General features: G+C 27.5%; 3 protein-coding genes and 1 long non-coding RNA gene across 5 annotated transcripts in view; 2 read left to right on the forward strand and 2 right to left on the reverse strand.

The window, feature by feature from the left end:
• The window catches only part of LOC135924706 (uncharacterized), a 13,128-nt gene extending 8,279 nt beyond the window's left edge, over positions 1-4,849 (reverse strand). The window contains exons 1-4 of the mRNA XM_065459812.1: positions 4,752-4,849; positions 3,732-3,910; positions 3,208-3,616; positions 863-1,268 (exon numbers count right to left, since the gene is read on the reverse strand). Coding sequence (XP_065315884.1) covers positions 863-1,268; positions 3,208-3,616; positions 3,732-3,910; positions 4,752-4,808 — 1,051 coding nt within the window. The 5' untranslated portion in view covers positions 4,809-4,849. The remainder of the gene's footprint in view (positions 1-862; positions 1,269-3,207; positions 3,617-3,731; positions 3,911-4,751) is intronic.
• A 20,891-nt stretch (positions 4,850-25,740) lies between these two features.
• On the forward strand, positions 25,741-118,244 carry LOC135922890 (basement membrane-specific heparan sulfate proteoglycan core protein-like). Of its 2 annotated transcripts, none has more exons than XM_065457400.1 (53): positions 25,741-25,922; positions 26,165-26,297; positions 42,986-43,154; positions 43,674-43,846; positions 68,999-69,130; positions 70,174-70,416; positions 70,528-70,635; positions 72,391-72,594; positions 73,142-73,435; positions 73,528-73,622; positions 76,536-76,791; positions 76,995-77,149; positions 79,381-79,663; positions 80,559-80,804; positions 81,472-81,501; positions 84,607-84,726; positions 85,038-85,529; positions 85,958-86,079; positions 86,352-86,473; positions 86,596-86,761; positions 86,904-86,987; positions 87,096-87,226; positions 87,842-87,953; positions 90,600-90,716; positions 91,518-91,645; positions 91,940-92,091; positions 92,379-92,479; positions 92,669-92,809; positions 93,037-93,270; positions 93,705-93,791; positions 96,733-96,819; positions 96,877-96,995; positions 97,211-97,325; positions 97,446-97,559; positions 97,715-97,818; positions 97,981-98,070; positions 99,028-99,104; positions 99,396-99,514; positions 99,746-99,935; positions 100,181-100,338; positions 100,788-100,917; positions 101,193-101,563; positions 101,723-101,840; positions 102,058-102,218; positions 102,972-103,089; positions 103,205-103,537; positions 103,971-104,078; positions 104,303-104,491; positions 104,801-104,949; positions 105,266-105,464; positions 111,065-111,257; positions 111,811-111,944; positions 117,126-118,244. In XM_065457400.1, exons 1-53 carry the CDS (start codon positions 25,881-25,883, stop codon positions 117,473-117,475), a joined length of 8,598 nt encoding a protein of 2,865 aa, XP_065313472.1. In that variant the 5' UTR covers positions 25,741-25,880; the 3' UTR covers positions 117,476-118,244. The 2 variants fall into 2 exon arrangements, with proteins under 2 accessions (XP_065313472.1, XP_065313471.1); XM_065457399.1 differs by having other exon boundaries at positions 25,743-25,922; positions 111,811-111,956; positions 117,126-118,243.
• LOC135922891 (uncharacterized) lies at positions 114,010-115,128 on the reverse strand. The gene is made up of 3 exons (XR_010571066.1): positions 114,833-115,128; positions 114,431-114,784; positions 114,010-114,387 (listed from the first exon to the last, which is right to left on the reverse strand). It is a non-coding gene; the product is annotated as an uncharacterized LOC135922891 (long non-coding RNA).
• Positions 118,245-134,706: 16,462 nt separating the features above from the next.
• LOC135924715 (uncharacterized) lies at positions 134,707-135,222 on the forward strand. Its single transcript, XM_065459824.1, has one exon. It carries the CDS (start codon positions 134,707-134,709, stop codon positions 135,220-135,222), a length of 516 nt encoding a protein of 171 aa, XP_065315896.1.
• The last annotated feature ends 8,957 nt before the right edge of the window (positions 135,223-144,179 follow it).

The raw sequence follows: 144,179 nt of genomic DNA on the forward strand, positions 1-144,179 counted from the left end.
AAACTTTATGAATGATCATAAAAAATTAATAAAACATAATAAAATGAAAGATTGGCAACCTAATTCAACTGATCAAGAATCTAGAAACTTTGATAGAATATTGAAAAATAAATATAAAATATCTGAAACTGGATCTTATCCACTAGAAACAACCAAGCAATTAAAGGTAAAAAATGTTTTAACTCTGATGGCACAAAACTCAGGTGGTCCACTTGATTATTTGAATGATTTGCTAATGAAAAGTTATCAATATATTAGTAACATGTATAGAAATGATCTTAATTCATATGAAAATTCTAAGGATATTTCACCTAAGCGCATACGAATATTAACACGAAGTCACACTTATATAAGAGGATATTGTGATGGATATTTGGAAGCATTTGATAAGCATTGGAATATTGTATTATGTGATGTTGATGAGTTTTATATACTACCAATCAAAAATATAAGAAAAAACACACAATTAAATAGCCATAAATTAAATTCACAAGATATAAAATATGTTCAAAAATTATCTCATTGCAATTTTAACTCAAATATGACCAACATGATTAGTGCATTAAATATATCATCACCAAAAAATAAAATATATCAAGGTGGATGTAATACAAATATATTACATAGGAGACGACATCTATCTAAATTATTTCTTAGAGGTGATAATATAGTATTAATTTGTAAATCACCATATTATTAAATTTTTATTAATTTTTAATGATTTTAAATTAATAATATATGATCATGTTTTATATAATAAGGTTAACTACATATTTGTGACATATTTAATAATATAACAAATTATAATATATAGTTCAAAACAAATAAATTAACAAGAAATAAAAAAAAAATTATTGCTAACCACTCAAAATTAAATGTCTAAATGTTTTAGGTTCATTAACTCTATTTAATTTATTTTCTTCATTTGCTTTGCCTATCAAATCTTTTTCATCACTTTGGTGGGTAGTACCTAATTCAATGTTGAAACCAACCTTGTCCAATTTTTGTTTATTATCCTTACTAATTGGCTTCACATGAATATTGTTTACCGATTCCATTGTTGGCTCTGAAATCATATAAGCATCTATATGGCCTTTATATTGTGGAAATTTTCTCCTGAATCTCTCTCTTTTGCCAATGGAGGGTTGTGTACTACCTTTTTTAAGTCTGTGGCCATGGTGATGCCAGGATCCATGTCGTAACCATGGACCTATAGTTGATTTGGTCATACTATTGTAGTCTGTTCTATATTCATGATGCTTTTGTCCCTGTTTTATACATTACATATTTTTAAACTATGTGTCCATTGACATTTTTTATATTAAAAAAAATAAAATAATTTTTTCAATCCTTAATAAAAAAGTTGAATCAGGGACAGAAATGTTCAAAAGTCACAAAAAACACTTGACAAGAATAACCACACAAAAAGACAAAAATACCCCAATTTTTCAAAAAAAAAAATTAAACACCAAAAAAGGGAAAATTTTAAAAATTACTCTTTAAGCATTTAAATATATCTCTACTTGGATATTTCTGTTCCGTGCTTTTTTGTACAGGATCTTTTTGGTTCGTGATTCAATAAAAATATTTTGTGATTAAGAAAATAATGATATGCCTGAAATGCATATAATTTTTTTTTGGAATGGTTAAAATTTCGTTATTCCAAATAATTTTTAAAGGGTTGAAATAGGAGATTGATATGAAAAGCAAAATTTTAAATTTTTCATCATTTGACTACAATTTTGGATATAAATTAAATTGATTCTAACAAATTAGTCATACCTAGACCTGTGCGCTATTCGCCACGCCAAAAACTCCCATTTGAGTTGAGCCACATACAGGTTTGTCACCTATTTTTAATTCAGCGATTTTGCATTGTGGAAAATGTTTAAAATGCTATTTAATTATATTTTTAAAATTAAATATGAATATCGAAAAGTATTTGTTTTGGTTCAAAATTCGTATCTAATACAAATAATAATTTAAATTTTCGTATTTTTTGTAAATTTTAGTAAAATTTGAATCAGTTTCCTGCTCGATTTGAGATTTTTAAAAAGACTAACTCAATAGTTTAGCTAGAAAAATATTGTCTAAGCCTCAAGATTTTGCTAATAAATGTCATAACCTTTGTGCCATTTTAGAGTAAAATCTTCAGGCTGAGTAATATTTTTCTGGATAAAATATTGAGCTAGTAATTTTAAAAATAGACTCAAATTGAGCCATTTAAACACTGCACGCAAATCAAATATTTTAAAGAAAAAACAATTAAGAAAACCTTATGCCTTTATAAAAATAAATATATTTTGAATTCCGTTATTTTTATTATGATTTTATTTTATGTACTACTATGAATTTTTCAATAAATGTAATAAGAATTTGAAGTGGTAATCTCAGAATTATCCTGGTCCCGACAAAAATATCATAGATAAAATAAATAGCAAACAAAAAAACACTTGGAAAATAAAATCTTCCCCGACATGTGATTAAAAATTATTTTCACGATATTAAATTCGCATAAATATTGTCAATATTTTTATAATCGATAAAATTCAGATTATTTTATTATTTGGAATTTATATTTAGTCATAGTAATTCTTATAAAAATATTTAGTACTAAAAATATAGGAAATTTTAAAGTTATTTTTGTGGTGTTAAAATTCATTTAAATTTCTTTACATTTATTGTTTAAATTTCAAACTCAAGGTAGTTTAAAATTATTTGATAAAAAATACTTGTCTCGGGATAACACTATCCTTGGTCTCCCCTACATTTAGCGAAATATTCTCTCTTATTTCGGAGAATTAGAGAAAATTATATATTTATATAGGGAAGGGCATGGAAAATATTTAAGAGCTCTAATAAAAATAATGGAACTGTGCCTAAATAAATTGTATCATTTATCAAAATTATAAAGTCCTCCGCCGTTCCGCCAATTTATTAGGCCACGGTGTATTCAGCGCGCTGGCAACTGCCAATGCAAAATAACCCCCCACCCCGTCTATTTGTATCTGAGCGCACAGGTCTAGTTATACCATTTCTTTTTTATATGCACCTGCAGGTCTCTGGTGTGGTATATATTGGAAATAAAATGGTAAACGGTAAAAATTAAATTTTAATAGCTTGCTTATTAAAAATTCGATCCAAGAGTTTCTTTAACAAAAATCATATACTTCTATTATTAAACACATACAGTTATCGTTTATTTACCGATATAAATCCACTGCGATAATCGGGAGTATAGTCATCACCGCGAAATCTGTCACCTCTATAGCTATCACGATGTCTGTGACGCCGATCATGCAAAAACAAATCTGGCAAGAAATGAATCATTTTGATCCAAGCCAACTTGATACTTTTTTTCCCAGCGACTGTAGTTAATGTTAAAGGAGTGGTTGACCACCAGTCATAGGTGGGTTTCTTGTAACGCTGGCTTTTACCTAATTTAGGACCCGGGATAGGCCTGGGATGGCTGTCCTTTTTTCCTCCCAGGAGATGAGGCTTGTGTCGATGAAACGGGATTGTGGGATAAGGTTTGCCTCTTAGCGATAATTTAGGGTTTTTGGTTCTTGTCTCAGGATGAAGGCAGTTATAATGACCCCAGTAATTCCAAGCGCAACTGGAAGAGTTTAAAAATAGATAGAAGGATTTATAATTCAAAAGTCCTTAAAATCCAAAATAATATTTTCTCGGAATGATTTATTTCTTATGTGACAATAAAAGATTTTTTTTACCCAGGAATAATGTAATTGGGTTGATTTATTTTAGGCAACAAATTATTTGGAATCAATTCACTGAATAGATTTCTTGCCTTCGGATCAAATCTATCGCTATTGATATGTCCCACCATGCCTATACTTTTGCCAATAATTGTATTAGACAACTGGGGTTGTAAATTGTAACCTGTTACAAACTAATAAAGTAATAAAAAGTAATCGTAGAATGTTATAATTGTCAATAGCAAACCAAGAGGGGGGGAGTTTCCCTCATAAAAATTTACCTACCCCCTTCACAAAAAATGAGTACAATTTTATAAAAAATGATATGGTAAAAAAAAACCAAACATAAGTTCATCTTCACCTTACAAAAATTTTAGATATGATTATGCTATAAATATATACTTTAAATATTAAATTGCGATCGATTAAAATATTAAGATTTAAGTATGCATAAATCCGCCCGGCATCCAAATTTGAACCCGGTAAGACCCGGTTTAAATTTTTTACTTAAGTTGCCCAGTCCGGTTTTTTAAACAAATATATATTTATGGAAAATTGGTCAATAATGATGAGGATTTCGGTTTCATGATTTTCATATTTTAAAGCAATAAACACTAAATGTAGAAAAATCGTATTTATTAATGATAAATCATAAGCAATAAATAAAATTTTAAGCAAAATAAAAGATATTATTCAAACAAAATTAGTCTTTTGATTAATTTTTTTCTTCTCAATTAGGCCCGCCGAGCATCTCAATTTTTTGCCCGCACGGCCCCTTAAAATTTTTGCCGGGCTGGGGAGCAGGGTATTCTAGATATCTATATACGGTATATGCTAAAAGTTATGTCTGCAGTTTTGGTTAATAAAATCATAACAATTCAATTAAAGTTTTGATATTTTTTTAAAGGATTTGTTTGGGTTCAAAATGAGATAATGCTGAAAAATTATTGAATTGATTAATTAAATTTATCTTAGATCTGTTATGAAAAATAAGTAAAATCTATTATGTAATAATGTAATTTTTTTTACCCATACTTTTTTGATATAAATTGTAAATATTATTTGAGGGATGAGAGTCCTATATTTAAACATTGTTTAAAAAAATCGTATTTAAATCAAAGAATAAAATTTTGTATGAAAATTAAAAAAAAATAATATTTATCAGATCGACTAATTCCCATTTCATAAAAAAAATTGTTTATAAAAAATAATCAATGAACTAATTGAACAAGTTAATGTAAATATAAAACAAAAGAAAAATTTAACATAGCACCACCGTCATTAAGGCGATAGCATTGTGTTGTATATTTTAATGAAGCTAATAAAACAACATTAAACTTAATTTTCGTTCAATTCTTGACTTACATTTGTGTAGGTGATACGATATTAGCTATATAATGTCATATAAATTTGAAAAAAAATATGTTTTAATATAAACTAAAACTTTTAATAAATTTATTCCTATGCTTTCCGATATTCCTTATTCACTTCGAAAACTCGACTTAAAAGTCAAGGAGATTTACAAACATTCACTATTTTAAAAACTCCTTAATGGAAGTTTGCGATAATTGATGGTAATTATTTTTGTTTTGAAGTTAATGGAATCTACATTTCATAAGAAAAATTAAATTTTAATTAGGATAATTTTTAAAAAAATTATTTTTTATAATCAATTATGGTGGAGGTTGTTTTTTTTAAAGAAAAAACTTGCCAATGATTTTATACCAAATCCATTATGATTTTTAATGCATATTTACATATCGGTTAATTCAAAATTATGTAAATATGGAAAGGTGGTACGTTGAGGACTATGGCACATGATAGAATGAATCGAAAAATAGAGGATCAACATAAGACAAGTTTTTCTTATGATTCGATTACAACAAAGAGAATAAACTGATATATAGTTTTCAATATACTTAAGAAAAAGGCGCTTTAAAACACTTTATTTGAGGCATAGAAATATTAGACCTAGTTTTCACGCCTAAAATCCTTATAGTGCTCGGGGAAAAACTTGAAAAAACTAGTGGAACAAGAGAGCAGGTAAAAAGATCATTTAGTTTTATTAACTGATTCACTTTCGTGGGAAGAATTAGGTAAAAAATTGTAATTTTTTTATATTAATAGTCTAAATATGACAAGAGATAAGAATTTTATTTGGCGAAGCCCAATACCCGAATTTTTAGTTCACAATCATTTCGATTTTCGTAAATTATTTATTTATCCGTTCTGGAGTTTTATTTGTTTATTAAGAACTCAATATAATTAAAATACCTAACTTGCAAATTACCACGAAACAAAATCTAACACTTTAATATGTAGCGCAGCTATTCTATCTATTTTTAGTATAACTTGAGTAAATTAATATATTTTTTATTCAATAGAGTGATGTGCATAGGGTTGCGAAATCTGGGTAAATAATTTTGGAAACATAATGTTAAGAGTAAAAATTTGATTTCAAGTTAATAATTTTTAAAAAAATTCGTTACTTCTTATTTGTCATTTATGATTCACGATTGATTACTAATATAATTTGAGTAACAATATTTCTTTAAATGACTTAGTTTGAGCACGTAAAATATAATTTATCAAGCAAAATTCTATAAATAATAGTGGGTTCGACCTCCGTATCAATGACCTAAAAATTTTCAACGGGTTTAATTTAGGAAAGAAATTCAGACTCAACTTAATAAATTGATATAGCTAAACCAGGAATCCCTTTAAAGCTGCAAATTGCCTACCTCAAATATTTTATTTTCAATCACAATAGATCCTGAGCTAAAAAATAGTTCCTAATGAGATCGGGCGTGCATTTTCCCCAATTTATGAAAAATATGGCGAACATATTAAGGGAAGTTAAAATCAATACCACTTTTGCCTAGCATAAATGAAGATAAAAGTATAAGAACGAGCCTTGGAAAACTTAAAACATAAATCAACCTAATCAATGTATCTCCCACCTTCATCTAACCATACATAGGGGAGACTGGGATTAGGTAAAACCCGGAGCTTGGCAAACCACTTAATCTCATTTTAAAATAAATTACACCAAAAGGTTAAAATTATATGCTAATATATTTTTATTAGTTTACATCTATAGACAAAAAATCTTTTGAAATATTTAATTATTAAAAATTTATTTAAAAAATAAAATTTTCAAAAGATTTTTACATGACTGAATTTTAATTTTTACTAAAATATATAATAATTTATATGTAAATTAAATTTTATAGCAAAGTTTAAACACTCTTCTATAATTTGGGAAGTTTTATGCGTATTTATTATATCTAGATATTATTTCAATCATAATTTGTCAATTTAGAGCTAGCGGGCTAACATACACGTCAATTATGGCAGTTAATAATGAAAAAAATTTCAAAATCTTGAAAAGGCAATTTCATGGCTGTTTTATAAGTGGTATTTAGGATTTATGCTAAGAAATCATAATCTCACCTTAATATCCTTATTTTTTTATGTCCAAGATCTTTATTAAATTAACCAAAATAGTTTCACTTTTTAAATATAATTAGCATCAATTCATAAGTATTATATTTTGAACAATAAAACAATAAAATTATTCTACGTATCGTTATTGGTAAATAAAAATGCATTTCAATTTATTATGGCCTAAAAAAACCAAAGGTTTAGGAAACCCCTTGAAATGGTTTGCCACACCCCGCTATTGGGGCTTGTTGGACAAAATTTCCACTTTTACAAAAAATAAAATTAAAAAATATGATTATATTCTTAAAATTTCTTATAAGGCACTTTTATAGAGTATAGTTTTAGGTATCTAATCATATATTATTTTTTATATTAAAAATTGGTTCAACTAACCCCAGTCTCCCCTACCACCCAATTCTAAAATCCAATATTGAATACCTAATGAGTGTACCTAAAGACCAAGATCTATGCCATTGACTTCGTTTATAACAAAAAATACAAAAGCACACTATCATGAACACATTTTTCAAAAAATAAACCAACTGAGAGCAAAGGAAACAACATATCGGAATCCCCTTTCTATTTCACCTGTGTTGTAGAGGTTATTACTTTCTGATATCAGCTGGCCAATCAGGATACATGAAAATGATAATGGCTTATTTTTCAAAACATATTTCAAACATAAAAATTATGACATCAGGAGATGGAATAACTCTTCGATTGGACACTAGATAGATATAGGTTTTTTATTCATTGAGAGGTCTTTAATCGAAGTTTTTGTTTAGTTGGCTTAACCAACTAAAGATTAAGTCATTTAAATAATGCGAATTATATACTGCTAATGCTATATGAAACAGGGTGCTAATCTTCCTTATTTTTTTATATTTAAAACATTTTCCAAATTCTTGGGATATCACTATAAAAAATGGAATTAGGAGATTTTTCACTCGACAAATTATAAAAAAATAATTTAAAGTTTTAAACATTCCTTAGAGAGAGAATAGAGGGGGGGGGGTAAATTAACGTAGGCCGATATTTAGTAAAACAGACAAATTTCCGAAGTGAAAACAAGAAAATTTGTGGGAGATTCTTTTTTAACAAGTTTTTAGATTTCCTATAAAAAACCCTTTCACGAATAATGCTAGATTCTTATATTTATTGTATTAATTCATATTGAATTTTTATCACCAGGAATCAGATGATTCAGCATTGGTTCACATCATAGGGGCAGCGGGGTTCTCTCCCGCATTGACAAATTTGTATAGGGGCGGTGTACCCGAGGAATTATTATATCTCATACAAAAATGAAACAAAGAGAAAAAAAACACTAATTATTATATTATTTCTATAAAAAATACTTAAATTCTTATATCTTATCTAAAAATAAAATAAATAAAAAAACAGTGATTATTTTATTTCTATATTGCTATGCTCTTTCGTTTCCTCTTCTGGGAGCCCCAAAAAATAGACAAATTATTATATCTTGCCGTTATGTAGTAGAGGATTTAAATAATGAAATACTTTTAGGATTTTATGAAGCATCGGAAACAAATTCTTAACATTTATTTAACATACTCAAAGATATATTATTCTTTCGACATCAAAAAATGCAGCTAAGCTACTGCAAAAATTCGAGATTTTATAGTATTAATGATAGATTTATATCTTTTTGTTCGATATTCTCCTAAACGCCATAAAATGATAGTACAACTTTTTAAAGTCCATTATGCCCTACACACTGGCGTATAGAAATAATATCAATAAAATACTTATCAAAACTCTTGTAGTATTGCCTAGAATTTTATCAGGATTTCTATTTTATACTTATCATTTTGAAAATATAATGAAGAACTTTGGATTTCGGCTTTTAAAATTTCTACCACAAATTTTGTTCTCATTCTAAGGAATAAAAAATTTTCAAAAAGTTTTATTTGGTAAAATAAATATTTTGCTCTTGTAGCAACCACACTATGAATTGCATTTATAATTTCTAATAAAAATTTATTGTTCTTAGGGAAGGTCTCAATTTAAATGCATAGGAATTAAATTTAGAGGACATTTAAAACGATAGGAAAAAAACGCCCTGATTTGTAGAAGGCTCGAATACCATTATTTCGGTCAGTTAATGAATATGATAGACAAATTTATTATAAAATTTTAGATTATACAAATGCATGTATAAAATTTTAGATTATACAATTGCACGTATAAAATATAGTTTCAACAAACCAGTAATGGATCATTTAATATGGATTGCGATTCAAAAATTTTTGGAAATCATGTTTCAATATTATATGGATATGATTTTGAAATGGAGCGTCTGATTCTTCAGAGAAATGTTTCAGGACTACTCATAGTTGAAAATTATACACATATCTTTAGAGGGCGTCATAGCTATACTAAATGAACGAAAGTAAGAAAGAAATTATTTCGTTTTTCTCAGAGTGTGCAAAATTTTAATAAAATGCTATTAACTATCTCTCTGAGTACTTGTTCTGCATAACGACCATTGTCAGGACTAACACGTTTTAAATCCTATTTAGGTTCTATGATGCAACACTTTACTAAATGATATTACAATTTTAGATGTTAATGAAGACAAAGCAAAAGAACTAGATTTTACTGAGATAATATAGATTTTTATAAATAAAAATGAAATAAGAAGAAACACATTTTAAAAATATATTAAATACTATTTAGTCATTTATTGTATAAAAAACTTTAAAGGAAATAAAAAATTAGATTTTTTGGTCTCACTGAAACTCGGGGAAATTTTTAATATTAATATGCGATCGACTAGATAATGGTGGAAATTTTTTGATGTAATAATAATTGAAAGTTTCATTACTCAAAAGTTTTAAGAATTGCATACTTTTTTTCGTTCAATTGGCGTAATTTTAATAAATATACGATCATGTGGATATTGGTGGAAATTTATTTTTGTAAAAATTTTCACAGAAGTTTCGGCTTTGATATTTACCCCTTCCATTTGTCCCTTATTATATCGAATCAGTATGGTTGAGCGTTTATGGAGGGATCTTAAGGAGAGCATCCCCAGAACTGGAAGAAAACTTCCTCATTTATATATATGTAAATATTCTTATTTTCATAATATTTAAAACATGTCAAATTTAAGTAAATTAATTAAATTTTTAAATGATATTAACTTATATAGAACTATTTATGCTTTTCCTTAAAATTATATATATATCTATATTCAGTGGCCCCTACACTTTCTGAGCGAATGAAGCAGAGTACCTTCCTGAAAAGTAACCCCCCCCCCCCCCCCCCTTGAAAAAATGATAATTATTTTATGATCCATAAATTTATAAAATAATTTTTATTGCATCAATTTTTAATATATAAAAATGCAAAAAATATATTCTTTATAAATTTTATTTTAATTAATAATTATGACAAGAAATCTCGGTTAACAACCTAATTTACTAAACATCGACCAAAATTTCCGTCAATATATATTAAATTAAATATTAAGTTAAGGAGGGGGGGGGGTCTTATTATTACTTATAAACCAGAAATCTTTTGATCATGATGGATGTAACAAAACAGTAAAAGAATTAAATAATAAAGAAAATTTTTAAAAAAAATTAAAAAAAAAAAGAAATACCCCCCCCCCCGCCCCCACTCAAATTTACTGAAGCAGTTGCTTCCGACCCCCTCCCCCCCCCCCGTTGTAGGGGCCACTGTCTACATTATCAGTTTATATATTATGTTTATTTAAATAAATTGCTATCTAGTATTTGATTTAATAGTCCTATAACTGTTATGTATATCGTTTTTTATGTAAAGTGTAGAGTCATTTTTATGATAAATTGCAAAGTCATTTTTTGCTTGTGAAGAATATTTTTTTGATTATTATTATTAAAAATAAAAAGGATTTATATAAAAATTGCTATTTTTAGAATAATTATATTATTCAATATATATATATGGTGAATTTTATATCAAATCAACAAAAAAAAGTCGATTTTCAACCCGAACCCCTTCAATTTTTCTTAAATTTTTTATACTGGTAGTATATACTATAACTAAGAAAAAAAATGAAATTTTACCTTCCAACACTGTTTATACGCGATATGGCCGTTTAAAGCGCGGAAAAATGGTACATTTTTATCAAAATGCACCTCATTTATTTTCAAATATCTCGAGAAATAATTATGTTAGAATAGTAATTTAAATTTTATTTTGTAGCTTAATAAAAGTTCTTTAAAATGACATAAAAATAAATATGATGGACATTTTATTAATATCGATAACCGGATGTGTAAAACCGAAAATGGCCATAGAAAAATAAACGTATTTTTTAAAAAATTTTTTTTTTTGTAGATAGATATCACACTGCTTTATATTTGTACAAAATCCTAGACTGGGATGAACATGGGTTTAGGAGTTATCACTCTTTATATGGCTAAAATTGAACAAATTTAACATTAATATCATCATATTTTAATTTAATGAATAGTTATGAAATAATGTTAATTTAAAAATTATGTCTAAATGCTAGGCCCTTACTTTTTTTTATCTTTATAAAAAAAATTTGAGAGGTGGCTGGGATAATGAGCTGTTTAAAACTTTAGTTAAATTTTATCTCGAAATTAAGATTACTTGACAAAATAATTTTAAATATTTTATTTAGCATAAAATAATCTACCAAAATAAAAATTCAACAATAAATTTTCCCCAATATATTCAAAATTAAAAGAAAGGCTTAATATATTATTTGACGAGAATTCTATAGATTATAAAACATTCAAACAATGGATAGCAATTGATCGAACTACCCTCGAAACACTGACAAAATCCGCTTACAAATTTGTAGATTATTTAATTGAATAATTAAACAATATAATTCCTCATTTGATTATAGCTTCACGATAATCATGAATTCGAAACTTTTTAAAATTCAATTTAAATGTTGGTGAATTCTTAGTTATTGCAGACTTTTCAGAAAACTATGCATTTGTTGTGCAGGACCATGCACAAGGATTTAATCAAACCAATAATCAAGCCACTATCAACTTTTTTATAATTTATTATCGTGAAAACAACATAATAAAACATGTCAATTTAGTGATTATATCAGATTATTTAAAGCAAAACGCATGTGCATTTTATCTATTTTAAAAATTGATCGTATTCTTGAAGGAAAGATTTAATAGAGTGGCTAAAATTTATTATTTTTCTGATGAAGCAGTAGCCAATATAAAAATAAAAGATTTCATTAATCTCTACAATCATGAAAATGATTTTGGGATAAAGGCTGAGTGACATTTTTTGAAACCGCACAAGGTAAGAGTCCATGCGACATTTTGGGGGCCGTTACTAAATGGTTAGCAGCTCGAGCAAGCTTGCAACGTCCATATGAACATCACATATTGACAAATCCCGGAAAAAAAATTCTGGAAAATAAACTCCCTGGAAAATAAACCCCCGGAAAATAAACCCCCAGGAAAAAAATTCCCCAAGAATTTTTTTTCATTTATATAGAATTTAGTTAAGACTTAATAATATAGGTATATTTTTATTTGGCCTACTCTCCATAAAAAATGCTTAAATAAGAAAAACTGATGTTTAAATTGGTACTGGGAAAAAATGCCTCAGTAAAATAACTATGTATTGTAAAAAAATTTTTGCTATAGTAAAAATACAATACCATCTTTAAATATGATATTAAATAGACTAAATATGACAAAACTTGGAAATAAGAAATGTTTATTTTATTGGTAAATCATGATTATGTATAAACAAATCTTATAATAATAATTATATGGGTTGACATCGAATATTGAAGGAAATCGCTCTTATAAAATCTGGAAGGCTTCGCACCCCATCACGGTATTCTTCGCAAAGTTTCTTTAGCCGAATCTGGTTGTTAGAACTCTGCAATTATGTTTTCGATGTCCAACTACCTACGCGCCATCTTTCAAGTTTGGTTTCATCGGCAGCCACCTCGCATTTCATTTTTTTAATGAGTACCCAGATTGATGGGTGTTTATTCCCAACCAGATTAGAAAAACGATGATTCCAACGCATTGCTTATTTGTTCGTTCTTCATCTGAGAGAGTGCTCTGATTCACGTTCCAGTTTCTGGAGGAAATCGAGGCTCAATTCGACGTGTTTGGGATTGAGAATTGCTTCTCATGACCTCCCTTGATACTCCATTGACATATTTTTATCGAAATAATCAAGAATATCCTTACCAATGCTCGGAGTAACTGATCTCAGGAATGTCATTGCATTGCCCATATCACCGGAACGAATGCTAAGCCGTCCATCATGCCACAAAAAAAACTTATAGTTTCATCGGTCCTGTATTCGCTTTCCAGACCCAGCTTCTGAATTTTTCTATGTGTACTTTGACACAAATGGTAAAAACATCCTCTAATTACGATGTGATCCCCTAATTGAAAAAATAAATATAAATTATTAAACATATTAAAAAAATTGTTTATTGCCACTCTAATCACATATAATTGTAGAAAATTTTTTGGGGACATGGCAAAATTGCCATCCATATACCACTCTGTCCTATTAGATATTAGATTCAAGGAATCATCTGTTGCGAACATTATTATGCGTTCTTCAGCTTGTGGGCCATTATCAAATAATAAAAATCGTTTTGAGACCTTCAATAACTAGGTCTTCCAAATTCTCAAGATTTGAAGGGTGTTGCATTGCTTTGTAATTCCTTAGAGTTCTTTTTATAGAATCTTCCGATAACGTATGCGACTGAACTCTTTGGTCTAATTTTACAATTTTCTCTGCATAAATTTGAAGAGGTTTTGCCAAAGAGTCTGCACATCGCTTCTTCATGTTAGCAATGGATTTCATTGCTACTAGTCCATCAATATTTGATGGATGATTATGAGCTGTATCAAGAACCGGGTCTTGATTATCGAGTGTTGAAAAAAGTATTGTTCGGCATTTAAAAGAAGAATACTTTGAGCAGCGCCATCTAATCTTGTTTGAGCATTTTTTATGTATGGTATAAGAATAACCTTCAAATATGAGCTTTCCAGGATGAGTAAGATCCATTAAATTTTTTTTATAAAATATAAATTTTATAAATAAAATATTTTTGTAAATTTAATTTTTTTTTTTGTCTTTATATACGGCATAAAGATCCAAATTATTATTGTTTAATTTTATAAATAAATACCAATTATAGCGTTTTTAATTGATAAACAATTTTTATTCTTTTGATTAAAAATACATTTTAAAACATAATGATCATAATACATTTTAATATCTGTTCATTTAACTAGTTGCTGAACAATAATATTTTTAGCAAATTATTAACTTGCAATTGTCTAAATATCAATTATAGCGTTCAATTTTTATTCTTTTGATTAAAAATACATTTTAAAACATAATGATCATAAAACATTTTAATATCTGTTCATTTAACTAGTTGCTGAACAATAATATTTTTAACAAATTATTAACTTGCAATTGTCTAAATACCAATTATAGCGTTTTTAATTTATTAACAATTTTTATTCTTTTGATTAAAAATACATTTTAAAACTTAATGATCATAATACATTTTAATATCTGTTCATTTAACTAGTTGCTGAACAATAATATTTTTAACAAATTATGAATTTGCAATTGTCTAAATACCAATTCAATATAAATTATTGCTAGATTATACTTAAATATGAGAGTGTAAAAATAATCCCAAGGGTTTTTTTTCCTGGGGGTTTTATTTCCTGGGGTTTTTTTCCGGGGGTTTTATTTCCTGGGGTTTTTTTTCCCGGGGGTTTTATTTCCTGGGGGTTTTTTTCCGGGGTTTTTTTTCCTGGGGGTTTATTTTCCGGGGGTTTTTTTCTAGGGGTTTTTTTTCCTATTACCATTGACAACAATAGATTTATTTAACTATGCAAGAAATAATATCTATGGGGATATTTGTGAGCAATAATGAATATATGAACATAGAAAGTCATCTTGAAAGCAGATTTTTGAGAGCAAATAGAATTTCTGGAACACAAAGTTCCAAGCTTTTATTCCCCTAGACGAAAACAAAAGTCATAATTTATTAAAATTCCTTGGATGATTATAATATGTGGTATATTTTAATTATAAATTTTTGATTGTATTATATGTAATGCAAGAGGCAAATAAAGTTATAAATATGTTTAGAATTATTTTGTCAAGTAACTTCGGGACAAAATTTAACTAAAGTGTTAAACAAAGCTCATTATTCCAGCCACTTCTTAAAAATTTTGATATCAATTTTAGCCATATAAAGAGTGATAACTCCTAAACCCATGTTGATCCCAGTCTAGGATTTTGTACATATATAAAACAGTGTGATATCTATCTACAGAAAAAAAATTTGAAAAAAATACCTTTTTTTTCTATGGCCATTTCCGGTTTTACACAACCGGTTATCGATATTACAGTAATAAAATGATTTGTTGTAACACATTTTCATAATAAGAAAAAACATTCTTATATAGTTAAATAACTTTCCATAATTATTGTAAAAAACGTTTTGATATAAATTAAATTTTTTTTAAAATTTTTAAAAATTTTTAAACTTTAAGGAAGACTAACATCAAAGTTATGAATAAAATAGTTTTTTTTTGAACACAAGTTTAAGTGGAAAAATGAGAATTCAAAAAAATTTTTTTAATCATAAAGTTCACTTTAATGAAGACTAACGTCAAAGTTATGAATCGAATATAGTTTTTTTATGTTTTGGACATAAGTTTAAGTGGAAAAATAAGAATTTTAAAAGATATTATTTAATAAAAATTTTCTAAGATTTTTACAATACCTTTTTTAAATTTAAAGAATTATTCCAATATTTTAATTTTACTTTTAGTTATCCAAAGAATGGAAATCAGGATAAGAAATTTGAATAATTTCTTAAATAAACATGAGTGAAAACTCGAATTTAGGGTTTTCAGATAATTCTTATTTGTTTAGAATTTTTTATGATCAATTCAAAACACCAAAATAAAAAAAACCATTTATTATTTATTTATTCTTTGTAAATAAAATATTGCACAATATAAATCAATTACAAATTCAATCATTTAAAGGAATGCATCGAATTCCCTCTTCAATAAACTTTATGGTGTGAGAATAAAAATTTGAAAAATTATATGTAAAATAATTGCCTAAAATACTCGTAACAATTGAAATAACTTCATTTGGATTATTGGGTTTAGGAGAATTTGAATTTTTAATTACTCGAAAAAATTTTCTATCGGATTTAATTACGGCGAATAGGGTGGCAAAAATATGATATTTGGATAATTCTCCCTATAAGTAATGAATTTGATGGTAAAAGTGCGAATAATTCATCCAGGTATGCCTATTTTATGGCAGTAAAAGCCCCATCTATTATTGTGAATTTTTCCAATCCACTTATTCCTATTATGCATAGGTTACCGGAAGTTTTTAAAAATATAAAGTTTTTCTTAAAATTTTCCTTCAAGTTTTTAAAAGTTTTTTTAAAAAAGGATGTATTTTTCTCAACAAGATTTTACAATAATTACGAAAAGTTAAATTGAAGTGTCGGGGCTTCAGTTATGGGTAGAATTGTAGGTGGCACATCTCGATGATTTTTGGTATGCGTCATTTTAGGTTAATAAAAGCAACTACAACAATTAAATTTTAAATTTTATTTAATTTTAAAATCAAAAAAAAATATAAAAAAATAAGAATTATCTGAAAACCCTAAATTCGAATTTTCTTTCACTTATGTTTATTAAAAGATTATTAAATATCTTATCCTGATTTCTATTCTTTAGACAACTAAAATAACATTAATATATTGTAATAATACTTTAAATTTAAAAAAATTTACAATGCATTTTAAAAAAAAATTATTCTAAAAATCTTAGAAAATTTTTATTCTCATTTTCCCACTTAAACTTGGGTCCAAAACATAAAAAAATTATTCGATTCATAACTTTGACGTTAATCTTCATTAAAGTTTAAAAACTCTTATTATTAAAAAAATTAAAAAAAAATTATATCAAAAATTTTTTAAAATTTTATCAAAATGTTTATACAATAATTATGGAAAGTTATTTAACTATATAAGAATGTTTTTTCACATTATGTAACTGTAATCAAATGTCTATCATATTTGTTTTTATGTCATTTTAAAGAATTTTATTAAGCTACAAAATAAAATTTAAATTATTTTTCTAACTTAATTATTTCTCGAGATATTTGAAAATATTCTGCGCTTTAAACGGCCATATCTTAGCGGGTAAACAGTGTTGGAAGGTAAAATTTCATTTTTTTCTTAGTTATAGTATATACTACCAGTATAGAAAATTTAAGAAAAATCGAAGGGGTCGGGTTGAAACCTTGGTTGATTTGATATGGAATTCACCATAATATAGATAAAAAACTAAATAAAGGACAGTTGTCATTTTTCCAGATTTTATTCATCATTTGATTATTGTTGTCTATTTTTTTAGAAATTTATTTTTTTGGTTTCGTTCAAAAGAGAAAAAAATTATATTTTGTTCAAAAGAAAAGAAGAAAGAAAAAATTATTACAAGTAAGAAAAAAATTATATATTTAATTTGAAAAATAAGAAAGTATTGTAAAAGGCGTTAAGCTTAAAAGTGCAGTAAGAGAAAAAGGAAAAAAAAGAATAGATTATAAGTTAGAAACTAACTTAATAGCATCCAATATAGCACATGCCTTTTTAAAATTTTTAAATAATATACTCTATTTATAATGTAAAATTAAAGAATTGTGAAAATTTTCAAAAAAAAAATTATAGTCGTAACTTAATGGCATTTAATATAGCACACATCTTTTCCAGTTTTAATGTAACAAGGAAAAAATATAAAATTCTTAAAACTTTTGAGTAATATGAAACTTTGAATTATCACATCAAAAAATTTCCACCCATTATCCATCATATTTATTATTTTTAAATAAAAAAAATGTTTAAAAATAAATAAATAAAAAATTAAAAAAAAAAGAATATTAAAAATTTCCCCGTGTTTCAGTGAGTTACCGATTTTTTATATAAAATTAAAATTACAAGCTATTATTTTTTACAATTAATTAAAACCTGATTCTTTTTTTTTGAGTTTTGAAGATATCTTTAAAAAAATTTCAGCTTCCATGGACATTTTTATAAGTCGCCGCCGCCTCTATGATTGAGTAATTTAAATGATCAAAATATATTATTTAATATTTTAATTTTTTTGCTCAATTCAATTTTACAACGCATAGGAATTTCTTCATTAAAATTTGAATATTTCCATTTATTTTATCGGCCTTTGACCAGAGTTTTTCTTCAACTATGAAATATCAGAACCTATTTTAAAATTATTATTATATGGAATAACATGGATTCATTCTCGATAACTTGTCTTCCGAGTTACATGGAAACTGCTAGCTAATTTATTTTATACATTGACTATGTTGATGTACTTGTATTACTGAATAATTTAAGAAGTATTTTATATTATTTTTATTATTGTGATGTTAATTTTAAAGTGAGCTCAGGAACTTATTATTTGAGGATTTTTATATTAGATAAGAATTAGAGATCTGCAAATGCCAGGGTCTCCTTAAAAAAAATAAATTCGGGCCGGTGTAGGATTGTGAAATCAATACCCATTGTAGCTTCAATACCGTATTGATATTATCATTGTTGATTCAATATCGTAGTGATATTTGGTATTATTGAATAAATACCGTATTGATTTTTAAGTGATGTTTTAATCACTTCAAATACGGCCATTAAAATTGTAAAATATTTATTATTATATATTTTTTCATCGCTTCAAAAATATTGGCGGCCATTTTCGATTTGTAAAAATATTTAAAATAGTTAAATATATTTAAATGATTATAAAAATGTTTTTATATTCTTTTATATAATTTTTTCAGGGAATTATTTATTTTACAATTCTTGATATCCTATAATTTTTATTTGTTTACTCATCTATATGTGTTGATTCAAAGTTTTATAATTGATATTATAAATTTAAACAAATTAAATGTACCTTATTGATTGAATGAGAATATATAGATGTGCTAATCTATAATTGTCTATTCATCTATAAATGTCGATTCAAGAATCTGTAAATTATATTTCAGATTATTCGTAAAAGTTGACGTTAGATCATAAATTATCAATACGGTATTGATTTTACAATGCAGATCACTAATTAGAATATCATTCAAAACTTATTGTTAATTGCATAATAAGTTTTTGAAAAAAATATTAAGTTTTTAGAGAGATAACACGTTTGTTTTATCGTTTTATTATTAAAAAAAACAAATAACCCGAAAGATACCAATTCTAAATTTATCATTGAAAATGTTGGCTCAAAAATTTTCCCCACTCTGTTGATCTAGTCAAAGGTTATAAAAAAAATATTAAAATTTTCTATATTAATAAATTCGAGCTGAGCCGGGCGGACAAATAGTTTAATTTTGAATCGAGATTTTCGGGACAAACAAAACAAAAAATTTTGTTCGGTATCGGACCGGACTAATTTTTTAAAAAATTTTTGGACCGGTGTAGTATTGTAAAAACAATACCATCTAAATTCAATACGGTATTGATTCTATAATATTATAAAATCAATACCGTATTGATAATTTATGACCGAACCTCAACTTTAAGAATAAAACCTAAAATTTATGAATGAAATCGGTACATTTAAATTTATAATTATATTTATATCAAGCAATAACAATTAAATATCAAAATAGGAGAATATAAGTAACAGAAAAATATCATTTGCTGCTAATACTTAGTGACAGAAAATATCCTTTCTTTACTGCTTTAAAATACCACAAATTTTTTAATGATGGTACACTTAAATTTATAATTATAATTTTTTATCAAGCAAGTACAGATAAATGTCAAAAATATTCTTTATTGCTAATACTTATAACAGGAAAATATTCTTCTTTATTGCTAAAATATCACAAAATTTTTAATGAATCAAATTGGTACATTTATATTTATAATTATATCAATTGCTGCCAATACTTGCTTTAAAATATCACCTAATTTTTAATGAATCAAATTGGTACATTTAATTTATAATTATATTTATATCAAGCAATAACAATTAAATATCAAACAATAAGAGAATATAAGTAACAGAAAAATATCATTTGCTGCTAATACTTAGTGACAGAAAATATCCTTCCTTTACTGCTTTAAAATATCACAATTTTTTAATGATCAAATTGGTACATTTAAATTTATAATTATAATTTTATATCAAGCAGGAACAGATAAATATCAAAAATATCCTTTATTGCTAAAACTTATAACAGGAAAATATTCTACTGCTCACAAAATTTTTAATGAATCAAATTGGTACATTTAGATTTATATTTATAAATTTTATCAAGCAATAGTAGATAAATTTCAAACAATAATAGAATATCTAGTAACAGGAAAATATCCTTTACTCCTTAAAAATGATCCAGGTAAAAAAAGTAATTTTAGATGTACGGAAAACAATTTTATTGTTAAAGAAGATATTTATAGAAAAATAAAGAATAAAGAAGGTAAATGTGATCACAAAATAATAATTTCTATTTATTTATTAGCTTTAGTAATAATGGATGAAGCAGAGAAACAAAGGGTAATATCTATTATTCACCAAGGATCAGATATATCCCTAGAATCTAAAGCTATTGGTGCCCATCTAGGCATTAATAAAACTCAACTTAAACTCTCTGAAAGGTATTTATTATGGTGTTAATTTGTTTATTTTGTGTTTATAGATATTGGTGGACAAAATTATTTCAAGACACTATTGATTTTATAAAATCATGTGATAGATGTCAGAAGGCCAATACAAGATTTTCTAAAATTTCTTCTACTTTGAATCCAATAGATGTACCACCTCTTCCATGGGCTCAAATAGGAATTGATCTTTGCAGCCTGCCCACTTCAGAAGAAGGCTACACATGTATTGCAGTTGCTTCTGATTATTTCACAAAATGGGTTGAGGCAGAACCTATGAGATCAAAGACAGCTGAAGAGACTTGTAAATTTATTTATGGTCGGATTTGCCGCCATGGCAGCGCAACTGTAAATCAAATTATATAAATATATATCGGTTAAAAAATGTGCATTTATGATAATTTATAAACTTTTGATTTTATAAAATATAGATACAAATCAATGATCAAGAGAGTTTGTGAATGAAATAGCCACGAGATTACATAAAATGACAGGAACGGAGCAACGCATTTGCAGTGCATATCATCCTCAAGCTAATGGGTTGACAGAAAGGAATAATCGTACTATTCAAAACTTAAGGTTTTGAGTGATGATCAAACACTATGGCCTAGGGTTCTTCCGGGGGTATTATTTGAAATGCAAACCAGTGTCCACAAATCTACAGGATTCACCCCATTTTATATGATGTATGGTCGGAACGCAAAGCTGCCATCAGAAATTCGAAAATTGAGCCAGATATTGTTAAGGAAATCAATAATAATATTGAGAATGACTTTGAAGAGAGTGAATTATTAGAAAGAATAATGCGCCTATCAGTCGTATGGAAAAGGGCAAAAGAAAATATACTTGTTGCCCAAGATAGACAAAAAAGGGATTATCAAAAAAGGCAAAAGGATATAATCCCTTATGAGTCGGGCAACAGGTCCTGATCTGGAACTCACGACGTGCGGATAGAAAGGGTGGAAAAATGTCCGAATCGCTGCTTGAGCAAAGAGATCACAGGCAGCGAGGATCACCATGCAATTATAAGGGGATCTATAATCTCTTATATGATGCTGTTGGAATAATGATTTTACTGATTTTATGGAAAAGGATTTAATAAAACATTTGGTTGATACAAAAAAACATCAACTTGGAACGTGGGCGTATGAATTAGATATCGTAGCATCTGCTACGTTTTTCCAGAAGCCAATTATTATTTATTGTAAAAATGGAAATGAAATATATTACATATTCTGCATTATCAAAAATGGACTGTATAAAAATTTTTAATTTAAATATATATTTGATAAATGCATCTTCAGATCATTTTAATCGTATTATAGTGTAATATACACTCAATTTTTTGTGATAATTATGTTTCCTATTTTGGGATATATTTTCTTTTTATAATATTTTTCTTGTTTTTTAGAAATAAAATTATGTATATCCTTTTTATTTAAATAATATTAAGAAATCAGCCAGTTTTAATATTATTGCAATAAAATATATATATATATACAAACAAAAATAGTTGTTTCAGTTTAAAAGAATAATTTAAACATTAAGATTTGATTTTAAACTTAATTTTACATCTGTATAAAAAATTTTGTATTCCATAAATATAAGTGTTAAATTTTAATCAGCTAAAAATATAATTATATATACATCTAATAAATAAAATGACGATTTTAAGAGGCCAAGAGGACATGATTAATCAGAGTGATAGATAGTGATTGAGATGCTTATAATAGAAAACCTTATTTGTTTGTGATTTGCTTACTTTTGTCTATTAAAATTTTAAGGCTTGAGATTCCAATAATACGATGTATGAAAAAATTTGTATGCATTTTATTTATTTAAAATTTTCTGCAATAATTATATATACATCTAATAAATAAAATGACGATTTTAAGAAGCCAAGAGGAAATGATTAATCAGAGTGAGTGATTGAGATCCTTTGACGTAATAGAAACCCATATTTGTTTGTGATTAGCTTACTTTTGTCTATTAAAATTTTAAGGCTTGAGATTAATATGATGTATGAAGAAAACTTGTATATATTAAACAAATAAAATTTATATAGGTAATTAAGAATTGTAAAATAAATAAACTCCCTTAAAAAATTATATAAAAGAATAGAAAATCATTTATATAATCATTTAAATCTATTTTAAATAAATTTTTACAAATCGAAAATGACCGCCAATATTTTTGAAGCGATGAAAAATATATATAGTAAAAAATATATTATCATTTTAATGGCCGCCATTATATTTGAAGCGATGAAGAATATATATAATAAAAAATATTTTATAATTTTAATGGCCGCCAATATATTTGAAGCGATGAATAAACATATAATAATAAATATTTTAAAATTTTAATGGCCCCCAATATATTTGAAACGATGAAAAATATATAATGAATAGATATTTTACAATTTTAATGGCCGCCGATATATTTGAAGCGATGAAAACATCTCTTAAAAATCAATACGGTATTGATTCTACAATTCTAAAATATCACTACGGTATTGAATCTACAATGATAATATCAATACGGTATTGAAACTACAATGGGTATTGATTTCACAATCCTACACCGGCCCGAATTTTTATTTAAATATAAAAATTAATTTTTTTTAAAAAAAATTATATTAACTCAAAATAAAAGATATATGTTAGTTTCTATAAATAAAATAAAATATTTTTATTTTACATAAATAATTCAACATAAAATTGATAAATTTTGATATATTTAAAAAAAATTCCAAGACCCGACCCAATCCATTTTTTTAAAAAATATTAGGCCCGCCCCAGCCCGAACCCAATTTTTTTTAAAAAATAGGTCCTGCCCGGAGCCCCTTTGGGTTGGGTATAGGCCGGGTCTACTTTTGCAGATCTCTAATTTAGATATTAATAAGTGTCATAGTCATTACTTTAATATATTTGTGAAATGATGTTCAATAATAACTTCAAGATGCATTTTAGAATTTTTTTATAAAAATTCTCTCCCTTCCCCTCCAACTTCCCCAAAGCAAATTCCTGTCTACTCGCCTGATAAATTTAAGGTTCAAAAGCCTAGCGTAAGGATTGGAAATCAGAATTCCTATTTTTTCAGAATCTTTTAAAAATCTCGAATTTAAAATTATTATAAATGTGGCGTTTTAGACAGCTTAAGTACCCATGATTAAATGAAATTGATAAAACTATATATATATAAAGCCCGACCTTAATAGGCCAGGCTGGCCCGCAGCACAGGCCCTAATATCATATTCTTAACGGGCATGGGTTTTTGAATTTTATATTAATGGGCTTGGCCTAAAAAATTTTAATTTAACTTATTTAAAACAGTTGCTAACTTAAAGAAATATTGCGATTTTTCCCTCTAATAATAATAAATTTTCATATTCTAAACAAAATGATTGCCTAAACCCTTAACTAAACCCTTAAATATTGTTTATTATAAAATACAATAAATAAAATTTTTGGATATGGACTTGGGCCGAGCCTGGGATATTTTTTTGATACTTAATGTGGGCGTGGGAATTTTTTTATATATTAGATATGGGCCGGATCTATGATATTTTTTACTGCAAGCCTGGGTCGGACTTGAACAAAAAAGAAGGCTCCTGAAGATCTCTGATACAACCTACCCTCCTCTATTTTTTAAAAAATTACCCATTTGCTTATTTTTGAAAGCGGAATTATGCATTGTAGCCATTTTTCGCGTTTTGACATAACACCAAATCAACAGATTTACTACGTTAAATATTTACACCCCGATTGATCAAAGCAGTACAGTCCAACTTTAACCCCTCAATTACAGTTAGCGCAAATTCGAGGCGGAGAATACAAAATTATATCGTATTTTGTAATTTTTATCTCACCCAAATATTGCTGAGCCGAATAGGCAGGCTCGAATCATCATTGGTATGATGAAATGACCACTCCCAATTAACATGGGATGAAATGATTTATAATCAAACTATCATACTTAATGAATATATTCAGTAATAATAGTACACCGGGTTTAAAAAATAAATCCTGTTAGGTTCAAGTTTGTAAAATTTTCTAAACAGTTTATTTTCCAAAAACTCAAGTTAGTTCCTTGTGGTTCAGGTTTGGTTCACAGCTCTGTTTTTAAATTAAAAAATGAGGTTATTTATGTGTCAAAAAGTTACCTAAACTTAGATTTTATTTAATTTATTTTAAAATCAAATTATGCTAGTAAGTATTTATAACAGTATACTAAACTATTTTTAATTTGACCAGATTTTATCTTACACATAAATGATTTATGATTATATTTAAGGAATAAAATTAAGTGATTTTTTTGGTATTTAGAAAACAGACGATCATGGAGATTTAAATAAATTTTAGATCCAATCGAATTTTTTTAAAAAAGAAATAATTATGAAGGATGAGGGTTGGGTCTTGTGTGGTGATATTGTTAAATAATTTTAACATGGTTAAAAAACAGGTTATTTCACATTCGTTCTCTTAAATATTTTCTTGATTTATAAAAACAAAAAATTTAAAAAAAATTAAATATTTATGTATCTGATTAAGATACTGTATTTAATTCATGAATAATTGAATTTTGACGACTTTTAACCATATGCATGGTCCCTAATATGGAATGGATTTTATCATATAAGATTATTCATAATTTTTTTTAAAATAAATATAAATATAATAAATAATAATTAAATAATATAATCAAAACAATGCTTTTTTTTACAATGCTATTCTATAATATAAATTGTATTTTTTTAACTTTTGTTTTAGAAATAATTTAATCAGATTTTTATTTCAGAACTACTATTGATTCCTATTAACTCTTAAGCTACTTGATATATTATATATTTATAAAAAATCGAATATAATTTAATACAACATAATTTTTTCGTAATTTTGTAAATATCATTTACCTATAATTTTTTTTAGATAATTAAAATATAAAAATCATTTTGTAAAATAATGTTATAATTTTAAAAATTCGAATTGTCGATGATTCCAATATTATACATTTCTATTCTTATATTCCAGTGGGTAAGTTACCAATAAATAAATTCGGTTTTTTTTAAACTGCAGATTAAAGGTCTGCACAACCGAGCCTAAACTGGCCGTAAAGATTAAGATTTCCCAACCCATTTAAAATGATAAAATTTCATTATTCGAGGTTTAAAATAATAGTACAAGTTTTCCGGCTATTATTTTTTAGCTCGTCAGCTCTCGGGCTTCAGACCTATCAGCTATCAAAATTTATTCCTTAAAATTTATACTAATAATAGCAAACTCTGGTCAATTCTGCTCAATATAGGCCACCATCTAAACGTACCTTTCTAAATAAAATTCTAGACGATGAAGATATTGTTGGATCGGGGGAAGAAGGAAGCGGACACTTGTTATCTGAAAATGAATTCAGTAAATTTATAATAAAATTTTATATAACATCTATACCTTATATAAATTTTTTTTTTATGTAATACTTATTATAATAAAATCAAATACTTTTCCTAGAAATTGATTTAACGATGATTTTTTTATTTTTATATTTATTATTCTATTCTTCGTCGAGACGAGACATCTTACACTTGCTATTATTATCTATCTTCTAAACAAATTTTATTCCCAATCCCCCTTCCCTTTAAAAAAAGAAGCAGACGGTATTAAAATCATCTGCCTTTTGTACAATTTTTTTTATATAAAAAGAAAATATTAAATACTGATTTTATAGGGAGAAAGAAAAATTTAGGACGAGATTGTCATAGTTTTAATTAAAAATAAAAATAAAAACACTAATTAATTTCAATTAAATCATAAATTTTCCCCTTTAAAATTTGAAATAATTTTTTTGAACTTTTCCTCATTAAAATTTATCATGTTAATTTTATTAAATTATAGTAAAAAATTGTAACATTATTTTCTCTTACTCAACTTATTGTTTTGTCAAATTAATTCCTCTTTTTTTGAAACTTTATAATAACAATAATGAGATTGTAGGAATATTAAGCTTTCTTAACAAGTTATTATAAGCTATCTAAAATTTCATGCCAGGAATTCTTATAATATTTTTATATGCATTATATTTTTAGATTAATAATAAAATTATATTATATAATACAGTATTAACCTAATCAAAAAAAAGTTTAAACAGTTTACTGCCGCAAATAAGAGAAATAGTTGGTTAAAAAATTTTTTTTAAATTTGTTTGATTTATGAACTAATTTTCAAAGAAAAACATTTTTGTTTATTTAATAAATTTCTTGTAATAAGAAGTTAAGATTTGTAAAAAGAAAAAATATTTTACGGTTCGTTAAAAAAATTCGTACAAGTTATTCAGCCCGTAAAATATTTTTGTGAGAAAAAAATCATAAATTTGCATAATTCAGTTTAAAAAAATTATAAAAAAAAATATTTCCGGCCCAGTTCGATTATTTTTAGCTCGTCTGATGTAGCATTACGAGTGAATGCTTGTGTAAATAATCCCTCAATATATGTTTTTTCATTCGCGCATTTATTAATTTTTTAATGATAATCAATGGCGATTAGAGGTGCAAGCCAGGCCCGGTTGTCCGGAAAATTTATTTGAATTTGTCCGGACAAAAAAATAAACGGGTTGTGTCGGGAAAAAATTATTAGGCAGGATTATTTATGAATTGTTATTTTATAAGTGATAATTCATAAAGTGTAGTGTTTTTAATTTAACTACTCCACAATATTATAAATAGTTGTTTATTTTGGTGTTCAAGTTATATTTTGGGTTAGGCCATATATTTAAAAAAACCAGGGCTAGGCCGAGCCTTAGTAAAAAATTGGAATCTGGCCGGGTACAAATTTGGCTATGATTTTGTATATTTATAAAGATACATTTGAGATCGTGAAACAAAAATTATATTTGGAACGACAATTTAATAAATTATAAATGGCTGTGATAGTATATTGAATTCATATGATTTTTGCCAATGATTTATTTAAATCATAAAAATTATCCGTTTATTAATTGGAAATCTGAATATTTATTTTAGACTACTCATTATGGGTATTTTGCATATTAATAAAAATGGCCACCAATATTTCTAGGTGATAAAAATATTGTAATTGACATGCAAGTCAAAAAAAGATAGCCGCCATATATTTAAATTAATATAATGATTTTTGATTGATTTTGTTATGAAAAGTTTATATATTTATAAACCTGGCCCATAATATGTTTGAAGTGACATAAGAGCTATTCATTAGTTTATTATTTAAAGGTTCATACATTTAAAATTTTAAAATAGGCAATATCTTTATATCATCTCCGTTTTGGTTGAATTGGAAGCACTTTCTAACATCTATACCAATATTTCGTGCTTTATTAGTGTTATAACTAATATAGTAGAGAGTAGAAAGGAAAATATTATATTTGTAAGAAAATTTTGGCGAGTCGTAAGATCAGAAACCGACTGAAAACATTTATTTAGAAAATTTTATAAATTTTTAGTGCTTAATTCTATATTATTTTAATAGTAGTAGACATGGACACTGACAGTATTAAAAAATTATTAAAAAAATTGAGATCATGCTAGAATAGAAAATATAGAAGATTGAAATATCTGATTTTTACTAATATTAATTGACTGACTAGTACTTATTAATACCTCATCAATTTTGTAAACCGCAACCGAGTTATAAACAAAATGAAAGCTATGACGTCAACGTTATAAGCGTAAGCTTTTGGACACAAATTTTAAAACTTATTCCGAGCATTTAAGTAGGGGTTAATTAGTATATTTTAATACTTTAATCTGTTTATAAATTAATTAGAGAGGGAACCAAATTATTCATAAAATCACTTAAAAAATACATCTTAACAAAACTTAGGATAGATGTTATAAATATCTTGTTTGTATTAATAATTAGGACCTTATTTATTAATTATAATCCTTTAATCAATTTTGCAACCACAAAAAAGTAACCGAATTATTAGTCAAATAATAACTATGATATCACATCTTAAGCATAAAGTCATACTTCTGGGAGCGTTAACTCTGAAATTTATATCTAGTTAATATGAATACATTTTAATGCTTCACCCCGTCATGTAGATATTATAAAGAAAAATGAATTATTGTTACAAAAAAAATGCCAAGATTACCATGATGCTAGAAAGAAAAATTATGAAGCACTGAATTCCTAGGCGAACTAATATGTAATGCCCGAAGTTTTTCCAGTCAATAAACATAAACCATCATAAACGAAATAAAAATAATAGCACGCCTTAGGTTGAGTATTAAATATAGGATTTCCTTCAATTCAAAAATAAATACATCTTGATACATTAAGGCTTCTTTCCCCCTGTTCAAAATAATTTTGAATCTTAAATTCAATGATCTTTATAGATATTATTTGATCCTTTCGATTTATTTGACAGTTATAAAAGTAAAATAGTTTAAATCTCATATTTTGACTCGAGTTACATTTTCAAAAATTTGATATGAATCTGAATCTTTATTAATCTCGTCACGGTTCACCCGAACTTTGCAGATCCATAGTTTGTGCTTTACGTATTATAGGATCATTTTACATATTGTAGTATCATAATCAACTTATAGACTATAGAAGATTTATAAAATTAAATTTTTTTATTTAATTAAATTTAATAAAGCTGTAGTTATATTTATAAATACGATAAGGTAAATGTAATGAGCAGACCCATAGTTTAGTTGTATTAACATCCATTTACTTTAATATATAATAACCATATAATTAAATTTAATTTTAAAAAATTCTTACAAATAGTCTTTATGCCAATAATATTAATGTAATTTATAAAAAAAGCTAATAGCTCTTTATAACATTACATATATTATATAAGGAACTTTAATCATAAATTACGCATAGTGTAGGATTAATTACATTAACGCATAAAACAGTATTATATTTTTTTTAAAAAAAGAAAAATACAGGAAATCGAAAAAATAAATAAATATTGGGATAGATGTAAATGAACTTCGATTTTCTTTAAATTTGACTTCGAGTATTGCTAATAAAAAAATTTAAATTTATTCCATTCTATCGAAGGGAGATAATGATTTTAAAATTAGTTATAGGACTGAGTGGTTAGGCGAAAGAGATAATCGTTTATAATTGCATAAGTTGATTTGTTATTTTAGACTCTAATTACTGAAGGAATTCAATGTTCCCCGAGAAAAAAAGATTATATCGGTTCTGACCTAACTAATTCAAAAAGAGTTTAGGCTGTGTCCTAGTTCAACCTATTCCCAAACAGCCCGCTGTTTAGTCAGCTATGTAACTTCAACTACATAGCCTAAAATAAGAGAATAAATGCCACCAAACACTTAAAACAAAGCAAAATAAGGTGCCCTAGTTCAAAAGCGGTTTAGTATCAAATATAATTTGAACCAAGACATCACCATACCCTGCTATCATAGTTAGCACGAATTCGCGAAGAATTACGCAAAATACTCCACATTTTTATGTTCTCCGCCACAAATGTCTATTTTTATATACTTTACCGCGAATTCGCGCGAACTGTATGCAGGGTTAGTCCTGAGAAATGGTAAATGCATGGAATAGCCTTATTAGTCACAGAGACCTACAAAACCGAACTTTTTCGACTCGATTCGCCTTGTGGCTCGATAGAAAAAATATTTTTTGCACGGCCCGTTTTGGCTCGAATATCTCTATTATGGAATTGAATTTTAGTATTATGGAATTGAATTTTAGTATTATGGAATTGAATTTTAATATTCAGCAATAAAATAGCTAATTTAAATGATTCATTATGAAAAATGAATAGTAAAATAATTGTCACCTCCTGATCTTTGTTTTAAAACTTTTTCTATTTTTTTAAATTCTAAAAGCAAGAAATATTGTTGATGTTTCCAAGCTCGGCTCTATTTTAAGTTACAGTGTCCCTTTTCAGAGACAAGTACTAACTTTAAACTTATTTTGGTATGTATACTATAATTAGTATACTAATTAGAGGGAGATTACAAGTCACTATGCCTCAGAAAAAAGACAGTATGTGACAAAAAATAGCTATATATTAAAAAGATATTATTTGTATAAAATAAAGCGCTCTTCCTAAAGTATTCAAAATCCACATATGTTGATTCTTATTATAAATAAGAAAATATATATTTATATATTTCGAGAAATGATCTTTACTTTACCTCCCCCTCTCCCTCTTGTTTTTTAGCTCTATTTTTTTGAATAATCTGTTATATATTAAAGAGATGAGCATTGTATAATATAATAATAGGAAAAATATAATTTAATTTCCTTTTTTTATACAATTTATTATATAACATAGTGCAAACAGATCTATCCTATACTCAAACCATTTCTTTATATGCTCTTCCTCATTAAAGTTTAGATTTTTTTGAATATACTTTACATTTTTTGGATTGTTGTTAATTATAATTTAATAATGGTAAAAAAAATAATATTTTTTGATATTCTATCCTATTCTTTCAATTTAGTTTTTAGACCACAACCTAACACCAATATTTTGTTATTAGATCCTCATTAAAGTTTAGTTTTTTTTTGATATACTTTACATTTTTGGAGGTTGTTAATTATAATTTAATAATGGTAAAAAATAATATTTTTTTAAGATCCATATATCCTATCTTAAATTTCGTTTTTAGACCACAACGTAACACTAATATTTTGATTGGATTTATAAAATAGTAGCACTACGAATGTACGAATTGAATAAATGAATTGTTGGTATATTCGAAACGAGTAAAAGTTTCATATACTAATTAGAAAAGCATTATTAGATTAATATCCTATTCTTTTTTTTTGACATAAATCCTGATGTTGAAATAAAGTTATAAAATAAAAAGGTTCAACCCAGGAAGAAATTGAATATGCTTACGAATAATTTCAAATAATTTTGAACAAAAAAATAATTTCGAATAATTCCCCCGAGTAATGAAGAATATCTTTATTGATCGACGAATAATTTTCCATCATTACTCGAATTTCTGAACCAATAATTGTATTGTTCGCATTCATTTAGAAACTACTTTAAATTTTCTTTACTAAATAAATATAGGACCTAAAAATAAAGATAAATGGGTGTAGGCCAAATTCTTTTTTGCTTACTTGTAAAATTTGAATATTAAATTTTATTATAAGTTTTTGAGCAAAATTACTAGTATGTGAAATAAAGGTGCCTTAGCTCATATCTCGTTTTGGAAAAAATGAAATCAAGCAATTTAATGTTTAAATTAGATTTTATGTGAAAGCAAATATTTCTTAATCAAAATTCCGTGCCCCCCTTCCCCCGAGATGTATATTGACTGGAGTTCTGCAATGGGCGAATTTTTAACCCGCTCGGCTGCCCGTCTATGGTTTTCATTTAAAATTCACCTGCCAATATAAAAAAAATTGTTTATCCCGCTCGCTCAACATTTAAAAATTATTTTATTAATTGGTTTAACTCTTAATTTAATGGTTTTTTAAAAATAAAATCTGTATATTATGAAATGGGAAATTTTTTTAAAAATAAAATCTGTATATTATGAAATGGGAAATTTTTTTAAAATAAATATAAGTCCCATCTACTTATTTTCAATTCACCCCCCCCCCCCCTTCCCCCCCCCTCCCATAATATTTTTAACCTACCCTCTAATGTTTAATATGGCCTAAAAAATTATCTTGAATAAGAATGTAATGATGGCGTTGTTGAAATGAGAATCAATTAATAAGGGCCTCAATTATAATATGTCAAATTTAAATTTAAAGTCTATTAAAGTTAAAATATTTTATATCCCTTTTAAAAAGGGAAAGAATTGAGCATTAAACGAATTAATTGAAATTTCCTATTATATTTGAATCTGTTCTTGTTCGCTTATATTTTTATTTTATATTTTTAAAAAGAAATATTAATTTAATCACGAAAGTCTAAAATATTTTTTGATCAACTTGCTTGATAAATTTAATAAATCATCAAAAGGAAAAAATGGGTTTAAAGGTTTTTTAACTATTAGCGCTTTAACTATAAAAAAATTTTCCAAATTTGTTAAAATAAAAAATAATTCATGATACGATATATCTTAAAATTAAATTTAGGCCTTTCGTCATAATACGAATTAACTCATTTGTAATTTTTGATAGAAATATAAGTATAAACATAATATATTCACAGGCCTATGCGTAGCCTAGCTATAGGAAATATGAGTGACCTTTTCCCAATAATTATTGTTGATGGTACAAGTAATAATGAAACACTTGAATACATATGATCATATCATAGAAAAGCAACTGATTTATATAAAAAATTACCTGATAGAAATGTTGTATTCCATATCAAATCAACTGAAGATTCAACCCGACCCCCTTCGGTTTTTTTAAAAATTTGCATGTTGGTACTATATTCACTAACTTATAAAAATGTAAAATTTTACTTTTAAAATCCTCTTACTTCATGATATATGGCCATCTTTAGAAAGGCGGAAATTCCAAAATACACCTTATTTAATTTTAAATATCTCAAAAAGTAATTTAGCTAAATACCTGATTTTAATTTTATTAAATAGCTCTTTAATATGACATAAAATTTATTTTACTGGAAAAAAGTCTATTACCAAAAACCGGAAATGGCTATAAAATAAAAATTGCTCTTTTTTATACTTCTTAATATTTGTACAAAATCCTAGATTGGGACGAGTACTGGGCCAAAAGTTATTACACTTTAAATATAAGTAGTATGGCTTAAATCCTATTATACCAAATATAGAGTAATTATTTTTTTAAAAAAGTGGGCAATATATGTGAATAATAGCATTAAAACTAAAATCCTAAAAAATCTGATTATTTTGCATTTATTAAATGTTAAAAAACTCAAAACAACATTTACCAAATTGTATTGTATTATTTTAAATATAACGCATAAAACCAAGTAGAATAATTCCGAATGACGTTGCAAATAAAGTAATAGAATTTTATAATTCTGGTGAAAACAGCAGACTTATGCCAGGTATGAATAATTTTATATCAATGAAAGCTAATGAAAAAAAAAACCAAGTGCAAAAGAGATTAGTTTTATGTAATATAAAAGAATTATTTACCAATTTTAAAGAAATAAACAGTAATATAAAGATAGGTTTTAGCAAGTTTGCTATCATGAGACCAAAAAACTGTATTTTAGCAGGCGGGTCTGGAACGCATACAATGTGCATCTGCACATTTCATCAAAATTTTAAGTTAATTATAATTGGTGGTAAATTAGATAAGTTAACTGCAAACCAGCATAACTTTCCATTTCCTCCCTTAAAGATTATAAACACTACATTGCACAAAGTCTATGCAATCCAGCCCAGCCTTGCTGTTACTTAAGGAAATGCCAAATGTGTCCCGGCACTTTGGAACTTAAAGAAAGGCTACACTTATTGTTTGATAATGCCATAGATTATATAACATTTAAACAATGGTTGGCAGCTGACCGTAGTACACTCGAAACTTTTACAAAGTCCGCCAAGGAATTTGTGGAGTATTTGATTTAGGAATTAAATATTTCAATTCCTCATTGCTATATTTATTCGAAACAATCTTCATTTTTTAAGTCATTAAAATCGAATTTGAAGGATGGGGAATATCTTATAATATCCGATTTTGCAGAGAACTACGCTTTTGTAGTTCAAGATCACGCTCAAGGTTTCCATTGGACTAATAATCAAGCAGCACTTCATCCATTTATGATTTATTACCGCGAAGGCGATATCATCAAACATTTAAGTTACGTGATTATATCAGATTGTCTCAAACACAATACTCGTTCCTTTCATTTATTTCAAATAAAATTAATTCTATTCTTGAAAGAAAGATTTGATAAGATTTCAATAATATTTTATTTTTCTGATGGAGCTGTTTCAGTATAAAAACAAAAATAAACTTTGTAAACCTCTACAACCATTATAATGATTTTGGGATCAAGGCAGAATGGCATTTTTTTGCAACTGCACATGGCAAAACTCCTTGCTTGCGATAGTTTAGGGGGAATTACTAGGTTGGCGGCTAGAGCAAGCCTGCAAGTCCTCATGAAAATCATATAATAACTCCTATTGACTTATATAATTATGCGAGAATCAATATCCCGGGAATTAATTATATATTTGTGAGCAACGTAGAATATTTAAGAATGGAAATCAATCTTGAAAATAGATTTTTAATGGCCAAATGAATTCCCGGAACACAAAAATATCATTCATTTATTCCAATGGAAGGAAAAATGAAAGTCAAATTTTATTCTAATTCATTAGATTACTTAATGTATGATATTATTTAATTAATATGTTTATTAGAATATTAATTTCCCATTAGCTAAATAAAGTTATAAAATTTTTACAATTATTTTCCTCAAAAATAAAATAGCTAAACTTATGTGCTAAAAATGACACAATGTCTACTAGTGATCTGCATAGGATCTAATTTTTCTAACACGGCCATAAAGATTTATAAAAAAATATATCCGGCCCGATCCCAAACGAATTTTCTTTTTATTTATTTTGTAAATTACTATACATTTGTAATATAGGATTTAAGCCATACTACTTATATTTAAAGTAATAACTTTTGCCGTCCCAACTTTTTGCCCAGTACTCGTCCCAATCTAGGATTTTGTACAAATATTAAGAAGTATAATGTCTATCTGTAAAAAAAACATAAAAGAAAAAAACGAGCAATTTTTATTTTATAGCCATTTCCGGTTTTCTATATCCGGTTTTTGGTAATAGACTTTTTTTCAATAAAATAAATTTTATGTCATATTCTAAAGCTATTTAATAAAATTAAATATAGTGTATTTTGGAATTTCCGCCTTTCTAAAGATGGCCATATTTCATGAAGTAAGGCGATTTGAAAAGTAAAATTTTACATTTTTATTAGTTAGTGTATATACTACCAACATAAATTTTTAAAAAAATCGAAGGGGGTCGGGTTGAGAATCGACTTTTTTTGGTTGATTTAATATAGAATACAACAAATACATAATTGTTATTAAAATATACAGAAGTTAAAATAGATTAATTCGAGCATTTCCTTTACATTTATAATAAATTACCTCCAAACTATTTGAAGTACGGAATGAATGATGTGATATTTAATTTATTAAATTTTTAACTTTGTTAAATGGCTCTATTTTAAAAACGGCTAATCCAATATTTTAGCCAAAAAATATTAGGCAAGCTGGTGATTTCACTTATAGATGGCAGAAAATTTTAGACATTTAAATCTCGAGGCTTGTCAGTGAGTATAATGACAAGGTGAAAGCAATATAATATTTTTAATATTATTATTATTATAACAGTATTTCTCTAAGCAGTTGTGTCTAAATTTTTTTAGAAGTAATTTTGGTTTTACACTTTTTGTGAATGAATTTCAATTATAGCCATTATTTTTAAAAATATTTAACTTGTAGTTCTCACAAATTGAGCGTTTGTGTTTTGCCGTATCTTTTCAAAAAACGTAACATACCCCTTTTCTAAATTGAGATTGCCTTTTTGTTAGTAATCGTCGATTCAAAATTCTAACTAAGTTATTAAAAACAGAATAATTTTTTTTAAATATTCTAGTATGTCTTTTTATCTCACCAATTTCTAAATATCCCATTTTAAAGGATAACTCAGTTATTTTACATTTTATATAATATTTCAAAAATGAATAAATAAAAAAGTATTAAAGAAGTGGCATTTTTTAAATAATGCTAACGGATTCGACCAAATTGCACGATAACATTCTAAATGCATTATTTGCGTTTACAGCGCAGCTTAGCGAATCGCCAATCTAGGACTGGAATACATTTTCAGTATAGTTGGATATGTAAATTCAACTCAAACTACAAGTGGGTGCTGAAGAAAATCCGATAGGAATTTAGAATTAAAGGCTAAAATTATAGTTGTTTGCGAGAACTAAGGTTTATCCGTTTTTTTCGCAGGCTGACACGGATAAAAATATAGTGATTACTCAACTATAATTTTTTAACAATTAAGCTGATTTTTCAAATTTTAAAAATGCGTCCAATCAATAAATTCTTCAAAGTTTAAAAAATAACATTGCCGGAAAAAACACATTTAAACGGCTCGATTTCGCCTTTTAAATTAAGATTTTAGCCAAAATAATATTTCGCCAGAAAACTCGAGTAGATGCCCACACCTCTCTGTCAACTATGAGCAAAATCCCCAGGCTTGCATAATATTTTTTGGATAAATATTCGGGTAGCCATTTTTAAAAATCGAGTCGTTTAGCAATACTAAACACATTCACTCTAACAGATAAAATATCAGAACAGGTGGACCCAAACTTTCATTTCATCATAATAATTATTAATATTTAGCATAACTATTTAATTAAATATAAGTTACATTTTATTTTTATTTTACTTTTCTATAATATATAAGTATGTATATAATTACAATTAGTAGATAACTTTGGATGGCAGGCTGGCTTGCTGGATAATAATCTGGGTTGGGCAATGGACTTTATGTGTCGGCATTTTTATCTTTGCATTTAAATCAATTTTAAATATTCTTATTATTGTATAGTTATTTATTATTATTACACCAAAACCATATAAATTATGGGAAATAAGAAGGCAAGGCAACACAAATTTCGCCTTTTCACATTATTAATCGATAAAAGCAAAGCATTTAAAGTGATATTTTTAAATATGACACATCACGTTTCTCTATCCAATAATTGAATAAAAAAAATGATTTTCAAAAAAAACATCATGAAACTATTATAATTTATAAATAATATTTTATTTATTTTTGCATAATTGTTATGGCGAATAAAAATAAAGTATGAATTAAAATATATTCTGCACATAGGCGTAGCCAAGGAGGGGGCTTCAGGATGTATATCTCCTTACTCTCTTCGGAAATATTTGCTCGTTTTTGTAAATATGACTTTTTGCTAATAAAATATTTTCCTCATACACTTTGGTCGAAGTTCATTTTTTTAAAAATAAATTGTATAGAACGAATTATAATTTATTTTCAAAATTTATAGATGAGGTGGGGATGCAGAAATTTATTTGGAAGGGGACGTGCTGAATTTCTCATCGCAGTCACAGGCATGTGTTCCAGAGTGTACCGCGAATATTTGTAAGAATCTTGTACTACATTGAAATCTTTTTGACATTTTTAAGAAGATAACTTATATCTGTATGAAGATACTTTATTTTCAAAAGAGTCTGATTTAATTTTCATATCCGTGATAAAAGAAACAGATACAAATACTTTTTTTTTGATATATTTGCTAAAAAATTTAATATTCACTTTAAAAAAATTATTTTTTTTTCCGTTTATTCTTCCATTATTTTTATTTCTCCCCAATTTATATATTTTAAAATGAATATTCATTACTCTTATATTTTGATACACCATGTATGCAAATTAGATATCAATTTAATTTCTAATGATCATATTATTTATAGGGTGGAATACAAGATATTTATATTGCATTCTACCATTTTGGATTGCATTTTCTGGGTTTTAAAAAAGTAATTTTTGAGGGGATTTCGATCTGTTGATCGTATTTTTATAAAAAATTCTTTAATAAAATCTATTTTGGTTTTTAATTATGTTTATATAAATGACCTATCGTTTTAATATTTTAGTATGAGCCTCAAAATATCATGTGCTTATTAGTATTTCTCTATGTATTCCTGTTAGTTGATTTATAAGCTCTCCATTCCCAGTCTAATTGTTGGTTCACTTATAATTCCTTTGTTGTAGTTATGTGGGAAAGCATCATATTAATTTTCTATGAACCACGGGTTAAAAAGTTTATCATTGACTTTATAGTTTATTGTGTGGAAGAAATAGATAAATTTTTTCTTAAAAAAATATCTTGCATCTAATGTATATTCTTTTTGATAAAATGTTTTCGATATTTTTAATAACTTGAGTCTGTATTTATGTTATTTTTATAAAAAAAAATTTCTAATCCTTTTTTTTAAATAGCAGTTCAACTTTGTTATTTTAGCAATTTTTGCATATTAAATTATTTTATTTGCAAATAAATTGAATAATAATATGGAAAATTTCTAACAAACCCCCACAACACTGCAGTATAAACTCTAAATATTTGTTTTAAGATCCGAATGATGTTTGGCATTAAGCATTTCAAAAATTTATTATAATTAGGGTATTTTTGTTCAACCCAACTATCACACATTGCAAACCCATTTTTCCCCGAACTTATTTATAAAGTCGAAAAAAAGTTATAAATGCCTTGATCTCTCTAAAAAATGAAACTAGATAAATAAAATAATATATATAGTGCATTAATTAGTTATATAATAGTAAACACAATTATGAGTATTCAGACTCTATAAATTTAAATTATTATCTTTTTTTGGTAAATGTTCTCTTAGAATAAATTCGTTATCTCCTGTAAATAAATTTTATTATAAATTACAATTGAGTTTTTAAGATATGATATGATCTGGCCTCGGTTTAATTACATGAAATGGCATGCGCAATGGTATATTTCAACTATCCTTGGACTTAACAAAGTAGTGAGTAAAATCTGCCACCTCACCAAGTCATCTTGAGCTAGAGATTATCAAATCTAAAATTTAAAAAAAAATTTGATAGAACAAAAAGATCTGTTTTTTAAAAAAAAATTTTGTTGTTTAGAAAAATGATTGTATTATATTGTTTGTGAATTTAAGGATACTTGGGAATAGTAATGATTGTTCATTCATTCTGTGAGTGTGAGGTCTTTTTCTTTTCTAATAAGGAGTAGATAATAAGGATATTTATTTACAAAGGAAAGTTGCATTATAAATAAATATATTGACCCGTGTTACTTAGTAAACGTAAAAAGTAAAAAAAATATAATCAGATTTGGACTTTAGTTTTACTTGAGTTTATATTATTTCTTTTTTATTATATACTGGGAAAAATTTTGACTCTTAAATATTCTTGAATCGTTTAGTTTTTCCCTGATATTTTATTTTGAAATATATTTTATTTTGAAATATATTTTATTTTGAAATATATTTTATTTTGAAACATATTTTATTTTGAAATATATTTTATTTTGAAATATATTTTATTTCAATTTTTTGAAGTTTATACTTAAATAACTAATACACATTCCATATGTTATAATGGCAGTGGCAAGCAAGCACACACATGTATAAAAAAAATTATTTAAAAAAAATAGTAAAAGTATTAGTTTTATATTAGGTTTTATCATTATTATGTTTTAAATTATTATGCATTTGAAATATTTTTTAAGGTTGTATCCAGGATTATTTTTTTAAATGCAATAAAATCCATTTAAAAAAATATATATTATGTGATTGAATCACCCGGTTGCCTCCGATCTACTATAAATCAGCCCCTCCCCCACCAGGACGGAACCACGAATTTGGATTCAGAAAAAAAACATGGTCCTTGCTGAATTCGAACCCATAACTATCGGATTGGCGATCCACGCACCAATCGATTATGCCACAGAAGCTTTCCCGATCCGAACAAAAAATAAATAAAACACCGATTAGTTCAACACTGCCTTTGGTAGTAACTAACAATAACCGATTTTGGTAAGGGGAAAGAGGTTATGGGCCTTTTCTTTTTTTACCATAAATTTTACATAATATTTTTAGTTACTTCCTCGAACTTTGGCCTATTATATTTTTAAGGTTTGCAAATGGTAAAATTTTTCGGTCTGGCCCAGTTAAAATTTTGTTTTGCCCGACTCTGTCTGATTCCAATTTTTATTATGGCTACTCGGCCCAGTCCGGGTTTTTAAAATCCAGGAATATATCTTATGGGGAAAACCCAATAATGGTGAGAGTGTCGGTTTTATGAATTTTTTATTAAAGCAATAAAACATAAAAAGTCATGGTAATTTAATCAATAAAATATATTTTAACAAAATTATTAAGCTTTAAAATAATTTTATTTTTATTCTTTTTAAACACGCCAGGCATATCTACTTTTTGCCTGTCCTTTAATTTTTTGCCCGGCTTAAGTAAAAAAATTCAGACTTTACCCGGTCCATGGATCGGGCTGGGCATCGCAGATCTCTAATTTTTAATTACTATTTAAAAAATTATTAATTTGTTGGGGAGACCAGAGATTGTTGGGACACCTTTCTTTCAAACTAAATAAATTCAATATAAAATATCTTCTGAATCCTAAAAATATAGGTTATCTGAAATAGTTAATATATATTTTTTATAAAAATTATATATTTTGAGAAAATTGTCTGAAAGAAATTTTTTGGCAAAAAGATGATAAATTATAAAAACAATATTAAAAATTGCCCAAAACACATCGCCTCAAATTTGGCGGAAATGGTTATCTCAATAAATTATTGTAAATGCCCATTTTTTCATAACGCCGATTAGACAAAGGTGTAGTAGATTGCAAAAATTTGAGTTTAACTATTCGGTATATTTTTTTTGGTGGAAAGATTCAAGAGAATTTAATAGAAATGATAGATTAAGAAAGTACTTATGCGGAACTCCAAGTTAAATTTTAAATTTAAAAATAATTCATATAATATTAATAAGCCAGACCTATGATGATGCAAATGTCATGTTTGTTTGAAATGGAGAAGTTACATATCTTGATCAAAAAAAATTAGTAAAAAGGTACCCCATATACATTGCTTCAAACAAAAGTAGCATTTTGTTAATAATTGTCATATAAAGATTATTATAATTTTCAATTTTTTCAATTTACTAAACGCATAGTCAATTTGTTTTAGGCGTTTTAATTGCCCTGTAAATATAGGTCATACCAGCGTCTACATGAATGGGGGGGGGAGGGTAGGAACAGGGAGGTAGGCTAGGGGTAGGATAAATTTATTGCAGGGTTATATATTAAATTTTATTGCTGTAAAAATTAATACTCTTATTATAGACCTTATAATACCATGATATTGCTAAACATCGACCAAATCTATATTTTGCATACAATCATAGACATTATTTTCCAAATTTGATAATTTTCTGCTATCCTTTAAATGTAATTTAAAAGGGTTAGACATCCTATCAGTAAACTCATATTCATGCCAATCAATATATTATAATAATGCATTCATTGAAAATGAGGGGGTTTTTAATTGAATTTATGTTCTAAAAATTAACTCTTTTAGATTCACAATATTTTACTAGTTGGTAGTAGGGCATTAATAATTTGAGTTATTCTTTTTAAAATTTATGAAAGGAGTACCATTATAATTATAAAGGTGTAATTAATAATGTGAAAATATCGCTGCCGAAGATGCCTAAAAAATTTTAGGTGGGTAGGTATAGATTTTTGAGGAGGGTTGCATTCACTGAATACCATTAGATGCTGAGCCATACACTTAAGAGACTTTTATACAAGAGATGGACTGGTCATTTGGAAATATTATAAGTCATTGATGTTTGAGAATATTAATGTAATATTTTCACTAAGGATTAAGTTCGGCCATTGGTCATTTGTGTCAATTAACAATATCTTCAATCTAAATACCAATTTAGTGGATGCTAAAAATTTCTCTAAATATACATTTAATATATTAAAAAATTGTGAAAACGTTAAGGATTAATTATTAAAATATAATCCTTTTTTATGATCTTATGTGTGGTGCTACGTATTATTTTTTTTTGCTTGAAAAATCGACATCATTTTTTTTTAAATAATCATATATATTTTTTTGACATCTAAAGTTTTGATTACTCTGTTAACTTTTGAGAGATTAGTCAATATTTTTCAGATTCACAAACTTTATTGGGTTTTTTTCAAAATCCGGCTAGGGGTGAGGATTTAAGTATAAAGCCTATGATGTTAATTTAATTGAATAAAAGAAGTTATCAACTTCTTTTATTTATCCCCCCTCTTTGGAGTTAGAATACCCATTGTTAAATAATTATGAATACATCTTCACTTATCGTTTTCATAAAATTTACCTTCCAATTAAAATATCCTATATAACTATATAGACTAACCAATTCAAGTTATAGGATTACGTCGTAGGTCATGCTTTTTGATACATCTTTTTGGGACTAATAAACGGGTGAAAATAATACTATCTCATTTATATGAATATTTTATTTCTTTTTCTATTTTTGTTTTAAAAAATAGTAATATACAGGTGCCGTATAAAATTGATCGATGTCACATACGATAGAAGTTATTCGGACAGGGAGAACACGAATTTCAAAGAACTTTCCAAAGGTTTAACCCAACAATTCCTCAAACTGTTCCCTAGCGATTGGCAAAATGAGCTGAAAATATCAGTAGTTCAGATAAGGTTTCTTTTTTCCATTCATTATAAATAAATATCAGAGACCTGCAGGGCTGTATTTTAATTTTTTTAAATATACCCGGGCCCAAGTCTAAAATTCTTATTTTTAACTGAATATTTTAAATCGCAATTATTAGCTATAAAAATTAGAAATAAATGTAATATATTTATATATTTTAAAAAAATTCGGGCTAGACCGGGGCCTCCGGGGCATGCAAACTCAGAGCTTGGAACTAGAACTCTCGGAACCGGGACAAATCTAAAAAGTTAAACCAGAACCCAACATGAGTCTTAAAATTTTAGAAACCGGAACAAGAATCCATTATGATTTTATGTTAAATGTTTTTTAAAACATAAACCAGAAATGATAAATAAATTTAGTAAACCATTATCATATTCGGTGGTAATAAGATGCTCATAAATATCTCAGTATTTTATAAATCAAGATTCGCGAATGTATCTAATCAATTTTTTTTTTAAATACCTTTTAATCCTCATTATTTAATTTTTTTTTTAAAAAAAAAGGCCTAGCTCTGACATTAACGCGATAGCATCATTAGACATATCTGCATCTGAATTAGTTAGCAACAAAGAATTGACAAATATAATATGGGACGCTGTTAAAAGTAGTTACATAGGAACTTACAGGGTATCTCCCGAAGAGTTTAGTTTTACGGCACTATCCGCCATCAAAGATGGTTTATATTTTTTTAACTTTTTTTTCTGGAAAATAGAATTTTGTCAAATAATTATTCCATAACGTTTCCATTCCACCTTTAGCAACGTTTTCTAGAAAATTCTTGAATGTCAGATATTATAAAACCAACAATTTTATTTGTTAATTTATAGATTATAATTGGGATAGGTCATGCTTAAAAGATCAATTTTTTGTCTAAAGATGCTATTAGATCCTAAAATAATGATCCTATCAGTGTCTAATATACCTAGAACAATATTTAATAGAAGTATATTTTTTAACCTACAAATCCCGATCCCGTAATATGTCGGATGACTTTTGGAACTGGTCGAGTCAATTGGTTTAGGCCTCATATAAGATTAATTTATTTTCTGGTTTGCTAGGGTTAGCAAAATATTTATTTTTAAATAAAAATTAAAAAATCGATTTATTTGATTAAATCATGAAATAATGATTTTTTGAATTTCATCTAATTTAACTAAACATAAAAATTTTGCTATGGAGAAAATTAAGCTAGAGAAAAGTTATTAATAGAATTATTATATACATTTATTTTATCATATTAACATCTATTTTTCAATTAAATTTATGAATTGTTTATGAGAAATTAAAACTTAATGAAAACTTACTTTTGTTTGAAAAATTTCAAAAATTTAACATAGAAAATCCGGGAATAAATGTTTTGAACATGTTTTTGTCTTAATAGAAAAAAATAAGTAATTTAATCAGTGTTGTTAAAAGCTACTTTTGATAGTAGCGCGCTGCTGATAACGCTATTTGGCAAAAAAAGGTACTAAAATGTAAAATGTATGCATTATTTATTTTATTGCATATTAATAATAAAATCATTGCGCAAATCTAGAGTGGGGAACAGAAAGTATAAGTTTTTGTCCTACTAAATAATTGTTGTAGTACTTGAGGGTAATGTGATATTTAATTTTCTAAACTTTTTATATAAGAAAAACTAACAAAAATGTTCATTTGAGTATTCTAGATTTAAATTCTTCGATGATTTATTAGGTAGTGTATCTTCTTTGGGTATTAAATTAATCAACGTTACCAATAGCTTATTTGGCTGCTCCTTTCTATTAAGTTAATAAAAAATCAAATTATAAATGCTTTATTTCACCTTCTTGTCCCAATAATCTATAGATGCGTAGATGTAAGGCTAAGAAGCGGCTGATAAATCTAATTTTAAAGACTTTCAATTTTGAAGCTATTCTAAATGTCCTTCACTATTTTATGCATAGGGAAAGGTAATTCCATAATGTCATTTTTTATGAAAATTTGTGGTTATCATCTGTCTCAAAATTATCATTGGCGGCATATTGTATTTTAAATAACTTGATAAACTAGATTTGTAAAGCATTTTTTGAAATATAAATTTCAATTAAATTATTAATAATTTTTTTTTAAAATAATATATATATATATTTATTATATAAATTTTAAACTACTCTAAAAGAGCACGCTACCGATCGCTATTTTTTTTAAAAAGTGCGCGCTACTTTAACGACTCTTATTTGTTTTCATAAAAGTTTTTAAAATTTGTCATTTTTTTTCAAAAAACACTTTATTATCCTCACTTTACCATATTTTGCATAAAAGTTTTAATTACTTTATTTAATTATTAAAAATGATTTTATATATACTATGAATTCTGAAATTATTTATTTGGTATTATAATAAATTCTTCTTATAAATTTTTAAATTCGAGAGATACTCTTTATAATTATTTCCATCTGGCTTTATTATTGGCATTCAATATTTTGATACTAAGAATATTTGCATTTAGTACAAAAATATTAATCCCTATTCTAGTTTAGGCTACGCTCAAAACTTGGAAAAAATCCCAAATCAAAAACTTTTATGAAAATAAATAAATGAAGTTATTAATAGCGCGCTACTTTTTTAGTAGCCTAACTAATAGCGCACTATTTAAAAAAATAAATTTAACCACATCATCTTAGGCCTTTCTCCAGGTTCTTATCTTGGGTAATTCCATGACAAATCGACCAACGATTCGGCCGACCATCTCAAAAATGATATTAGTTATTTATGTTGTAAATGTTAATAAAATCAAATTTTAGAGTGCTAGCTCAACCAGATCCAAAGATATACGCCTTCAAAGTCGAAAATCGCGAAGTGCGTAATTTCATTAAATCTTGTTATTTTAAAAAATACTTAAGATAGAGTTACAAATTATATATCATTTTATAGCCCTTAAAATTTTACGTTGGAAAATATTTGTAAAAATAAAAAATTAACATTGTTAGGAAGGGATTTTTTTGGATGTTAATATTCACTAAAAATGTTATTACCTTTATATTAAGCGATTTAATAAAAAATCTCGATAGCCATTTTTGTTTTTTTAATTTTATTTGAATTTTTATTATTTTTATAAATAAAAAATGTAATATAGATGGCGTTATATTATTTTTTTTAATATATAATTTTTAATAAAAAATATGAATAGTATTGTGATTAAATTAAAAAATCAATTGAGTATAACCAAGAATGATGTCCTGGGGCGATATGTAGGCAGGCAGATATATAGATATGATTTTATTAGGACGCTATATTGTAAAATAAACATATTTTAAAATTTTATACACAAACAATAAAAAAAGAATACCTCTTGTTTTAATATTATCCCATTTTATGCTAATAAATAGATATTTTTGTGACGATAATTTGTAGGTACGTCCTGTTACTGCAATAGGATCTACTACTGTTATTATTTGATTAATGGGTAACCATATCTTTTCCTCAATTGTGGGGTAAAAGAAGGATGGTGAGGGTCCATGGGGATGTAAAAAGGAAATATATATCTCCTCAGTAATTTCATTATTTTTTAGTATTGTGGCTAACCACCAAAAATCGTCATAAACATATGTTACGAATCCTTTAATATCGTCAAATCACAAATTATCGGCATTTGAGATATTGTTAATTTGAAAGTCCTCTGCATATGAATATATTTTTGTTGTAAGTTTACTTAAACTCAAAAGAAATACAGCATATATTTCCCGAGTTGGAATGGGACGAGCTAAATTGACGTAGTTTAATCTCTTGTAAATTGTATTGTTCGCTGGTTATATATGTAAAATTTAGTGATGGCATGTTTTGTTTTGCGAATTGATATAAATCAACTGGTGTTAAAATGTGTCCAGAACTGATGCGCTGAAGGCTTGAACGCGCTGCTAATCTTTTTAATGTTCCACCAAGGCCGTCACATGGACCTTTTCCATGGGATATAACTGAAAAATGCCATTCAGCTGATACACCAAAATCTGATTCATGATAACAGATTTCTAAAAAAATTCCTGTTTTTATATTGCGCAGCTGATCCGTCAGAGCAGTAATATATTTGTTTGGCTTTTTGCTGAATTGATTGGTCAAAAATTTTATCATTTTAGAGACCTGCAGAGGTACCATTTGTACGGCTCGGCCCGGCCCAGATTAAAAAATTTTCGGCCCGGCCCGGATTTTTTAAAATTATATTCGACCTGGTATATACAAAAAATTTATTATTTCGTATTTTATCATTTTTTTCGGCGAGTATTATCATTTAATAAGCAATATTAGCTGATGTTGTTAAACGCTCGTTTTGAGCCGATTTTTAAAAACGGCTAACTCAATATTTTCGCCAGAAAAATATTGACTAAGCCTTGAAATTTCGATACTATATGTCTAGACCTTTGCTCCTTTTATGAGCAAAATTTTCAGGCTTGCATAATATTTTTCTGGATAAAACACTGAGTTAGCCGTTTTTAAAAATCGGCTCAAAACGAGCCGTTTAACAATACTAATATTTTTTTTAATATTCTAAACAGATATATAGTATATTACAAATTGATACTATAAAAATTTTGTGTAAATAATATTTTGAGAATATACTATGTATTTATAAAAAAAATAAAAATGATATTTTAATTAATAAAAAATATATTATATATTATATAATAATGTATTTAATCCTTTGCGTATTTATTCCATGGCAGGAAACTATAATTTTATTATGTAATAGATACTATGAGTGTTAGCTAGTGTTAACTTTCACCAAACATTATATTAATCATAACTAAATATAATCATTATAACCATATCTAATTGACGAATATAATAATTCATGTTGTATAAATTTTTTAAAAAAATACGGCCCGGCCCGGGTATATTTTAAAATACGGCCCGGCCCTGGTACCCGGGCCGGGCTTAGGGCCGGGTCTGCAGGTCTCTGATAAATGTACTGCAATAACATTATGTTAAAGTGACTGATATTACCATATAATTAGGTTTTCTATATTGCCCTTATTATTATAATATGCTATCATAGGATGGATAGTGGCTTGATTATTATTCCAGTGGAATCCTTGACAGTGTCTTGGATTATAAAAGCACAATTTTCAGAGAAATCACAAATTATCATAAATTCATTTGGTTGTAAAAAATGTTTAAGTTTTGAAATATATGATGATTGATTGTAGCGATGATAGGAATAAAAAAATAAAATAAACTGATAAAATCGCTATTTTCAAATAATAACGATAGTAGATCCAAAACAATGAAAAGATATATCTACAAATTATGGCCTTAGGAATTTCTAGTAATAAGCTCAAAATTATAATAGTTAGAATATAAAATTTTAAAATATGTTTATTTTATAATATAGCATCAATAAAATAATATCTGTATGGGCTGCCTGCATACATATCGCCCCAGGACATCATTCTTGGTTATAATCAATAGATTTTTTAATTTTAATCACAATACTATTCATATTATTATTAAAAATTATATATTATTTTGTAAAAATATAACGCCATCTATATTACAATATTTATTTATAAAAATAATAAAAATTCTAATAAAATTAAAAAAACAAAAATGGCTATCGAGATTTTTTATTAAATCGTTTAATATAAAGGTAATAAACATTTTTGAATATTAACACCCAAAAAAGATCCCTTCCTAACAATGTTAATTTTTTATTTTTACCGGAAATAAGAAAACACTTGAAATTTTTTAATTTTTTTAAAATACATTCCAACGTAAAGTTTTAGGGGCTATAAAATTATATATAATTTATAACTATCTTAAATATTTTTTAAAATAACAAGATTTAATGAAATCACGCACTTCGCGATTTGCGACTTTGAAGGCGTATATCTTTAGATCTGGTTGAGCTAGCACTCTAAAATTTTTATTTTAAAACATTTGAACATAAATAAATAACATGCCAAGTTTCATTCATTTTTGAGATCGCCGGCCCAAAATCTCGTTTTTTTAGTCTATTTGACGTGGAATCACCCCCTTTTATTTCCATCAAGGCGCATCTCTTTACCGAGTCATGCTTCATCTTTCGTTCTACATGCCAATCTATTTTCTCTCATTAGAATGCCAATCATTTCTGTTCCCATTCTTGCTAGAAATTTCTTAGTTTTCCCCTCTCAGTGATACCCAACACATCCATCTAATCTTCCTTTTCTCCGTTCTTTCCAATTTAGCTTCGTGAGCCACTTTAATTGGTCATATTCCACCGCCGTAAACTATACAACTCCTCACACAGATCACATAATCTTTTCCCTTTAACTTCAGAAAGACGTTTTCATTTGTTGAAATAGACGACATCTCTCTAACTTCTTCCAAGCTTGTCTGACCATGTAACAACAGCAGAGCCTAATTTTTAGCATATCACACACGAATAACAAAACTTTCCCACTTTTCCCAGGATTGACCCAATGCCAATATCTAAACCACCATTTTCCATATTTTTTGCACCCATTTCTGGAATCTGGTGCATTTCTAGAATTTTTCTTAACATATAGGACATGCGGATTCCTCCATCTGCATTTCCACCAATCATAACCTTTGTCTTTTCGGTATTCATTTTTAGACCCTTTGCTTCCATTGCCATCTTTCATCCAATAATTTTACCCCTTAATTCTTCCTAGCTGTTGAAATAAAAGACTATAATGACAAGATAGGTTCAGTTCACATTTTTTTTATAAGTATAATGTCATAAGGGTCTGATACTAATAAATATTAAATTAAACATATTATAATCGAATCTAGTGCGTAATTAAAATAATTCAATTTAGATAAGAGCAATTTAAAGTATACCCACACATACATTTTCTTATTAAATGAAGACGATAGTGTAAACATTTTTTTTTATCTTAAATGAAACTAATCATAATATCCAAAGAGTTCAGGCCGATATTTCTTCCCTTTCTATAATTATCTTAGTCATCTAAATTTATAGAATAGAACTCTGCCAAAGTCATAAAAAAAGGTGTTGAGATCATGGAACCGGTTTACATGTAGTGTTATGACAAGACATCGAATGTGGAATTCAAATCTTTTGCATTTGGGTTTGGGGGTTGCACTTGTTGTGAAAAGCGAACTTTTCCAGAATTCCTGTAAAGTTGGCGATTATCATGGAGTATTTAAATAGGGCAATGATTTATAGCATTGATTAGCATATATTACTAAACAACGCCCAAATTTATCAAATTGCAAGAACTTCTTTTTTAATACATATTAATTCTAACTCATATAATTCTACCATTCAATCTCACCCTGCCTCAAAATGATTAGTTATTTCATAAGAGAAACGGCTGTCCCAAGCTGGGATCATCAGCATCGTGCTGCATCTCAGTCAAGGTCTCTAAAATCTGAGCAACCTGCTATTTTAAGGCAATTGCCGTCATACGCTATGTATCATTACCCATCCACGTATGGCATGTCAGGTTAACGTAAAATCCGAATGCTAATATTATTTTAGAGAAGAGGCATTCAAGTGGAAATGAGATCCTTCTTTTGTAAATATGGTAGGAGACTTGACTATTTGCCATTGTGGTTGGCCCTTATATTTTTATCAATGAAAACGTTCCTGTCTATGAAATATTTTTCGTTGATGTGAAAAGAATTAAAGTGAATGGGGTCCATTTCAATGCAAATTCGGCTATTTATGCCTGAAGTATTAGTGTGTATGATTTACATTATAAAGATTACAGGACCTAGGGTTATAAAAGCTATGAGGACTGTTGCAAGTTCCTATGATTGACTGGTGACAAATTTCGTATGGTGAATCACATCGTAGTTTGGGAATTTTTTATAACTAGTCTTGCATTAGTATAGACATCGTAGTTTTTTTCCAGGACTTCGAAATCAAAACTTGTATTTTATAATATGTAATTTTTATAATGTTTTTTGACAAAACATTTTATCATCTCCATTCAACTTCTTACGCAAAAGGTTTACAAACGACTCTCCTAATGATGTATCATCGTCCGCAAAGAAAAAAGATATTAAAATTCTTTAACAGCAACTAATAGAGAAAACACCTATTTTGACAATGAGATGGTGCTTGAATTCCTGGGAATATATTAAATCATTATGTTTATTCTATAAGAGACTACCAGTTAAAGATCTTTTATTCGTACTACGATGATCATCTTCACATAAAGTCTATCATGCTTGACTCTTATGACCGCGTTGTCTTTTCCATTCCTTATAAAGCATATATGACGACTCTTCAGACCTCTTATAGTGTAGGCGGAATAGACACTAAAATAATTTTTGCTCATATATGATGGGCCATATTCACATTGAGAATTGTCAAAATCCTTTTCACATTAGCCAGAAAATAAAATGGGAAGAAACTTGGTATTGTTAAAATAAACATATAAGCTCCCAGTAATGACGTAGAGCCAAGTCTTATCTTAAAAGACAACCTGATTTATTACCATGGTAAAGTTTTTTAAAACGTTGCAAGTCTGACAAGTCATACCTATTTCCCAGACAAAAGGCCTGCGCTCATCAAGGAATTTATATTAGCTTTCCAGATAATATGCTCAAATATGTCACTCTCATTGCCTAACCTTAGCCACCTACCATGTATAGCAATAAATAGAATTCTCAATAATCTCGACTACCTTGTTAGTACATTTTTTAGATTTATTTAATCAAAACCTGGGTGACCAACAACTATAACGAATGCTATATATACATTATTTTAAATAATTAAATAAGATATTTTTTCCATAAAGAAAAATCTGTAATTTCTTGATATAGAGTCGGAACACTTGTTCAAAAAATATTGAAGTGAGGTAATAGAATGGAAAGCTGTTTTGGAATAACGTTTTTAATAGTAGATAATATAAAAGAGATCTGCAAATCACGCGGGTCTATTTTTTTAAAATAATTTTGGTTCAGGCCTAATATTTTTTTTTAAAATTCCAGGCCGGGTCGGGTTTAAATATTTAAATATGATATCATTACATTTTGTCAAATAAATAGATATATTTTAAAATTCTTGCAAGAAACAAGGCGCTAATATTTTTTATTTGTAGAAAATTTTTTTACAATCAAAAATTAAATTTTTCCATATTTAAATAAATTCAGGCGGGCCGGGCGGACAAGTAATTTTTATTTTGGGTCGGGCTTTGGGAAAAATAAAAAAATTTCGGGCCGGGCTCGAAAAATTAGACCCGATGCAGGTCACTAATATAAATACTGTATGTGGGCTAATAACAATGTACTATATCTTTTTCAAAAATCAACATAATACTTTTTCAAAAATATTTTACTTTATTTACCTTTCCGCTAATTCATTAACTAATAATAACTTTCCAATTTTCATTTTACAATTTAACATTTCCTTATTGAGATTAAGTAAATTAGATTAGTAATCTGTATCAGGCCTAATTTTGTAAACGTGTTCAATATTTTTTTTTAAATATCAGGTCCAATCCCGAACGAAATTTTATGTTCAAACCCAAAATAAAAAAAATTATTTATCCGCCACCCCCCCCCCCTCCCCCGAATTTATTTATTATTTTTTTTACTATTACCTTTTGTTTTTTTTTTAAATTTATTATATATTTAAATATAATAAATATTAGACGTTATATTAAAAATATCAGCATTTATTATTTAAATAGCACTAATATTAAAAGAACTAAACAAAACAAGCAAATAATAAATTATCAACACAATCATAAATAATTAGTTTATAGAAAAATTAAAGCATTTAGATTTTCGGGTTCCAACTTATTTCTTCTTTTTTTAGACATAATCGAGTTTTTGATCTTTATCATCAAATGTATCTTCAAAATTTTACCATATTTTTATCCGTACCTAAATGCTGTTCCTTCAATTTTATTTCACAAGATTGAATCATTATATTTCAAAATTTAAACCCAACCCGGCCCGAATTTTATTTTAAAATATTAGACCCGACACTTGCTCCTACTTTTGTAAATATTTAAAATAGATATTGGTGCCAATTTTTCAGCGAAAATAATTGAAGTCGTAGGGAGATAATTTTAAAACTTGTAAAAAAATCGTAATTTTTACCGGAAAATTCTTCTTTCGATCCAATATAAAAAAAGAATAATTTTTAGAAATACCTTTTACCAACTCCAATTGGTGTTATTTTCACAATAGAACTTAATTTAAACTTCAGCAAAATTATGTCCTTTTCCATATATCAGTTAAGAATTATTTTGAAAGCAAGTTAGACTTCATCTTTATCAGGTCGGATGATTGATCATTTTTTAGTTTTCGATATATTTATAACATAGTCCACTCATTTCTTTGCGTCAGTCAACTATATTAGTATTTATAGGTTGAAGAAAGTTTAGAGTGCAATTGTTATTAGTATATTGAAACATTAATCTATTTTGAAAGCCTTTAATATATGGATTATTATTGAACAAATCTATGTATATTAATTTATTAAATTACATAGTTTTATTTTTAGGTATCCATTATATATTTTGCTTGTTTCACTTCACATAAATCAACTGTAAAATTGAGTATTCAAAACAAAAACTAATACAAATTGAAAAAATGTAAATTAAATAATGTATGAATTTCACAATTTCTTTTCGAATTTTGTTTCTCTTTTTTTACTATTCGCCACCTTATATATCCACTATTAGTATATGATCAAATATTAAAATAGCTAATAAAATATTAAAATTTGTATTAATAGACTGGAATAAAAGGCTAAAGTCTTCCAGTGATTATTTATTGAAACTTTTCACTAATTAAAATTATCATAAATAATACGAGAGTTTCCAGATGACCAACAATCCCTGGTCTAAGAGCTGCTTAAGTGTGTTACCTAGCATATTTGCTAGTTATCAAATTTTACCCAACTATATATTACATAAACCTTACAAGAAAATTCGTCAAAACCGAATAAGGTCCTCCGAAAATATTATTATTTTGATCTGATGCGGAATAAGATATAAAATAAGCAAGATTCTTAAATTGTTCTGTAAATTTAATTATGATTTTAGTCTCCCTCACCTTCCTTTTTTTAAAATTAATACTGTGTTTTTAATTCCTTTATATCAAAAAATATATAATCATCTACTTTTTTCGCAATCAAACTATTCTCATACATAATTTGTTGCTTTTGTTTAATAAATAAAGAAATATAGTATGAGATTTTATTTTTTTAACAGTTAATTATAGTCTTGAAAACCCTACAAACTTAAATACCTACCTCCCCTTTTTCAATTGCTGTTTTGCCATATGTTTGAATATCCTTAATTCTGATCATAAGACTCAGCGACATCCTTTAAAAGATTTACATGTAAAAAATATAGAAATAACATTAAAAATGGAAATAATTTAATAATTGTGCGCTAATAGGGAACCATAATAACTAAAAATTTAAATTTTTATAATTCGTTGGCTTCAATGGTAGAATGTTTAGTTTTGCCTTCTAAGGTTTTTAATAAACGTTAATGTTAATATCGAAAAATGGCCACTAATTGATGTCACTATTGTATTTAAAAAAATTGCTTATTTTTTGTTTCAGCAGACACACGTTTCAATTAGATAGGTTAGGGCTTAAGATACTTCTGTATATGAAAATCTTGGCTAGTGGAGTAAACAGGTGGGGGGAGGGGTGTTTTATTTTTTAATTTTTATATATTTTATACTGTTAAATAATTATTAAATAATTTGAAAAGAACAAGCAACATCTATAAAGATCATAGAATCATAAAACTCAAAAATATTTTAAATCGGGAAAAATTTTAATGTATCTAGAGGTAATTGATTTTTGAATCTTCGACATTTTAAAACTCTGCCTAAGGCGTGCAGTAGTTTTTGTTTCGCTTATAACTGGTTTTTATTATTGACTATAAAATTGATGAATTATAATCATGCCTTACGTATTGTTCATTGCTTTTATACCTAACATGATCTCAATCTTGGCAATTTGTTGTTGATGCACTAAAAAATATGAAATCACAATAATTATTTACATAAATCAGAGATAATGCTTCCTTATATGGATGACTTTTCGCTTAAGGCTTGATATCATAGTTTATAATTCTGTTATGGCAAAATTGATTAAATAATTAATAAGTGAGGCACTAAATAAACGCAAACCTGATAATTATAACTTCTATATTTTACTTCCTGACATGATGTTAATTTTGACACCTTTTTTACCAATAATTCTCTTTCCCTTTAATCCATCTAGCAAAATTAAACAATAAAATTTTATAAAACCCTATTTAATGATTTGGTATAAGTTTCAGATTTTTCTAGCTTTGATAAAGGGCTCGATTTCCGCCGATTTTTAAAAACGGCTAGCTTAATATCTTAGCCAGATAAATATTGCCTGAGTCTCGAGATTTCACCGATAAATGTCCAAACCTTTGTGACATCTATGATTAAAATATTCGGGCTTGCTTAATATTTTTCTTTATAAAATATATTAGCCGCTTTTAAATAGGCTCAAATCGAGTCACTTAACACTCGATTTTCAAAAACTTGACCAACTTCAGAATTAAAGCTTGACGTCGTAGTTTTCATTTTTTTCATAATTCTGTATCTTTTTGTAGTTCTCATATTTGTTTGAGGAATTTAAAATACTAATGAAACTCTAAATATTAGCGCACATCAGATATATAGTTTTTTTAAAATATCTTCCATTCTAGTATAATGGCAATTTATTTTTCTGCTGTCTACCAAACGGATTAAATTAATTTACAATTGAGTACTAAATATTTATAAATTTTCAGAATAATGCTTTCAGTCGCTTTTTAATTATAAGATTGGTCAAAATTTTGTTACTAATAATTTTTTCATTTATCTGACTACTATACTAGTTACTAATAGATCCCAAATGACATATTTTAGAATTAGATCGCCAATTATTTAGCTAACTAACGGAAATGATAAGGATAACCATAGAAAAATCAATAATATATACTATTTTTATAGGAGGAACCCATCCGAAGACCGGGAAAAACGGAATTTTAAGGGGCGAAGCCCAAAAAATATTTAACCCCCCCCCCCCACACCAAAAAAAAAATAACTCCTGGTTACACCACTGCTATTAACCCATATTGATTTTATGGCTAATTGTGGAGTGGTTTATTATTTACCATGACTATGACAATTCAAATTTACATTTCTAATCTAGCGGCCAATTATATATCACACTATAATGAGACTATATGTCACCATATATGCAAACCATTGGTAATTTCAATTATATTTATTAGAGATTAGATTACCAAACCAAACCATGTTAGAGTGAAACAATTGAATGGAGTAGATTATATGGTTAGAATCAAAGGCATGAAGAAATATTTTAATGTCCAATGATTGACGATAAGAATTGTTAATGTTATGCTTATCTTCCCTCCTATTTGTTAGTTACGTCTACCTCCAACATAAAACGATTAGAGTGAGATGTGAACCCTTAAATCATAGTTATCTAATCTGGATAGTGTAAGATAAAGCTAAGTTATTGAACAGAGAAGATGTTTAAAAAACCTGAAATGGATAGTAAATGCGCAATCCACCGATAGAAAGACCTTAATTTGATATCTAATTTATTTCTCTCTTTAATTATCATGTATTTTGGTTATGAAACTTTAGTTGAAAAAGAAAAGGATCCGATAATAATATTATAAAAATTTGAATATTAGTTAAAGACACTGATGTGCTGGCCTGGTAGACATTTAGTTCTTTATTAAAATAAAAAATTAGATAACAAGCAATATTACATCCGGTTCAATAACGCCTTTGTTGCCTTTTAAGTGCAGCATACTTATATTTTACGTAATAATTTATTATCCTAACTTCCGTTTATTTTACATTATATTTTTAAAATAAATTATAGCTAGCTTGTAATCTATATTATATAATATAAGTATATACCATAAAGGTGTAACAGTGTTAAAGTTCAGGTTCTTCCTCCATAACGAATTTCGTTATATCTATGATATAATTTATATATTATTTATACCTAATACGTTGTATTTGCTATAATCCTACATTCTTAACATTATTATATAATAAACCAACCCTTAATCTTTATCCGTCAAACCATTTATCTTCCTTTTTTTCTCCCCATAACCATCATGATGATTTATATTACATTGTTTATTATTTATACTGTTTTAAATTAAACACAGATTTGTATTTAATTTCATTTCTTTTCACTTATCAGTCATTAAACCTTCTATATGTGGTTTTTATATGGTTTATCATTGAAAATAACCTAGTAGTGTTGTTAGGCAAAATCAAATTTAATGTATGGTTAGGGCTTAATTTTTTTTTAAATTATAGTTTGGTTAAGGTTTTAGTGGTAAGAACTTTGGTTTAATCTTGAGGATTTAATTTGTTGATTTAGTATGTATAGTTTTTAAAGATAATTTAATGTATATAAAAGTCTAGACAGTTATTACTCTAAATGGTATATACTTTATATGAGTTGTGATTAAATTATATTTATAACTTCTCTTACAATAATGATGTATCAAAATGTGAGTAACTTTTGTTTTTATAAAGATAATACGCTTAATTAAAATTCAAAGATTAATTTAATTAAACAAGCAAATGTGTAATTATAATATAGTGGAAACCAAGCAAGTGTTTTGCACGTTGTGTTTTAATTTATAAGATTAAACTAATTGTATCATTGAAATGCCTCATTAGATTAAAAATAAACATGAACATGATTAAATAAAAGTCGTGCTTTTGTAATAAAATAAAATATGAATATTATGGGATCTATAATATTCCCATTAATGGTGTGTAGTTGGATAATGCTAGATGTAGGCGAATTCGGCTCAATCTATAGGCGCGTGCCGGATAAAATCCGTTAATATTAAGAAGGCGTTTTAATTTATATTAGTTTATTTCAAATTTGAACTGCTATATTTTTAGAAAAACTCCGAGGTCAAAGTGAAAGTTTTCGGTTAAAAACTCGGTTTCTTCGATATTTTAGTCAGCTATGTTGGCTTAAACTGCTAAAAATATAGTATCCAAATATAGTATCAAATCTTCACCTTTTTTACTATTCAATACACAGTTATAAAAATTGTTTACATTTTAATTTAAAAAAAGATTACATAGAGGTAATAATTTTAGCGTTTTTTTATTGGATATAAAGTCTTGATATAGGCATTAGCCAACGACAATATTGCCCCCTGGAAAATTTTTATCCTCCCCTCTCCACCAATATTTACTCCATAACCCCTTAAATATAATTTTAGTAAAAAAAAGGTAACCTAAATCTTCAAAATTAATTTAGCAAGGCCATACCTCATACCCTCCTTCCACACTATTTCCTCCTACTCTACCAACTTAAAATATCGGAAGGGAGAAGGGTAAATTTCACAGACAATAAATCAACTTAAAATATTTTGTGGAGTCGTAATATTTAGTGGGGTCGTTGCCACGGGAAATTATTGTTTCATAAATTTAATATCTTACCCTTTGGTGATAATTAGTCTAAATGGTAGCAATTCTTATAGATGAGCTAGAAACTGTCGAAAGAGTCCGTTTGCTTCAAGACAAAAATACCATTAAAAAATGCTAAATATTGTTTTTAAAACTATAATTTTAGAATGAGACTATGTCCTAGGTTGGCTTAATTTGGATACTTAATTGCTTTTTAGTATAGGCTAAAAAGTTTTTGAACTAGGACACCCTATTTTGGTTTGTTTTAAGTAATTGATAGCATTGTTATTTTTCGTATTTTATTCTCGTTTTTTTGGTTTTTTTAATATTTTTCTTTTTTTTCTCGTTTTTTTAAAAAAATTTTTCTTTTCCTTAATTTTAAACCGACCTAGGACATGGCCTGATTGCTCACCCATTTTAAGCAAATTTGTATTTTAGTAATCACCAATAATCGTGCTAGAATCAAGTATATATCAATTTTTTTTAGATTATGGTCAAGGATTACTTGATAAAATATATATAAATTCATTTATTATTTTAAAATATAGAAATTATTCAGATTAATACAACCTAACCTTTAAACATGTATTAACATTCATTATTTACAGAACATAAACCGTTAAATGTTTTGCCATCCGAATCTGAACCAAACCTTTAAAAAGGTATATGAACCGGTGAGAACCTGATATCATAACCCTTTTAAACCATATTAATGATCGATTTTGATTGATATTATCAGTAAGTATTTTCAGATATTTTTGTGTATTGCTATTTGACCATGCCAACCACCAAAGTTAGCGCATAGAAATGTTCTCAACCATAGAATTTATTCCTTTACTTATAAATATAATTTGACAGGAGAGAATATTTAATATTTGCTTAATATTATTTTTTTGATAGGGATAAAGTTTTAAAAGATGTTCTTCAATTTACATAATTCTAATAAAGTTGTATATGAAAAAAATTGAACCGGTTTTTAAAAGTTCAAACCGAACGTTATTAATATTTCTTACGAACTTTTACCATGAATCTTTATTTTTGTCTGAACCGAACCGTTATTATTATTTCTTACGAACTTTTACCATGAACCTTTATTTTTATCTGAACCGAACCGTAATTTGTTACGGTTTGGATCCCAATAATTAGTACGAAGATGAAAACATATTTTATGCTCAAAAACTTAAAATTTCTAAATTTTCGGAATAAATTTTGCAAAACTCGATCTTTATTTTAGCATCATGCACTCCAACGTTCAACCGCTTAAAACGCTCTGTCTGGTATGGTCTTTGTATTTTTTTTGGCTTGTCCGGAAATTTAAAATCAAATAATTTTATGGCGCCATCTAGGCCTGAGTGTATTTGTAATATAATCTGTAATTTATATTTGTTGAATTAATCAACGCGATTGGAAAACATTGTCATATTTAATAATAAAGTATGTGACATTATTAAATGTTTATTTTGGTTTATTCAAACTAGACTCCTCAAGCCTGTTCATGTTTTAAGAATTATATAAACGACGGGTCCTATAGGGCCACAGACAGGATTATAAATAATTTTAAAAAGCACAAAATAAATTATTTTTTTTAACTGAGGCGATAAAGACGTCATTGCTTATGTTCAAAAAAATATAAAACAAATGCCAACCTTAGTGTTATTCTTGTAATAAATAACTGCTGTTTGATCAAAACCTTTCATCATTACTCCTCGCCCACCTAGTTGAAAATGTGAACCATTATTTCCTTTTTAAAATATAAAATAATAGATCATTTCGAACAAAAGCAGAAAGAAATAAAAAAATTTATTTTTCAAAATATATTATTAATTATCTTTTTAACACCCTTATTATATTTTCGCTTTAATTTATTTTTTATTTATTTTAAAATAAAAAAATCTCAATCTCAATTAAAAATGTATGCCATAAAGATTTAGATTAACAAATATCCCAAATTCCTACTTTTTTTAAGAATAAAAATTTAAATCGAAAGTATCATATTTTTTAATTTTTTTAAAAGATATAATCCTTTGTTAATATTTCTTTATTCTTTTCTTACTATAAATTTAAAGTAACAACTAACTTACTTAAAATTTTTTTGAAAAAAATTAAATTTAGTTAATAAGGCATATTCATATACTTCAATTTAATTAAATTATAATTAATAAAAAATATGTTAAAAAAAATTCAAATTTCGTTCCTATTTCTTTTTTTTTGTATAATAAAGGAAAATTTTATTTTATGAACCGATCGACATTGGTTCACATTCAATACTACAATTAGGTGCTAGGTCTTTAGGTTAAGGGAAATATAAATGTGGAAGAGGTTTTTCTATTTTAATTCCGAGAATTGGAAAATATCCATGTAGGAAACCTACAAATCGAATCTATTTTTCAGCCCAACTCATTTTTTAGATCTAGGCCTGGCGCATGACCTGAATCGGCCCACGGCCCGAATCAGTATAAAAGTATTTATATGGAAAAAATCATACCCTGTTTATTTCAAAATATGATATAACAAAATAATAAAAAATTCTTATTTTTAAAATTCATGTTCAGGCAAAAATGGAAGTTTATGAAGGAAATGACATTAAAATTTTCTTGGGATATGGGCCAGGTCTGTATTTAATTAGTGATGGTACCCCTGGCCCGGCCCTGGATAACTTGGTAATCTGGAATGTTCCCTAAGCGAAACACTCTCAAAAATTAAGAAAAGTATTATTTATAAAATATAATATTGAGAAATAAACCATAACCCTTTATGCTTAGGAGTATATGGACGCAACGTGACAGCCTTAATTAAAATTTTTCTTCTTTAAACCGGATTAATTATTTTTATCCTTTTTTTTGATGCTAAATATTTTATTTATTTTTATCGTGTATTATAGTATGAATCTCAAATATTATAGTTTGATAATGTGTGTTTTGTTTATATATTATAATATTAAACCATATTTCGTGTTTTTATTATAAACTAAAAAAAAACTGAAAATTTAAGTCGGCTTTATTGAATTAATAATGAAAGCAATTTTTATTTGTTAAAGAAAAAAGAATTAAATGAATATTTAAAAATAAATGGTTTTCCCCTATTAAATGAGAGGAGTTGGTGAGGTTAGCCTGGCCCATAATTTTTTTTATTAGACATTCATTTTATAATCTTTTGGAAAAATTATCCTGTTAGTTTTATAAGTTGTTGAGCCCGAAAGTGTCTGCTTGATTTTTCAAAATCTAAAATGGTACGGCTAATTCCTGATGTTTCTATGAGATATTAATATTTAATAAATCTAATTTCTAATTTCATATCACACGGCAAAGTTAAAAATCCATCCAATGGGCTGCGAGCCATAAATAATCTTTGTTTTTACTATAATTAAGTATGGGCTAAAACCTGATGGTGGCTTATCTAACTAGGTACCCTGTTATGGCCTGATCTGGGTTACAGCTAGCTTACAAAAGTTACAAGTGCCAGCATTAGTTAAGTTTTGATCTTTTACATTCTTTTACTTCGATTACGATCCGAAATAAAAATTGATATGAATATATTTCCATAAATACAAATATTGCTACATATTATTTAATCTTTCTAAAGTAGTATAAGCACACCAACAGATGCAATAATATATTTTGCTGTAAATAATTCAAAACAAAAATTTGATACTTGGTAAATTAGACACATATAAGGAAATATTAGCTTTATCCGCGAAATAGAGTTAAAAATTCAAAATTAATTTAAAATTGAGAGATATTTGTATTAATTAGTTATTGAATAATTTTTAGTATTGATATTTCTTTTAACCTAATATATTATTAATATTGGATTGATATATAGGCTATTGTATTGGCAATGAGTAGTATTAGTTTTAAAAACCAATAAAATATCTGATTTTATATTGGATTGTATTGGCATTGAAAACCGAGGCCTGCCCCTGGTAGGGTTATTCTTTATGAATGTTTATTGGCACGAGGAGGTGAGGGGGGGGGTACTACTTAAGATCGTCTTAGAAGGGGGTAGGTAAAGGAGGTATAAGAAAGAATGTTTCGTCACAATCTTATTTTCAAATTTTTTTATATATGGAATCGGATAATACTATCAACGTTGTTTAATCATAAATATATTTTTTCCCCCATTTTTTTTCTTAAATTTTTATTTTTCCTGCATTGACATTTCACGACCATTCTAAAGTTAGCGAACGTCAATGGTTCAGTTTTTGGTCTAGTCTGGTCTTAGTAATTTAATATCGCTCCATGGTCCGAACCGTGGCATGAATCATTCGGGAACCTTAATTTTTTGGTCATAATTTCTAATTTATATTTTATTAGAAAAACCTTGAGAAAATGGGCAATTGTCTACCTTAGATTATGGGGGGGGGGGGGATTTTCTCCCTAAATTAGGGATATTTTTTTATATAGCTAAAATAAAAAATTGATAATGATATTTATAGATGCTAGGGAAAGTTATATATACTTTACTTATATTTCAATTGATTTTGGAGTATTAATCTTCCCCATTGACGATTTTTCAAAATATCCAATTGAAAAATATATAACATTCCTATCAATATTGTTTTAAAATTTTCGAGGATATATAATATTTTTAGCTATTTTTTTTAGAGATTTAGAACAGGTAACCAGAAAGGTTGAAATTATTTCCATTTTTGAAAAAGAGGTTTAACATATATATATTCATTTCTAAAAAAAATAAAGTTGACACCTTTGGATTCCTTAATCCATATTAATATTATGTATTATCTTATCTGATAAACCTTTCGTTTTTTAAGAAGAGAAAGGGTGGGAGATAAAGTAAGTAATAAGTGTAATTTCGTTTTTTTCTACCAGCCATAAGTTTTACTTTAGAATAAATGATATTTTATATTGTTATTTTAGATAATTTTATAATTTATTTTTTTAATGATAATTATAATAATTGTCATAGTTATTATTTTAATTTTAATCAAATTATTTATGGGGGGGGGGGAGAATTTTTAAAGATAATTTTATGAATTATTAATGTATCGTTATTATAAAAATATAGTTTTTATTTATTGTTCCAAAAAAAATGAAAATATACTATACTATACTTATTATTTTTTTAAAAATATTGGAATAAAATGAAAATATAATTTAATTTTTCACATTAAATTAAAAAATATTCTATTGGAATAGTTTGATAATTCTTTAAAAACGGTTTTAAAAATAATGAGATTCTTTTACACGCGTATCCCATTTATGACATTCCTCACTTTTATATTGGTGTTCGCTTCTCTGACGCACATGGCTCCCGCCATCCTATACTCTCACGATATACTAGTAGATGGGGCCGGCGGGGATACCCGCCCCGTCCAAGTTTTTAGTTACAGGCTCCGTAAACAACCCTATAACGAAGACGAAAAAGAAGAAAACTTTAACGATATAAAAATGGAAAATTATAATTATCCGGAAAGAAATTCTGAATCAAATAACCCGCAAGATTATAATGAGCATAAACAAGAACGATACAATAGTGATCATAATAACCTAGATCACTTGAAACACTACCACGACGTGATTCTCATGGATTCTAGACAATTGCTGGCCTTGGCCTCACGATTAGCTTCACCCGGAAACGACCGGAAGCAAGATACCGACCCAGCTACTAGTAAACCTCGATCGGCTGATCGATATTTTCATCGCGGGAATTTTAACGAGTCACCCGATCCTCGGTCTGAACATTATTTTATGAACGGTAACTCTCAGGATATGAAAGATGATGAGGATAAAAAATTTGCCCAGAATATTAAATACCCTTTTAGCAGTTATTATGATGATGCGCGTTCCCTTCGCCCCAAGAGGCGTCGGGCAGCAACGAGGTTTAGTTCGGCATTCATTATGCCTTATCGACGTCGTTTCGCCCCCGCTTGTCCAACAGGGCAGTTTCCTTGTCCCGGTAACGGCAGATGCGTTCCCTGGGAATACAGATGCGACAGAGTTGTGCATTGCGAAGATTATTCCGATGAGTTAGGGTGCTGTAAGGAACATAGCATATATAAATTTTATTTAAATGTTGTTTGTGAATTCTTGCTTTTTTAAAATAAATCTCCTTTGAGGGGAGGGGGGGGGATCACCTTTCAAACAAATTTTAATTATACTCACATTTTTTTAATACCATATTTATAGTAATATGATGTAATGAAAGAAATAAGAAATTTTATTTATTTTTTGGTTAGATTTAGAATTGGTTAGATCCTTTTGGTTGAGTTGAATAAATTTTTCTTGTTGAGCCGCAGTACATAACTTATTTTGAAATGCAACTATTTATTTCATTTGCACATTAAATTAACCATATGAAAAATCGTGAGTGCAAGTACTTGTATCCCCCCCCCCCTTTCACCCCTCCTTTTCCAACACGAATGAAGATATTATCTCTTATTAGAGGTGGCGCAGCGTTTTTTTGCCTGACCCATGAAATTATATAAAAGTATAATATTTTTGAAAAAAAGGACAAATTTTGCCTATTTCCAAGCTCATAAAAAAAATCCTTGCTTGTCTGACCCATGAAATTATATAAAAGTATAATATTTTTTGAAAGAAAAGGACAAATTTTGCCTATTTTCAAGTTCATAAAAAAATCCTTGCAGCCTGCTACAGTCCAAGCGCTGACCTCTAACTCCTGCCCCCCCCCCTTCATTAGCAAAAAAAAGAAAATTAAATCAAGGTTAGCAATAAAAAATTATTACCCCCCCCCCTCCCCCGCTTACCTTACATCCTACTCCCTTCCCCTTTTATTCTATTACCAATAGTGTCTCACAATTCTCTAAAAATATTTTAATAACGATCTTGTGCCATTAAATTGAAAAGATCTTTTAAAAAAATTAACTTCCTTATATTCTTTATGGTCAAAACGTTAATTTAATTTTTAAAAAAATCCTCGTATAGGCTCTAGTTTATGTTTGATTCATTATTCATTTAATATCGATTAACCAATTTATGGTAATGGTCTGAAGACACTTTTAACAACTTTACCAGCCTTTTAAAATATTATACAATGAAACCTCTAAAGGTGATCACCTCAATATCTTGCCCAATTTAGTTAGATCCCCTCCCCATCAAAATCTTAATAAATTGACTTATGAAAATATTGTATATATTTACCAATTATATATGTTGACCAATACGTAACCACCATTCAATGGTCACCTTTATGGAATCACTATATTATAATACTACATTAACATTATTAAACATTATATTCCTATATATTTATTTTATATAATATCAATGATTTGGATATTTTGTTTTCTATATTATTTATACCCCCCCCCCCTCCCCATTTTTTGAAAAATTAGCATTTTTATTGAATATTTATGGGGAGAAGTAAAAAAAATAGATACAAATTTTGTCACATTTAAATATTAAAAAAAATCTTATTTTCCGTTGATGATGTTATCGAAATTAATTAAACCACAATCATTTTTTCGTGTTCACTTACTATAGTTTATTATAGTGATCTGCTTCGGACTTAATTTTTATAGCCCAGCCTGAAATTTTTTAAAAAAATTTTGCCGGGCCGAACCCGAAATTTTTTTTTTTAAAAATTTATCGCCCGGCCTTAATTTATTTAAATATAGAAATTAATTTTATAATTACTCAAAATAAAAGATATATGTTATATGGTGTCTAGTTTCTATAAATAAAATCAAATATTTTTATTTTACATAAAAAATTCAAAATATAATTGATAAATTTAAATATATTTTAAAAAAATTACAAGACCCGACCCGGCTCGAATTTTTAAAAAAATATTGTCCCCACTTAGCCCGAACCCAATTTTTTTTAAAAAATAGAGCCGGTCCGGAAAAAATCAAAATGTTTTATAAAAAAAAAATTCAAATGTTCACCTGATCCAGAAAAATGTCGTTGGGAAAAGGAAATCCAATTTTTTTTTTTGAGAAGAGGAGAAAATAAAATTGACCAATAAAAAAAATGGGGATAATTGGGCTTACTTTTGTAGATCTTTAGTTTATTATAAAAAAAAATTGTCAAATATGGGTTGATTTTATTATTTTATATTTTTTTAAAATGTAAATGCAGCTTTTCTAATGTTTTTGAGGGGTAAACGGGAACTTTGGAACTTTTATAGAAATAATTATTTTTCTTTATTACCCTTGATATAGAACCCCCATCCACCCCCTTTACTGATATATATCGTAACATAATGCGATCGTGGAAATTTTCTAAAAATTGTCCTGATTGGGGGCAATATTAATTATTAAACCAGATTGTTTGGTGCCTTTTTAGAAAAAATCGCTATCTTATAAAATTGATCGAAACGTAAATTTTGGGTTAAAAATCCTATAGTAATTTTTTGATTTCATTGAGAATTGAATTCAAGTATTTTACGTATACAATTGTTGCCATTACATTTTTTGTCATTTAATCTAAGAGTGAGAGACCGAGGACATGCATCAATAGTATTGTCTCCAACTTTGGAGGTGCCTGAAAATTAATCAAGTGTTTTTAAGGCAATTCTCTCGAATATCTCATTTGAAGCAAAGGATTCAAAATTAAAATTCGCAGAGGGAGTTTCGTTTGTTGCAAATATTAAATTAACGGAGACGTTAAGGGCAAAACAATGATTAAGGAGAGAAAAAAGAGCTTACGAAGATATCATAGAAAGTAAGAGAATCTGATATATGTTTTTGATTTGAAATAAGGAAGATAAAGTATCATAAAAGAAGTTATTGGCATATTATAACCCGCCACCTAACAAAGATGGGTTAGGGACGAGTTTTCGGTTGATTGAGGATTATGGATAAATGGGATATAGCAGTTTATTTGGTAAATCTCAGTTTCTGCTCAACAAATGAAAGTCCTATTATTTGGGAGTGAGTTTTTATTTTAATTTCTTTCAGATCTCGTTAGGGGGGGGGGTGCAGGTGCAGAGTAATCGAAATCAGTGGATCGTCTTGTTGGATCCCTTCTGATGATGAAAGCTGATATTAATTAAATTGAAGATTAAATAATAAGAATGGCAGAAGTGAAGAATTGAAAAATAATATAATGCGAAACGAATAGCAATTTAAAAAAAAGTTCATTTAGCGAAGATTTCATCACTAGGGTAGTAACATAGTAGTTATTTCGTAACCTCCATTGATTGCGATACCCAGTTGATGGGATGCTAAATTGGTGACTATCAGACTTAAATTTTTGAAGATGCAAGTTTCGAAACCAGACGTAGAAATACGATCCCGATCCAAATATATGATGTGCCCTGGAGTGATAATAAACAATTTATCCCAACTTGGTCTATAATTGTATTTACCTGGGATAAAATGACTATTCGAATATATAATAATGTGATTTGCGTCAGTGCGCATTTCTCTCCGGCAATGTGCTATTATCTTTTTAAAAATTTATATGGTCGGGCGGGTTAAAAATCTTAAACATTGGGCGGGTGGAAGAGTTAAAAAATATTTTCAAAACAATGGGCTGGTGAATTTAAAATTATTTTTGAGTAGGACTGGTGAATTTAAAATTATTTTTGAGTAGGACTGGTGAATTTAAGAAAATAATAGGCGGTAGGCGAACGCTTTAAACAATGAAAAGGCAGGTGCATTTAGTCTAAACCTCTGACCCATATCTAGCATTCTTAATTAACAATTATTTTATGTGTTCATTCAATTTTAAAAAAGATATTTAAATTATTGAAAATAATTTTCGAAAATCAATTACTAATTTATAAAATAATCTAAAGTTAAACAATAATTTTCTTTCTATATTATACTAATTCACTAACGTAGTTGTATTAGTCTCACAAACATCTTTACTCTGAGTTGCATAAGAATTTTTTTAAAAGAAACAAATTCTAATAAGAATTGTGATTGCTTATGTAAAAGCTGGTCCAACGTTTCCAGGAATTTAAATATTTCCGAGAACGAAATTCAATTTTTTTGGATTATTCATATATTGGTTATATCATTATAAAAAAACAAAATGCATTAGACTTACAAAAGACAATATTTTGATTTTCCTCAAGTTATTTTATTACAGTTTATTTGACCTCATTTCAAAATTGCATACATTAAAATTCTTTTTTTGTTTGATTTAGTATTAGGAGCCAAATATGACTCATTTGTTAAAAACGATTTCGCATTTTTTTTGTTTTTGGCTGGTTGGTGGGGCTAATTTTTCTATAATTCTCTAAAATAAAAAAAACGTTCTACAGGAGGGCCAGATGTAAGTGAGGAAACATTATATTTAATAAAAGGTCATTTTAAATGGGAAACAATTATATTTTCAAAATAATTCGTTGCATTTGCCTTTATATTTCACAAGTAGCTAGTTGCAATTATTTTTTTGCAAATATGTAACTACTTACTTTAACAACACTGTGTTTGGTTGCCAATCATAATATCGAGTTAATTTTAATTGATTTCATAAAAAATGTAATAAAGCCCACCCCGTGATATGCCGTGAAAGCGAATTCAAATGTGACAATGGTCAATGCATACATGACTCTCTTAAATGCAACCAAGTCTATGATTGTTTGGATACATCTGATGAAAGGGATTGTTCTCCCATGCCTAGTTATTATATTTTTATTTATTTTTAATTACTTTCTAAATTTATATCTACACCTATACTTCACATGCAGGCCAGTTTTAGGTCATTTTATTTAATTTTTTCTTAAACATAATTAGACAAGTTTGAAGATTAGGTGTATTCAACCTATAGGGTACGACCCGAATAGTGGGGTTAGGGTTCGAGTGGGCATAGTAATCCATTTTTATATTTTTATGCGTTGTCCTTTTTTCTTCTATTTAAATTAAACTGCGAAGTAGTACAGATTTGTTTATTGTAATATTTTTTTAGATTAAAGAATAATAATTCCCATATATATATTTTAATCATTGAAGCCGCTACTTGTGTAATTTTCATTAGTTCATTTCTGATTTTTCCTAGCGGAAAAAAGGCACTTAAGCTGTGTCCTAACTCTATTTAGATTTTTCTGAAATCTATTCAGAAAAGAAGCCTTTACACTATTTACTAGTTCTTTCTTAAATATAGATTTTGACATAAAGTAATGATATTTTTTAAATACTGTAAAGCAACACTTATTCCTAATTTCTAAATCTAATAATTACTATTCAGCCTGCTGTTTAGAATTTTAAAAAAAGAAACTAGACAGGATAGAATGCAGCCTTACAGCTTATTCATCCATAATATAATATGTTTCTAGTTCAAAAATGCTAAATTATTTAGTTCTGCTGCATACTTCTAATTGTTTGAAAATCTCGGCCTCATTGAGATTTCCAAACATTTATCTAATAGCTTAGGCTAAGGACACACTATGTGTTCAGCAGATAAAAGAATTGCACCATATTTTATATATGAATAAAGTATTTATCTGATCCTCCATTCTTCTCTATTTTGAGTTAATCAGCTAAGCTGGTGTTTTTTTTAGTTTACTGTATATAGATGTAGTTGTTTAATTTGAGGTGTATTTTTTTTTAAATCACATAGTTTTTTTTCAATTTCATAGTGTCTTAAATCCTAAAAGGAGCATTATTTATTCGCTTTTTTAAAAATTATATTTAGAAAAATAATGGAATTTAAAATTTTGATAAAGCCACTACTACAATAACGTCTTTGTCCTCCATCTGGACATCGCCTTCGACATCTTTTTCCTTGTCAACGCGTCGATCCTTCGCATGCCCTCGGCTTGGGGAAGGCGGTCCTATTTTTAAATGCTCGTCACGGCTAAACGAGTGCATTGAAGCACGGCGGCAATGCGATTCCCATTACGATTGCTCGGATAGATCTGACGAAATCGAATGCCCTACGCCATCCGTGACTGCTACTCTTATTAAAGGTGACTTAATTGTAAAGGATTATTCATTTTATTTTTCTATATTTATTTATAACCGTACATTTCTTTCTTATAAAAAATATAATAATTCATTTATGATGCATACACGTCAAGATTGCACCGCAAATGAATTTCAATGTTCAGATGGAAAATGCATTGATATTAGACTGAAATGCAATTCTATGGTTGATTGCACCGATGCATCCGATGAAAGAGAATGCAGTATTTTTATTTATTTTTCCGGATAGGGGACACCGGGGCATTCCCGCAAGGGGCAATATTGCAATTATGGTTAATTTTTAGTAGAATAATGCCATATTATAAATCTATAAAAGAAATTTTATAATTGATTTATGGGTAATGTCATGTATATATATTGATAAATTTCTTATAAAATGTATTTTACCCTTCGCCCTTCGCCCAAAACACAAAAATATTGATAAATTTTTTATAAAATGTATTTTACCCTACGCCCAAAACACAAAAAATTTAATTGGAAAACTTTATAACACGTGATAAGCTTCTTTTTTTTAAAAAAAAATATAGAATGAGGCCAAAACATTTTTTTAAAATTTTGAAAGATTTTCAACCTTTAGTCTATCCTAAAATACAAAATCATAATTAAATGTTAATTTAAGTTATAAAGATAGGAAAGGAAAATTAAAAATATCAATTGAAAAATTTTAAAAGTTAATAATAATTATTTTAAAAAGTATCTGAATCGGTATCTTAATGAAGACGATACCTTAGATACAGATATAAGTATTTTATTAAAAATAAAAAGAATCCTCCATTTTAGTTAAAAGTATTCACGGTATTATCCAGCTCTCCATGCGTATTCGCCGTATGTCCAACTCTGCATGCCATTATAATAAATACTGTAATATCTATTAGTTAAATTGTTTTTATTCTATATTCAACTTAGTTTTATATATTATTTGATTTAAACTAAGTTATTATAACAAATGTAATTAACACCTTTAAATTAATAACTTTAAATTAAGTGATATAATTATTAGCTAAAAAAATCACTTATTACATTTATCAATTCTTATTTAAATCCTAACATCCTGGTTTATTAATACAATCCACCCATTAATTAGCGCAGCCACTGTTCTAGTTCTTTTATTTTAATTTTTATAATATTCATTTTTATTTATTTTAAAAAAATATATTAAGAATAGCATATAAGTAAACTACTTTACAAAATAACATATTGTAAAAACTATATTGAAATTATATTTAAAAATCATATAAGGAAACTTTTTGTGTTATTTGTAAAATTTTAAAAGAGGATACACCCACGACCATTGAGATTTTTTAACTTAAAATCTAAACATCTGTTCGTAGAAATAAATATTGGGGTATAAATGAAAATCTGAAAAATCGTCATACTTTCTTATATTTGATTTTTTTTAGCTGTTATAATCTAGTCAATATTTGGGTCAAAGGATAATTGGGAGATACATGTGAAATTCCAAATAAGATATTTTTCTTAAATCAATTATGTTTGGGTATATTGCATTTTCGATGTAATGTGTTTTCAAAAATTGAGAACTTATATTGGGATCTTAAATTCGTAAATTTACCGCATGGCTTTGTAACATTAACCCGGGTATGGGATAAAATTAAATTAATTTTTTTGAATTTTTATAATAACTACTCCCACATCATCTAAGGTAAGATTGTAACTTATATATTTTGTAGATTAATGTTGGGGTTATGAATGGTGGATACAATTAGATTAATTCTATACTTTCAAATGATGAACCGTCAGAACACATGCGGGAATGCTCTAATCTTCCCTTTTTTAATAACAATTCATAATGAATGTTGAAATTAATAAACATAAATTTATTTAATTTTTTGTAATTTTACTATGAATCGTTTCTTTAATTCCATATTTATAATTCAAACTTTAACAATTTTTAACAATTCACAATTAATTATATTGATTTTTAATAAAAATTTATATAGGCATCTCAAGCGAGAGTCCAGTTACCACGATTAGAGTTTCAAAGAAGGTAGACGTTTCTAACGTATTTGATACTTGGAGCACTAGAAGAACAGAAACGACTGAGGCCTCAAGTCCTACAAAATACGTCACTACCCTTAACACGCTTTTATACTCTACTAACTCTCCCACCACGTTCTCGCAGGCTACCAATAGACGGGGCAATAGTAAATATTATATTTTAGCACCTGTTTTAAAAAATACATAGCATGATGTGATATGACATATAAATTGTGTTTTTTTATGCCTAAGTTTGGCTTGTGTTAAACTGTACCTTGGGTATACCGTTTAAAGAATTCGTAATTTACATTCAACATTAATTTAATCTTAAAGTTTCTTAATATATATTTTTCAAAGTTAATTTAATTAATAGTGACGGACCGGTGTTTTTTCTGAACCATGGTCCAGATCGGTCTTTTAATTCTTTCCGGCTCAGACCGTCCTCCGGATCTATCTTTTATTAATATTCCACCTGTCATATTATTTAGAATCATAGTCTGGACCTGTATTTTTTTTGAGGACCGTGATTCAGTTCCGATTTTCACTATTTATTAATAAGAATAACTATTTTTTTTAAAAAAAAAATCGAACCATGTTTATTATTTGAAATTAAAACTAAAATTAAAAATTTTCTTTCGACAAGTCTCTAAATATAAATTTTAAAGGTTTATATTATATAATATATTATATGTTTAAAATACAAAACTGATCTAGGCGATGAAGATCGGAATAAAGATTACCGGGACAGAATGATCAAGTACCAACAAGAAAAAATGATGCACGAACAGCGCAAACAGAGTTACTACAAGGACATGTTGACAGGATCCAGTTGGGCGGATTTTACCACCTTAGCCCGCACCACATTACCCGATGTGAAATCTTCTTTAACTACATTGACAACGACTGCCAGAATTTCGACTATCGACAGTTATGATCTAAGCCGCCAATTACAAAGGAATAAAGCCATCGAGTCTTTAGGAAGATCCTATCAGGCCACTGTGCAGACTAGTAATGAAAATTAGGATCGTATTTTATTATTGCAAAATTTAAAGATTATCCTATATTTAAATTTCAAAAAATAAATGTATCATAATATTCAGGACTAGCTCCTTCACCTAAGGTCACATCGCCAATCGACGTAATTATAAGACCAACTACATTAATCGTCAATGAACATGGTTCCTCAATGTTTGAAGTAATAAGCGTCTTTTACTTTATTTATATGTCGTATTGGGATATGGAATTTATTGGAATTCAGGATCTTTCAAAAATAATTTTGTTAAGCGCCGATTTTTAAATTTAAAAAAAATCTGATTTGACCGGAAATGCATTTCAGCATGTGTAAAGTACCTAACCTTAGAATTTTACATATTTTTCGTCATAAACATTTCTTTATTTTTTAATTTATTTTAAAATTCAAACAAATATAAATTAAGAGTAGTTCTAAAGTTCGAGGTAAAATTGTTTGAAATTTACAGTGGTACTCTATATAAACTAAAATATATTTTCGGTCAAATCAGATTTTTAAAATTTAGAAATCGCTCTCAGTGAATGATTTAAAGTTTATCCCAAAAAGACATATGCATGGATAATATTATATGATACAAAATATTTGAGACAATTTACATATTATATGAATTCCATGTCAAATGAGCAAGAACTGATATTTTTGCCGGCCCTTTTCAATTTTGATGAAAATTTGTATTCACGTTATATATGTTCTAGTAATATCTGAATCGAAATTTTAGCTCATTAGTAATTACATTACCTGAGATAATGTGGATTAAAGGTAAGAAAAACGACTTTTTGAAACTGATTGTTTAATAACTAGTTTTCAATAAAAAGTTAAATTAGTTTGAATACTGAATTTAATATTTAACAACTAAGTTATTTATGAGGAAAACATCAAAATTAAATTTTTTTAAATATTGGTCATCTTATGCCCATTTGAAAATTTAAAATTAATATTTCGAATAATTTATGCGCTTCAATTATATTTTTATCTATTATTCTTTTAATATTATTCTAATAATTTCTTCAATAATTAGCAAGGCTGGATAATTATTTAAAAATTAAAATATGCCAATTAATGTATAAAAAATGTATAGATTGCTCTATATATGAATATTTTAATGCAATAAAAGCCATTGACTATCATTTTAACACATTATAATATATTTACGAGTAATATTATGCTTATTGAAAAAAAAATTGAAGCTCATAATGTAGTAATGTGGAAATTACATTTAAAATTTCATGATATATTATTTATATATTATGAATGAGTATATTTGTTTCGTAAATTTTTTACTGGACATAAGATGACCAATATTTAAAAAATTTAATTTTGATGTCACCCTCTTAATTACCAATTACTGACCTAGTTATTATATTAATAATGATTAATATCCTACATAAAATGGATGACCATTTTTTAAAAAAATTTAATTTTGATGTTTTCCCCTTAATTATCAATTATTGACAGTTATTAATATTAGATTCATATTCAAACTAATATTGTTTTTTATTTTAAAACTAGTTATTTAACATCAGTAAAAGGTTAAAAGCGCCGATATTTATACCTTTAATTGCCATTATCTCAGGCAATATAACTGCTACTGAGGTAAAATTTTGTTTCAGATATTACCAAACATATATAACGCGCCTATTTTATCAAAATGGAAACGGGTTGGCCGAAAGGTGTTCGTTTATATATAGGAATGGCAACAACAATTACTTGTATTCGAAATCAGAGGCGGCGACTTAATATAATGTCTATGAGGGTACAGAGGCTAAAATTATTTATTCAATTTGAAAAAAATAGCAAAAACAGCCTGTAATTTTAATTTTGTATAAAAGATTTTGAATGATATAGTATAAAAAATGTTAATTTTAGGCAAAGTTTCTTCTTATTTCATTTTTATTTATAAAAATATTTATTAAATTACATTTGAATCAAGTTCTTTTTAATAGTTAAAATTGCGATATGATTAATCTTTGCCATATTATCGTAGAAAGTTAATTAGATTAGACATGTTAGTCCAGAAAATTATCGTTCAGGAGAGCAAGCACTTTCGAGTTTGTTAACAGCATTTTAATAAATTTTACACTGGAAAAATTGTAATAATTTCTTTTTTACTTCGTTCTTCTAGCATGGTTATGACCTCCTCTAAAGAATTGTATGATCTAAGACTTCATAATATTTGTCTATAATATTCAATAACTGGCCCGAAATGATGGTATGATAAATTCGAGCCAGCTTCGAGTTTTAAAAGCCTTTTTCTCTGGTTCTTTAAAATGGGCTCCTCTAAATTTAATTCCTTTGGCATTAAATTAACTTATCTCCAAAACTTATCGAAGCTATCATCTTGTCGTATTGCATCAGGAATTTTGATCAAGATTTTTATTTTCTATTTAACATTTTGAAAATATAATGAAAAACTTTGGATTTCAGCATTTAAAACTTCTACAATTTAAAATATTGATATCGTTATTTTAAGAAATAAAAAGTTTTCAAAAAAGACTTGAAATCAAGCCTATGTAGGAAATATATTTACTCAATATTATGAGTTCTCATTTATTATTCATATTCGGACGAATCCAACAATCTGCTCTTGTATTTAAGCGAATATTTAATTGTGGTATTCTTCGTAATCGAATAATTTATTATATTTATATTTGCTATTAATAATTCTATGTTCAAAAAAGTGTAATGCAGTGTGAGGCATAACGTTCTTAATGTGCTCTTTGAGAATCTTACAATTTTTACCAATCATGTTTGTGGCAAAAAAAAGTTCCTGCTATTTATAAATATTTTGTTAATTTAAAATTTCAATCTAATTTCAATGTCAAACAGAGGAAAATAAATCTGTAAGAAATGAAGTCATCAATTACTTAGAAAAATTATAACATTTGACTGATAATAATGAAAATAAAATGGTCTAATCAATCATTCTAAATCGATTTATATTCTAGAAAATGATATGCTATAATCAGTAGATTCGTTAGATTTTATTTAGGACTTAAATTAAATTAAATATTTTATATTCCCTTTTACGCACATAAATTCACAAATAAACTTAACGCATCTCATTTTTTATCAATAAAGGTATATGTGAGACGGAGGGATCAGCAGATAGTAGCGGAAGAAATTGAGTGGAGTCGCACAGACGGTCGTGCCCTTCCTCCCGACCGGGTATACGCTGTTCACGGTGGAAGGCGGCTCGTGGTAGGTCGCGTCAGGTTGGACGACGCGGGATCTTATCTTTGTCGTGTATCTGCTATTTATGGCCGAGATCGCATAAGTGGAATCACATCCAAACCACACGTGGTTGAACAACATGTCATAATACGTGTCGAGAAAAGTTAACTGAATTTTTGTTTTTATAAATTTTTTCTACTTATTTTGTTAGTTATACTTATATATCTTAAAGAAAGAAAGAAAGAAAGAAAGAAAGAAAGAAAGAAAGAAAGAAAGAAAGAAAGAAAGAAGAAAAGAAAAGAAAAGAAAATATTAGATTACCATCCTGATTCCATTTTTATAATTTTAACAATATATTCAATCCAGATTTTAACTTAATACGCTCCACTCAACCTTCTCTACCAACACCGGCTACGAGAATGAGAGATATTGACCATCCCAGGCTCTCACAAATACAGACACCTGTTCATAACGTATTCTATCGCTTGAGAGTAGAGCCAGCTCACTCAACAGCAGCAGAAGTTAGTATCTTTTTTAGGGGTATTTATTTTTGGTTTGTCGTAAGCGGTAACAATCGAGTGGAACCTTTAATTTTTTTTCAGAATTTAACAAAATAAAATTTTATCAAAAATTGCCAAATAATGGACGGGGTTCTCCTGCGCTCACTAAAGACGCCACTAAAATAGTCTTTTTAGATATTATTTTATCATTCTAAAGGTTATAAGGAGCGCTCTCGAGCGTCTAATATTAACAAAAACAAGCCTGAATCGAGAGTTGCTAAATAACGCTAAAAATTTGAATATTATTTTTATGAACCTGTTATATGTTATTTATAGTTTCATATTATTATCTTCATACTTCGTTTTTTTGGTATTCAAATTTTTTGGTTTACTTATATATTTTTCCTTTCATAGAATGCATGATTAAATTTTATTGATTGAATAAATATAAATACACAAAGATTCGATCGACTAATATAGATTTAAGTACTTTATCTAAAGAAATAATTTTATGGGATTGTAAAGTAAATCTTGATCAAAATCATTAATATTTTGATTTTAAAATAAAATATTTTAATTGATATTTTCTTAATTTTCAAAATGCTAGTTTTGAAATATTTTTTAAAATATATTTGACAACCAAACGTTCAGATTATCTCTAGAAAAGCCTTATATAGTAAACCGTTATCTTCAAGCGTTGCGTTATTACGCATAATTTAGATTTAAAAACTAATTTAAGATAGCTAGAATAGAGATAATTATTTTATATAATATTTAAGAAAAATCACAAAACTTTTTATCGATTTGCTATTATTTTTATAATTGTATCGCATATTTTATCAACGCATCGCACCATGTTTTTGAAATTTTATTATCATCATAAAGCTCCATGTTTATAAATTTATACCTAATTGGCTTTTTTTGTAATAACGCTGTGTTAAATAACACAACGTTTGATCAAAACGCGTTTATTATAAATGCGGCCTTATTAAAAGAATTTTATAAAGGACGATATAATTACCAAAATATTATAAATTCATAGTATTATATGTAGAATCCATTCGAAGTTTCTCAATTTTAGATCATTTACTAGGAGGGCGATTTTTAAATTTGAATAAAAATAATTGATTTAACCAGAAACGTATATTTCACATTTTAAATTTCGAAGTGTTTTGAGCCGGCTTTTGAATATCTTAATTTGTGTTAATTTTTATATTTAGGTGATTCAGAATTTCACCATTTTAAATCATTTTCTGAAGTCGTAAGATTTAAAAAAATTGTATTTTAATCGGTAATGTATTCCAGTATGTGCAGAGTACCCACCACACTATGAATTTATAATATTTCCCTGTTTATTTTTCTATGAATTTTTCATATAAATTAACAAATACATAAAATAATACTGCGAAAAATGTCTGAAATTATTCATAGGATAGGAAGCAATCGCGTCACCCTAAAAAATTTGAAGAGCCCTGAAAATTTTAGATTTTTAATACCCCCCCCCCCCCCCCCCCCCCGCTCCCACGCAAAAAAGAAGTAATTTTAAAAATGTTACTTAAAAAAGAAGGTCGTTTTGAAAATAATTTTATAAAAAAAAATTTTGATCTCCCTGAGATTGTAAAGGCTAGTGGCATCTCTGATAAGTAATACACTACTTAAATTTTAAATTGCCATTGCCCCAAGTATATGATTAAAAATTAAATTTCGAATCATCATACATTCCATATATCCCAATATAAATTTTTACTTTTTAAAAAAAAATTGGTTATATTTGCAATAAAAATAAAACCTCGATAAATAATTTTTACTGGAGGAAACTATCCATTTTTTGTGTCCTTTGTTTATTTAAAAACTATTCACCTGTAGTGATGCAAAATCGCTCCATTTTAGCCGATTTTTAAAAACGATTAGCTCAATATTTTATCCATAAATTATCACCCAATCCTGCCTCTTAGATGGCCTAAAGGTTTGGACATCTATTAAGGAAATCTCGAGGCCTAGGCAATACTTTTTGGCTAAAATATTGAGTTAACCATTTTTAAAAATCGGCTCGAGCGATTTTGCATTTACTACTCACTTGTATAAAATTTAATAAAATTGATAACTGTCACACGGGGCAGAAAGAACGATTGGAATGGGTACAATTTGAAAGTTTTAGAGTTTTTAGGAAGGCAAAGGGTTTAAAATTTTTGCTTAAAAAAATATTCCAATCATATTAATGCAAATTAAATTTTCAAATCCATCTTTGCTAGGGACAAAGCGTCCGCTTCAAGTGCGTATTGCTTGAATCGGAAACTGGCAAGATACCAAGCGTAACTTGGGTTAGATTAAGCGGTGGGTCGACCCTATCTAGTAACTCTCTAGTTCGTAACTTAGGGGGTAACGAAAACGGAGCGGAACTCATCTTGACGTCTATTTCGCCCTCGGATCAAGGCCATTATGGGTGTGTCTTACCAGCCCCTTACGATAAGTCCGTCAGGGCCATCGTCACTCTACGGGTAACTTCCAGGCCTGTTTCTCGTCCGGAATTAGGAGGTATTCTTTTATACTAGATGTAGATGCTGCCTGCCTAATAATTAAAAAATCGATATTGTTTTATTTCAAATAAGATGCCCTTATTAGTGATCTGCATCGGGCCTAATTTTCCAAGCCCGGCTCGAAATTTTTTAAAAAAGTTTTGCCCTGCCCGGTCAGAACCCGAAATTTTTTTAAAAAGTTTTGCCGGCCCGGCCCGGACCCGAAACATTTTTGGAAAAAATTTACCGGCCGGCCTGAATTTTTCTAAATATAGAAATTAATTTTTATAATCTCAAAATAAACGATAAATTTCATATGGCGTCTAGTTTCTATAAATAAAATAAATATTTTTATTTTACATAAAAAATTAAACATAAATTTGATAAATTTAGAGATATTTTAAAAAAATTTCTAAGACCCGACCCGGCCTGAATTTTCTTAAAAAGTATTAGACCCAACCCAGCCCGAACTCAATTTTTTTTCGGGCTTGGGACCGTGCCTACTTTTGCAGATCTCTAGCTCTTATATCAGATAAGCTATTATTTATCAAAAAAATATATAAGATGTTTGTAGTTGTGGGTTATTAGAATTTTTAAGTTGTAAAAGGGAGAGGTGGACTTTTAAATTAAAATTTTTTTTTTTAAAATAAGCAGATAAAAATAGTAACTTATATTTAAAATTTGCAAAAAAAGAAGGAAATTCATATCCGGAATGCAAATATCCAATAAAATTTAAAATAATAGGAGCAATAGCTACGGTTTACAAATATTTATAGGAACCTAATTAAGAGAATATTGATGAGGGGGGATCACAAAATGAAAAGAAATGGGGGATTTTCACATTTCCAACTAGGAATTCTAAATATATATTAAAAATGAAAATTTATTTGTTTAATTTTTTTCTCTTTTAAAAGACCGTGTCTCTTCCCCGATTGTTGAGCAGAGAATAGATAACCTTTATCAAACAAGTGGACAACAAGCGGCCCAAATTGATGAAAACGATGAGGAATATGTTCCAACTACCACTTTGTCTTCAATCATCGGTTCTTATAGGTGTCAGACCGATGAGGCCACATGTCAAAATGGTCAATGCATCAAGCGGGCCAATATCTGTGACGGCTTAAGTCATTGCAGCGATGGCTCGGACGAAAGAAATTGCCGTTTTTTTTCACCCATATTTATTTGCTTATTAATTAGGGAAAATGTATAAGAAGGAATTTTTGGCACTTATTTTGAGAAGAAAGAAAAGAAAAAGGTATAATACGCTTAGTTTGAAATAAGATTTATTTGAGGTAAGGACAATATAAGTAATTTATTTTGCAGAAGTTTATTTTTAATAGAATAAGCATCTATCGTTATCAATCAGCCGCATCATTTATTCTTGTTATTTATTGTTCGTGTTTGCTTATTGTATTTTATGTTATAGTCTTTTTGAAATTGTGTTGAGATCGCCATTATATTTATACTCCTGCTGACTACTATCCTAGATCTTTTTTTATTATCATTATTGACTAATATTTATTTTAATATATCATTTTTTTTTTCAAACCACGGGCATGTTATCTGCTGAAAAACTAATAAAATTAAAATGGATAATTTAAATTTCAAAGGAGACTCATGTGTCTCTTTCTGTTTTCTGACATTTTCAAATTTAATAAAAGATTACGATGAAAAATAATTCTTTGGACCTACCAAATCTCTGCTCTCTTAAAAGTTTAAGATTTCGTTATAAACTAATATTCTTCTTAAACCCCTTTATCAATTTTGATATCTCAGATTCAAACTATTATGCAAAATTACATAAACTAATTATATTTTTATTTACAGCCGGTTTAACCAAGAATGACGGAGATGAAAGTAAATATAATTATTTTTAATTTTCTATTTCCTTTTTTTTAAAAACTTTTCTATAATATGTAGGAAAAGAATATCCTTATAGTCCTCTCTTATTAATAGTCTCATAAATATATAACCTCTCTCTTTTCTCTTCTATTAATCTCAAAATATTTTGTTATACCTATGCATCCATTCACATGTCGATGCTTAATATATTTTTTTTAATATCTCACTTTACTATACATTATACATGCATACAAATTCATTTTATAACCCTACCCCATTATTCTTTATAACCTTTCTAACCCCAGGCTTACTTACCTCCTGGCCTTCTATGTCTCATTCCAAATCCATTGATGGATATTCTAATTCACAGGTTTTATCCTGAGCGAGACACACCACTTAAAACAGTGACATTTTTGTATTTAGGGATAATTTACGATTTTATTTAACAATTTTATATAAATGCTTAAAGAACTAATAACGTTTAGTTACGTATAACATTACCCTTAACGATTTTTGTTTTTTAAAAAAAAATTAATTTATAAACTTGGATGATTCATGTATTTTATTACCTAAATTTTGAAATATTGATATAATAATAAAAAAAATTATATATATCTAGTTCTTCGCGGATTTCCAGATTTACCTCTATACCAATTATCTTTTGATCTTCTTTCTCCACCTTCTAGTCTCGGATTCGCCCTTTCTAGCACTTTCTTCCATGTCGTTTTACGTTTCCCTCATGGCATCATTTACATAACGTTGCATCTCTTTAACCATATTTAGTTGCGATTATAAGGGTATTTGGGAGCCGATTTTTTACAATCGGATTTTCTCTTTCATCAGCTTGTCTTTTCTAACTCATTGAGAATAGGGTGATATTATTCTATCCCAGAACCATAGGCAACGTTTTAAACCTCCATTTTTAGAAAAGAAGTATTTTGCCTTGCGAAGTAAGTTTCAAATAAAAACAATTTTTAGTTTCAAATTTAATTTTTTTTACCTATAAAATTATTCAATTTTATGAAATTGAACATAAATTTGGCTTAAGTAATTTTTTAAGTCGATAATAACATACAATTTACAAAGAGATTCAAATATGCCTACGCTTTCATATAAACCTCTATGTGACCACTTTAAAATCAGGCAGAAGACCAATTCATTCTGCTGTGATTCGCCTTCTTTTGGAAGTCTCTTTCTTTCAATCTTTCGCAAGCATTCAGAACACTAATCATATTTCGGTTGCCAGAGACGCATAGCTCTTAGCTACCAACACCTACGACATTTTTATTTACCCCAGAGAGTTTAAAGATTTTTATATTTTTTGATTCCCAAAATTTTTAAACTTTTCCTAACTCAATAGGTCAAGAATGCTCTCATTTTAATTATATATTCTCCCCTCTTCAACCTAATAGTCATATTTTTATTAATACTAAGACTAAATCAAGGCCAAATTGAGTTTATAAAAGATTGGCATCTCTATTTAAGAAGATCTCTATCTTCCATCCTTGAAAGGAATCAACGTTTGTTTGTCAAACACCCCGTCCCCTTTCCAGCTGAATATACAACTCGTATGCTTGTCCCATCCTCTGCAAAACCTATTTAATCCCCCCCCCCCTCAGATGGCGAAATATTATCCTCTCATTTTCAATAAAAAATCTCCCATAGATTTGAGGGCATCATATTCTTTCTGTAAATATCGTGGATTCTGGTAAACTTATCTTTACCTCAGATAAAAACTCACGCCAAATGAGGAGTTATATCTATATCCTAGGCAAAAAATTAAATCCTGAAATGCAAATTTTCTAAGTTTCGCCACTCACTATTTCACAATCCCCATATATTATTCCTTCTTTTCATTTTTTATATACCGATATAATCTATTTTAATAAAATAATTTAATTTTAAAAATACCATAAAAAACATGCCTAATTTAAATATACTCAAAAAATTGTTGTTCACTAATTATTTTAGAACTCATTGGTCGCATCTCGTATCTAATGTGTGTATTTGTATACGTAAATGCATGATTCTTTATTATTACCCAAATTCCAATAAGGTGTAAGAAGATAGGCAATTATTTGAAATATTTTTTTAAATCTAAATTATTATCAAAATAATTATTATATGATTTATTATTTTAAAAAAATATTATAATATTTAATGCTGCCAATTCGGATTATTTTGAAAAAAAATCTATGATTACCATTCACTGTTTAAATGATAACTAATGATGATACTAACAAATTCCAAAAAAAATTAACCAACTATAAAAACAACTAAATAATCTCGTATATCTTCCTACGCCTTTCTCTACAATGAAATTTTACCCATTTAAGTATACCATGTAAATATAAGTATGATTCTGTCAGTAATTTTTTTATATTAATTATTACATATTATCAAAAATATTTTCAAATCTTTCTTTATTTTTTGATTACCAATCCATTAAAAAAAATTGTTAGACACCTTTTCTTTAAGTTTTTATCAATTACAGTAAAACTTCTTAAAGGTGGGGGCTGATCACCTTTAAATAAATCTTATAGTGCAACCTAATTGAACTTTTGCGTTTCAACACAAATAATACATTTCTAATGGTATCATGCAAATTGATAACAATTAATAAATATTAATAAAAACGCAAAATGGTTTGCTTTTTTTTGAAAACGTTTAATTAGGCTCCACTATTAAGGAGTGTCTAATGATAATGCATACGTCAGATAGTATAGCAATTTATTAACTAGCGATCAAATTTTTTAAAATTTAAATATTTATTAATCCTACCCCATATGATAGCCCATTTATGCTTAATCTAATCTCGCCGAAAAGGTTTGTTTCATAAAAATTGGTCCTAAGGGGATTCTAACTACGGATCTGCTACACCTCATTCCATAACCTCTGAACATATCACTATTCCAAAATTGATAATTTTTTTGTATATAGAATTCACCGACTATTCTGTTTTTTTATAAAAAGAATTCACGTCTGACACGCATTATGACTACTCCAAAGAGTTTAGTATAGGTGTAACAACCCACTTTAGATGTTTTTTATAAATTTTATCATCCTTTTAAAACAATTCACATTTATTTCAACCTACAATATATATTGAAAATTCTTCAGGATTCCAAAAATTCTGCGAGCCCAACGAATATCGTTGTAACAATGGCCGCTGCGTGCAAAAGATATGGCGATGCGATGGAGACGATGATTGCGGCGATCAATCGGATGAACTCAATTGTGGTAACTACTCTTCCATTCTTTTCATTTCAAATAAATATGCTTAAAATCACTAATACACTAATAAGTATGCAATCAAAATTTTCTTGAGCTGTTATACCTTTTAAAAAATAATCAAACAATTATTTACAAACACATTTTGACTAATCTATTTTATTGTAATTTAATGCATATTTTATAGATAGAATTAAAATCTGATTGTTTTATAATAAACGAAATCAATTCTTAGTTTTAAATATCTCACTCACAAGTTATCTTATTTATTTTTTATATTTAAGCATCGTATGTATTTTTTTCAAATCTCTAAAAAATAGCGACAAACGCTCCAGGTTCCACATGCTCCGCTACAGAATGGCGTTGTATGTCTCGTGACCAATGCGTACCGGCATCTTACCAATGCGACGGAGAGACAGATTGCGCCGACAGATCGGACGAGATTGGCTGCTCCCCACCTGTTATAGTATCCCCTCCCACCCGCTATGTAACAGCGCGACGTGGAGAGACCGTACAGATCACATGCGCTGCCCGTGGAACACCCGTGCCATTAGTGTCTTGGCGACTTAATTGGGGTCATCTGCCCGCCGGTCCACGTGTCTCCTCCACGAGTCACGATGGGCGCGGTATATTGACCATCCGTGGGGTCAGAAAAAGCGATCAAGGAGCATACAGCTGTGAGGCTATCAATAATCGAGATGCTATCTTGGCTACTCCCGACGCTATTCTCACCATTGTAGGTGATGATGATCTCACGCCTACCACCCATACGCCACCGTCTTATTCCCCACCACGAGAGAAATCCTCTCCTGGTACTATCCATTTATTTATGACATTTTTTCCCATTACCCTGCACTCAAAATTAGCGCTAATTCGCGGCGTTAATATAAAAAAATATGTATTTTTATATAATTCGCAGCGAATTCGCGCATATTTTATATACTTCGCCACGAATTTGCGCTAACTGTGAATGCAGCCTTAAGTTGAGGCGTTTTATTGTAATAGTCGTTTTTTAAATTATGGAATTGTAACTGAATCCGCGTGATTATCATACGACTTTTAGGAAATTTGATCTTTAATTCTTCAAAACCTAAATTGATATTTAATATAAGTTTATGTATAATATAAAATAAAACGAGGAAAAAATTGTATGGGAAAAGACCCTAAATTCAATAAAAGTATATTATTATTGAAATTATCCAATGTTGTGTAAATATATTAAATAAATAATTTCGAAAAGGTTCAATATGCCAGCCTCCTTATTTCAATAGCAACGCGAGAACTCCCTCAGATTGTGTGTCCTGTTTCTGTTCCGGCAGGACTACCCAGTGCTTTAGCAGCGACCAACTATATTTATCGCAAGTAGTTTATTCGTTTAGCTTGAATTAAAATAAATATATATTTTAATACCACGATAAAATAAAGAACTATAATTTTTTGACAAAGAAAATAATGGAGAAAACACTTATTTGAGTTTAATTTTTTAAAATTATAATTATTTTATTCATTTAATTCTAGTATTTTTATAATACATATTTGATGCATTCGTTAACATTCCTTCATGATTTTAAATTTCGGGTTTACTTATTTAAATTCTAATATTACTTTTTAAGTATATATCCACACTTTAAAAGATCGCCTTACGTAATACGATAAACCTAGCAGAAATAGACGGTACACCTATACCCACTAATTTCATTCGCCCTTTACCCGACGGAGTTTCGATCCAAAATTTAGCATTACTATCCAACAATAGGCAATAAATATAATGCTATATATTAGTTAAACGTCATATAATTTTTTTTATTCATCTCGCTACAAACTCCATTTATCATCTTTTAAATAATTGACTTATAAAATTATATTAATTAATAATAGGAATTACAATCAAAAGCCTTGTTTTATCTTTCTTACTAGTGAATTCTTGGGCAATAGACTGAGGAGCTATAGTACGCCCTTGACCTTTGAATTGTTTTACACAACACAGGATGGCAGGCTTACTTCCGGATCAAGAAAATTGAATCATCCGATCCTTATACTCGAGGTGTGGGTTTAGCTTTTTAATTAGCTATTTTTAACTTTTTAACTATTTCTTCCATGCTTTGAGAGAATAGATTTACTAGTTCATTCGTTATAGCTAACCAATATATTTCTTATGTTTAATATAAACGTTTAATTCATTTTAGGGTGATAACAAAATATTATATCATTACTTGCCTTATCTCCCGCAACCCAACGCGTTTCAAAGAATCAAAATCAATCTGGTCGAAGTATAATTTCAATTCTTTAATATTTTCTATTCAATCGTTAATATAGATTACATAAATTATTACACATTGTATATACCTTTTTTAAAAAATATTTTACATCTCATAAAGAATTCTTTCACTCCCTCATCCAATCCAAACTATCCCGAACCTGTTTCCAGGCAAACTTTAATGTCAGTCTTGCAGAATGTTAAATCAATTAAGTTACTAGCTTTGTATGACCCAAGTCAAACCCTAGTCCGGTATACCAATTTTTTATTTTTTTCATTATATTTTTTAATTCCAGTGATACTTATTTTTTTTAAGAATTCTGAATATTCTTAACAATATGAACATTAGGTCACACTTAGGAACTAACCAATGGCATGCTATTCAGAATAGAGAACAAAAAAGAAAACTTCGCCCTCAGCCTAAAAATTTATAGTGTCTCATTCTTAAAGCAAAAATTAGAAGATAATATAAGTATCTCTAATGAAACCCATATATTATTAAATTATCGCTCATAAGGTGTAAACTTCATCCGATCAAATTTACAGGCAATCGATTAAAATAAATTATCATGACATCTAACTAACTCTTATATAAGATAATTTTGGGGAATTTTTTTTAACGTAAAAGGGCGGAGGAGTTTCCTAAGGATACGTTGGCCCTAAATCAGTCTCATAAATATTTTTACATTTTCCACAATTCCCCCTTTTTCAATTTACTAGTTCTTTTTCCTTTTTTTTATTGCAAAAGGAAGTTGCATCTTATAAGATACCTTTGAGGTGGAACGAGTGTAGTTTTTTTTTCAGAAAAATATTCACACCACCACCACCCTATTAATTGATCTTTCTTAAAAACAACGTTACCTTTAGCTTAACCAAAATTAATATGGGAGATGCTGGGACCTATAACCACGGTAAAGGCAAAGCTGTTTTGGTGGAAGAGTGCAGATGCCCACCCGGGTATTCGGGATATTCTTGCGAGGTTCCTTAATATCAAAATTTTTGTAAATTTCTTCAATAATTTATTTAGCCCTTTTCAAAAAATATATACGGTGAATTCCATATCAAATCAACCAAGGTTTCAACCCGACCCCCTTCAATTTTTCTTAAATTTTGTATACTGGTAGTATATACTTTAACTAAGAAAAAAATGAAATTTAACCTTCCAACACTGTTTATCCGCTAAGATATAGCCGTTTAAAGTGCGAGAAAATGGTACATTTTTTACAAAATGTACCTCATTTATTTTCAAATATCTTGAGAAATAATTAAGTTAGAAAAATAATTTAAATTTTATTTTGTAGCTTAATAAAAGTTCTTTAAAATGACATAAAAATTAATATGATAGACATTTGATTAATATCGAAAACCAGATGTGTAAAACAGTAAATGGCCATGGAAAAAAAAGGTATTTTTTTAAATTTTTTTTTCTGTAGATAGATATCACACTGCTTTATATTTGTACAAAATCGTAGACTGGGATCAACTTAGGAGTTATGCATCTTTATATAGCTAAAATTGAATAAATTTAACATTAATATCATCATATTTTAATTTAATGAATAGTTATGAAATAATGTTAATTTAAAAATTATGTGTAAATGATAGGCCCTTACTTTTTTTTATCTTTATCAAAATTTTTGAGAAGTGGCTGGAATAATGAGCTTTGCTTAACACTTTAGTTAAATTTTGTCTCAAAGTTACTTGACAAAATAATTCTAAACATATTTATGACTTTATTTGCCTCAAATTGCATTACATATAATACAATCAAAAATTTATAATTAAAATATATCATATATTATAATCATCCAAGGAATTTTAATAAATTATGACTTTTGTTTTCGTCTAGGGAAATAAAAGCTTGGAACTTTGTGTTCCAGAAATTCTCTTTTCTCTCAAAAATCTGCTTTCAAGATGACTTTCTATGTTCATATATTCGTTATTGCTCATAAATATATAATTTACCCCATAGATATTATTTCTTGCATAGTTAAATAAATCTATTCTTGTCAATATGTGATGTTCATATGGACGTTGCAAGCTTGCTCGAGCTGCTAACCGTTTAGTAACGGCCCCCAAAATATCGCATGGACTTTTACCTTGTGCGGTTTCAAAAAATGTCACTCAGCCTTTATCCCAAAATCATTATCATGATTGTAGAGATATTAAATCTATTATTTTTATATTGGTTATTGCTCCATCAGAAAAATAATAAATTTTAGCCACTCTATTAAATCTTTCCTCCAAGAATACGATCAATTTTTTAAATAAATAAAATGCACATGCGTTGTGCTTTAAACAATCTGATATAACCACTAAATTTACATGTTTTATTATGTTGTTCTCACGGTAATAAATTAAAAAGAGTTGATAGTGACTTGATTATTGGTCTGATTAAATCCTTATGCATGGTTCTTCACTACAAATGCATAGTTTTCTGAAAAGTCTGCAATAACTAAGAATTCGCCAACATTTAAATTGAATTTTAAAAAGTTTCGAATTCATGATTATCATGAAGCTATAAACATATGAGGAATTAAATTGTTTAATTATTCAATTAAATAATCTACAAATTCATCAGCGGATTTTGTCAGTGTTTTGAGGGTAGTTCGATCAACTGCTATCCATTGTTTGAATGTTTTATAATCTATAGAATTCTCGTAAGATAATATATTAAGCCTTTCTTTTAATTTTGAATATATGGGGGAAAATTTATTGTTGAATTTCAAATTTGGTAGATTATTTTATACTAAATAAAATATTTAAAATTATTTTGTCAAGTAATTTTAATTTCGAGATAAAATTTTAAAGTTTTAAACAGCTCACTATCCCAGCCACCTCTCAAATTTTTTTTATAAAGATAAAAAAAAGTAAGGGCATATCATTTAGACATAATTTTTAAATTAACATTATTTCATAACTATTCATTAAATTAAAATGTGATGATATTAATGTTAAATTTGTTCAATTTTAGCCATATAAAGAGTAATAACTCCTAAACCCATGTTGATCCCAGTCTAGGATTTTGTACAAATATAAAGCAGTGTGATATCTATCTACAGAAAAAAAATTTTGAAAAAAAAACATTTTTTTTCTATGGCCATTTCCGGTTTTACACATCCGGTTTTCGATATTAATAAAATGTCCATCATATTTATTTTTATATCATTTTAAACAACATTTATTAAGCTACAAAATAAATTTAAAATATATTTCTAACATAATTATTTCTCGAGATATTTGAAAATAAATGAGGTGCATTTTGTCAAAAATGTACTATTTTTCTGCGCTTTAAACGGCCATATCTTAGCCGGTAAACAGTGTTGGAAAGTAAAATTTCATTTTTTTCTTAGTTATTATAGTATATACTACCAGTATACAAAATTTAAGAAAAATTGGAGGGGGTCGGGTTGAAAATCGACTTTTTTTTGTTGATTTGATATGGAATTCACCATATATACTACACAATGCTATTTAGTTTTCTCATTTAAATAAATTTTTATATCTAAATTTATGGTTCCTTGAGGAACAAGGTTGTCTTCCACTGTATATTAGAAGTCATTTAGTAAATAAGATCATGATTTTCAAATATATTAGATTATTTATTAATTGTTGACATCATAAGAAATGTAGCGATGGTTACGAATTAGACAAACGACCTGGTGATAGTTTAGGCTCTTGCGTTTCATGCTCATGTAATGGGCATTCGAATCAATGCGATCCCGTGAATAAAAGATGCACGGTATAACCAAAATATGAATGTGTTTTGAATTAATCCATAATCCTGCAATCATGGTGGGCGCTAATTCGCTACCCCGCAAGATCAGCGCATATTTTATATAATTCATCGCCGCGAATTCGTGCTAACTGTGAATGCAGGATATTATTTATATATCCAAATATTTTAAAGGTAATTTCTTTAACTTTAGTTTCCCCCCCCAAAAAATCAGTTTTTTAAATATAAAAATAAACATTTTTTTAAATGCACATATCCTATCTTACTATTTTTTCAAAATTTTTCAAAATTTTATAAAACTTCATTGTTTAAATAAACAATAATTTTGCAATCTTGAGGATGCGTTCTAACCAGTTCATTTTCTTTTAATTCTAAGCTGATCTGAATGGAATGTCTTTTTTAGGTCAAAAATAATAATACTCCGTCTTGATACTATCACGTCATCACCCTTATGCAGAATTCTATTAAAAAATGTATATTTTAGCTGCTCAGAATTAAAAACAAAAATGTTTTTTTATTATAGGTCCAATGCTGCTCTTGACAAATCATTTACGAATAATGTACCAAGATGCCACTAATTTTTTGTTGATCTATATACTAATACATTATTGCGTACGAAAAGTAGATAATCAAAACTTGTTCCAAGTTTATTTGAGAATAAGAACGAATAACGAATTTGGGACTAAATTCTTTTTAGCAATTTTCTAATATTTTTTTTAAAATAAGGATTGGTTAATTATTCTATCAAAAGAAACTTGAATGCATATAAAATTGTAATAATCATTTAAAAATAATTTATACCAATAGAATTGTCAACACAATACTGAAGGGGATAGATGCGATAGATGCAAGATAGGATATTATGGTAACGCACTAACGGGAACCATTAACGATTGTAAGCCATGCGCTTGCCCGTTGACTCATCCATCCAACAAGTGCCTACATATTATTATTAATTAAAAAATTAAAACTTCCCTCCCCTTAGACATTGAAAATGTATCCCATTCTTCATCATCCATTTCCATTTTTATCATATTAGTTTTGGTGGCCAGTATTTTTGAAGAATACTAGGTGATCCAACGCAATCATTAGAATTTGCCAGGTCTGGCGATATCCTAGCTTCTTTCTTTTAAGAGATTTAAAATAGATACGAATTCGTATCTCATAAGTGTAACGACACCATTTAGGTTAAAAAGAAATGTCTTGTATAAATGATAATTGAATAAAAGCTTCTCTCCCACTTGCGTTCTCGATAGCGACAACCAAATGACTTGCAATCAGTGTCCGAGAGGGTTTGCTGGCAGAAAATGCCAAGCCTGCGCTAACGGCTACACCGGAAGCCCCACGAACGTAGGCGACTCATGCCGACCAATAGCTCCAAGTTATATTTAATTTTTTCATCATCACATAGTTATTCTTATATATAAAGAAAACTGGAAAAAGAAGAGGGTGGCTTTCATTTTCAATCGAATCGAGAAATAACAGAGGAATATAATATATAGCTCTTACATAACCCCATTCTTAAACTTTCCTCAAACTCCATATAAGATTCATTATATTTATAATATTCATGGATGAATGAGAAAAGGCTTATTAAAATTCGAAGGGGGGGGGGAAGAAAAGTTAGTTAAAAATAAATTCCATTTAAATGTGGCTAAATTATAAAAGGCACTCCTTCGGTACAAGACAGACCTCCCATTTCAAGTATCTGCGATTTAAGGGGTGCTTTGAGTCCTTATACCGATCGGTCCGGTGCTTGCATGTGCAAAGTAATTAATTAATAATTTTATTATTAACTCATTGGCAATGACAAAAGAACGTAAGTTTTTCCAATTTATATTCTACTACGAATAATATCATTTTAAAAAGTTGATTTAAAAAAATTATAAATAACATTTAAAGCAATACACTCCATTAATTTTAAAAAATAATATCATATTTATCGCTTTTTGGTATAGGCTCTTACTTCTGGTCCAACTTGCAACACTTGTAAAGCCAACGCTTTTTATCTAGCCCAGGAAAATCCTAATGGGTGCATTGGATGCTTTTGCATGGGAATCAGCAAAGACTGCCAAAGTTGTAGGTTTTTCAGGAAGAAGGTTAATCATTAAATCATATTATACGAATCCTATTTATTATTCAAATTTCCCCTTTTTTTATATTAAATTTGCCTGAGAAAATTATATTGGTTTATATTTTAAATTTTTTTTAGGTCAATTAGATGATGTTAAATTCTTTGATCGGTAATTAGGAAATTCAGATTTCTAAAAAACTATATCATTATTTTTATACAATTACTAACAAATTTTCATCCTCTTCAAAAAAGGTATCATATCCTTTGGTATCCCGGGGCCAGTCTCCGCGAGAACTGGTGACAAAGCACGCTATCGCTCCGTCATCATCGGAACAGCGCATCGGAAGCCAAGAAGATGTGGGCATACCTTTCGTAGTAACCGCTAACGATCCTCGCGGAACCTTAGCGGAGGTAAAATTTAACGGCGACACTGGTCGCGTTCCCACTCTCTATTGGAAACTGCCTTCCCACTATCTAGGCAACAAGGTTAGTTTATTTATCTAATCGTCATAGCTTATATCAGAGACCTGCAGTGATAGCCGGATTTTTTTAAACAATTATTTGCTTCCATCCGGATTTTTTTAAATATATTATATTTATTTTTGATTTTTATAGCTAATAATGGCCAGTTAATACGGCCCGGCCCGGGTATATTTTAAAAAAATGGAAAATACGGCCCGGTTTGGGCAAGGCCTGCAGGTCTCTGGCTTATATATTAGTGTTGAAAAAAAATTTTTTAATCTTTAACAGGACAGTAATTATTTTTATCTATTTTTTAGCAGATGAAATATTTTGTTACTTACTGGAGTTTTTTTTTATTTTTAAACTCATTTTATACATACTTCAAAATATTTTTTTAACTAAATTTAACTTAGTTTTTCTCAAATGTTTTTCAAAATAAATAAATAAAAATGCTATAGGTAAGTTCCTATGGTGGTCATATTAGGTATTCGATACAGGTAAATGGCTATGGGCATCCCAATACTGCGCCGGAAGTCGAGATTATGGTCAGCTTATTTTTAAAAGAAACTTGATTTGATTGAAGGGGAAATTAAATGCATAGTTTAAAAAAATAAATATGCACCTATATATATTATTACTCGCCTAACTGCCGACCTCTTTCCTTTATGGTTCCTTGATTTGAGTGAGTCCTATAAAAAATACGTAGTGAATGGTGAATTAAAATATGAGCATTTGATCACTCCGTGAAAATGTGTTAATATTAGTGCTGTAAACGTTACTATAAAAAGAAACGCGTTATCGTTACGTCTGAAAAAAGGAACGCGTTACCGTTACTCGTTACCTTTTTAAAAAAGGCGCGTTACTGACTATTCAAATAAGTAACTGGTTATTCGTTACTTAAAAAATTAAATATTATATACAAAAAAAATATTTATTATTTTCTTACAATATATAATATAAATAAAATTATACAAAAATAATATATTATTCATAAGATAAAATCTTTTTGTAACAATTTTTATTTATTTTTAGCAACAATTGATTTTCAAATTGATCAGATAAACAAGAGCGCTTAGTACTCAGCCAGCACAGCTTTCGCCGTGTTAAACACACATTCAATTGGCGCAGAGGATGGGAGAGTTGAATTATATTTACTAAATAAAAAATTTTAATTCTGGGAATTTATTAAAGATATTTAAAGAATTATCTTTATTTTGAAAAATACTTAATAGACCATCTTCACAAAGATTCATTCATTTCCTCATCAAAAAAATATTTATCTTGTGTTTGATAAAGGAATTAAGTCTGCTATTTCTTTATCAAGATCTTTTCTTGAACTGAGATTAAGTTCTTACAATCTTCTTTTGTTGACCTCTAATTTTAGCCAGGGCCAATTCAATTAAATGCGGGTGAATATTGCGGATAATATATATTCATTATAGATGTGTTTGAATCTATTGAAAATAAAAGATAATTGAAATATAAATTGTAAGCAATATTTGAACTGTAAACATTTTATCTATACCTTCCAGGATTGAATTAATAAGCGGCTTACAAAACTTGAAATTATTTAAAGCCAATTTTTAAGTTTTAATATTATAATAGTTATGGTGGGAGTGAGATATCCCAAATGCATTTTTTCTTCAAAATTGAAAGAGCCGTAGCAATCGGTTCCATAACCTATAAAATCATTCATATATATACATATCATATTTCTTAATTAGCACTAACCATACAATATTCATCCATGAAGGATTTGTCGTTATCTGAAAATCTCTATAATTTAGATTTATCACAGAATTCGTCAAATTTTCAATTCTCCTTAATAATACTATCTATTGACAATTTTTGTGATACACAATTAATCCACTAATTTCTTTGCCATTGCTAATGTGGTGGCAAAATCATAAAGATATCGATACAAATTACTTTATTTTAAATTTATTTATTATAAAATATAACTAACTTACTATTAACCTAATAAATTCTATATATATACTTTTCAAAAGTAAATAACAATCAATGTAACTATAAGATTAATATTATGTTAAGCGAAAGAAATAATATAACAAGTAGGTAGGTTAATATAATTTAAAATAAATTTCGAATGTATTAACATTCCCCCTTCTGTTCTTTCTTCAATCTTTCTGTGTTCGTCACAGTCGTCTTGGAACTCGCTTCCAATCGTTTGTTGTTTTTGTACGTTCTCCTATCTCTTTTATCCTCGATCCCGTTCCGTTCAAATCGTTATCATTAATTCGTTGTTTAATATAGAATAATTTGTCGAATGTAAATAAGAGTAATGGAATTGGAATATAGAATGAATTAGAAGAATATTATATTTAATAGAAATTATTGAATAAGAAGGATATACGTATAACAATTTGAAACTAAACCAATAGCAATACTAAAACAAGAAATATAAGATATTTTTTAAACCCAATATAATATTTTGAACCGATACCAATATTTTGTTAATTTTGGATTTTTTATGTTGGTTCCCGGCCCTATAATATATTATAATTTAATTGTTTATATTTTAATTTCATGATTAAGCTTTTTAAAATATTATGAAAGAATACTTCTTTTAAATGGTTATTTTATCATGTCCATGTCTATTATTAAAGTAATGTTTAAAATAATAATATATGCTGGACATTGAGATTGAAATATTTGCTTTAGTAAATAATTTACATTTACAAAGTGTAGACTTGGTACCCTTAATTTTCTTTATTGATGTAAAATATGTTTCAAATTGGGGCCAGGGAAGTGTTAAATCTTCTTCTGGAGAAGTATGTACTATGGACATAATATTCTTAAAATAAATTATTAAATAGAATAATAATATAACATTTACTTTGAATTTTGATTGAATATTAATTAGATTAACATTTGACTGAAAATTTAACGAGAATTTAAAATGAAAATGAAGGAATGGTATTTGATATGATTTAAAAACTCGGCTTAAATTATTTATATTAAAAAATAAATAAAGGTTTTATTGTACAATAAATATGTTTTTCTTTTTTAAATATTTTTTACGGAAAAATTTAAAGTAACGAGCAACGTTTTGCGTTGCCGTTACTCAAAAAGAAGAAACACGTTACCGTTACTCGTTACCTCTAGAAGAAGGTAACGAATGGTTTTACATTTCTTCAAAAAAGGTAACGACGTTGCACTAATTAATATTTATTTATTTTTCTTATTTAAATTATGTTTAAGAACAATTTTTTTTAAAGTTATAGTTAGGAAGGTGCTCGTCTTAACAACTATAAAAAAAATTAGATATAGACCCAAAAATATTTTTCAATTCAAAATGTGTAAAGTTTATAAAAATAAACTAACAAACAATCAACAATAGATTTTTAGACCCTCTTTTCTGTGGCAAATATTACATCGATTATGAAATTCTAACAAATTCTTAATTTTGCCTCCTCTCCTCTTTTCCTGGTTTCTTTTTTAATGAAATATATTTTATTTTTAAAGGGAAATGGTATACATTTAGTGTACGATTCTGATCAACGAAGTCCGATCCCTATCCAACCAGTCGTAAGGATCGTACGATTATATGAGGTATACTTAAATTATTAAATTGATTCATTACATAATTTTCAAATATTTTTTGTTTAGAATAATTGGAAGAGGAATGATGGCAACAGAGCTACCAGGGAACATTTAATGATGGCTTTGGTTAATTTGCAACGAGTCGTTATCAAATTAACTCATTATAACTCTACCCTTTATTCAAGGTTTGACATAATTTACATTCGTTCTATAACACACATAACAAATAAATGGCTGATTATTTTTAACGAGAAAAAGTAGAAATAAAATCCTTATTTATAATTAAAAGGTGGGGGGGGGGGGAATAAAATAAGGAACGATAGGAAGGAAAGGAATTAAAGAGAAAAAAAATATAGAGGAATACTCCTTTATTTCATTCATAAATGGTTTGATATCTTAGCATAAAAGATTTATCGATTGAGTTAGCCGACGAAAATAAGGCCGATTCTTCAGGTATGGCTCATGCTGTCGAAAGATGCAACTGTCCCCCGGGTTACAAGGGACTCTCTTGCGAGGTTTATATTTATTAATTAGTTAACCATTCTCGTGGCATTTTTATTTTTTTAAATTTAATTTTAGAAATTTTTTCCAACTTTCTTAATTTTTTTACCAGAATTTAATATTTCGATTTTAAGAAATGCGCGCCAGGATACACAAGAACAGAAGGAGGCTTTTACCTGGGATTATGCAAACCTTGTTCGTGTAATGGTAGATCTAACGAATGCGACACCAATAATGGTGTATGCAAGGTTATCATTTATAAATTATATTTTTTGAGATCTCGACTTTCGTATCTCATATAGTGAGAAAAATTTTACCAAAAAAGGTGGTATTTACTCAGCTTGTGGTAAAACAAAAGTATTCCCATATCGTTAAATTTTATATGTCATTTATATTAATATAGAATTGTCGCGATTCAACTGGCGATAACTGCGATAGATGTAATCCAGGTTTTTACGGAAGACCGCAAGATTCGTGTAGACCCTGTTCATGTCCAGCTATAGCTGGGTGAATACCAATTTTTTTTTCTCTTTCAAATATTGTTATTTATTTTAATAAATAAAAATTTTACATGAAAATTTGAGGACGGGGCAATTTGGGTGAATTGAATTGTTTTTAAATATTAATATTTAAATAAACCTTAGCCATAACTGAAAAAAATATTATTAGCATACCCGGAACATGCCGTATAGATATGAGAGACAATCAGGTCACCTGTGAAAGATGCCCACCGGGGCATATAGGAAAGAAATGCGAAAGGTATAATAGCTAAAAGTTTCAACCTTTTTTTATTGTTTGCCAAAATTTATAATAATCGATTTCCTAGAAAATTTTTAATACACTATTGATTAAATTTAAATTTGATTTTTCTACTATTTTTTTTGTTTTGTTTACCTAACAGTTTTAGAAGAGTCAAAAAATCTGGGTAAGTATATATATTTTTTTTCTATAACCAAAAAAAATACAGCGTTGAATGACTTTCGTTCGTAAGTCAATAAAATTGCACTTCTGGTTTCTTTCGAAATTTCCTTTTGTTTAACGCTAAACGCGGTTGCCTCTTGTTATTGCCATTTATTTTTTCCTTTTCATTCTATAGAACCGTGGTTTTAATTCCTTGTTCTTTTTCTATAATTTATTTTCTTCTTCAAAGTTTTTACCTAGATAAAAAAAGAAAACCGAATGTAATATATCTATTTATAATTTTTTGAATGATGAAATTCATTCTAACCTTTACTTATCAATTATTCTATTCCTTCTGGCAAAATGACCGAAAAAAAGGCTCCGATTCTGAATATTTTTAAAAACTAAATGGTGCCTAAAATTTTGAAAGAAGGGCCCCTAGTTCCGTTCGAATTTTCGGTTCTAGTTGCAATCTTTAAAACTTACAATGGCTACTCATAAATTTATTTGTTTTTTAAAAATATTTCTTTGTTTGCCTAGTTGATAATTGTGTGAGCATTGGTGTGTGTTTTTAAGTGCATGAACATTATATCCTCGTTTTTTTAAAAATCGTTCGTGAAGTGAAATCATAATTTAAATTATCTTTGTTTAAAAAAAAACATATACCGTATTGTTTTCAGAATAATCATCCAATTATTTATTGTATTTTTTAGCTAACCTTATAATGTATTATACCTGTAAAGAGTTTTCCTTTTTTTTCTTTATTTGGGATTGGGAGCATATCTTAATTTGTTTTTGAAAAATAATATCTTTTAGATGTGCACCACCATATTCTCCCCACCCAAGTAACCCAGATTTGTGTTATTTGCCACCTCAAACCACAACCACCCAAAGTTCTTATTTTTTAAATTTAATTGATAAATAAATTTTGAACATAAATGATAACTTTATGATATATAATTATTAAATTCTTCAATTCTCATAAATTATTATAATTATTTTTCAGGCATAAATTTTGTTATATACTAAATATTACCAAGATTAGTTGTTAAAAAAAAATGAAAATTAGATATTTTTGTAACTTTAAAAAAGATTTTTTTATATATTGAATTGTGAAAAAAGTATTTTTTGTCAAAATTCTCTTCGAAATTTAATATCGAATTTATATATTTATTATTTTAAAGCTACTATCGTGACAGGGAGATCACTGTCTAGCATGTTGAGGATAATTGTCAACGAGCCTCGACACTTAATATTGGATGAAGGGGAAACTGCTACTTTTGTGTGTAATATCATTAAAGACGTAAGTGTTTTAAAAAAATAATCATTCCATTATATCATTTAAAAGGTTTATTTTTATTTTTTCTGCCTTATTTTTCAATTCAATTTTTTTCAGTTATTTAATTTGATATATTTCACATATAATCTAAATATTTAAAAATTATATATTTTTTAAAAAACATTAAAATTTATCGGAATCACAAACTATAAAAATTATTTGATCATAAAATTAAATAAATAATATAATTTAAAGTCACAAGAAGGATTCAAGATATCTTGGGCCAAACTAGGTTACTCTAACAAGCCTTTACCCGATAAGGCGGAAGATTTGATAGGGATTCTCAAGATTCCTAATGTCAGGCTCGAGGACTCTGGCTTGTACATTTGCACGGCATCCACTAAATATCAAATCTTCGAAGCCCAAGCTCGATTAGACGTTAAAGGTATTAAAAAGTTTTTTTAAAAATAAATTTTTTTGCATCAGCTCTTTTGGATTCTCTAACCTCAACTATATCTCACTAATTATAAATAATCTTGCTCATTTCATTAATTTGCCTGCTCCTATTCCCATCATTTCTAGTAGTAAATATTATATTTATATACCAATTTGATAAATTTCTCTACATAATATGATGAACTATTCTTTTTTACAAACGAACTATACCACCTTGACACTTAATTAATCAAGCTAAAAGATACGAACAATTGAAAGTATTCGTAATACCGACGCTGATCAATGCCAACGAAGGCGATGACGCTTCTTTTGATTGCCAGGTTCAAGGCGGTAACGGAGACGTAGTAATTAATTGGTACAAGCACAACGATAATTTGCACCCTTCCTATAAGGTTATTCTCTATTTCCTATTTTTTTCCTCCAACCAATGACTATAATACTAACCTAAACCTACGAATTGTTCATTAAAAAGTGTATGTACATTAAAGTCTGCCATTGAAATGCATTTAGACGAAATGTGATAGGCATTTAAATGCCTGACGTCCACCTACACCAATGACATTGACTACAGCTGACTCAATGTATGTGCACTTTTGATAACTGAATCGAGTCATGGTTAGTAATAATCGTTCTCTGCCAACTTTTTAAGAAAATTTTGCTGTAATAATTTGATAAATATATATAATTAATTATACTTTAAAAAAACGTTTGCGCTCTTCATGTATCTTGTTAACTGAGGTGTATTATGATTAAAGGAATCCATTTTTTAATATGTTACATTTTTCATTATTCATAATTATTTATCCTTCTATAATTATTTCTTTCTCTCTTTACGTAAAAGACAAATGGTACGATAATCGAATTCAAAAATGTCAGATCCTCCGATTCTGGATTGTACGTGTGCGAGGTTTCCAGCCCCAATGGCCGTTACAGATCGACATCTAGACTCCTGGTCGATTTCGCTAAAAGAGGTCACTCTTCATAATACATTTAAAAAAAATAAATAAATCACTCATGCTTAATATAATTCAGAGATTTGCCAAGCCGGCCTGAAGTGAAGCATAAAATGATTTGATTTTAAAAATTCAGGCCCGGGCAAAAACAAATTATAAGCTGGGGGCGAGCGGAACTTAAAAATAAAATACCCTAACGGGCTTTTTACGGCTTAAAGATATTCCAAAAAGCTTAAATGTCTCTGTAGGTCTTTCATGTTGTTAATTGCATTCAAAAATATTTTATTCCCAAGACACTTCTTCGTTGTTTCCATTCACCGAACCCAGAACTAGCCCATCTTCGAAACCCCCTTCATCAATTCCTTTCACTGAATGGGTTACTTTTACATCTGCTAGCATCCCGCAAATTCTCTCAACTTCCACAACAGTATCAACAACAATGGAAAGCTCCTCCCCATCCACATCGCAAACGCCTACATCAACTCAAGCTATTATTACGTTAGCCTCGATTCCTGATGTAGCGCCTATGGCAGTTGCTAGACCGCGAGAACTTTCTTTGAGGATAGGATCGTCAGCAATTTTGGCTTGCGCGATAACTGGGAGACCGGTACCGAATATTAGATGGATCAGGACCGATGGGAAACCTATTAGTGCTAGTCACAAGGTTTTTATCTAAATAAAAATTTATCATACCAGGGAAAGATAAGTATTCCTAGAATAATAAAAAATGATATTCATAAAATTTTATCTTTTGATAATATGTCGTCCGAATCGAATGACTAATTTTAAACTTCTGCAAAATGTTTTTTTATAAAAAAAATAGATATACGGAAACCAACTTAGAATTATATCTGCAGTGGTCGAGGATTCTGGCACATATGTATGTAAGGTTTCGAATTATGTTGGCTCGACCCAGGCCGAGATCACGTTACATGTTAAAGGTAACATTTTTTCGTGAAATTTGGTTGTGAAAATAAATTTATGTTAATTTTAATTTATTTTTAAGAATTTTTATATGATAAATAAAGTATTATGTTTTCTCTCACATTTATTTAGTGGTTTATTTATTAGTCATGCGCCAGTCATAATATTATAAAAACAAACATTTATTAATTTTTTTCCTAAAATTATCATCGACTTATTATTTTGTAAAAAAAGCCTTAAGTACTCCAGGGTTGACGGTGTACCCGAGTAATTCTCAAAGCGTTAAAGTTGGCGGCCAAGTTCAGTTCGAATGCAGATTGAACGCGGGGGAAAGCGGTTCGGCTCTCGTATGGAAGAGATTGGGAAACAAAGAAATACACAGACAAACCACCCAAGTTTGTCGATTTTGCATAATAATTTTTTAATGAATTATTATGTCATCGCTAGAAGAGCTGTGATATATATTAATTAAAATTGTAATCCGAAGGGTTTTTAAGTTGATAATCTAATAAAAATTCTAATCTCTACATCCTTTAAAAAGTTTTAAAATATTATTCGTGCTTGGTAAAAATGACTTTCATATATTACATACAGGGTTGGGCAATATCGCAAATACTTGTATCTTTTTATAAATTTAGAAAAATATTTTGTATCTGTATCATAAATATTTTGTCATCTTTAACTATATAATATAAAATAGATACAGATTTAATTTTCATTATTTTTTGATATATTTAAATGTTCATTTAATTTAAAAAGTTAAATATTTATTTAATGAGTTAAACTGAAACAATTTTTTTTTTAATTTCCCACCAATAATTATTAACATTCCAGATTTAAGAAATTTTTTAAATGTATAGCACTATTCTTAAGCCCAAGTTTAACGGCTATTTTTTGCAAACCTTGTCAATAGGAGATAAGGCATAGATTGTCTGATAAATTATTTGAAAAAATAATTATTCCTATTTTTTTAACACAATGTTCAATATAAAGTTTCATATTATGTCAATTTTTTAAAATATCTATATATTTTTTTTCTATTTTTTATATATTTAATGAATATTTATATCTGTATCCAGATATTTAAAAAAAATAATTTGTCCATTGTTTGATTATGAACCTGAAAATTATTTTGAATGATAAAAAAGGTATTTGATGGCATCTTACGTTTCACGAATGTTGTGGGCAAAGAGAAAGGGGAGTATGAATGTTCATCTTCCAATTCGGCTGGAGTCACTTCGCGCACCGTATCTTTGAACATTGAAGGTTTATTTTCAAATCATAATCTTATTCTGCCTGATATATGGTTTTCCCATTAAAATTAATTTTCTTAGAACTCACATATTTAGTTTCTTTTTATCTATCAAAATAATTTTTAAAGGCGTGCCAACCTTGACTATCACGCCAAGCAGCCCTGTCCGCGCTATTGAAGGTGGTTCTCTTAATTTGGAGTGCACGGCAGAGGGCGAACCTCTTCCTAAGGTTTACTGGTCACTTCCAAAACGGATCGTCGGTACAGAAGGATCTCCCACACTACCTTCTGATGAGGACGATGAGGAATTGAGGGCAGAGAACCGTGAGGTGCGTCGTGGGGACATACCTTCTGCTTCTGCTATTTTTGAGATAACCGATTTACGACCAAGCGACTCGGGCCGCTACGTTTGTACCGCCAAGAACGCCCTGGGCGTCGTTCAAGAAACCCTCGATTTGATAGGTTTTCAAAAAAGCATTAAATTTATATTTTTTTAGTAATATCTTTTATAATATCATAATAAATGCCATTTTTTAGTATATTATTATAGATTTATTTTATTCATGTAATACCTAATTTTTAGGGGCTGTAAAAATAAATATTTTTCAAAAAAGGCAACCTGATAGTAATCGCCTTAAAATGCCATAAATTAATGTTGCTTATCAGAATTTCTATTGTTAGGGGTCTTTTATTTACAGAAGAATGGGGTGGGGGGGGGGTGAAAAATATTTACTATTATTTTAAATATTATTTTGAGAAACTTAAGCCCTCCCCTGTAATTCTAGAATATATTTGTAACCTTTATTATTGGGGGGCCTCTATCTGGTTTTCATAGATTAGTAATCATGATAATTACTTTTATTATCTATTTTTGCTTACTTTACGATGCACATAGTTAATTCTTTGGATGGCAATCATGATATTTTGAACGTTGTGCGAATCCTTCCCAAGTTCTTAAATTACAAAAGCGGTGATAGCACTCAATTGAATTGCATGCTCTCAGGTTTTGTATATAATTCATCTTTACTAGTTAATTTACTATGCAATTTACTTTCTAATATATAAAAATAATCTAAAATGTTTTATATCTATTTTTTAGTATTATTTGCAAAGATCTAATGATAAATAAGACGCAAATAAAGTGTAGAAAAAAAAATACTTATAATTTAATTTTTTTCAATAACTTTTAGATCCTATATTAAAAAATTAATTTTAATAATTGAAAAGGTCAAACTCAATACAAGGTTGAATGGAAGAGGCCCAAAGGATACTTTTTACCCAGAAATTATTATACAGTCGATGATGGGCGTGGTTTAGTCATTCCAAAACTTTCCACAAGGGATGCCGGTGATTACATTTGCGAGGCATCTTTAGACAATGTTTACTTCTCTTCCACCGCTACCATTAATGTTCAAAGTATGTTTTATATGTCTCTTTTTTTGTAAACAAATTGGTTTTAAATTTTGTTGAAGATAAGAATTTAATTTATGTTAAAGCTTACCATAGTTTACTTATATCAACTCTAAATCATATATAAAGTTATAAACGACTAAGTTTTTATAATCAATAAGATTACGCAAGATTCTATTAAAAAATATATTATTCGTTTTTAGGGCCTGTCTGTTTCTAAGATAGAATTTTAATGATCCTTTTTTAAATATTTATTATTTAATTATAACATGCACTTTTAACCTTAACCTCCCCCACCCCCACCAATTTTTATAGGAAGGATCGAATTAACGGTATCACCCGCTACGCAAACTATCGAAGAAGGTCATTCATTTACCATAGCCTGCTCGGCGCGTTTCTTAGATGATATAGACGATAGCAGTAGCAACACGCACGATAACTTCGTAAAATTGACGTGGTCCAAGGTTCGAGACATTTCTTTTAATAATAAAAAAAGATAGAATGTAATTACACAGAATAAAAACTATATAGATCATAATCTTTCTTTGATAACTAACCCCGAAATGATCCTTAAAAGTTTGAAATGATTATCTCAGAAATCGGGTTAACTTCTTTAATAAAGGAGAAAATACGCCATGGATCACGTGGCTCGTCAAACTTTAGTTCAAGTGTAGGACTCTTTTTCCTTAAGAATAAGAAATATTTTTCGTGGGTAGGGCACTGGGATTGTAGTTTATAAGTGTTAAATGATATTAACCCCAATAATTATCACATAAAAAGGTTTCTATGGGTGAGGCCTCCTCGTCCCCGGACTGGTCCCAATTTCTGCGAAGCGGGGTGTCCGATTACAGTGGTCTGCTAGAAGTTACCGAGGCATCCATTGCCGATGGCGGGCGTTATGTGTGCACCGGTCACGACTCGTATGGAAACGCTTTCGATGGTAACGCCATCAGTGCCGACGTTCGCGTCGAGCCCGTAGGTAAAAAATATCAGTCTTAACACTTAAAACATTCATATAGCGATTTACATATACTATAAGAAGTTGATAATTTACTAATAATGGAAATTTATATTATAAAATTCATAATAATTTCTTAGCGCCAATGTTTTTGTTATTAAAAGTCATTCTTTTCTTTGTGGCGATGCCCTTAATCATCATAAATAAATATTACATTTTAAGATAGATAAATATTCAACTAGTTGATATAAAATAAGCCTAATTAAATATTAAAATGGACGGTATAGGTTTCTCCGCAAGATACACTTTTAATTAGGGATTTTGACAATTATGTTTAAAGCAGGGATCCAAACCGAAACGAATATCGGTTCGGTTCAGGTTAGAATAAAAATAACGGTTCAAGGTTCAGGTTCGGTTCGTAAAAAATAAAATTTCGGTTCGGTTCGAACCTCTAAAAACCGGTTAAAATTTTTATATTTAAGCCTACATTCAAATTATGTATAGGGAAGAATATTTTTTTTATTTCATTTAAAATAAAAAACACATTCATAAAACCTTCATTTTTATTAATTACACATTATAAAATAATATTTAATTTGTAAATATAACAAATAAATATCAATGATTAATTTTAATATGAACAATATTTAACTTTATTTACTTAAAAAATTTTTATTAAGCGGCACAATTAATATATTTTCACGATTGTCTCACTCAAATTATATCTATAAGGAGATAGTATAAATTTAATTGTTGAAAACATCTTTCCACACTAACTTAGGTAGCCGGAACTGCCAGTGATATCAGACATTTTACATAATTTTGGGTATCAATTACTCTGATTTCTCCAATAGTAAAATTCTAGGTCCTTTAGAAAAATTAACTATAATCTCCTATTTTTGTAACAGATTTTGTTTGCATCATCTTCCTTTTTTAAGAAGACTTTCTACTAAATCCTCTTCAGATGAAGATATATTAACCGGAGTTGATTCACCTTCACTAGAATCCTCTACTTTATAACAAAGTTTAATTCCATGTTTATTTTAATAATATGCTCTCTAGACTTGGTTTTTTCTTCTTAGTCGGAAGCACCTGATATCTATATAATAAAAATTAAAAATAATAGATAGAAAATTATATAAAGTAAAATAAAATTATTAATTAAATTTATATAAGATATAATATAATCTTAAATTTAGATATAGGCATGACAAAAAGGCATTGTTGTTTAAAAGTTGTTTCTAAAATTCATATCATCTATTATTGAACCAGCAAAGGGTGAAGTAAAAATAGAAATTTCTAATTTAGCTTTTAGCCATATGCCATAAAGACCCTTAAAGTTAGCTGCTCAAGTTGTAATCTTGGTAACTAATTTAATTGGTTTTAGGATATTTATCAACCTAATGATTGCTTCCCATTCCAATGCTGTAAAATAAAGTTCACTATGATACTTGAGACTCAGTACAAGCATTGATTATTATTTTTTTTATTTAAATTTACTGATATTGTTTGTTCTTTTAATACTTCTTCTATCCTCTGTTGACTTGATGAGATCTGACTTTTTCTATTTTATTAGGCTTTTGTTGTGATATTTTGTTAATTTTATCGAATTCTAGAGGGTGGTTTCTTTTTACCTGACGCTCAAGATTTGCTCCATGGTGGCCTTTCATATTTATTTGACAATCAGTAATATTACATTTTGATGTGACATTTATAACACTATATGTAAATAATTTATATATTGGATTTAATTTTTCTCTAGGCATTATAATTTATAAGCTTATGGCAATATACTAGTTTGTAAAAATTATGACTGAATATAATAAAATTTTTTGTAATATACTAGTAATAACTTACACATGATTTTATAAGCATAAAATCATGAGGCTCGAACCGGTTCAGTGGCATTTTAGCGGTTTGGTTCAGGTTGGTCAAGAAATTTTTTTAGCGGTTTAGGTTCGATAAAAAATACCGGTTATTAAGATTTAATGGTTTAGGTTCTGTTTGGATCCCTTGTTTAAAGTGAAAATTGGGTTAAGCTATTATAAAGGGTTCGATTAGTTTAAAAAAAAAAATATATATAAATGAGTGAACTTCTAATCACTATGAAATAATAGTTTTAGTTGGTGAAGCATAAATATAAAATACTTCCAACTTTAACTGATATTAGGTAATATGATAAGAATGAATTTAATTTTTTCAACTAAGAAACAAATGAAACTTTTAATCTATGTAAATAAATCTCCGGCCGTATTTTAATTTTTTTAAATATATTTAGGTGGGCCAGGTCTAAAAATTTTTTTTTTAAATACCTGGGTCTAAACAAATTTTAAAACCTGATATTTATAGCTACTATTATTTATAAAATAAATATAATATTCAAAAAAATCCTGGCCGGGCCTGAAAATAAAACTCGGACGGGGCCGTAAAATTTCTAAAAAAAATCCTGGCCGAGCTTAAATTTTTTTAAAATCCGGGCCAGGTCATGTAAATGATACCTCTGCTCTGATATATATAGGGATATAGTCGGGAAGAGGCACGTGTGCCCCCGCCGATTTATGAAAGATTTAACGTGTCCCGACCAGTAATTCTCGAAGAAATTGTGGACATGGCGTGCCTCCAGAAAATTTTTAACAATGTTATTTTAGTATATTATTAATATTTTTTATTTAACATGAAATAAACATAAAATATTATAGAAACAAAATTGTATTATAAACTCTTCTCATTTTTATTGGTTCTTAAATAAGGATACCCAATAGAAATGGAGGAATGCCATTGTATCCGTTGAGTAGCCATTTACTAGCTTAACCCAGTTTCCCCCGTAAAAAATTTGTAAATTGGATGTCCGCTAATAAAGGTTATGTAACCAAACAAAAAAAAATGCTGCCACAGATTAAATTAAAAATGGCTAATCACATTGATAAACAAACCAATATAATTTTAATACTACCTATTATCTTGTAAAATCAAATCTCCCATTTGTAGATTTTGAATCGTTAATAGATTTACAATAGGACAATTGTACATATTTTGCATTTTAAATATTCTGGTTTGTTAATAATTTAAAGCTTTCCCAAATCTGTGTAGATGAAAATTGTACACAAAATCGCTACCCTGGAAGATGTATCTGCAACATTGTCAAATAAACCAGCCTTGGTTATTTACGTAAAATTGTATTAGGGGGTCCTCTTTTAATAAACCTATTTTTATATTCTAGACCTATGGATTCAAGAGATGCAGAGAGGATTGTTCATATCCTACTGGAGCTTCTTAAATCCGCTGGGTCTAAATTTTGCAAAAATATTGGATTTCTTGTTAACGATGGCGCCAGTGGCGTGACGGAAGAAATCTGGTGTAGCAACGCACCTTTGTACACTATATCCAATCATACTCTGAGTTAACTGAATATTCTTAGCTCATCTGAATTTTCTTAAAAAAATTTGTTGCAAAAAATAAGATTTCTCACAAATTTAGAATTAGCGGTGCCCAATGCAATAAAATGTTTTACAGGTATCAATCACTTTAAAGCCTTTATTGATATTGACACAATATATAATTTATATGGCCAGCCTGACAAAAATTAAAAGGCGTTAGATCAAATAACGTCTGTATTGGGCTTTCAGTTATTTTAGATTGGAAGGGTATGTCTAGCGGTCTTCGTACCGTTAAGACAATTTTAAAACCATGAGGCCTTATATAAATTCAGAAAAACAGTGCAAAATTTAACTGGCCATCCCCCCTATTTTAAAATGGTGATATTTTATAAGATATTTATAATGTTCTGTTTGAATTATTCAATTTGTCTAAGGCTTAAGACAACAATCAATATACCTAAAACTGGAAAATCAATAAAGCTAAACCAATAGTGTTCTAAAATCGTTGAAGGAAATGCCTGGTAGGTTCTAAATCTCTTTTATAATTTTAAAGGAGAACATAAATTTAGATTAGTAATATTGAAGGAAAACAGAAGGCACTCTGGTATCAGCAAAAATTATTTCATTACTGCCTCAATAAACAATATGCAATGGGTTGTTAAATGCTAATTTTATCAATTAGAAAATCTGTATTAAATTATATAGTTTTATCTTTTTAGCTATCTTATCTGATATTGAATATTTATAGAAAGATAACTTTACTTTGTTTCAAACTGAAGCTCGTTGTGGGTCTCGCAATTTATTGGATGAGGGAATTTATTGATAATAATAATATAAGTAGATAATGCATCCGTATGATAGAGTTTCTGAATTAGATTAAAAAATTTCGTGTATTACTGCTTAATGTGAATGCGACTTTCACCTTATGAATGTCATATGATGGATTTGCGTGCAAGTCTTATGACGATTAAACACATTTCCAATTTAATGATGATAACGCTAATGGGTCTCCTCTTATTCAGTGGAAATCTTCTCTATATTTTAAAAATGGCTGACAACTCACAGGTCCGCAAACGATAACCAATCAAGGAAACGGACGGTTAATATTATAAAGATATTGAAAAGGATTTGCTATAGCGAATATTGTAGTTTTTTTTACCTCTCATTTTGATCTATTTAGATTTATTTGGTTTTAAAATATTCGGCCCAACCCGATCCGGGTATTTTTTTTAAAAAATTTTTAGGCCCGGCCCTACTCGGGTATATGTAATAAATGGGCAGGTCTCTGATAATTATTTGTTACATTTTAAAAAATTACCTCATTTTTTATGCAATATATATATTTTACAATATATTTCAATTTTTATGTAACTTTCTAAATAGCTATTTTATATAATATAGAATGTATTTTATATCATGATTGGATATTTAAAAATATAAATAAATTTTGCCTTAAATTCTTGGAAAGATTATTCACCTCTATTTTTTGTCATTTTAGCATGCTCTCTACTATATTTTCGAGGACTACAGAACTGTATCATAATGTAATGCATATATACTGGATTTTATATAGATCTTACAATATGGAATTTCAATATAAAAATAAATGTGACACGAAATTTCAAAGTAAAAACACCTCTACTATATTTTCGCCCTAAATTTTAGGACGACAGAACTGTATAATAATGTAATGCTTATATACTGGATTTTAATAGAGATCTTACAATATGGAATTTCTTATATAAAAAAATGTGACACGAAATTTCAAAGTAAAAACACCATGTGAATAATAAACGTATTTAATATATGTAAAAATGGTCATCAATTATCAAAAAATATATAAAACAAAATGCTTATAAATTAGTTCGGGAAAATTATATAGGTTCAGTTAGTTCTTTTTGACGAAATCGGTTATATAAGTTTTATTACGATTCAGGAAAGTATAATAATTTGGGTTAACGGTTCGGTTCCGGATCAATATATTTGAGTTTAATTTGTTTTAAAAGCTAGTGAAGGAATTAGAAATGAAAAATTGGTCCGATCATGATTAATAATGATCCTACATCAAATTTTAAGGGGTTAAGATAAATTAAGTCTTTCTTTACTATATGTAGGAAATTTTAAATGCCATTTGTTAAAAGATAAATAATAATATCTTTAAACAGTTATTCGCATTCCTAATGCTAACTATTCCACTTAATGTTTTTCAGAATATAATTTATTTTTTTTATACATATACTTCAGAAACTCGTTCCTTCTCTTCTGGTGATTCTATAAATGCTATAAGAACGGGTATAGAGACTAGAGATAGGTTATTGATAGAAAACAATGCTGTGTCCTCTACTAGTAGTTCGAGCAATTCTGCCGGGGAAAGAGTTGCCTCTCGTGAGCGACTTGAATCTATGAGATTACTTCGTGAACATCGTCAACCTATGAGGTCATTTTGACATCATATTTATAAATATATTATTTTTTAAAAATCGTAAAATTTAATTTAAACTAAATAAAGGGGTTGATGTCAGAAAGGCCATCCAATTGTAAGAACCTTGCTACAAAATTTTCGATATGATTACAACATAGTTAGAAGTCTAGCTCGCTTTTTTGCTTTTTAATACTGCGGGAAAAGGCTGTATATTAATATAAACTGATGGCCTATTTATATGGCGAAGTCTTCTTGCATTGGATAAATTAAATATAATTAGAAATGATATCAATATTATTATACCAATTTTGAAAAAAAGAAGAAATTGATCAAAATCTCGAAACCTCTCTTATCTCTAAAGGACTAAAAAGATAGCTATGATAATCTCTAAGGGCTAAAATTATTTGAAGTGAGTAACAAACTTTATAAGAAAAATAATTGCAACCATTGTTTGACCCCGTTAAGGCTTCTTTGAAGGAAAGAAAAACAATAAACATTTTTTTAATAAATTTGACAATATAATTAATCTTTCGAGTTCATTGATATTTTACAATTAACATGACTATAGTGCGATCTTATCAACTCCTCGAAGAATAGAGTTAATGCAAGAATCCCAGGTTAAGAATAATCGTATATATTTGCCACACAAAATCGATCAAATCTCCATGAGGGAGATGAACTGGCAGGAAAGCAGTTCTTCTGGTATATATAGAAGTAATTTTATAAAGTCATTAATTAATCTCTATTTAAAATCATTTCCAATTAATGTCATTTATTAAAATCATAAACTAGTTTATTTATTTTTTGGATCGCTTCTGAAATTTGATAAGTGTAGTATATATATATATAACTTGGACTTCATGTACTTTATTGTATGATCATCTATATCCGATAACAACATTATAAGCATCCTCATCCCATTCCATAATCCCCAGTAATCATTCTCGAACTTTCCTCCATCTCCAAAACCATATGATGTTATGATGTGGATTCATTTTCTTGTCTGTCAATCCCCGTATTCGGCTAATTACTACATATTTCTCCCACCTCCTTTATCCAAACCAAAATATCCTCGTGCACTCTCAAACCTTAGATGGTCCCAATTGCGATAAACTTTGGATAATCCTCGAGGATACCGTTATCGCTTGGATGGCATCGCGGTCACGTAATGAGTTCTGCACCCACCATTGTCACTAATCGTGCCTATGTAGACAGTTCACAAGGCGTTAAACGTTGAACGGTCCTTGTCCGTTATCACTTGGGCACTGTAACCAACCCCACTAATTTCCTCCGGATCCCACTACTCCTCCTTATTATAATTACTGAGTGGTCATCATAACTTGTCCCTGTCGATGGGCCTCATCGATGTACTATCCTCTTTTAACTTGAATCTTCTGGGCAACTACCCCCGAGTATCTCCGATGGACAACATCTTTTCTAATTATCATCCGAATAGAGTGTGGAGACTATGGTTGCTAATTCATACCAAATCTCCTCATATTCAACCTCTATGGTGACTATGGCTGATACCCCAGATACCCATCGTAATTTTTATAATTAAGTCTAATTAGCCAGGTTTTTTTACCAGTAACCATTTTCAAATGTCCAAATTTGCTAGATTATTTTGTCAGTAACCTTTTTCCCAATGTTCAAATTAGCCAGATTATCTTATCACTAACCTTTTTCCCAATGTCTAAATTGCCATAGATCCATAAGCCAAATTACCATGTAAATATCACTATATCATTGGTCATGTTTTCACAATATTATTTCCCTTAATATTCCATTTTTACTGAGTCATCAATTTTCCAAAATTAATTTCATATCATCACTATTTCAACTAAATCCCCAAATTATCCATAATCTCAAAATCATATTTGAATCCTTTTACCACTTTGTTCATGTCAGATGGTTCTTCTTAATTGATATATCTTTTCCATAATCAATAAAATCCCAAATCATACCCCAAAATCTAATAATTATTTCATTTTCCTTTAGTCAATTCATTCATCCCCCAATTTTTCTTTGTCAGCAATTATAATAATTCATTCAATATCAAAGCCATTATATAATCATAATTTATTCATTACAATATTCTATAATTTATGTGATTTGGAGTCACTTTATCACGCGACACTTTATCGTGCGACACTTTATCACGACGACACTTTATCACGACGACACTTTATCACGACGACACTTTATCACGACGACACTTTATCATGACGACACTTTATCACGACGACACTTTATCACTCAGTCATTTGATAACGCGACACTTTATCACGCGACATTTTATCATGATATACTTAAAACTTAATTTAATATAATTGAAAAGTTAAATTTTGATAATATCTCATTTTTTGACTTTTATCATGATATACTTAAAACTTAATTATATTTGAAAAAAAAATTTTGATAATATCTCATTTTTTGACTTTTCCGTCTAAATTTCAATATTTAAAAAATTTTAATTAATTTTTTTTTGTTAACGCCACACTTTATCATGATATACTTAAAACTTAATTTAATATATTAGAAAAAATTAAATTTTGATAATATCTCATTTTTTGACTTTTCCGTCTAAATTTCAATATTTAAAAAATTTAAATTAATTTTTTTTATTGAGAATAACTCATATTTTAATTTACATAAATATATATTTTTTTAACTTAATTATCATCTTATATAGGGAAACAGGAGACAAGCAATAATTTTCTATTTATACTTTTTATTAATAAGTAACTATAAATCAATATATCACGAGTAAAAAATATAAATTATTTATAATATATTTAATTGCACGAAATATGGGCAATAGCTTTTAAAAATATTAAAGAATCCGACAATCCGTAATTTGAAACACAAATCTGAATTCGTCTTTTTATATCTTCATATTTCTTTGATAAGTACGGTGTTGTTCCCATCACGACTTGAAGATATAGAGCTTTATGTTTCTGCATATCTTTTTGTATCCCATCTAAAAATTTCCATAGTGTTGGATGAGAACATTGGTATAGGGATTGAATTCCATAGTGCCACCCTTCAACACAATTTGTTGTTCGGGCGACACCTTCTAACGTGGAATTGTGTTTATTCCATAGTCTTACATTATATAAAGGCGCTGCAAAGTTATTTCATTGCCCTATAAATATATAAATTTATAATTAAAAAAAATATTTTTTTACTGGGATTTCTACGTCCTCGGATATAGGTCTTCTCAAAGTAGGAAATTAGCTCATATGAGCCATTCAATTCACCAAATATTTCTGCCAAAGTATCAAATGAGTTTCCAACATCATCCTCTGGGACATATGCAAGAGCCGATAAACACCTACTATACAATCGAAAGTCGTCATTCGACTCATACATCTCTTTTAATCCCAAATCGTTTATTTTTCTATTAACGCTCTGTTTTAGATGAAAATAACATCCAAGGATATCTGCGAGTGGATACCCAGCTCTAAACGCATTATCGGTGCCTGTTCGAAATCCACCAATATTTTCCTCGGATGCGCCCCTGGTAGTAATTGTTTCAGCTCCTATAATAAAATTTAAATTACATCTCTTAAAATATATAATATGATTACTTTTATCTTATTTGGTAATAAGCAATATATACCAACAGGATTCGCGCCCGGTGCAATTTGTGGATGGTATAAAGTTGGAAGAATATTTCAGGTACAATTTTAAAGGTACCATCACATATCCATATATCCGATCTTGATAATCCTTCGAGTAGTTTGTCCGTGCTCAACATTATAAATCTTAAATTATCATCTGGCCCAGAATCGTATTTGAGCATATCCCTGTAACATTCTGGATATAAGAAAGTGAGATCCTTAGGGATAGGAGGCAATATAATGGTAGAGATCAATTTTTTATGCCTTTGTAAGGATCGATAAAGGGCAGACTTATTTGGCATAATCATCAAGGTATTATTATCATAATTTAACAATGTTGTTGCATGGACCAAAGAAGGACTAGAATATTCACTTAATTTGGATTTCATTTCTGATATTGCTTTTCGGGCATAAGATTTTGAAATGTTACCCTCATGAGTATGATCAAGGGGACCTTTTAAGATATCATTCAATTTTTTTGTAATAAAAGAATGGCATTTTAGAGATTTATATTTGGCGCATCTCCAGCATATTGATTCATTTTTATTTGTCCTAAATTTAGTATATTCGTAATTTTGATATAAAAGGGTAGTTTTATTTTTCGATGTAAATCCTAATTCAAACATTATAATTAATAAAAAAAATATTCTTTAATATATAATAATATAGAAAATTGAGGTATATATAGAAAAAAAAATATTATTATATTTATGGGTAAATACAAAACCTTAATTTGTAAAAATTATAAATCTTTGTGAAAAAACGATTAGCTTAAAAAATATCAATAGATAAACACATTAATTTAAGTGTGGTGTTTTATTGATTTATAGTTACTTATTAATAAAAAGTATAAATAGAAAATTATTGCTTATGTCTCCTGTTTCCCTATATAAGATGATAATTAAGTTAAAAAAAATTATATTTATGTAAATTAAAATATGAGTTTTTTTCAATAAATAAAATACAAAAAAAATTAATTTAAATTTTTTAAATATTGAAATTTAGACGGAAAAGTCAAAAAATGAGATATTATTAAAATTTTATTTTTTCAAATATATTAAATTAAGTTTTAAGTATATCATGATAAAGTGTCGCGTTAACATAAAAAATTAATTTAAATTTTTTAAATATTGGAATTTAGACGGAAAAGTCAAAAAATGAGATATTATCAAAATTTAACTTTTCAAATATATAAAATTAAGTTTTAAGTATATCATGATGAAAGTCAAAAAATGAGATATTATCAAAATTTAACTTTTCAAATACATAAAATTAAGTTTTAAGTATATCATGATGAAAGTCAAAAAATGAGATATTATCAAAATTTAACTTTTCAATTATAATAAATTAAGTTTTAAGTATATCATGATAAAATGTCGCGTGATAAAGTGTCGCGTTATCAAATGACTGAGTGATAAAGTGTCGTCGTGATAAAGTGTCGTCATGATAAAGTGTCGTCATGATAAAGTGTCGTCGTGATAAAGTGTCGTCGTGATAAAGTGTCGCATGATAAAGTGTCGTGTGATAAAATGTCGCTAGGCGAATTTATGTATTGTCTAAATTCTGATTTACAATTATATCTTCATCCCAAATTTAATTTCATGAAATATCCAATACATTCATATTGCTCAGCATAATATCACATATAAAAAAGAGTTCATACTTCAATACGATACACTAATATATTCCATTTATCAGGTTAATCCCATAACGTCGCCAATCTGTAGTATAAACTAAATATAACTTGATATATAACTTGAACTTCATGTAATCTTTATTGCAATCAAATAAACGTTTATACAAATAATATTAATCATCTATATCCGATAACAATAATATATAATACATTTATAAACATCCTCATCCCATTCCATAATCCCCATCATTTTCGAACTTTTCCCCATTTACAGAACCATATAATTGGATTCATTATTATTGTTTGTCAATCCCCATGTTCGGTAGCTAATGACTATAAAAGTGTAGTTAGTTGTTGTTCAATTGTTTTGTTAAATTTAATTTCTTTAAATGAAATTTATTGATTGGTTTTTATATGATAGGAAAGTTTATAATATAATTTGAACTAGTTATCTTTTTAATTGCTCGTAATTTTTCTACTTTTTATTGAGAAACTTTTAAGAAATATCGTTTTCCCACATACCTACCTAAATTTTTAATTGTGAGCTCGTTTTTCTAATTTTAATATTTCAGAGTTCATTTTTTCAGACATTTTTACAAGCGTCACTTATTTCCTTTTTTTCAGGCAACTCGGATGATGCGCGCCATTCTCACAACGCCGTTTATGAGGACCGACTAAATCCCAGGCCGTCTTCCTCCTATACGTATCAACTGGCCAATGTGCCCTCGTCCGTCGTTTCCAGTTTCAGTAACGCATCCCATATTTCCTTACCAAGGTTCCAAGAGGGCGGATCCAGTGCCCGGCCACGTGATCCTCTTTCCACACGCAGTGGTAATCACAGACTTATAGTGATGATCCCACAACGACCCGGCGATCGATTTCATTCTATGCGGAAAGGTGATCAACCACGTATTAAACGACACGTTAGGGACCACCGATGCAGCGAGCTAAAAACTAAAAAAGATTCAGATTAAATCTTTCTTAATAAATGTTTGAAAAAAATTGTAAATCGTTGAAACAATATTTTTTTTTGAAAATAAAACAATTCATTTTATGGCAGCTGACACTTTTGTTTATATATAATTTTTACGTGCTTTTAGACAATTTTTTTTAACCAATATTTTACAAAATTAATTTACAATCAGACTTATAAGGGTTCAGATATAAATAAATTTTAGCGCAGACCAATATGTTTTTTAGAAAGTTTTGTATATTTAAATCTTATATCAATTTTATTTCTTCCTATTCAGATTGTTAGTCACATTTTAGTTTGAATAATTTTTTTGTTATTAAAACAAAGTGATAATAAATTTATCATGAATAAAGTTTAAAATATATATTTGCCAAAATGAAAATGACAAAAAAACAGCTGTTGAGTTACATTTATTTCTAAACATTTTGTGGAACAATTAAATATTATTTCTAAAAAGATATTTTTAATTAATTTTATTGATATGCAATAACAATTTTTTTTTCTTTATTTTCTTATTCTTTCTCGAGATTTATTTCTCGTATACTACTTACAAAACATTACTTTACAAAATGGTGATTCATATTACTATTTTTTATTAATAATAATGCACCGATTATTTTTATTATTATCTTTTTACCTTAAAATGTTTTGTACCACATTTTCTGATTCGACTGTTAACTAATTAACTAAAAAAATTGTTTATATGATTTTTTTTTCCATTGATAAAATTGAAATAATATCAAAATTTACACCCCATCATTACCTGTTAATTTTTTTTAAATAATAATATTTGTATATTTTTTTTTAAATACATATTTGTTAATAAAAATATTTTCATTTTATTGAAAATAAAAATTGTTAAGTTTTTTATAAATTCATTTATTATAATGAATGGCTTTAAATTAGTCTGTTTTCTTCTTCTCTTTTTTAAAGTGCTATTATGATTATTGGACTTTGGAACAAACTTTTATATTGTGTGATAATTTTAATTAATCATTGATTTCTAAATATTCATTTGAAAACTACTAAAAAATAAGAAAAGTTTATATGCAGTATTTTCACAGAAAGTTTGATCAAAAAATTAATTTTATAATCAATTCCACTAGGAATCGAAATTCAACACTTGACATATTGCATGTCAATCATTGTAATTATTTCTATAAATATATTTTTAAAAAATTTTTTTAGAATATCCTGATTCCAGAAAGAAATAGGAAAATATTATTCCACATCAGATATTTTTTTTTCAAAAATATTACGTCAAATGAAATATATATATAAATATAATTTTATTACATTTTTAAAAATATACCTAAAATTACTATTTATTAATTTTTATCAGATTTCATAATTTTATTTCTGCATGTATCTCCAAAGACTTCATAATTGAAATTTCTCTTTGTTTATTTTGCATATCTAAAAAAATATGTGCTGGAAACGATATCAAATTTTTTAACTAATGGGATTAATAACCTTTGGATGCAATTTTGCAACAAATTTTTTTTAAATATCTTACAAAATATAATTATAAATGTTTTTATAATTTATCGTTAAAATTGGTAATTCTTTTATACCATTTATATATCTTTTAATTTAATAAAATAATAATAAAAAAGTTCAACTAATTTTTAAATGCTTAATTAAAATAGAACAGCAGGATTAAATTATTGTGTATATGTTTTAGTGTCTGTGTTTGGTGTTGTCCTGATACGGCAGTATTGGTATCGGCAAAAAAATGTCTATATAAAAAATCCATTATTTGTTTGTTAAATCTCTTCTAAGTGCATAATCCACTTTGAATTTTTGATAATACTAAAGGATTTGGAGAAATGTTAGATAGTTGAGCCTTTCGCCTTAAACAATTACTCCAACTTAAAGATCGCGACGTTTTTTTAGGATACAGGCTTGCAGTGGCGTAGCCAAGATTGATCCATAAAGGGGGTTTTAAAAAATTTTTGGGGGCTTCGCTCCCAAACCCCATTTTAAATTCGCCAATATTTTGTGTTATTAGTGTCTAATCACTATAGTAACCAGCATAAATGAAAAAAATATTAGTAACAAAATTTTGGCCAAATTTATGAATAATACGCGACTGAAAGCATTATTTTGAAAATTTTATTAATGTTTAGTCAATTGTAAATTAATTCAATCCATTCGGTGTAGAAAGAAGAAAAAAATCGCCCCCCTAACCTCCCATTTTTTATGATCACTCAATATATCTTATTCTATGTTAAAAATAATTATTTTAATTAAATTTTTGTATATTACAAAATTTTGCAGAGAATTTCATTATAGATTTTATTTATTATTAAAAACTTTAGTATAAAATAACACCCTTTTATTTAACTATGTATTTATTTTAATGATAATATACAATAAAATAAATTTCAAAATGTAGAAATTTTATACAGATTATATTAAAAATTTATTGTAAATAACTTTATTTAAAAAAAAATAAAATTACAATTTTTGTAAGGTATTTTAAAAAAATCTAGTTTAACATTAAAATTAATACAAATGAGTATATTAACAATACATAAATAATTCTTATTAGAGATCTTCAAAAGTAGGAAAATCGGGTTCGGGCTAAGTCTGGCCTAAAATTTTTGAAAAAAATTCGGGCCGGATTGGGTCGGGCCTTGGAATTTTTTTTAAATATATCAATTTTATATTAAATATTTTATGTAAAATAAAAATATTTGATTTTATTTATAAAAACTAGACGCCATATAACATATATCTTTTATTTTGAGTTATTATAAAGGACCGGCAAAAGTTTGTAAAATAATTTCGAACCTGGCCGGGCTTGGAAAATTAGGTCCGATACAGATCACTAATTCTTATTGCAAATGCAATATTTTTTTAAAAAATAGTATAATATATAAATATTATGACTAAAATTCATTATAATTACGTTTTGAATATAAAAATTTTATGACTAAGAACATATTATAATCATATAGCAATTTTATGATTTGAATTTATAAAGTGAGGTCTACTTTACTCTGAGATTTGGCTAATTTTTCTAGAAGCAAATTTTTATCTTGAATAATCTCCTTATGAATATTTAATATTACGAATCCATTGGTGCTATTTCACAAATAGGTTTTTACCTTTTCAAAGTTGAAAAAGACATTTCATTAGTGCAGGTGCTATTAGGTAAGGAAGGTAGCTAAAATAAAAGGCAATGTTTTTATATAGGCAGGGAATCTAAAGTGCAATTAAACATGGAAAGGGCCTGCAAAGTATTTTTTGGTCTCAAAGAGTACTCTATTCTGTCAAAATTTTTATATCAAAATTCGACATCACAAAAAATAATGTGATTTTCTTAATATCCTCTCGCATTTTAAGTGTATTAAGACTCATCCGGCAAAAGAAAATAAAACTGTTTAAAATAAAATTGTGACTAATATATCTTTACTTTAATTGAAATAAAAATGTATCAATAAGGGTAATAAAAATATTTACTTTATAAAAATCCTCAATCGTAGATGCGTCAATTAAAACAATTGAACTATCTAGAAACTACTCTAGATTTAAAATTCAAACATACTAGCGATCACTTTTATATTCTCCTTATATTTACCAAATTAAATGATTTTCTTTTATTTAAAAATTATAAAAAATGAATTAAAATTTTAAAACTGTTGTAATATTTTAAATTATTATTTATAATTGTATTAAAATGATAAAATTAATTATTATAATATATATATATTATGAACCTGTTGTTAGCCATGTATTTTGTTGATTTTTGTGAAAAGGAATACAGTGGCAACAAAGGAAAAAGATTTTTAATTAATTTTTTTTTTAATTTTCTCTTTATATTTTTTTTTATTATTATAAAATTAAATTGAATCAAAAGTTTATATTAAATGAAAAAGTGATCTTTACAATTTCGTTAATGTAATAAATATCATTAGTCATTTACATAAAAATTATACATCTGTTAAAATAAATCACTTTATCAAATAAAATATACATTAAAAAAGTGTACATTACAACACGCCACCCATTACTAAACCCAAGTGTTAGGGGTGATTGATAGTATATGACCAATAATATACGAAATGTAAATACACATCTGACGTTTTTCATTTACTTCAAACTATATATTTAAACATTCCGCTTATTTTGGTGTCTATAAAAATTTCGCCAAAAATAAATTATCTTGATCGACTTTATAATAAGAATTAAGAAATGCGGCTTAATGTCCATAGGAGGACGCCGTTTGATTCGTCTCACTAATAAGAATAAAGAAATGCGGTTATTTTTTCCAAAGGAGGACGCCGTTTTAGTCGTCTCACGAATAAGAATAAAAATATTATATAATTTCTCCGGCTACAATTTCTCTGTAATACCGTAAATTTATATTTCCCAATTTGAATAAAGAAGAGAATATATTTTTTTAAATATTTCATCATAATTTTCTCCAATTCGAATACAGAATGTAATGTAAACAATTTATACTAAAAATTTTCATACACATCTCCCCATTATCGGTAAATCATTTAATATAATTTCGAATATGATTTCTCAAACATTATTTGAATATCCCGGAATAATTTCCTTATATTCTTGAATAATTTTATATAAGGATTTAAATTAAATTTTTTTTTAGCTTAGTAAACATAACGTATACTATATCTTTACTAAAAAATGGTTTTTATAAGAATTTCATTTCTTTGAAAGAATACCAATGAATAATGTCATAGATAATAGTAGGTTAGGTAAAGATTTCGAATAATTTGATGCATATATTTTATTCCGCTATTACTTTAATAATAATATTCACTTGAAAACCTCCTCCCAACAAAACAAATATCGAATCAGATTCTTTATGAAAGTCCCTTTCTTTAATATTTATTATTTTATTTTATCTTAATAATATTAATTCCCAATTTTGGAATATTTATCTTTTTTTTATTTTACCTTTATAATATATTAATTCCCAATTTTGGAATATTCATCTTTTATATTTTACCTTTATAATATATTAATTTCCAATTTTGTTGGAATATTCATCTTTTTTATTTTACCTTTATAATATATTAATTTCCAATTTTGGAATATTTATCTTTTTTCCTTTATAATATATTAATTTCCAATTTTGGAATATTCATCTTTTTTATTTTACCTTTATAATATATTAATTTCCAATTTTGGAATATTCATCTTTTTTATTTTACCTTTATAATATATTAATTCCCAATTTTGAATATTTGTGTTTTTATTTTACCTTTATAATATATTGATTTCCAATTTTGAAATAATTTGCCTATAGTGGCCTTCTCTCAAAGTCGAATACAAATGAGAATATACTGCACCTGAAAGAGTGATCATTTCGCCGCATTGATAATATAGTGGTAATAAAATTGCGAATTGTGACTCATATTTGTAATTTAAAAAGAATAAACCTTCATAAATTGAATAAAAGAATCTACATGATTTTATAATTAATGGAGATTCAGATATAATTATTGAAAGAGGCGATACTCTGAGATAAAATTTTGTTAACTTTCTCTTTATATTTTTTTATTATTATAAAATTAAATTGAATCAAAAGTTTATATAAAATGCAAAAGTGATCTTTACAATTTCGTTAATGTAATAAATATCATTAGTCATTTACATAAAAATTATACATCTGTTAAAATAAATCACTTTATCAAATAAAATATACATTAAAAAAGTGTACATTACAACACGCCACCCATTACTAAACCCAAGTGTTAGGGGTGATTGATAATATATGACCAATAATATACGAAATATAAATACACATCTGACGTTTTTCATTTACTCCAAACTATATATTTAAACATTCCGCTTATTTTGGTGTCTATAAAAATTTCGCCAAAAATAAATTATCTTGATCGACTTTATAATAAGAATTAAGAAATGTTCCTAAAAAATTAAGAAATAAGTTGTTAATAATTTTACATGCCGGGCATCAAGGCATTGAAAGAATGAAACAATGGGCTAGGGAATATATATGGTGGCCGGGTATGAATGAGGAAATTGAATATATTACAAAGAAATGTGTGCCTTGTAATACTTTTGCCAACATGCCACATAAGGAAGTAGGTAATATTTGGCCAAAAACAGGTCGATCGTGGGAACGAATACACGTCGATTTTTTTGATTTAAATAAAAGATCATATTTTTTAGTAGTAGACTCATATTCAAAATGGATTGAATATGAGGAGGTACATGGTTTAACTACTAATATTGTAATTAAAAAATTATAAAATTTATGGGCAAAATTAGGGATTCCCGAAGTCATTGTTTCTGATGGCGGTCCAGCTTTCATTAGCGAAAATTTTAAACAATTTTGTGCTAACACACAAACCCAACATATTTTGGCACCACCATATCATCCTAGTTCTAATGGACAGGCTGAAAGGATGGTGGCTATTGTTAAGGGTTGGTTAAAGAAAGCCAAATATGAAAGGGGTGAGGTGTGGATTGCACAATTATATTATAATAATTCCAAAACAGTGGAGGTTTTACTCCAACTGAAAGATTTTTGGGAAGAAGGACGAAAGTATTATTAGATCTTATAGAACCAAAGTGTGATATAGATGTTTTATCAAATAAGACCAATAGTACATTATATCATATAGGTCAAATAGTATGGGCTAGATGTTATAACAATAAGGATAAATTATGGGAAAGAGGGATAGTAATGGAAAATTTAGGAAAAAAATTGAATCGTATAAAATTTGAAAATGGGACGGAGGGTATTCGTCACCATGATCAAACGAAAATTAGAATAGAATAATTTATATATATATAGAGCTGGGAGGGGGAAGAAATATATATGTATTTTTGCATTTTTGAAAGATTTGATGGCGAAAGTATCACTGACATTAGAAGAAGATTGAAGAAGATTATATACACTAAGCCTCAATAGGGTGAACTTGTTGTAATATTTTAAATTATTATTTATAATTGTATTAAAATGATAAAATTAATTATTATAATATATATATATTATGAACCTGTTGTTAGCCATGTATTTTGTTGATTTTTGTGAAAAGGATAACAGTGGCAACAAAGGAAAAGGATTTTTAATTAATTTGTTTTTTTTGAAATTTAATAAAGATATATAAATTATTGAAGAAACTAAGAAAATATATTAATTAATAGCGTGTAGTAAATTATAGAAGTGACAAATAAATTATACAATTAATAAAGGTAAAGATACTTTGAATTTTAAGATACTTTCAATTTAATATATTTTCATTTTAATTTACGTCCATTTAATTTACGTTCATTTTAATTTATTTTCAGTTTAATGTACATTCTTATTAAAAACTATCTAATTAGTTTAACAATATAAATTTTATTATTAAATTTATAAATATCTAACTTAACTCTGCCAGAAAAAATTTACAATATATTTTTATTGTTTAATATTTTACATATAATTTTTAATATATATTTTTTAATCATGTTATCATTTAAAATTGAAAATTCTTATTTGTTTTTTTAAATATTTCATTTTCATATAGTATATATTATTTTATTTATAAATTGAAAACGATTTTTAAATAAAATTATACCCCCCTCCCCCTGTCTACGCCACTGCAGGCTTGATTTAATTCGTTTCGGATCAAAGTTAAGTGATTTGACTAAAATCATTTTTTTAATGAGCAAAGCTTTAATAATGATAATAAAAATATTTTTATTGGGATTTAAACTTATACAATGATGTCGTTGTCGATAAGGTAGCCTCACATAAATTCTGCTATAATTTAACATAGTATATTTATATGTAGAGCTTGTGATTTATAAATAAATAGTACTCAAAAAAATAAAACAATTAAAAATTATATATCTTTTCTTATCGTCATCCTAACTCCATTACCCTTAGTAGAGTAAACCTTGTTGGCTTAGAATTTAATAAAGTAAAGCGACAAGAAACTTGATATATTTTATCCTATATCAAATCAATAAACATTTTTATACGCGTTTAAAAAATATCATTTTAAAATTAAACAAGTTTTCCTCTACCCTAAAAAAATTTAATTTGTAAAGATAAAGAATCATCTATTATTTAATCGAATCATATGATAATTTTCTTTATTAAAAATATAAAAATAAAAGTTGCATGCACCAAAATTATATTATTTAAAATATATATGAAATTAATGATTTTGTAATTATTAGCAGCATTAACATACTTGACAATTATGTATATAAATCATATATTTATACAAGCATATAGATTATTCGATCCTAATAATAATCATTGAATGTTAATATCATTTTTAAACCTTTTAATATTTAACCTAAAAATCTTATATCCATTTCCATTTATCCTCTCCGCAAATGTTAACATTATAATTAGTAAACCCTGTTTGTTTAGCTATTGCCATCTTGAAAAGAAAATCTTTCAATTGTCTTCTTGTGAAATGGCATCTAGGGGCGAGGCTATATTTAGGCCTTGAAGGAGGTTTACTCCGATTTATTTTCCATTCATAAATGGGATTGTGATATTTAGGATCATCGAAAACTATTTCATTAAGAATATCCCGATAATTTATTTTTGACCTCTTTTCCAAGAATCTTTCTTTCGAAAATAAATCATAGTCACCTATGATTGGATCAGCAGGGGAAAATTTTTGAGTTAACATTTTCTAAGATAAATTTAGGATTGGTATCTTTCAGGTATTTTTAAAAGAAAATGTTATAAAGTTATCTCTTAATAACTTAATTTTTTTAAAAAAAGACTTATTATAAAATAAACAATAAGGTTTGATTGATATTCTAATTAGTGATCTGCAGAGGGTCAAATTTCTCAAGCTTGACCCGGTGTAGGATTGTAAAATAAATACCCATTGTAGTTTCAATACCGTATTGATATTATCATTGTAGATTCAATACCGTAGTGATATTTTAATATTGTAGAATCAATACCGTATTGATTTTTAAGAGATGTTTTCGTCGCTTCAAATATATCGGCGGTCATTGAAATTGTAAAATATCTATTCATTATATATTTTTCATCGTTTCAAATATATTGGGGGCCATTAAAATTTTAAAATATTTATTATTATATGTTTATTCATCTCTTCAAATATATTGGGGGCCATTAAAATTTTAAAATAAATATTATTATATATTTATTCATCGCTTCAAATATATTGGTGGCCATTAAAATTATAAAATATTTTTTATTATATATATTCTTCATCGCTTCAAATATAATGGCGGCCATTAAAATTATAAAATATTTTTTACTATATATATTTTTCATCGCTTCAAAAATATTGGCGGTCATTTTCGATTTGTAAAAATTTATTTAAAATAGATTTAAATGATTATATAAATGATTTTCTATTCTTTTATATAATTTTTTAAGGGAGTTTATTTATTTTACAATTCTTAATTACCTATATAAATTTTATTTGTTTAATATATACAAGTTTTCTTCATACATCATATTAATCTCAAGCCTTAAAATTTTAATAGACAAAAGTAAGCTAATCACAAACAAATAAGGTTTTCTATTACGTCAAAGGATCTCAATCACTCACTCTGATTAATCATTTCCTCTTGGCTTCTTAAAATCGTCATTTTATTTATTAGATGTATATATAATTATTGCAGAAAATTTTAAATAAATAAAATGCTTACAAATTTTTTCATACATCGTATTATTGAAATCTCAAGCCTTAAAATTTTAATAGACAAAAGTAAGCAAATCACAAACAAATAAGGTTTTCTATTATGTCAAAGCATCTCAATCACTATCTATCACTCTGATTAATCATTTCCTCTTGGCCTCTTAAAATCGTCATTTTATTTATTAGATGTATATATAATTATATTTTTAGCTGATTAAAATTTAACACTTATATTTATGGAATACAAAATTTTTTATACAGATGTAAAATTAAGTTTAAAATCAAATCTTAATGTTTAAATTATTCTTTAAACTGAAACAACTATTTTTGTTTGTATATATATATATTTTATTGCAATAATATTAAAACTGGCTGATTTCTTAATAGGGGAGACCGGGGATAGTGTGTTCCCGGGGTAGGTATTTCCTTCTCAAATAATTTAAAAATTAATAAAGTTTAAGATTTGAAATTTAAGCCAAATATGTATTATAATAAGGTGCTTAAGTAGGTCCAAAATTGTTTCGGACAAATTGCTCATGAAAAATTTTAAATGCAAATTTAAGTTTCAACATACCCAAAGTAACTTTTTTAAATTTTACATTTTCACGAATAACATTTTTTATAAAAATTGTTCAGACTTAATAAAAATTCTAAATGATAAAAAAATCTCCATTTTATCATATATAAAAATATTGACAATCATTATGTTAATTTAATATTCTAAATTTAATTTTTAAATGATCCTGTGGACCTGGGGAAGGTATTAGCGGGGTGCGTCTTTTCCTTTTACATACATACATTAAAATATTGGTTCTGATTTTGTAAAATGGTTCGAACATATATTAGAAAAACTAACAAAGAAAATAATGATAATCAAAAGGCAAGTATTCTTCAAATTCTGAAAGATAAGATACCTTTGACAGTTATAACCATGAATACGAATTTAAGTTATGGGAGGTATATTTATATATTTAAATTAGTATATATTTAAGAAACTAAGTTAAGAGGTATAATAAATTGTTCAAAAGGAATGAAGATTTTCAAGAGTGATATCTTCACAGATCAGTATTTTCTCCTATTCAAGAAGCTAAATTAACAGATTATTTAATTAAAGGATCAAGATTATTTGCAGGATTATTCCCTAAACAAGTATTTTAATCCTTTGTTATATCATATATCTCTGTAAAATGAAATTTTTTATAATCTTTAAATTTATGCCATGGTATTTCTTTAGTTAAATAATAATAAACTTGAGAAAATTTTTTTAAATTATTTACATTATATGTTAATGAAACATCTTTATTAATTTTAAAATACTTTAAAGTAAGAATTTAACTTATACATTAGAATGATATTTATTTAAGTGTGCATGATATATATGTAAATAAATTGATGTTGCCATTTATGTATAAAATGATGCTGCCATGTATATATATTAATTTTAAAATGATACTGCCATGTATATATATTAATTTTAAAATGATTTATTCATTGTAGCATTATATTTTCATAGGATTAACAACAGTTCAACGGCCTAATAAAGTTATTGCAAGGAAAGGCGAAAAACAGGTTGGGGAAATTACTACATCAGAACGTGGTACACTTATGACCTTGGCAATTGCTGTCAATGCTCTAGGAAATTCTATTCCACCTATGTTTATATATCCCAGGAAAAAATTTAATGATCATTATTTAAGAGATGGCCCTGTAGGATGCATTGGTGTGTCCAATGGTTCTGGATAGATGCTGGCTGAAGATTTTATATATTTTTTAAATCATTTTATAAAATACACTAAGCCCAGTCAAGATAAAAAAGTTTTGCTTATATTAGATAATCATAAATCTCACCAATCTATTGAAGTCATTGAGCTGTGCTCTGACAGTGGTATAGTTCTATTGACTCTCCCTCCCCATTGCATTCACAAACTCCAACCATTAGATAGAAATGTTTTTGGACCTCTAAAAAAATATTACAACAGTGCCTTGGATGCTTGGATGAGAATGCATCCAGGAAAAGTTTTACTATATATGATATCCCTGGAGTAGTAAAGGATATCCTTCCAAAAGCCACCTCAGCTTCAAATATCCAAAAGGGTTTTGAATCCTCAGGTATATGGCCCCTAAATCCTTTAATTTTTAATGACAAAAATTCTAATCCTTTATATTATAATATAATAACGATCCTAATGAGAATTTAAATTTATCTGAAATTATTTCGCAACCATCTGTCAGTGATAGTCCTGATCCATCATCTTCTCACGTGGAAAGATTTTTCTCCAGAAATTATTAGTCCCCATCCAACAATATTTAAAAAAACAACACGTAATCAAATGACTTCAGCCATTTTAACCTCTTCACCTTACAAAAAAATAGCCAGATCTAGGGCTAATAATCTGGAAAAAAAAATCAAACCAATAATAAAAAAAGTTTAAATATGAATGCTGGCAAAAAAGAATTTTGTTTAGAGTGCCACAAAAACTATCAAACTCACCACCATAATGAAGATTGGTTCCAATGCCGTAATTGTCATTTATGGGCACATGGATCATGTTGTGATTTTAATCCATTTTTTATATGTAATAAATGTGTTGTATGTTAATATTATATGTTTGTTATGATTTTTATATGAAAAAAATGAATAAAATGCTTAGAAAATGATAGTCTAAAACATGCCCCACAAAAGTATAATACGTCCCCCGTCTCTTTTTGATGACTCAAAAATTTTCATTTTTTTTAAATTTAAATTTAAAAAAATATTATATATTTTTTTATTAGATATAATTTCTACCGTAGATAATTATATAAAGAATAAAATAACATCAAAATTATTTTGATAAATTATTTCTCCTCCTTTTCACAGCCTCTCAATTTTTTATGGACAATATAAACCCGGTCTCCCCTACTATTTAAATAAAAAGGATATACATAATTTTATTTCTAAAAAACAAGAAAAATATTATAAAAAGAAAATATATCCCAAAAAAGGAAACATAATTATCACAAAAATTGAGTGTATATTACACTATAATACGATTAAAATGATCTGAAGATGCATTTATCAAATGTATATTTAAATTAAAAATCAGTCCATTTTTGATAATGCAGAATATGTAATATATTTCATTTCCATTTTTACAATAAATAATAATTGGCTTCTGGAAAAACGTAGCAGATGCTACGATATCTAATTCATACCCCCACGTTCCAAGTTGATGTTTTTTGTGTATCAACCAAATGTTTTATTATATCCTTCCCCATAAAATCAGTAAAATCATTATTCCAACAGCATCATATAAGAGATTATAGATCCCCTTATAATTGCATGGTGATCCTCGCTGCCTGTGATCTCTTTGCTCAAGCAGCGATTCGGACATTTTTCCACCCTTTCTATCCGCAGTCGTGAGTTCCAGATCAGGACCTGTTGCCCGACTCATAAGGGATTTTATCCTTTTGCCTTTTTTGATAATCCCTTTTTTGTCTATCTTGGGCAACAAGTATATTTTCTTTTGCCCTTTTCCATACGACTGATAGGCTCATTATTCTTTCTAATAATTCACTCTCTTCAAAGTCATTCTCAATATTATTATTGATTTCCTTAACAATATCTGGCTCAATTTTCGAATTTCTGATGGCAGCTTTGCGTTCCGACCATACATCATATAAAATGGGGTGAATCCTGTAGATTTGTGGACACTGGTTTGCATTTCAAATAATACCCCCGGAAGAACCCTAGGCCATAGTGTTTGATCATCACTCAAAACCTTAAGTTTTGAATAGTACGATTATTCCTTTCTGTCAACCCATTAGCTTGAGGATGATATGCACTGCAAATGTGTTGCTCCGTTCCTGTCATTTTATGTAATCTCGTGGCTATTTCATTCACAAACTCTCTTGATCATTGATTTGTATCTATATTTTATAAAATCAAAAGTTTATAAATTATCATAAATGCACATTTTTTAACCGATATATATTTATATAATTTGATTTACAGTTGCGCTGCCATGGCGGCAAATCCGACCATAAATAAATTTACAAGTCTCTTCAGCTGTCTTTGATTTCATAGGTTCTGCCTCAACCCATTTTGTGAAATAATCAGAGGCAACTGCAATACATGTGTAGCCTTCTTCTGAAGTGGGCAGGCTGCAAAGATCAATTCCTATTTGAGCCCATGGAAGAGGTGGTACATCTATTGGATTCAAAGTAGAAGAAATTTTAGAAAATCTTGTATTGGCCTTCTGACATCTATCACATGATTTTATAAAATCAATAGTGTCTTGAAATAATTTTGTCCACCAATATCTATAAACACAAAATAAACAAATTAACACCATAATAAATACCTTTCAGAGAGTTTAAGTTGAGTTTTATTAATGCCTAGATGGGCACCAATAGCTTTAGATTCTAGGGATATATCTGATCCTTGGTGAATAATAGATATTACCCTTTGTTTCTCTGCTTCATCCATTATTACTAAAGCTAATAAATAAATAGAAATTATTATTTTGTGATCACATTTACCTTCTTTATTCTTTATTTTTCTATAAATATCTTCTTTAACAATAAAATTGTTTTCCGTACATCTAAAATTACTTTTTTTTACCTGGATCATTTTTAAGGAGTAAAGGATATTTTCCTGTTACTAGATATTCTATTATTGTTTGAAATTTATCTACTATTGCTTGATAAAATTTATAATTATAAATCTAAATGTACCAATTTGATTCATTAAAAATTTTGTGAGCAGTAGAATATTTTCCTGTTATAAGTATTAGCAATAAAGGATATTTTTATATTTATCTGTTCCTGCTTGATATAAAATTATAATTATAAATTTAAATGTACCAATTTGATCATTAAAAAATTGTGATATTTAAAAGCAGTAAAGGAAGGATATTTTCTGTCACTAAGTATTAGCAGCAAATGATATTTTTCTGTTACTTATATTCTCTTATTGTTTGATATTTAATTTTTATTGCTTGATATAAATATAATTATAAATTAAATGTACCAATTTGATTCATTAAAAATTAGGTGATATTTTAAAGCAAGTATTGGCAGCAATTTATATAATTATAAATTTAAATGTATCAATTTGATTCATTAAAAATTTTGTGATATTTTAGCAATAAAGAAGAATATTTTCCTGTTATAAGTATTAGCAATAAAAAATATTTTTGACATTTATCTGTACTTGTTTATAAAAAATTATAATTATAAATTTAAGTGTAACATCATTAAAAAATTTTGATATTTTAAAGCAGTAAAGGAAATGTATTTTCTGCCACTAAGTATTAGCAGCAAATGATATTTTTCTGTTACTTATATTCTCCTATTTTGATATTTAATTATTATTGCTTGATATAAATATAATTATAAATTTAAATGTACCGATTTCATTCATAAATTTTAGGTTTTATTCTTAAAGTTGAGGTTCGGTCATAAATTATCAATACGGTATTGATTTTATAATATTATAGAATCAATACCGTATTGAATTTAGATGATATTGTTTTTACAATACTACACCGAGCTGGTAAAGTTTTTTTAAAAAAAATCGGGTTCTGGCCCGGCCGTCAAAAATTTTTAAAAATATTTTGGACAAGCCGGCTTGAAAAATTAGGCCCGATGCAGATCACTAATCTAAATAATATGTATTCATCAAATATAAATTCGAAATTAATTTTGCACAAAAATGCTGTTATTAATTATTAAATATACTAGCTGATAGCCCGTCAAGAATGACGGGTAATCAGAATTTTCTCCGTATGGATAAATAATTAATTTTACCTTTATTTGACGATGAATGAATCAGAATAATAGTCAAATGAGAGGAATAGATTATCCGTATTCATCCTTCCAAGATTTCTATAAATTTTTAGAGCAAAGGCAAAATATATTATGAAAAATATGGATTAAAAAAAATATGATTTGTGAGTATGATATCTATCAATTATTTTAAGAAATTTTCCACATCCAGACGCAATGGTTTTTGCTCTCTCACTTCGTTTAAAATCTACATTCTTCTCAAAAAATCATTTAAATGCTTTTAAAACCTACCTAAATACTCTTTTTAAAAAAGGCCTGCCATCATAGATTCGAATCAATTATGGGGGCACCTGATTATCTCACAAACACTGTTGTGGTATCCACCCCATTGCAATGGGCTATTTAGAAGATTATTGGCAAAAATAATTGCCATGGGTCAAAACTCAAGGTCTTAACTTATTAAGTATACTTATCAATTAGGATTTAGTGTTAAGGGAGAAGACATACCTTCGCATGCCATTTGTATTCCAAAATCCTCCTCCTAACATGCTATTATCAAAGTAGACTTTAAAAATGCTTTCAATAGCAAATTTCGTGAACATTTCATAAATTGTTTTTATCCCAAATTTTCTGTTTATTCAAAATTCCTAGAGACATACAACATTAAAACGCCTTTATTCAGCACACGTGTCATAGATTCTGACAAAAGGATTCGGCAGGGGTGTTGTGATATGATATAAAATGTATTGATTTTTTGTGTTGAAATTAGGTTATTGATGAAAAGTGTAAAGAAAAATATATATTGATTTGATATTATTGATTTTTTTAAAAAAGTTTATGTAAAAAAAGAAAAGAAAAATTAATATTTGTATTCATTCTTCGCGTATATAAAATATATTTTTTTTTTGTACTGAAATTGAAAGAAATAAAACATTTTTACAAGAAAATTTGTGTACGTTGTTTTTCTTAACCAAAAGTCCGTAAGTCTTACCACTAATGTTTATGTAAAAAAAGAAAAGAAAAATTAATATTTGTATTCATTCTTCGCGTTTATAAAATATATATTTTTTTGTACTGAAATTGAAAGAAATAAAACATTTTTACAAGAAAATTTGTGTACGTTGTTTTTCTTAACTAAAAATCCGTAAGTCTTACCACTAAGCATAAAGAGATCACCACAGTGGTGCCGTGCATATTTAAAGATACCTACTTTGTAATTAGGTTAGGCGGAAAACCATTGACTACCATTATATAGATTAAAGGCCGAAAAGTATAAAAAAAAAAATCGAAAAAAAAGGTAAAAATATTTTTTTTATATAAATTTATATGAATTGTTTTTTGGTAATATTAATAATTATGGCTATAATTTATTGTTTTACTTTTAAAATAATAAAAAAATTTTTAATAAAATTACTAATAAGCTTACTATAATATAAAAAATTGAAATTAAAAAAAAAATAAATAGTTAAAAATTTAAAGAAATGTGTAATAGAAAAATAATTACCACTAAAAATTATTTTGAATTTAAAGAGTTAGCACTGGGAGAAATATATGCGAGTATAATTGTGATAATAATTTTATGGATTGTGGGATATTTATGGTATAAGAAAAATGGAAATAAACAAATAGAATAAGATGTTTAAAGCAAATTGAGCAGGAAAAAAAGGAAATAGAAATTGAAAATAGAAAAAAAGAAAATGATGAAATTAAAAGAATAGAACAAGAAAAAAAGGAAATAGAAATTGAAAATAGGAAAAAAGAAAATGATGAAATTAAAAGAATAAAACAGGAAAAGAGAGAAATAGAAATTGAAAAATTGAAAAAAGATATGAGAGAACAATGGGAAGCGGAAAAGAAGAAAATAGAGGAAATGGAATTAAAGAAAAAAGAAGAAAAAGAAAAAATTGAATTAAAGAGAAAAGAGGAAGAAATACTGAAAATAGAAATGGCAGAAATGAAAATAAAAATAAAGGAATTGGAGGATAAAAATGTAAATAAAAGGATAGAACAAAGTTATAAAAGTCAAAAAGAATGTTATAATTGTGGAAAAGTTGGGCATTTAAGCAGAGAATGTAATGCTAAAGTAAATCCAAGAGTATTACCAAAAATATGTAAAAGATGTGGAAATAAAGGACATATTGCGGAAGAATGTTATGTTCCGGCATATAAATTGGTAAATGGGAACAAAAAAAATGTGATTTCTTGTGAAAATTGTGGGAATTTAGGGCATAATAAAGATAATTGTTATAAAAATGAGCAGGGAATTTCTAAAGCGTTTCCAGCGGTAGACTATGTAGGAAATGAACAGAAGAATATGTTTAAAGAAATAACAGAGCGGATGTAACTTGTTATAAATGTAGAAATATTGGGCATTATGCGAAGGATTGTACAGTAGAATGACTGTATGATAGTAAAGTAAAGACATCAGGAGGAGTGTCATCAAAGAATATATTGGATCATAAAGTTATGTTTACAGGTTTACTGAATGATAATGAAATAAAAATGGAAAAGGGAGTAAATGATAATAAGAATTATGGGTTTCGTAAAAATATATTGGAGGATTTAAATCAAGAAAATCAAATATGTAATTTACCTATCTTTAATTTGAAGGATAGTAGGAATTATGATCAATGCCCATGGGTTAAAATTAATATAGAGAATAAATAAATATGGATGTTATTAGACACAGGGGCAACCATTTCGGTTATGGGGTATGATGAATTTCAGGAATTATGGCCAAATAAATTTATAATTAAAGATAAAATGAGAATAAAACAATTAAATGGATCTGAAGTTATGGTAGTGGGAAGGGTAAATTTACCGGTTTTGGTAAATGAAGAAATAATATATTTGGATTTGTGGATATTAAAAGAAAAAATTGGTGCTATTATGGGATGGTCTTGGATATCAAAGTTTGGGTTAGAAAATAATTTTTGGAATATGTTTCGAGGAAAAAATAAAAATAATGAAAGAATTAGAATACCGGAAATCTCTATAAAAGAAATGGGTATCGATAAGATGGAAAATAAAATGGAAAAAGATCTGATTATTGAGAAAATTAAAGTTGAAAATGTAAAGATTAATAATCAGGAAATTAGTGATAATAGAAAAAAGGAAATGTGGAAGAATGAAATAATGAAACGTGATAAGATTAAGAATTTAGTGAGTAATTTCGAAGAACAAAAAGATGAATTTGAAAATATAATAATTAGTGATATGGAACTTAGTGATATTAAGAAAAAGGAAATTTTAGAAAATAAAAAAACGAGGTGGAAGAAAATTAAAAATTTGGTAAGTAATTTCGAAAAGTTCAGGAAAATGTTGAAATTTTTAAGGATGAAATATGTCAGGAGGAACCTGATGTTTCAGATAAAAATAGTGAAGTAAATATAATAAATAATCAGGAATTTGAGAAATTTATTGATTTAAAAAACGATGATAATTTGGTGAATACGGGAACTGTCAATTTTGTGGAAATTCGTGGAAAGGAATCGATTTTGGAAGAGGGTAAAGTAATTTCAGAAAAATTTAAATTGAAAAAAAGTTATATAAATGATGAGGAAATATGTAAGGATTCAAATTTAGAAAGAGAGAAAATACCTGTATCACAAAAATTTCCGGTGAAATTGGTAAGGAAAAAAGGTGATGATAGTGTAATAACAGAAGAAATTGATGGAAGTCATGATTTAGGAATTTTAGAGGAGCCAGTTAAGGATTTGGTAAATAAATATAAAGATATTTTTGATGAAAAATTAGGTCGTTTAATAGATTATGAAGTAGATATACGTTTGAAGGAAGGATACATTCCACAATATTGTGCAGTACGTAGAGTGCCTTTTGAATGAATATGGAAAAAATTAATAAAAGTAGAAGGAAATTTTGGAGAATTGGGGACTCTTTAAGGGCAGCCAACCTTAATTTGTTGACCGTTAATGTAAATATGTATAAATTGAGAGTTGGTAGAAAGTATAAAAGTCGGAAATGGGGTTAAGTGGCCATAGGACAATCGCTAAAGAATTAGTTATGTGTTGTATTTAACCCATTATGTTTTGAAATTTTGGAGTGAATAAAGAATGTGTGTTGCATTAACTCATTCTGTTATTATTAGTGAATTATTTAATTAATTCAAATTCAGAAGAAATTTTATGGAAAAAAGGGAATAAATAATTGAGGGCAATGTTAAAGGAGATAATTAATTAGAGAAGTTGGTAAAATAAAAGTTATAAAAAGTTAAAATAGAATTTTTGAGAGTTTAAAAAAAAAGGAAAATTCTAATAAGAGGGGGAACGCATTTAGGCGGCGTATGGTGTAAAAGAGAAATTTTTTAAAAAAATAAGAAGGAATTGAGGATAAAAAAAAAGAAAAAAAAACAACTGGTAGGGTAATATGTAAAATATTTTTAAAGTTAAAGAAAGAGATGTAAAGGAAAAATTGTGTTATTTTCAAGTTTGGTATGTGTTATGTTAGTGTTTTATTAAAAAGGAAGAAATAATAATAATAGTATTTTATTAATTTTTGCTGGTAGTAAAAAAAAAAATTATTAATTAAGAAGAAATTGTTGTGTTATCGGTTTTATCTAGTTTTGTAAATTGTTTTGAAAGGTAAAAAGTTTTTGTTGAAAATTTTTATAAAACAAAGAAGAAAAGAAAAATTATTTTTAATTCATGGAGACATTTTATATTAAGGCCCATAGAACTATGATTCAGGTGAATTCTTTGGATATGGCTAACCCATTGGCTGACAAATGGCATAATTTGTGGATTGATCAACAAACAGGAGAAGGAGCAACACAAACATACTCGTATGGTCCTATGTCCTCGCAAGGAAAGGTGGCGTTACATGCAAATTACGCGTCTGGACCGGCTACTATTCCAATGCGACAACTGGGGATGAGAGGAACCAACATAAACTGCTTCAATTGTGGTGGACCGGGGACATAAAGCTAGGGAGTGCGCAAGCGGGGTGAGCACATCGTACACGTTGAACAATGGGCTCAATCGTTGGGCTGGGGGGCAACAGCGGAGGATAATAGACGATTCACGATTAATAGCTAGGGAAGCAGAAGATTTTGCGGAACGGAGTCTGATGTATAAATTCCTTCCAGCAGCCGAAACTGTTTCATGTGGAGTGATGAAGAATTTGGGTAAAAGGGAAATTCAGGATGGAACTAGGAATTCTAAAATGAGGGTCAAAAAAATAATAATTTTAACGAAAGCGGAACGGAGGTGGAAATGAGCGACTCTATAGAGGAGTCCCTCATAAACGCTCCGGTCCCATGATTTTTTTTTGTGGTGTGAATATTTTTTTTATATAAATAAATTTTAGAGGTAATAGTTTTTTTTTTGTAGTGCATATTAAAAGGAAATTTTTATTAGCATGTACCCTGGATTTTATCCTTAGAAGAGGGTACATGTTGTGATATGATATAAAAATGTATTGATTTTTTGTGTTGAAATTAGGTTATTGATGAAAAGTGTAAAGAAAAATATATATTGATTTGATATTATTGATTTTTTTAAAAAATTTATGTAAAAAAAGAAAAGAAAAATTAATATTTGTATTCATTCTTCGCGTATATAAAATATATTTTTTTTTGTACTGAAATTGAAAGAAATAAAACATTTTTACAAGAAAATTTGTATACGTTGTTTTTCTTAACTAAAAGTCCGTAAGTCTTACCTCTAAAGTTTATGTAAAAAAAGAAAAGAAAAATTAATATTTGTATTCATTCTTCGCGTTTATAAAATATATATTTTTTTGTACTGAAATTGAAAGAAATAAAACATTTTTACAAGAAAATTTGTGTACGTTGTTTTTCTTAACTAAAAGTCCCATTGCCAGATTAAGTAAAAAATATATTTACTGGGACTCGAACCCCATGACCTTCAAATTTGTGAGCGAAGCTCTTGCCGATTAGGCCACAGATACTTTTTAAAAAATCGTGTATTTTTAAATATATATTATAAATTGTGACACTGTGACAGTGACATTGTGACTGTGACACGCCTTTTATATATATTATTATAGATTTTCGATTGATATTAATAGATGTCATTTTTTTATTATATAGTTTAAGTAATAAAAAATTAAAATAATACATAAAGAGCCAAATCTACTAATATAATAATTTTTATACATTGGACAGGCAAGTAAAACAAAATTTTTAAATAAGTGAGCAGACAGGTGTACCAAAACTTGCCCATTGCAGACCTCTAATCAGGATGACATCAGAAACAGCAGATCATAATGGATTTTACCTCTGCCAAAGAATCCATTTATAAATGATATGCGTCTGCCACTTTTTTTTTCCATGCATTTACCACCAGTAACATCTCAAAGGACGGAACCACCAAGTTGGATTAATAAAAAAAATAATCATTGCTGAGATTCGAACCTAAGTCTATCAGATTCGACGCTTACCGATTAGGCCAAAGACACTTTTCAAAGTTCACGATTTTTGTGATGTGACTCTGACAATGAGAGTGTGACGGCTTTTATATATATTATAGATATATCAGTTAGTTCTAGTCAGATGATGTATAAGATAGTAATGGTTTTATGGTAATGGAAGATAAATGAATGATTGATAAGATATGATTCTATGGTGATTTTTAATGGACGAATATTTTTTAACAGAATATTAAAAATTTAAAAATATAAGAATACCTATTTAATAGTTTTTTTTTATAATTAGCCAACAAGTTTGTTTATTAAGAAAACACATATTGTAATGTATATAAAAAACTAGATTAAAAAAATATATATGAAAATTCCAAAATCAAATCACATAAATTTGAATTAAAAATCAAATGTATATAATAAAAAATAATGAATATATGAACGTATAATTAAAATGCGACAAAAGGAGTTCACCCGAATATTTGCTGATTTGAGATCCTAAATTTTTGAAAAAAGCTAAGGCAAGTTTGCCGAAGGTGGCAAGTGTGGTTGTAATATTTGGAATGAAACAATGATCATTAGTAATTTCTGTGTATTTCGAGGTTTTAAGCTGTTCTTTCAGGTCAATGATGTTGAGTGTCTGGTTAGATGGGGCAAGGGGGTCAATACAAGAAAAGCCCCATACTAATAATTGGCCTCTCCTTCACGGAATTTGAGTGATGCCGTCTGGACGTTTACCATCAGATCTGAAAGACCCTGAGGTTCAAGTATGGATGGGATTTGTGCTGATTTCAAGGCGTGGGATGGTTGAATTACATTGCCTGTGTCTAATGAATCGACCATTGTAGGAGCGACAATGTAAACTATGTCTTCCATTCGTGTCGACGGGCGAGTTACAGCCTGAACAGATGTGAGGGTGGGTGATTGAGAAATTTAGACGAATACCGATGGCGTGGGTAAGTACGTTGTTCGAAAGTTGAAGTTGAAGATTGATAGAAGGAATGACCTCGAGAAACACGTGTCCAGTTTGAATTTAAGTAGCTACAAACTTTGAATCATATCTATTTGATTAATTTTGCCAGATTAAAAATAAAATATTTTGCCAGATTAAGAAAAAATTTTTCTTGCTGGGATTCGAACCTAAGTCCATTAGATTTGTAAACGACGCTCTTACCGATTGGGCCATAAACACTTTTCAAAATTAACGATTTTTTAAATATATATATTATAAATTGTGAAAGTGTGACTGTCACAGCGTGACAACTGACAAGGCTTTTATATATTTATAGAGAGATAGATATAATCGGCATATATAACTTCGAATAAATATGTTCTGAAAATATGAATTTTTAAAGCATTAAAATATTTATTAGAAAAAAATGCAGCAATTTCAAATATAAATTATATATAAAAAATTTAAAAAATATTCTTAAGAGATATCGCGTAAAACCGCATAGATATTTACAAAAAAATATATGCAAACCTTTGTGACTGAACCATTTTTTGAAATTTCAACAGTAATTGGTAATGTTGTTAAAAACCTCGACTTGGGAGATTTTTTAAAAATTCTTAAATCAGGATTAGAGAGACTGGGGTTAGGTAAACCCCGGGGACTAGCAAACCACTTAATCTCATTTTAAAATTAAATACACCAGAAGTCAAAATTTTATCCTAATATAGTTTTTATTAGTTTACATCTATAGACAAAAAATTTTTTGAATTCAATTAAATATTTTATTTAAGAAATAAAATTTTGATAAAAAATTCAAAAGATTTATGACAGAATTTTAATTTTTATTAAAATATATAATCATTTATATGTAACTTAAATCTCATAGCAAAGTTTTAACCTTCTTTTATAATTTGAGAAAGTTTTATGAGTATTTATTATGTCTATATATTATTTCAATCATGATTAGTAAAGAGCAAGCGGGGCTTGCTAAAAATAGTAATTATTACTTATTCGATATGGGGCGAAAATACAAATCCAATAAAATAAATAAAGGCAATCATTTTAAATTAATAATTATCTAGAAGTTCATTAAAATTTGATGAATTGATATTATTGTAAATCAACAAGGATCACTCCAACTTACAGGTAATTTTATCTGCACTATCTATTTTATTTTTAAGATATAATCACAATAATTTTATGTAATTTTTTAACAATATATCAAATTATATCAATAATTAATAATAGAGATTATGTAAATAAAAATCTAAATGGTAATGGTAAAGAAACTAAAATATTATTTCTAAATGTAATTTGTAAATTTTATATTCTTATATTTTAATATGATGGATTAAAATTATCATGAAATAAAATATTATTGTATTAAGTTTATGTAATTTTTAAACGATTCTCGGCTCGGGGGGTATATTATTATTTTTTTATGTTATTTTTTTTCTAATATTGTTTTTTATATTATTTTTATTTAGGATATTTTTATGAGAGTTTTGCCTACAAATTTAATCTTTTTTGTGGTAAAATACAGAAATTTGTAATTTTAAGAGAATTTTGCCTACAAATTTAATTTTTTTTTGTTGTAAAATATAGGAATTCTTAATTCCGCATATTTAAGATATTTTTAGGAGAGTTTTGCCTACAAATTTAATTTTTTTTGTGGTAAAATATAGAAATTTGTAATCCCGCATATTTAAGATATTTTTAGGAGAATTTTGCCTACAAATTTAATTCTTTTGTGGTAAAATATAGGAATTCTTAATTCCGCATATTTAAGATATTTTTTGGAGAATTTTGCCTACAAATTTAATTTTTTATTTAAGATATTTTAAAATAGTTTTTTCTACAAATTTTTATTTAAGATATTTTAAAAAGGTTACTACTACAAAATTGTGTATTAGGGGTAAAAAAATATAAATTCTTATTTCCGCATCTTTTATATATAAGGGAGGGAGGAGGCAGGAGAATTTTGCCTACAAATTTAATTTTTTACTAATGTATACAAATTTTTATTTAATTTTGTATTAGGGATAAAATGACAGAAGTTTAAGTGATTTTTTAACCTTTCTATTCAAGGATATAGTATTAAATGACGCAATTAAATATAGTATTAAAGTTTATACACGAAATATAGTATTAAATTCCCAATTTTATTCATTAAATTGAAATATATTCTTGAAATTAATACAGTGATATATAAAATTAATAAAAATATCAAAACTATTTAACATCCAATTAAAATATCTATATTCTAGTAGATATTCATGAATATTATCCTTATCCCCATGTCTTTTATAGTTAGCTTTTAGATCCCGCCAAAGCCTTTCGACTTTTTGGGTGTTGATTGATCTGTCATTTGGATCAATAAAATTTCGTGAATGATTGACCCTATAATAGAAATAATTGGCTTGTTCTAACTTATATATCTAAGATAAATAGATTTAATTTCACTAAATAAAAAGTTAAATTTGTAGTTAAAATTCTCTCCCATACGCTGCTGAATTAAGAATTCCTATATTTTACAAAAAAAAAATTAAATTTGTAGGCAAAATTCTCCTAAAAATATCTTAAATATGCGGAATTAAGAATTCCTATATTAAAAAAAAAAAATTAAAATTGTAGGCAAAATTCTCCTAAAAATATCTTAAATATGCGGAATTAAGAATTACCACAAAAAAATTGCAGGCAAAATTTTCCTAAAAATATCTTAAATAAAAATAACATAAAAAACAATATTATAAAAAAAAATAACATAAAAAAAATAGGGTAGATCGGGTAGGTCAATAAGTCGAAAGGCTGCATGATACGAAGGGCTAAAAAATAATATTGAAAATAAAAATAACAAAGAAAATGATTAATGTGTAATTTGATTGATTTATTGCTTTTTTTACGAGAAAAATATTATAATAACATTACATTATAATATATTAAAAAAATGGAAATTTTAAGATCTTTTCAATTTTTTTATTAATTCTTTGAAATAAATTGCGGTTTTAATTATATTAATTTTTAATTTATATTTTTAATTAAATTATATTTATTTATTTAAAAAAAATGGAATATAATATATTAAAAAAATGGAAATTTTAAGATCTTTTCAATTTTTTTATTAATTCTTTGAAATTATATGCGGTTTTAATTTTATTTAATTTTTATTTTTAATTAAATTATATTTGATTATTTAAAAAAAATGGATTATAATATTTCAATTTTTTTATTAATTCTTTGAAATAAATTGCGATTATAATTTTATTTAATTTCATTAATTTTTAATTTATATTTTTAATTAAATTATATTTGGTTATTTTAAAATAATGGAATTTTTAAAATTATATGTATATTCTATTTAAGTTTTTTTTCAAAACTAAATTGATAGTAAGTATAACGATATTGTGAGTACTGGATTAGGGAAAAGGCTAACATCTTATATGCAATTTTGAATATTTTTATATCATTCTACTCAGAATTAAATTTCCTATCCAATTATGCTTAGATGTATTTTTTTACGTTTTCGGTTCAAAAAATAACATTTTTGTTGCGAAAATGTTCGAAGGGAAAAGGCTAACATATTTAGTTTAATTTTATAAATTTTTATATCATTGAACTCAGAATTAAATTTCCTATCTAAATATGCTTTGATGTATTTTTTTACGTTATCGGTTCAAAAATAAATTTTAAAAATTTTTTACCATAAAAACGTTGCAAGGGAAAAGGCTAACATCTTAAACGCAATTTTGAATATTTTTATACCATTCTACTCAGAATTAAATTTCCTATCCAATTATGCTTAGATGTATTTTTTTACGTTTCCGGTTCAAAAAATAACATTTTTGTCGCGAAAATGTTCGAAGGGAAAAGGCTAACATCTTTAGTTTAATTTTATATATTTTTATATCATTGAACTCAGAATTGAATTTCCTATCTAAATATGTTTGATG

The sequence above is a fragment of the Gordionus sp. m RMFG-2023 genome, chromosome 1 (genome assembly GCF_954871325.1).
Source record: "Gordionus sp. m RMFG-2023 chromosome 1, tfGorSpeb1-WG-v2, whole genome shotgun sequence".
NCBI lineage: Eukaryota > Metazoa > Nematomorpha > Gordioida > Chordodea > Parachordodidae > Gordionus > Gordionus sp. m RMFG-2023.

What these genes read in the sequence shown, in the direction of transcription:
- LOC135922890 (XM_065457399.1), top strand. Translation starts at nt 25,881, where the DNA reads ATGATTCCAATATTATACATTTCTATTCTTATATTCCAGTGG. An exon ending in TTCTCGTCCGGAATTAGGAG is followed by an intron (nt 79,664 to 80,558) that starts GTATTCTTTTAT and finishes CTCTTTTAAAAG; the next exon opens with ACCGTGTCTCTTCCCCGATT. An exon ending in ACAAGGGACTCTCTTGCGAG is followed by an intron (nt 97,326 to 97,445) that starts GTTTATATTTAT and finishes TTCGATTTTAAG; the next exon opens with AAATGCGCGCCAGGATACAC.
- LOC135924715 (XM_065459824.1), top strand. Translation starts at nt 134,707, where the DNA reads ATGAGAGAACAATGGGAAGCGGAAAAGAAGAAAATAGAGGAAATGGAA.